Genomic DNA, 144179 nt, shown 5'->3' on the forward strand with positions numbered 1-144179 from the left:
AAAATGAAAATGATGGAAAATGACATATTTTATTGAGGATGATGATAAACTGGAGCTCTCAGATAACACCTGAGTTTATACTAATGAGGTAACTCATGGTGAGTCCCCAGATACCTTCAGGTTAGGGGCTGGCCACCACAAGGACCAAATAAATTATTAGAGGGATATGTGGACAAAAAAAATGTTACCTGCCATTCAGATAGACAAGATGTTGCCTACTACCAAGCCATCAGCCACTGCAACCACCTACAACGGTGCACCCAGAGGGGAATTCAGGATGAAGAAAAACAGGACACTGGCCCTAGGTAGTTAAGATTCATATCAAAGGAAAAATTTCAGTGAGCCCAGACTCTTGTATACATAGAAAAGCACTAAAATCATTAACTTGAGATGTCTGTTTTTGTGATTAACAATAACTTTTGATGTTCAAGTACACGTGTTTGTTTTTGGTTTTGTTTTTCAATAAAAACTCCCATATATCGTGGCTCCTGCCTTATCTCTTTGGAACAGTTCCTTGGAGCTATCTGACAGGCTATATTCTGGGCTATAGTCTTCAGCAAGGCCACTGAATAAAACACAATTCTCAACTTTTAGGTTGTGCATTGTTTTTCAATCCACAGCTGAAACTTTCAGTCTTAACATCCCACCCCTCTTCCCTGACCTCTGGAGAGGGAAGGACTGGAGATTTCCTGCCAAAAATTTTGGCTCCATGTCCACCAATGCCAAATAGAAATACGGAGACAGTATGGAGGAAATAGAAAAGAGTAGTTTTTTTTTTTTTTTTTTTTTAAGAGTAGTTTTATTTTTGCCTGACAAAAGGGAAACACAGTAGGCTAGTGCTAAGAACTGTGTACTCCTTCCTGGGGTACTGGGGATCTTATAGGTGGAAGTCATAGTCCAGAGTGAGTGAAGGTTTTGTATTCTTCTTCTTCTTGCTTATAAAATAGTCACTGCTGGCATCAGGCAGCCTGATAATTGGGTCCATTCGTTTCTGGGTTATTGGCCTGTGACCTTCTTTCTGAAATGTAAACAGCTATAAGAGGTAATCTGCTACTAGAGAGTGCAGGGAAGGTAAATACCAGGTGCAGGATATAATTTACACAGCATTAGGGGGTGATAGGTTAGCTTTCTGAAGAACAGATCTAGTACAGACACTACAGATTAATAATAGTGAGTGAAGTCATTCAGTCATGTCTGACTCTTTGCGACCCCATGGACTATAGCCTACCAGGCTCTTCTGTCCATGGGATTTTTCAGGCAAGAATACTGGAGTGGGTTGCCATTTCCTTCTACAGAGGATATTCCCAACCCAGGGATTGAACCCACATTGTAGGCAGACGCATTACCGTCTGAGCCACCAAGGAAATCCAGATTAGTAATAGTTAAAACTAAAATTAGCTAGCTCTTTCAGGCCAGTTTATGTTTCTTCTCTAGCCTGTTCATTGTTCCTTTTATTTTCCTTGTTTTTCAGGAGAGAGGAAAAAAAAAACTCATTTCTATTTTTTTTTTTTGGCAGCAGATTGAGTTCAGTCACCATTGGTTGATTTAATCAATCATTCCTATGTAATAAAACATTCATAAACCACCCTAAATGACAGGGTTTGGGAAGCTTCTGGGTTGGAGAACACATGAATGTGCTAGGAAAGTGGTGTGTCTAAAGACAGCAAAGAAACCCTGCCTTTCTACTTCCCCCCAATACCTTGCCCTATGCCTCTCTTCCATTTAGCTATGCCTGAGTTGTATCATTTAAAATCAATACTAGAAACTAAAGCACTTTTCTGAGGGTTGTGAGTTGTTCAAGTAAATTATTGAAACTGAGGAGAGGGTCATGGGCATCCCCAAATTTGTCGTTGGCAGGGCAGAAGTGTAGGCAACCAGGGCACCCCATTTGTGGCTGCTGTCTGAAGTGGAGACATTCTTGTAGGACTCAATCTTTAACTAGTGATGTTAGTCTCAGAATTGAATTGACTTGCAGGACACCCAGTTGGGGTTGAAAATTCAGAGAACTGGTTAGTGTTGAAAAACATGCTGCCTCTGTTGTCAAAAATGGTGTCAGGTAATACCATACATGGTGAAAAGCAACTGAGAGGACATTTATAGATTCACTGGAAATAGAAACTAAACTGCTTGTCAGCTCATTTACCAGAGAAAACCTGGGAAAGAGAGAGCTGGGAGGAGACCTGGGAGCAGAACTAATTTCAGTCTGCAGAACAATTTATGCCTCAGGACATTGTTGAAAACAATAGAGCAATCAGCAGGCCAGTTGGCGCTGGAGAATCAGAAAATTGGCTGCTGCTGAAAAAACGCACTGCCTTTGATATCAAAAATGGTGTCACATAACACCACACATGGTAAAAAGCAATTGAGAGGACATTGATAGATTCATTGGCAATACAAACTAAACTGTAGGTCAACTCATTTACCAGAGAAAACCTGGAAAGACAGAGCTAGGAGGCCTGAGAGCAGAACTAATCTCAGTCTGCAGAATAATTTATGCCTCAGGGTATTGTTGAAAACAGTAATGCAATCAGCAGGCAATTAGTGGTGTTTTAGTGGCAATTAGTTGTTGCATTTGGTCAGGGACAAAGAGAGTCCTGCCAAAAAGCACTGTCATTCCAAGGTGACTGTGGGCATACCTAAAGCTATGCACACTGAGGAACAACAAAAGAGGTCTCACACATCTTATGTGTATGGGCACAGGCATCACTTATTTAGAGACTAGCTGGATTACCAAAAATAATCTAAATTATCTAAAATTACCTAGCTAGTCACTAAACAGCCTTGAAAAAACAATAACAAGCCCCACATGGGGAGGAGGAGTTGCTATATTATCTAATATGTTGTTTTCAAAAAAATTTATGAGACATGCAAAGCAAGAAGAAAGTATGACCTATATATCAGGGGAAAAAAAAACATGCAACAGAAACTGCCTGTGGGAAGAAAAAAACTGCCTGTGAGAATGAACATATTTCAGATTTAACAAAGACTTCAAAGTACCTGCTATACATGTAATCACAGAACTAAAAAAATGATTAAAAAATTAAAGGAAGATGTGATGACAATATGAAACCAATAAAGAGAATTAAAAAGAAAACAAATACAAATTCAGATATGAATTGAAAGTTACAATAACTGAAAAGAAAAATTCAACAGTGGATTTAAACAGGCAGACTAATTAGTTAACTTGAAGATAAACTGATAGATATTAATCAATCTGAACAATGGAAAGAAAGAAAGCTGACAAAAAATGTTCAGAGCCTCAGAGAAATGTGAGACATTATTAAGCTCTATATTTGTTAAAGAAATGACTCCCAATTGATTATGCTGATAGATTATGGATTCTTGATCTCCGAAGAAGAAGATTTAGCTTCGGGACCAGGGACCAGGCTTGATCACTCAAGAGCTTTTGTGTAGCAGAGTTTTATTAAAGTAAGAAAAGGGACAGAGAAAGCTTCTGACATAGACATCAGAAGGGGGATGGAGAGTGCCCCCCTCACTAGTGTTAGCAAGGGAGTTATATACTTTTTAAATTAGTTATTACAATAAATCAAAAGAATGTCTCAAGGTTGTAAAGATCTTACTAGACCCACTCCCATAATTTACATTTTAAGATAACAGGATTAGCCAGAAGGTTTTCAGGAAGGAGAAACTGTCCTCAAGCAGGATACATTGTTGTTATATAATCCTTAGTACAGAGTTTAAACTGAGTTGTTTGTTGTGTAATCATCAGTTCTGGGCTTAAAGAAAAAAAAGTTTTATGTGACTAAGACTAAGGAATGTAGAGAAAAAAAAGATGTTTGTCCTTTCCTCCTCCTTGAGAATTCCAGACCCCTATTTCCACTGACAGAATGTGGTCCACTGGTAGAAGGGAATGGCAAACCACTTCAGTATTCTTGCCTTGAGAACCCCATGAACAGTATGAAAAGACAAAAAGATAGGACACTGAAAGATGAACTCCCCAGGTTGGTAGGTGCCCAATATGCTACTGGAGATCAGTGGAGAAATAACTCCAGAAAGAATGAAGGGATGGAGCCAAAGCAAAAACAACACCCAGTTGTGGATGTGACTGGTGATAGAAGCAAGGTCTGATGCTGTAAAGAAGCAATATTGCATAGGAACCTGGAATGTTAGGTCCATGAATCAAGGCAAATTGAAAGTGGTCAAACAGGAGATGGCAAGAGTGAATGTCGATATTCTAGGAACCAGCGAACTAAAATGAACTGGAATGGGTGAATTTAACTCAAATGACCATTATATCTACTACTGTGGGCAAGAATCCCTTAGAAGAAATGGAGTAGCCATCATAATCAAAAGAGTCCGAAATGCAGTACTTGGATGCAATCTCAAAACAACAGAATGATCTCTGTTCATTTCCAAGGCAAACCATTCAATATCACGGTAATCCAAGTCTATGCCCTGACCAGTAATGCTGAAGAAGCTGAAGTTGAACGGTTCTATGAAGACCTACAAGACCTTCTAGAACTAACACCCAAAAAAGATGTCCTTTTCATTATAGGGGACTGGAATGCAAAAGTAGGAAGTCAAGAAACACCTGGAGTAATAGGCAAATTTGGCCTTGAAGTACAGAATGAAGCAGGGCAAAGGCTAATAGAGTTTTGCCAAGAGAACGCACTGGTCATAGCAAATATCCTCTTCCAACAACACAAGAGATGACTCTACACATGGACATCACCAGATGGTCAACATCAAAATCAGATTGATTATATTCTTTGCAGCCAAAGATGGAGAAGCTCTATACAGTCAGCAAAAACAAGACTGAGAGCTGACTGTGGCTCAGATCATGAACTCCTTATTGCCAAATTCAGACTTAAATTGAAGAAAGTGGGGAAAACCACTAGACCATTCAGGTATGACCTAAATCAAATCCTTTATGATTATACAGTGGAAGTGAGAAATAGATTTAAGGGACTAGATCTGATAGACAGAGTGCCTGATGAACTATGGACAGAGGTTCATGACATTGTACAGGAGACAGGGATCAAGACCATCCCCAAGAAAAAGAAATGCAAAAAGGCAAAATGGCTGTCTGAGGAGGCCTTACAAATAGCTGTGAAAAGAAGAGAAGCTAAAAGCAAAGGAGAAAAGGAAAGATATACCCATTTGAATGCAGAGTTCCAAAGAATAGCAAGGAGAGATAAGAAAGCCTTCCTCAGGGATCAATGCAAAGGAATAGAGGAAAACAACAGAATGGGAAAGATTATAGAGATCTCTTCAAGAAAATTAGAGATACCAAGGGAACATTTCATGCAAAAGACAAGATAGTCACTCAGTCGTGTCTGACTCTTTGTGACCCCATTGACTTCAGCCTACCAGGTTCCTCCATCCATGGGATTTTCCAGGCAAGAGTACTGGAGTGGGTTGCCATTTCCTTCTCCAGGGAAAGATGGGCTCAATAAAGGACAGAAATGGTATGGACCTAAAAGAAGCAGAAGATATTAAGAAGAGGTGGCAAGAATACACAGAAGAACTGTACAAAAAAGATCTTCATGACCCAGATAATCACTATGGTGTGATCACTCACCTAGAGCCAGACATCCTGGAATGTGAAGTTGAGTGAGCCTTAGGAAGCATCATTACGAACAAAGCTAGTGGAGGTGATGAAATTCCAATTGAGCTATTTCAAATCCTAAAAGATGATGCTGTGAAAGTGCTGCACTCAATATGTCAGCAAATTTGGAAAACTCAGCAGTAGCCGCAGGACTGGAAAAGGTCAGTTTTCATTCCAATCCCTAAGAAAGGAAATACCAAAGAATGCTCAAATTACCACAAAATTGCACTCATCTCACACACCAGTAAAGTAATGTTCAAAATTATCCAAGTCAGGTTTCAGCAATATGTGAACCGTGAACTTCCAGATGTTAAAGCTGGTTTTAGAAAAGGCAGAGGAACCAGAGATCAAATTGCCAACATCTGCTGGATCATCGAAAAAGCAAAAGAGTTCCAGAGAAACATCTATTTCTGCTTTATTGACTACGACAAAGCCTTTGTGTGGATCAAAATAAACTATGGAAAATTCTGAAAGAGATGAGAATACCAGACCACTTGACCTGCCTCTTGAGAAACCTGTATGCAGGTCAGGAAGCAACAGTTAGAACTGGACATGGAACTGGTTCCAAATAGGAAAAGGCATAGCTCAAGGCTGTATACTGTTACCCTGCTTATTCAACTTCTATGCAGAGTACACCATGCAAAGCACTGGGCTGGATGAAGCACAAGCTGGAATCAAGACTGCCAGGAGAAATATCAATAACCTCAGATATGCAGAAGACACCACCCTTATGGCAGAAAGTGAAGAAGAACTAAAGAGCCTCTTGATGAAAGTGAAAGAGGAGAGTGAAAAAGGGTTGGCTTAAAGCTCAACATTCAGAAAACTAAGATCATGGCATCCAGTCCCATCACTTCATGGCAAATAGATGGGGAAACAGTGGCTGACTTTATTTTTGGGGGCTCCAAAATCACTGAAGATGGTGATTGCAGCCATGAAATTAAAAGATGCTTACTTCTTGGAAGGAAAGTTATGACCAACCTAGACAGCATATTAAAAAGCAGAAACATTACTTTGTCAATAAAGGTCCGTCTAGTCAAGGCTATGGTTTTTCCCGTAGTCATGTATGGATGTGAGAGTTGGACTATAAAGAAAGCTGAGCACCGAAGAATTGATGCTTTTGAACTGTGGTGTTGGAAAAGACTCTTCAGAGTCCCTTGGACTGCAAGGAGATCCAACCAGTCCATCCTAAAGGAGATCAGTCCTGGGTGTTCACTGGAAGGACTGATGTTGAAGCTGAAACTCCAATACTGTGTTTGGCCACCTGATGTGAAGAGCTGATTCATTGGAAAAGACCCTGATGCTGGGAAAGATTGAGAGCAAGAGGAGAAGGGGACGACAGAGGATGAGATGGTTGGATGGCATCACTGACTCAATGGACATGAGTTTGGGTGAACTCCAGGAGTTGGTGATGGACAGGGAAGCCTGGCATGCTGCGATTCATGGGGTCGCAAAGAGTTGGACACGACTGAGTGACTGAACTGAACTGATCTCCGCTTTGAGAGTCCCAGACCTCTTTCTACTCCTCAGGGACCCCAGACTTCTTTTCAACCTGCCTAGGAATTGACTCTCTCACAATAGTAACTCGAATCCAGAGAAGCCAAGTGAAGAGACCCAGAAATAATACATAAGAAGGTTGATATAACAAAAGCTGTGAATATATACTAGCTTTCCTTCCTTCTCTCCTAAGTTATATAAAGTAATAATTATAACAATATATTGTTGGGTTTGAAGATATATAGGTGTCATATATATAAGTATCTCATGCTCATGCTCAGTTGCTCAGTTGTGCCTGACTCTTACATATATATGTATATATATATACATATATATATAAATAAAAGTATATACATATATATGTAAAACAATAAAATCTCAGAACGGGGTAAAGTGAATAGTTACACAGGAATAATTTTTTCTGTATCTCACTAGAATTAAATTAGTTATAAATCCGCAGCTCATTCTGGTAAGTTAATATGTATATAGTAAATAACTAAAAAAAAATAGCCAAAAAGTTAATGAAATTAGAATGCAACATTAGAAAATATTCACTTAATGCAAAAGAGGAACAGAGGAACAAAAAAAAATATGAGTCATAGAAAACAAAAAGTAAAATTGCAGAAGTAAATCCAACTATATCAGTATTAATAGAAAGTGTGAATGGGTTAAAATATACAATAAAAGATAGAGTTGTCAGACTGGATATGAAAAAAAGGCTAGGGACTTTCCTGGTGGTCCAGTGCCTAAGACTCTGTACTCCCAATGCAGGGGGCCTGGAACTAGATCCCACAAGCTGCAACTAAGAGTTTGAGTGCTGCAACTAAAGATTCCACATGCCACAATGAAGATTGAAGATCCTGCATGCCACAACTAAGACCCAGCACAGCCAAATAAATAAAATAAATATTAAAAAATAATAAAGCATAGTAATATGCTATCTGCATGAGATACACTTCAAATTCAAAGATGCAAATAGATTTAAAGTAAAAGGATAAAAAAGATATACAAGCAGCTAAATATATATATATTTATATATACATATATATACACATTTATACATATAAATATATGTATATATACATATATATGTATATACATATACAAGCAGATAAGAAAGATATACAAGATATATAAGAAAGTTGAAGTGACTATAATATCAGACAAAATAGACTTTAAAACAAAAATGTTAGTAAAGACAGACATTTTATAATGATAAAAGGATCAATCTATCAGAAAGATATAATAGTTATAAACATATATGCTCCTAATAATAGAGCATTAGAATACAAGAATAAAAAATTGACAAAAATAAATGGAAAGTAGACAGTTCAACAATGGTTGGAGATTTTCAATATTTAATAATGTATAGAACAACTAAGCGGCAGACCAACAAAAAATAGAAACTTGAACAACATTATAAACCAACTAGAACTAATAGACATCTATAGAATTCTCCACTCAACAACAATAGGATTCTTCTCAAGTACACATGGAATATACTCCAGAATAGACCACATGCTAGTTGACAAAACAGCCATGATATATTTATCATGAACCATGATAAACTTGAAAGATTGGAAATACTATTAAGTATGTTTTCTGCTAACATGGAAAGTAGAAAACAGAAGCAGAAAGAAATTTGGGGAAAGCACAAATTCATGGAGATTAAACAGCATGCTCCTAAATAACCAATAGATCAAAGAAGAAATAAAAAAGGAAATTAAATTATATTGAGATGAATGAAAATAAAGACACAACATACCAAAACTTATGGGATGCAGCTAAAGCAAGGCTTAGAAGAAATGTGTTGCAGCTGTAAATGCCTATATTAAAAAAGAAGAAAGATCTCAAATCAGTAACCAAACCTTTTACCATAATACCTCAGAAAACAGAGCAAACTAAACCTAAAGCAAACAGAAGCAAGGAAGTAATAAAGACTAGACAGAAACTATTGAAACAGAGAATAGAAAAACAGCAGAGAAAATCAATAAAACTAAAAGCTGGTTCTCTGTAAATATCAACAAAATTGACAAACCTATAGACTGAAAATAAAGAAAACTCAAACTACTAGAGTCAGAAATGAAAGAGAGGACATTACTACTGACTTTAGAGAAATAGAAGGATTATGAAGGAATACTAAGAATAACTGTATGCCAACGCATTAGATAACTTAGATGAAATGAACAAAATCCTAAAAAGACACAGACTACCAAAACTGACAAAATGGGAAATAAGAACATACCTATAAAAAGTAAAGAGAATTAATTAGAAAACAAAAAGCTACCCAAAAGGAAAAGTCTAGGCCCAGATTGCTGCACCGGTGAATTATGCCAAACATATAAAGAAGAATTACTACTACTCTTTCACAATTTTTTCTAAAATATACAAGAGGAGAGAATACTTCTTCACTCATTCTGTGAGGTCAGTATTATCCTGTTATCAAAACCATACAAAGACACCACATGAAAAGGAAACTACAGATTAATATCTTGTATAAATATGGATGCAAAAATCTACCACAAAAATACCAAAACGTGAATTTAGCAACATATAAAAAGAATTACACAAGTGGGATCTATTCCAGGAGTGTGAAAAGTGAAAGTCACTCAGTTGTGTCCAACTGTTTGTGACCCCATGGACTATACAGTCCATGGAATTCTCCAGGCCAGAATACTAGAGTGAGTAGCCTTTCCCTTCTCCAGGGGATCTTCCCAACCCAGGGATCAAACCCAGGTCTCCCGCATTGCAGGTGGATTCTTTACCATCTGAGCCACAAGGGAAGCCCAAGAGTGTGAGGTTGGCTTAACATCCAAAATTTAACTAATGTAAAACGCCATAGCAATAGAATAAAACACAGGGACTTCCCTGGTGGTCCAGTGGTTAAAAGTCCACCTGTCAATGCAGGGGACTCGGGTTCAATCCCTGGTCCAGAAAACTAAGATGCCACATGCTGTGGGGCAACTAAGCCCACGAGCTGAGACTGCTGAGCCTCAGTGGTGCAACTACTGAAGCCTGCACACCTCACAACAAGTCACCACAATGAGAACACTGCACAAAGCCCACACACTGCAACAAAGAGTAGCCCCCCCTTGTTGCAACTAGAAAAAGCCTATGTCCTGCAATGAAGATGCAGTGCAGCCAAAAATAAAATGAATAAACAAACAAAAGACCCACAAAAACCACATGATAATCTGAAAAGGGGCAAAAAAAAGGTATTTTAAAAAATCAAATATCTTTTTGTGAAAAAAACACACAACACACTAGAAGTAGAAGACAACTTCCTCAACCTGGCAAATGGCATATACAAAAAATGCACAGCTAACATACTTAATGGTGAAAGACTGGATGTTTTCCCCTTAAGATTAGGAATATAAGGATGTCTGCTCTTCCCACCTCTATTCATCATTGTGCTGGAGGTTCTAGCTATGACAGGCAAGAAAAAGAAAGAAAAGGCATCCAGATTGGAAAGGCTAGAAGTAAAACTATCTTTATTCACAGATGACATGATTTTATATAGAAAATCCTGAAGGATCCACTAAAAAATTGCTGCTGCTGCTGCTGCTGCTAAGTCAAGTCAGTTGTGTCTGACTCTGTGTGACCCCATAGATGGCAGCCCACCAGGCTCCTCCGTCCCTGGGATTCTCCAGGCAAGAATACTGGAGTGGGTTGCCATTTCCTTCTCCAATGCATGCATGCATGCTAAGTCGCTTCAGTTGTGTCTGACTCTGTGCGACCCCATGGACAGCAGCCCACCAGGCTCCTCTGTCCACAGGATTCCCCAGGCAAGAATACTGAAGTGGGTTGCCATTTCCTTCTCCACTGAAAAACTATTAAAACTAATAAATGTGTTCAACAAGGTGGCAGAATACAATTTCAATATACAAAAATCAACTGTATATATATATACTTGCAAAAAAGTGAAAATAAGAAATCAACTCCATTTACAGTAGCATCAAAAAATAAAATACTTGGTGATAAATTTAACAAAAGTATAAGAACTATACATTAAAAAAAATTAAGAACAGGACTTCCCTGGTGGTACAGTGGATAAGAATCCACCTGCCAATGCAGGGGACAGAGGTTCGATCCCTGGTCTGGGAAGATTCCACATGCCATGGGGCAACTAAGCCTGTGCGCCACAACTACTAAGCCCATGTGCCACAACTACTGAGCCTGTGTGCTACAACTACTGAAGTCTGCATGCCCAGAGCCTGTTCTCTGCAATATGAGAAGCCACCATAATAAGAAGTCTGTGCACAACAATGAAGAGTAGCCCATGCTCCCTGCAACTAGAAAAAGCCCATGAGGTAACCAAGATCCAGTGCAACCAAAATGAAAAAAAAAAAGAATTTAAGAACACTGTTGAAAGAAATTAAAGCTCTAAACATGGAAAAACATCTCGTCTCCATGAATCAGAAGACTTAATATTGTTAAAATGACAATAATCCCCACTTGATTTACAGATTAAATGCACTCCCTATCAGAATCCCTGTGATCATCTCTGTAGACACTGACAGTTCAGTTCAGTTTAGTTGCTCAGTTGCGTCCGACTCTTTGTGACCCCATGGACTGCAGCAAGATGACTCTAAATACACAACTCAGAGCTACCATATGACACAGCAATTCCATTCCTAGTTATACACCCAAGAGAAACAAAAACATATATGTCCACACAAAAATTTGTATATGAATGTTTAAAGCAGCATTATTCATAATAGCTAAAAGACAAAAACAATGCAAATGTCCATCCATCAATTGATTTTAAAGTATGGTACATCCAGATGATGAATATTATTTGGTTATAAAAAACAATAAAGTATTGACACATGCTACATTTATGGACCTTGAAAACATTCTGCTAAGTGAAAGAAGCCAGTCACAAAAGACCACATATTATGTGATTCCATTAATATGAAAGGTCTAGAATAGGTATATCCATATAAACATGAAGTAGAAGAGTGGTTTCCTAGGTTTGGGGAGAATGAGGGGGCTGATGGGTGATAGCTAAAGTGTATGGACTTTTGTTCTGAGATGATGAAAATGTTCTAATATTGACTGTGATGATGGTTGCACATATTTGCAAATATACTAAGAACCACTGAAATGTACACTTTCAATTGTATGATATGTGAATAATACCTCAATAAAACTGTTTTTAAAAAAGAATGAAAGAGGCCATCATTACAGATACTCCAGACATTTTAAGGATAGTAAGTGTAATATTATGAGTAACAATTATATCAGTAAACTCAATGACACACATAAAATTGTCGAATTCCCAGAAAGATACAAATTGCCAAAGTCACTCAAAAAGAAATTGAAGGGGCTTCCCTGGTGGTCCAGTGGTTGAGAATCTGCCTGCCAGTGCAGGGGTCATGGTTCGATCCCTGGCCTGGGAGGATCCCACATGTCTTGGAGCAACTAAACCCATGTGCCACAACTACTGAGCCAGTGCTCTAGAGCCTGTGAGCCACAATTACTGAGCCCCTGTGCTGCAACTACTGAAGCCCTCACACCTAGAGCCCATGCTCTGCAACAAGAGAAGTTACCTCAATGAGAAGCCCATGCACCGCAATGAAGAATAGCACCTACTTGTGGCAAATTAAAGAAAGCCCAAGAGCAGCAACAAAGACCCAACACAACCAAAAATAAATACACAAAATTTTTAAAAAATTGAAGACCTGAACAGAAGAATGGATTTTAACCATCAGGTCTCTAGAAGAAAATAAAGTCATTAATTTATAAGCATATCTAGCTTCTACAGTGTAAACCATGGCCAATTTTAAGCTATCAATGTGATCACTGAATGCAGATTTGTTAAGAGATGTAAGCAATCAGCTTTCAATTAGCTAGTACATGCCAGGTCCAGCATGCCACTCCCTGTATCTATATAAAAATTAATTTATTAAAAACTTCCAGGAAAACTCCAGGCCCAGATATCTTCACTAATGAATTCTATCAAACATTCAAGGATGAAATAATACCAATTTTACAGACTCTTTTCAAAAATTAGAGGAAGAGTTCTCCTCTTACATAATGAGGCTAGAATTACTCTGATACTAAACAAAAACATTACACAAAATCTAATACCAATATACCTCATGAACATAAATGCAAAAATTCTTTAAAAATTTTGGCAAGTTGAACCCAGCTATATATAAGAAGTATAATAAATGAGCTTTATCATGAGCTTGGTCATGACAATATAATTCAACATACTAACAGGATACAGGAGAAAAATTATTGCCATTTAAATAGATATATAAAAGGCATTTGATCCAAGACAATACTCACTTATGATAAAATTTCTTAGGAAATTCTGACTAGAAAGGAAGTTCCTTAGCCTGAAATAAGTCATCTATGAAAAAACTACAGCTGACATCATACTTAATAGCAAAAGACTGAACACTTTCCTCCTATTAAAGGAACAATGCAAGGATGCCTATTTTCACCACTGCTATTCAACAATGTGGGGCTTCCCTGGTAGTTCAGCGGTAAAGAATACCCTTGCCAAGCAAGAGTTGCAGGTTCAATCCCTGGGTCAGGATGATCCCCTGGAGAAGGAAATGGCAATCCACTCCAATATTCTTGTCTGAGAAATCCCACAGACAGAGGAGCCTGGTGGGCTCCAGTCCATGGGGCCCCAAAGAGTTGGGCATGGCTTAGCAACTAAATAACAGCGAGAGCAATTCAACAATGTACTGGAAATCTTAATTAGTTCAATTAAGGCCAGGGGAGAAAGTGTGTAGATGAGGAAGGAAGTAAAACTGTCTTTATTTACAGGAGTATTATAAGTATGTATACAGAATGCCCTAAGAATCTATATTGGACTTCCCTTGTAACTCACTTGGTAAAAAAAATCTGCCTGCAATGCAGGAGACCTGGGTTCGATTCCTGGATCAGGAAGATCCCCTGGAGAAGGAAATGACAATCCACTCTAGTATTCTTGCCTGGGAAATCCCATGGACAGAAGAGCATCGCAAGAGTCGGACACAACTTAGCAACTAAATCACCAAGCCAAGAATCTATATAAAGTTATTAGAACTAATAAGTGAATTTAGCATAGTCTTGTTGCAGCAAAAACAGAAATGAGTGAACAGCCTTTGGCACATACCAGCCAAACAGGCCTGCAAGAGTTAAACAATCTTGGTTATTCTTTAGCTGTTACTACTAACAAACACTTGTAGCTGAACTTGTCCTTCACAAAGCTAATTACTCTAAGTCTATATAGATTATACTCTACACATGGCATTCTCCTCCTCCAACACCCTGTTGTAGCATTCTGCATTTCAGAAAGAAGGTCACAGGTCAATAACTTCAGGGACACCAGACCAAACAATAAATTTTTGGTTTTTATTGTAACAGTAAAATTTCAGTTTATTTTACCAAACTGTAAAACAAAAACACTTGCTGAGTTGACTGGTACCAGCTGTGGCTGTTTTGAAACTTTGCAAAGAAAAAAAAAAAAAGCAAGACTTTCACTGGGATACAAAAATCTCTCTGATCCCCTAGAGAGAGGGGACATAGTTCTTGAGGCACTAGCCTGCTGTGTATTCCCCTTTGCCAGGCAAAGATAAAGCCATTTTTCTATTTTTTCCAAACTGTCTCGGCATTTTTTTTAATTTGGCACTGGTGGACAGGGGGCCAAGATTTTGGCAACTATCTCAGAATAAAAGGTAGCTATACGTAAATCAAGTATATATCTTAAATACTGGAAATAGTCAATTAGAAGATGAAAAACTTAAATACCATTTGTGATGGTATATCAAAAAAAGTGAAGTCAGTAGGGATAAATTTTAGGAAATACATGAAGACTTATACACTGAAAACTGCAATATACTGCTGAGTAATCACAGAAGACCTAACAAATGACAAAGTATACCATGTTCATGTTTCAGAGAACTCAATACTGTCAAAGTGGCAATTCTCCCCAGATCTGTATATTCAGTATAGTTCCAATTAAGATCCCAGCTGACTTTTGTGTATGTGTGAAAATTGACAAGCTGATCCTAAAATCTGTAGAAAATGCACAGAATCTGTAGCAGTCAAAGCAACCTTGAAAAAGAATAGCAGAAGACTGGCAATAACTGACTTTGAGTTTTCCTATAAAGCTGTATTAACCAAGACAGCATAGTACTGGCAAAAGGACAGGAAAGGAAATACAAAGTATATTTATCTGTCATTCTTGCTGTTCAGTTTGCATGTTGCAGTCCCTGTGTCCCATGAGCACCAAATTCCAGTGGAGCCTTGAATGGGAGCTTAGCAAGACTCAAAGCAAGAAACTGGTAATCTGGTTACTTTTATGATTGCTGATAGCCTGGAGAGGCCACCCTCTTGATTCCACCCAGAACTTACTTGCAACATATAGTCACATTCCAAGAAACACAAACGACCAAGAAATCCAACCATATCCTTCCTGACATACATTGTGCATGTGTGCTTAGTGCTCAGTCATGTCTGACTCTTTTCCACCCTTTGGACTGTAGCCCCCAGGCTCCTCTGTCTATGGGATTCTCCAGGCAAGAATACTGGAGTGGGTTGCCATTTCCTCCACCAGGGGATCTTCCCAACCCAGGGACTGAACCTGCATCTCCTGTGGCTCCTGCATTGCAGGCAGATTCCTTACCCACTGAGCCATCAGGGACATATGTTACCTCCTTGTATTTGCCAACCACTTACTGTTGAAAATGATGACAAAGAAAAGATAGAACAACCCGAAGTTGCAATTCCATTTTACATGTGTAGAATGTGCACATGTGCATGTACCAAAAAGAAACATAAAAACAGTTGAGTGTGTTTTGTGCAACATTTCCGCTGTTCTGTTAAGAAGTAAATAAATATGCATGTATGAGCTACAAAATGTGAATTATGCAATTTTGGTGATTTTGCATATGAGTCAAGTGCTCACGTATTTGCATTTAACACTGATATTGTAGAATAGAGACTATATAATTTATGGTAATAGTTAAAATTTTCAACTTTACTTAGAATAACATTAAATAATAAATAAAAAGCACAATGTCAAGGTCAACATCAATGGTCATAAATGATATCAATAGCATGTAGCTTTGATATGATGTGATAGAATGGCAGTTTATCCTGTGATCTTCTTCTCCACACCCATAATCCCAGTTTAACCAAAAGAAAAACACAAGACAAATCTCAAATGGACAGTCATTCTACAAATACCTGGCTCATACTTATAAAGATCATCAAAATCAGTAAAAGTCTGAGAAACTGTCATAGCTAAGAGGAGCCTAAGAACATGACAACTCAAAGTATGTGGTATTCTGGATAGGATCCAGAAGTAAAAAAGGGGCATTACCTAAAAAAAAAAAAGTAACTTTGAATAAAGTATAGACTTTAGTTAATGACAATGTATCAATGCTGGTTCATTAATTACAACAAATGTTTTATATTAATGTATAAGGTGGCTTCCCTGGTGGCTCAGTCTGTAAAGAATCCTCCTGCAATGTGGGAGACCTGGGTTCAATCCCTGGATCGGGAAGATCCCCTGGAGAAGGAAATGGCCACCCACTCCAGTATTCTTGCCTGGAGAATCCCATGGACAGAGACTGGCGGTCTAGAGTCCATGGATCAGAAAGAGTCAGATACCACTGAGCGACTAAGCACAAGATGCTCCTTGGTAGAGAGTATTTGGGAATTCTCTCTAGTATCTTCTCAATTTCTCTGTAAATCAAAACTTCTAAAAAATGAAGTCTATTTAAAAAACATCAAAAGGGAGACCACAGGGGGAAAAGCTTTATATGTTAATATCTTTAATAGCACTTTTTTCCTTACTTTTTGAACAAAGGGACTTGTATTGTCATTTTACACTGGGTGCCACAAATTACATAGCCTACCCTGCCTCTGTCCCTACCTCTGTCAACCAGACTTCAGACTAGGGTTGATTTGGACCCTTTCGAGAGTCCAAGAGGCCAAGAGTGAGTAAGGCTGTGAGAATGCTGGGGTCCAGGAGGGAAGAATTCTGTGCTCTGAGTTCATTTGGATTCTTGGAAAGGCAGTAGCCGCCAGTCTGGAAAGGCCCCCAGTCAGGCCAAATGGTGTTCCTAAGCAAGATCAAGGGATCTCTCACTCCACTCTGGTGAACAGTGTGGACTCAGAGCATCCTGGATCTGGAAGGGACCTTGTTCATTGTTCTACCACAGCCCCTGAGCCCACCTTTCAGGGAGAAGGAGGAGGACACAAAGGCATGGAGAAGGGTAGAAGGCACCCAGCCTCCACAGCCCTCCAGCCAGTGACAGCCCAAGCCCTGCCCAGCCAAGAGCCTGCTACTGCATCCTTCAGTCCAGGTCTGCACCTGCCTTCCCTCCCCTTGAGTATCTCCCAGAAACCTGAGGTATCCCCCCACCTTTGTCCTCAGAGTCCCTTCCTTCTTTCTCTGGGCATCTGTAGGGGTGTGTGCATGTGTGTATGTGTGTCCCTTCCTCATTTCTCTGGACATCTGCAGTGTGTGTGTGTGCATGCGTGTGTATGTGTGTCCTGGTTCAGTTAGGATGAGGCCAGAAGCAGAAGAGAGGGGCTCCTGTCACTGCATTTCCCACCTGTCTATTCCCCCTGGGGCGGGGGTGGGGGAGGCAGGCCTGGGAGCCCCAGGCTGGATGGGCCTGCTACAGTTCCAGGCAGAAAGTCTTGAGATCCAGGTACTGACATGGGTGTCATTAGGAAAGAATGAATAGGCGGTAGCAGCAGGGGGAACCTCTGGGCTGGAGAGAGCAGAATTCTTCAAGTCCATCTCCAGACAGATGGGCCCTGCAAAGGCAAACCAGACCTCCATGGAGTCTGTGCTGGAGAGGGGCTCCGTAGGCAAGGGCGGGGGGGGACTCTGTATCTGCCACACAAGTGCAGTCTCACAAGGGAGCAGGGATCCCTAAACCAGAGACCTATCTTGGGCTTCCTCAGAGCTCCCAGAGAAAGGCCATGCCCCTGGGGACTGTTGTCATGGCAGCAGCTGGCAAGGGCTGACAGTCTTCCTCCTTAGCTTGCATGGCTGCCCTGCCTGCCTTCTGGGACCTTCAGCTCCTGCTCCCTGAAAAGGCCTCTGCTGTCCACCTTGACTGCAGGTAAGCATGGCTACAGCCCACTGCCCAGTAGCAGTTTTACAAAAGTGTTAAAGGTTCAGTGTCTCATGTCACATTAGTTAGTTAGTTCAGCTCAGTCATGTCCGACTCTTTGCAACCCCATGAATCGCAGCACGCCAGGCCTCCCTGTCCATCACAAACTCCTGGAGTTTACTCAAACTCATGCCCATTGAGTTGGTGATGCCATCCAACCATCTCATCCTCTGTCGTCCCCTTCTCCTCCTGCCCCCAATCCCTCTCAGCATCAGGGTCTTTTCCAATGAGTCAACTCTTCGCATGAGGTGGCCAAAGTATTGGAGTTTCAGCTTCAGCATCAGTCCTTCCAATGAACACCAGGACTGATCTCCTTCAGGATGGACTGGTTGGATCTCCCTGAGGTCCAAGGGACTCTTAAGAATCTTCTCCAACACCACAGTTCAAAAGCATCAATTTTTCAGTGCTCAGCTTTCTTCACAGTCCAACTCTCACATCCATACATGACCACTGGAAAAACCATAGCCTTGACCAGACGGACCTTTGTTGGCAAAGTAATGTCTCTGCTTTTTAATATGCTATCTAGGTTGGTCATAACTTTCCTTCCAAGGAGTAAGCGTCTTTTAATTTCATGGCTGCAGTCACCATCTGCAGTGATTTTGGAGCCCCAAAAAATAAAGTCTGACACTGTTTCCACTGTCTCCCCATCTATTTCCCATGAGGTGATGGGACCAGATGCCATGATCTTAGTTTTCTGAATGTTAAGCTCTAAGCCAACTTTTTCACTCTCCTGTTTCACTTTCATCATATTACCAGGGTTTAAAACCCATTTCTGCTCCTCACTGGACTTCCCTGGTGGCTCAGTGGTAAAGAATTCACCTGCCAATGCAGGAGACACAGGTTCTGATCCCTGGGTCAGGAAGATCTCCTGGAGAAGGAAATGGCAACCTACTCCAGTATTCTTGCCTGGAGAATCCCATGGACAGAGGAGCCTGGAGGCTACAGTCCATGCGGTCACAGAACACAGGAACAATTTGTAACCTCCCAGAGCCTGAGGCATCTCACTTTCAAAATGGAGTTCCTTAGACTAACTCTCACAGGACCCTAAATCAGCAGTATCAAATCAGATCCATGGGAAGAATTATTTCATCATCATCACCTTCCCTCCCCTCATATGTGCCAAGTAGCAGACCACATTCCTTTGTACCAAATGGTTGTCACCATGGCAGAACCCTCTTCACTTTATGCTCTCAAAGGAATCCCAAATTATCTACTGTCAGGAAGAGACTTAGAGCCAATACAAAGACACTGTCTTCATTACTTCTTTCTGGTTCTAATTCCTCATACCTCTCTGTCTGCCCTCCATGTTTAGCAAGTTCTCATTAAGGGTTAATTTATATTGGTTTGGAAGATTTCAGAGGCAACCATTAGCTTCTATCAGCTCTCCAGGCAAGAATACTAGAGTGGGTTGCCATTCCCTTCTCTAGGGGATCTTCCTGACCCAGGGATTGAACCCAGGTATCCCACATTGCAGGTGGATTCTTTACTGTCTGAGTCACAGCGGCAGAAGGTAAATCCACCCTAAGAAAGGAAAGGAGGGAGGTTGGCCTGGCAGGGCATACTCCTGGCTGCCACACCCAAAGGGAAACGGAATTTATTTGTTTCATTAGGAGTCAGAGCTCTTTGCTGAGGATCTCCCTTAGATCTTTCCTGAGCATGCTGAAGTTATCATCCCATTTAGTACTAATAGTGTGCTATAAACTAATATTTTGTAGCTCATGTACTGAATCTGGATTCAAAGAATGAGGAAGTGAATCTTACAGACAACATTTAACCCAGAAAAATATAAGCTTCTGCACTTGGGTTAAAACTAAACTGATGGACTTCCCTGGTGGCACAGTGGATAAAGAATCTGCCTGCCAATGCAGGGGACATGGGTTTGATTCCTGGTCCAGGAAGATTCCACATGCCACAGAGCAACTAAGCCTGTGCACCATGACTACTGAAGCCCACATGCCGAGAGCTTCCACTTGACAACAAGAGAAGCCACCACAATAAGAAGCCTGCACACTGCAACAAAGAATGGCCTGCAGTCACTGCAGCTAGAAAAAGCCCATGTGCAACAATGAAGACCCAGCTCAGTTAAAACTAAGTAAATAAATAATCTCTTTTAAAAAATCTAAACTGATTTACAGAAGTGCATTAACAGGGATTGGGGGGTTCTCAGCTGACTGCAACTTAAAGTGGATTCAACTGTGTGATATGGCATCCATGAAATCTACGATCTTAGGAGGCATCTGTAGATATATCTCAGCTATTGTAGAACGAAGGATGTGGTCAAATACCTCCATGCTACACCAGGAAGAATATTCAGTATTTTCAGACATTTATAAATTCAGGAGCATGTAGAATGGTGAGTGACTTTGAACAAATATATCACATTAGAATGAGCCAAAATAACTTGGGAAATTAAACTGAAACAAAAAAACAAACAGTGAGAACGTAATTGTTTAAAGATTAAATGAGATAGCATATGTGACAGTGCTTAGTGCAATGCCTGGCACACATGTTCAATAATGTTAATAAAAAAAGGATGATAATTAGTAGTATTATCATACTATCATTAGTTACTATTATTACAGTTAATACTTATAAAGTGCTTTCTATTTGCTGGGCACTACTCCAGGTCCTTTACATATACTGACTCATTGATTCCTCTTACCAGTCCTATGAGGTAGGTACTAATTGTCTCCAATTTTGCAGATGAGGAAGTAGAGTCACAGAAAAAAAGTCAAGAATATCGCACAGTGTCTCACAGGTGGGCAGGGGAAAGAAGCAGAATGTTAACTTCGCCAGAGTCAGGCTGTCAAGGGTAAAAGGCACTTTTGTTATTTTATATGTCTTTTGTGGGCTTCTCAGGTGGCGCTAGTGGTAAAGAACCCACCTGCCAGTGCAGGAGATGTAAGAGACTCAGGTTCGATTCCTGGGTGGGGAAGACCCCCTGGAGGAGGGAATGGCAACCCACTCCAGTATTCTTGCCTAGGAAATCCTGTGGACAGAGAAGCCTTGTGGGCTACAGTCCATGGGGTTGCAAAGAGATGGACATGACTGAAACAGCTTAGCACACATGCACACACTTCTTTTGTAACACTCCAGAAGGGAGGACCAGGACCAATGTGTGTAAATTACAGGAAGGCAGATTACAGCTCAAAGCGGGGAGGGGCGGGGGTAAATTCTTTCTTCTATTATAATTACTGAATTGTATATATATGTAGAGTACATATATACAATATGCAAATACATATACATATATATATATATATATATATATATATATATATAGCAAGGCCATAGTGTTAGTCGCTCAGTCGTGCCCGACTCTTTGCGACCCCATGGACTGCAGCCCACCAGGCTCCTCTGTCCATGAGATTTTCCAGGCAAGGATACTGGAGTGGGTTGCCATTTCCTTCTCCAGGGGATCTTCCCAACCCAGGGATCAAACCCATGTCTCCTGCACTGCAGGCAGATTCTTTACCGACTGAACTACAAGGGAAGCCCATTAATAATGCCATGTTCTCCATCAGAAATGCTCCCATTTCAGATAATCAATGTTTTCCAACTATTTGTACTTAGATGCACGAATGTGCATTCCGATTTATGAAAATCAAAGTACTCAGTCTTTTTAGATTCATGTTCTTCACAAACTTTACTTTATTCAAGAGTTCTAGAACTGAATTACCAATTTAGACGGGCGCTTCTGTTTGTGATTTAGGTCTAGAGACTCAAAAAATCCTGAAGTCACGGAAAAGTGAAAGCTTATTGCCCACGAAAATGACAAGACATGAGAATCATTTTGATAGAACCTAAACGGACATGATTGAGTTATGGATGTGGATTAAAACTGGAAGAGGTGGCATATGATAGTGACTCATTAAAGAGAAACAGTCCAATTTCAGTGCAGGATCTAAACTGTAAGGGAAAAAAATGGCCTTGGTAGCAGATGACAGGAGAATAAGGGAGAGAGGTGTTATCAAGGGAAGAGACAGAGAGGAAGAGGCAATAACCCTCAAGACTGGATGCTGACCATCTCTGGTAACCAAGAAAAGGCATATATAAACAAAAGAAAGGTGAGTGACATGTCTAGTGTGTCGGGGGTCAAGAAATACCGGCTGGTTGCGGCAGCACGGCCGCCGGTCAAAGTGGTAACTGGGGATCTGAGCTCGGCGGTGACGCGCGGCCCTCACGTGACCAGAGCCCGTGTCTGCCCAAGTCCTTCTCGTCCTGGTCCTTTTTGCCTGTCCAGACACCATCTGCCTATCGCCCTTTGGACGAGGGGGAAAGCAGAAGAAAGTAAGTCCCCTTCGCCCTCTTAAATCGGTGTGTTGGTGCTGCCCAGTAACCTCTGGGATTGGGATGGCACTGAGTCCAGGCGTTCTCCCTGCAAAACCCCGCCCCCGCGCCCCCATTTCGGTGCCAAAAATGGTGGTCTAGGGAGTGGGCTGGGGAGGTGAGTGGATCCCCCGGCCCGGGAAGACAACACGGGCACTGAGAAATAGTTTCTAAGCAGTCCTTCGCTTTCACTTCCCGCCTGAAAAGAAATGACGAGCGTTACTGGGTAGGGGCGGGGTGGGGGGGAGGACGAAGCTTTGAGATGGAGCGGGGCGGGGGGCAGGGGAATACAGGGGGGCGGCGGCCGGTGCCCAGAAAAGGGGCGTGTGTCAGTCTTTCTCTCCTCCCTGCCCCCTACCCTGTCTCGGCGTCTGTCTGCAGCTCCGCAGGTCACAGCGGGGCACCTGGAGGAGAGGCCGCCTCGGAACCAGCCGCCGGGAGAGGTCCAGGTAGGGGAAGGGGTGGGCAGCGGGCCGGGATGGGGTGCGAGGGAGGTTGCTGGAGGAAGCCGGGTCCACGGCACCGCCGGCCCGCTCCGCCCCGGTCCCTGCGGGAGAGGCCTGTGTGGCAAGGCCTGCCGGGAAAATGGTGGGCTTTCGGAAGGAGGGGGCGACAAGGTGGTGGGGGGTGGGAGGGGAACCAGACGCGGCGGTATCCCGGGGGCTGGAGAGCCCCTCCCGTCAGCGTAGGTTGAAGGACCCGGGCCCAGACTGGGGAAGAGGCAGGTATTGGAACTCGTGGGCGGGGTCTTAGTCCAGGCAGCGCGTATTCTGACTCGCTTCAGCCTTTCTTGTTTCCTCTGTATCACCGTGCTTAAAAAAAGACCATCCTGAACATGGAAAAAGCCTGCAAAGAGCCCGAGGAGCGGCCACAGAGCTCGCCCAAGGCGGATGAAGAGCGGCCTTCTGTGGAGCAGTCTCCCGAAAAGTCGTCTCCGGAGGAGCAGTCTTCGGAGGAGGCGTCCTCGGAGGAGGAGTTCTTTCCCGAGGAACTCCTTCCTGAGCTCCTTCCCGAGATGCTCGAGTCCGAGGAGCGCCCTCCTCAGGAGCGCCTGTCGAGGAAGGACCTTTTTGAGGCGCGCCCTCCCATGGAGCAGCCTCCTTGCGGAGTGGGAAAACACAAGCTAGAAGAGGGAAGCTTTAAGGAAAGGCTGGCCGGCTCCCGCCCGCAATTTAGAGGGGACATACACGGCAGAAATTTAAGCAACGAGGAGATGATAAAGGTAGCAGAGGAGATGGAAGAGATGAAGCGAGTACGAAACAAACTGATGATCATGCATTGGAAGGCCAGGCGGAACCGTCCTTATCCTATTTAATGTGTTCGGCCTTGAATTTTGTTTTGTCTGATGTATTATCACCTGAACTTTGCTTTTTCTTACATACCTTACAACGTCTTCCTAATCTGAACTTTTTGTGTGGCTTTGAGGTATTTCTCTTGTAACTGGCATAAAATTGCATCTCACCCCCATCTGCAAGACATCCTCTTTCAACCATGTCTTCTCCATTTGCATGGAAAGATGCACAGTATATATTGTGGAGTGGAAAAAAGCAATTTTCAAAAAGTATATGTAGTATCCCATTTTTGTAAAAAGTATATATTTATATATTAATATGCAAAGAAAAAACTCGAAGTATATACTGCAGAGGTTTAACAGTGACTATCTGTGTGGTAGGATAACAGGTGATTTGTTTTTTCATTTTTGCTTCATCTGAATTTCTCATTTTCTCAAGATGAACACATTTTACGTGTTACAAAAAAAAGACAGTACAATGGGAAAAATTGTAAAGCAATGAAAAAATTTGTCAGTCAGCTTATAAAGATAATGTGGCACTTAATAAATACTTTACAGAACTTTAAAAAAGAAAAGTAAATCCCATTTTTTTCTGAATCTCTTAGGCAGAAATGTAAACCAGGTACTGTACTCACATTTGTTTAAGGGTATTGTTTTCCTACTTAAATAGGAATAAGATGATTTATTATTTATGAATTATTTATTACAGGGCCTCAGTGGAACCAAGTGAGGTAAAGGTCATGTGAGCTATATTTTTTCCCCTACTGGCACAGGCTGAACCCCATCCCCTATAGATTCCCTTCAGATAGTGGGGATAGTACCCAAAGGCCTTGTTTGCACTCACAAATCCTGTGTGATGCCAGGTAAGTGCTACATACTACTCCTGTCCTGCTGTTCTTTTCCCTGGATACTGCCATGTCTGCTGGCTATAGTTGCCCCTTCTCCTGGGTCCTGCTCCTTCTGTGGCCCCCATCACGGCTGAGGTGCCAGAGTTCTCCAGGTGCAAAGCTTTACTGATTGCTCTGGAGCCACTGCAGGACCAAAACTGAACCCTGTCTCTTAACAGATATATGAAGGATGCCCCTTCTCTAGCTTTAATATTACACCTATCCAGGTGGATACCATCCCAGTGCTGCTTAAGACCTCTAAGTCTTATAGAATTCTTAGCAAAATAGTCCTTATTTATTTTTCTCCTGAAAGCCTCCCTTTTCTCCACTAGATGCAAACATGAGTTCACGTGAGCTTGGAGAAAAATTTGTGAGCCAGACACAATGCTATGTGCCTAGAATTGGAAACCCCCTCTCTCAGATAATCTCTGAGGATAACTATGGTTGTAATTGCCAAATACTTGTCTTAGGGTGAGTTCTCTACCAGAGGCTTCTGGCAGGCTTGCCTTACCAATTCCTCTAACTTGCTCAGTATGTATAAGTTAGAGGAAATTATGACTTAAGCTCAAGCTAGAATATTACCCATCTGCCCCACCTCACACCAACAAGAAACATGCAAAAGTACTTTGTAAGTCATTAAATTACTATATATGTCTGTATCAGATATTATGATTTCTGTGTTAAACTTGTTTGTAAAAACCTAAAATTTTGTTTATTGATTGTATTCACTTTAGAAACACAGACAGTGGTTAATAATTTCTCAGAATTATAGCCCAATCATGAACCCAGTCTGTCTGATGAACTACGTAAGATTCAATGTGTTCACATCTCTAGAAAGTGTAATTTGCAATTCCAAAGGAATCTGGGAGAGGTATTGTTTCCCCAAACTCAACAGTAAAATTTAAATATTTCAGGTGTCAGTGTTTCTCCTGTAAAATAAGCAGAGACCTGGGCTCTACCCCAGACCCACTAAATCTGCTTTTCTGTTTATAAGCACACAAGCTAGAAAGTCACTGCTAGCTATATACAATATATTCCTAGTTTTAGTAAGGGTAAATTATGACATAAATAGAAGTACAGATGATTATAAGGGAACTAAAGAGGTAAAAGCCTTGTCCAACCATATTTTTAAATAAGGAATTAAAAATAACTCCATCAATTTTACTACATAAAATTTAATTTGGGGGGGTTCCCTGGTGGCCCAGTAATTAAGCCTCCATGCTTCCAATGCAGCGAAAAGCCTTGTCCAACCATATTTTTAAATAAGGAATTAAAAATAACTCCATCAATTTTACTACATAAAATTTAATTTGGGGGGGGTTCCCTGGTGGCCCAGTAATTAAGCCTCCATGCTTCCAATGCAGGGGGCATGGATTTGATCCCTGGTTGGAGAACTAAGTTCCCACATGTGGCATGGCACAGACAAAAATAAACAAAAAGTTTAGATTTTTTGCAGCAAAGCAAGACCATATACAGAATAAATATGTATAAATAAATAAAAACCTAAGAGAGGTGACAAAACAGCAAGATGTATTTTCTATGACTGACATTATGTAATGCCTTGCAGTACTTCCTTACAATATGAGTAAAGTACATCAAAAATAAGTTCAAAGTTCTTTGGTAATCAGATCTCAAAGTGGTAAGCCAGTCCTGTGCCCTTAATTTTGCTTTTAATTTTTTCACTGTGTGATGCCATTTGGAGGATCTTCATGTCTCCAGATCATTCCTCAAGGTTATGGTAGCCTGATGGATGCTGGTCCAGCTGGATTCTGGCTGGAGTGAGATAAGAGTCCAGCAACTCACCAGTTCTATAGGACAGGATGAATCTAGCCCCCTGGGCAGGATGTGGAAGGGCTCCCCCAAGGCACACCCCTCTCCAGGGTGGTCTGACATTGGTTTCTCTGCTCCAGCCTGCAGCAGGCACCAGACTCTTCTAGGCTGAGGGCCAGACTGTCCTAGACATGCACACCTGGAAGACAACGACTGTCCCCATTGCAGGTCAGAGCACTTTGCTTCTCCTTCCTTCTCCCTCCCTTCTATAGGGGAGGGGATAAAGCCCAAGCATTCCCAACTGGAAACACTGGTTGGGATACTCATTGAGCAAACGGGTGTCTGGCATGGGCCTAACCAGGTAACTTAGGGCTGAAGCAGAAGGGCCTGCCCCTTCTGTCAGAGTCCAGTGAAGTAGCCCCCCTCCCCCATCCCAAAATGGAGTTAGACCTCAGACAAGACCTCACCCATCCCTCTCCCACTCACCTTGCTCAGATTCCCAGAAGGGCCTCAGATGTGCCCTGGCCTGTTTGGGTGGTTCTGTGGTGACTTTAGGTCTGTGTGTGCTGGTGCGGCGCTTCTGATGTTTGCATCAGCCCAGGCCCAGAGGTACAGGTGCCCCCAGGTAAAGGGAGCTTTAAAGGCCTGTGGTCTTACAGCTCAGGAGAAAAGAGGTGTCACTCCTGTATGAACACCCCTATGCACTGCAGCACCAGGGGTCAGGGCAGTCAGGCTGTGGGTTGGTGTGAAGATGTTTTGGAGGTGTTGATGGTGGAGGGTCAGCAGCATCCAGAGCCTGGTTGTCTAGGCCTCTCACCACTTCCCTGCTCACACAGGCTTGTATCCCTGTCACATGTCCAAGAAGCTACCAGCCTGCCAACTCCAGAGCACAAAGCATTGAGGGTCCAGGACCCTGGAGAGAGCTGTGTGCTAAGCAGGATGCCTGCAATGCCTGGGAGTGGGAGCCCCTCTGTTGAGGCAGTGTAGAGGGATCAGGTTCAGGGTTTTTGCAAAATGCCCAGAGACTTCTCCCTTTCCCATTCAGAAATACAAACTCAGTTATTTTTACAAATGAGGAAGATTATACAGATAAATAAGAGGTAGACTGTGTGTTCTCAGATTTATCTCAATCAAATTCTGTATTCACCCCAGTCTGCCTCCAATTTAGATTGTAGCTTTCTGGGGCTTAGGGAATAATTTATTTGGATTTGCTAAGTATGCTATCCTTGTTGGTTTGTGCATTTGGGTGAGTTTCCACACTATTATCTTTATCCAGGTGGAAATGTCCAGTAGGCAGTTAGATATATGTCTAGAATTTGGAAGAGACTGGCATGGAAATAGGGATTTTGGCTTGTGGTATGCAGTGCATCCCAGAAATTCAGCAGTTAAAGAATCTGCCTGCAGTGCAGGAGACACAGGTTTGATCCCTGGGTGGGGAAGAGCCCCTGGAGGAGGGTATGACAACCCACTCCAGTATTCTTGCCTGGAGAATCCCATGGACAGAGGAGCCTGGTGGGCTACAGTCCATGGGGTCACAGAGTAGAACAGGACTGAAGCGACTGAGCACACACACACTTGGTGCGTAGTAAGCAAGAATCTGATTGAATATCCTTCTGTCCTTTACTATAAATATACATGTTTCAGAGTGAGATTCTACTGAATTCACTGATTCATGGTCTGTGTGTAAAAACTGAACGTTTTCTTTACACCTCTTTGCCAAGATAATACCCCTTTTAATAAGTTTAGAAACTAGAAGTTTTATAGTTTCTGGTCTTACATTTAGATCTTTAATCCATTTTGAGTTTATTTTTGTGTATGGTGTTAGAAAGTGTTCTAGTCTCACTGTTTTACAAGTGGTTGAGCAGTTTTCCCAGCACCACTTGTTAAAGAGGTTGTCTTTTTTCCATTGTATATTCTTGCCTCCTTTGTCAAAGATAAGGTGTCCATAGGTTCATGGATTTATTGCCAGGCTTTCTATTCTGTTCCATTGATCTATATTTCTGTCTTTGTGCCAGTACTATACTGTCTTGATGACTGTGGCTTTGTAGTATAGTCTGAAGTCAGGCAGGTTGATTCCTCCAGTTCCATTCTTCTTTCTCAAGATTGCTTTGGCTATTCGAGGTTTTTTGTATTTCCATACAAATTGTGAAATTATTTGTTTTAGTTCTGTGAAAAATACCGTTGGTAGCTTGATAGGGATTGCATGGAATCTAGAGATTGCTTTGGGTTGCATAGCCATTTTGCCAATATTGATTCTTCCAATCCATGAACACGGTATATTTCTCCATCTGTTTGTGTCCTCTTTGATTTCTTTCATCAGTGTTTTATAGTTTTCTATGTATAGGTCTTTTGTTTCTTTAGGTAGATATAGGCAAAACACTCTCTGACATAAATCACAGCAGGATCCTCTATGACCCACCTCCCAGAATATTGGAAATAAATGCAAAAATAAACAAATGGGACCTAATGAAACTTAAAAGCTTTTGCACAGCAAAGGAAACTATAAGCAAGGTGAAAAGACAGCCCTCAGAATGGAAGAAAATAATAGCAAATGAAGCAACAGACAAAGGATTAATCTCAAAAATATACAAGCAACTCCTGCAGCTCAACTCCAGAAAAATAAATGACCCAATCCAAAAATGGGCCAAAGAACTAAACAGACATTTCTCCAAAGAAGACATACAGATGGCTAACAAACACATGAAAAGATGCTCAACATCACTCATTATCAGAGAAATGCAAATCAAAACCACAATGAGGTACCACTACACGCCAGTCAGGATGGCTGCTATCCAAAAGTCTACAAGCAATAAATGCTGGAGAGGGTGTGGAGAAAAGGGAACCCTCTTACACTGTTGGTGGGAATGCAAACTAGTACAGCCACTATGGAGAACAGTGTGGATATTTCTTAAAAAACTGGAAATAGAACTGCCATATGACCCAGCAATCCCACTTCTGGGCATACACACCGAGGAAACCAGATCTGAAAGAGATACGTGCACCCCAATGTTCATCGCAGCACTGTTTATGATAGCCAGGACATGGAAGCAACCTAGATGTCCATCAGCAGACGAATGGATAAGGAAGCTGTGGTACATATACACCATGGAATATTACTCAGCTATTAAAAAGAATTCATTTGAATCAGTTCTAATGAGATGGATGAAACTGGAGCCCATTATACAGAGCGAAGTAAGCCAAAAAGATAAAGACCATTACAGTATACTAACACATATATATGGAATTTAGAAAGATGGTAATAATAACCCTATATGCAAAACAGAAAAAGAGACACAGATGTACAGAACAGACTTTTAGACTCTGTGGGAGAAGGCGAAGGAGGGATGTTTCGAGAGAACAGCATCGAAACATGTATATTATCTAAGGGTGAAACAGATCACCAGCCCAGGTTGGATGCATGAGACAAGTGCTCGGGCCTGGTGCACTGGGAAGACCCAGAGGGATCGGGTCGAGAGGGAGGTGGGAGGGGGGATCGGGATGGGGAATACATGTAAATCCATGGCTGATTCATGTCAATGTATGAAAAAAAACACTACAATATTGTAAAGTAATTAGCCTCCAACTAATAAAAATAAATGAAAAAAAAGAAAGAAACTAGAGGTAATGGCGCCATCTCGTGGCCTTAGCCAGAACTGCGAATAGAAAACAGCTTTGCTGTGTCAGTAGTGTCTGTCAGGATTGAGGTCTTCTCCCCCCATCACCCAATAGTTTCTCCTTCCCTCTCCTTGAGTGAGTGAGTGTGTTAGTCGCTCAGTCGAATCCAACTCTTTGCGACCTCAAGGATTGGGGCCGGCCAGGCTCCTCTGTCCGTGAAATTCTCCAGGCAAGAATACTGGAGTGGGTTGCCACTCCCTTCTCCAGGGGATCTCCCTACCCAGGAATGGAAGCCACATCTCCTGCACTACAGGCAGACTCTTTACCATCTGAGTCACTATGCTGTGGCAATGCAGGAGATCCCAGTTCGATCCCTGGGTAGGGAAGATCCTTTGGAGAAGGGATTGGCAACCCGCTCCGGTATTCTTGCTTGAGAAGTTCCATGGACAGAGGAGCCTGGTGGGCTACAGTCCATGGGGTCGCAAAGAGTCGGACACGGACATGACTGAGCGACTAACACACCCACTTACTCAAGAAGAGGGAAGGGGGGCGGGGAAAGAAGAGGGAAGGGGGGCGGGGAAGAAGAGGAAAGGGGAAACTATTCCGTGATGGGGGAGGAAGACCTCAATCCTGACTGACACTGGGCTGACACAGTTATCAGTTTCTTCCTGGGGAGGCGGAGGTAGTGAGATGGCACAAGAAGCAACCTATTGTTAGGTGGTTTTTCCCTGTCTCAGGTCAAGTTAAGTGTGTGTGTGTAGGGGAGCAGGGGGTTTAAACCGAGTGATCTTATACTATTGTCACTTTTTCTCTGAATGTGAAGTTACATATTTCTACTAGAAAAATATCTGCAAATGTACAAAAGTATAAAAGAAGATATAAATTAGTTTCTCTATGTAGAGAAAATAATTAATATTAACATGCATTACTTATATATTGTGTGTGTGTGTGTGTATATATATATATATATATCTCCTTTTATATACTCATAACTTACTTTTTATATAGTATATATGTGTATTGGAAAAGGAAATGTCAACCCACTCCAGTATTCTTGCCTGGAGAATCCCCATGGACAGAGGAGCCTGGCAGGCTATAGTCCATGGGGTTGCAAAGAGTTGAATACAACTGAGGGACTAACATATATGTACATTACTTTATATAATTATATGATATATATCTGAATACCTTTATGTATTCATATGTATATTTGTATTTATATCTTATATAGCATATATTTTGTTTATTCTTTTATTTTTCTTTACATGTGCCATGATATTCATATAGGTATTCATTCCATCAACCCCACTGCTTGACAAGGAAAAACATCTCATCATGTGTAGTCAAGCTGGCTAAAATTGATATTGGTTCAGTTCAGTTCACTCAGTTGTGTCCTACTCTTTGCAACCCCATGAACCGCAGCATGCCAGGCCTCCCTATCCATCACCAACTGCTGGAGTCTACCCAAACCCATGTCCATTGAGTTGGTGATGCCATCCAACCATCTCATCCTCTGTCATCCCCTTTTTCTCCTGCCCTCAATCTTTCCCAGCATCAGGGTCTTTTCAAATGAGTCAGCTCTTTACATCAGGTGGCCAAAGTATTGGAGTTTCAGCTTCAACATCAGTCCTTCCAGTGAACACCCAGGACTGATCTCCTTTAGGATGGACTGGTTGGATCTCCTTGCAGTCCAAGGGGCTCTCAAGAGTCTTCTCCAACACCACAGTTCAAAAACATCAATTCTTTGGCGCTCAGCTTTCTTTATAGTCCAACTCTCACATCCATACATGACTACTGGAAAAACCATAGCCTTGACTAGACGGACCTTTGTTGACAAAGTAATGTTTCTGCTTTTTAACATGCTGTCTAGGTTGGTCATAACTTTCCTTCCAAGAAGTAAGCATCTTTTAATTTCATGGCTGCAATCACCATCTGCAGTGATTTTGGAGCCCCAAAAATAAAGTCAGCCACTGTTTCCCCATCTATTTGCCATGAAGTGATGGGACTGGATGCCATGATCTTAGTTTTCTGAATGTTGAGCTTTAAGCCAACTTTTTCACTCTCCTCTTTCACTTTCATCAAGAGGCTCTTTAGTTCTTCTTCACTTTCTGCCATAAGGGTGGTGTCATCTGCATATCTGAGGTTATTGATATTTCTCCTGGCAGTCTTGATTCCAGCTTGTGCTTCCTCCAGCCCAGCGTTTCTCATGATGTACTCTGCATAGAAGTTAAATAAGCAGAGTGACAACATACAGACTTGACGTACTCCTTTGTCCTATTTGGAACCAGTCTGTTATTCCATGTCCAGTTCTAACTGTTGCTTCCTGACCTGCAAACAGGTTTCTCAAGAGGCAGGTCAGGTGGTCTAGTATTCCCATCTCCTTCAGAATTTTCCATAGTTTATTGTGATCCACACAGTCAAAGGCTTTGGCATAGTCAGTAAAGCAGAAATAGATGTTTTTCTGAAACTCTCTTTTTCAATGATCCAGCAAATGTCGGCAATTTGATCTCTGGTTCCTCTGCCTTTTCTAAAACCAGCTTTAACATCTGGAAGTTCACAGTTCACATATTGCTGAAGCCTGGCTTGGAGAATTTTGAGCATCACTTTACTAGTGTGTGAGATGAGTGCAATCACCTCCACTAGTTTTGCTCGTAGTGATGCTTCCTAAGATCCACTTGACTTCACATCCCAGGATGTTTGGTTCTAGGTGAGTGTGAGTGATCACACCATCATGATTATCTGGGTCGTGAAGATCTTTTTTGTACAGTTCTTCTGTGTATTCTTGCCACCTCTTCTTAATATCTTCTGCTTCTGTTAGGCCCATACCATTTCTGTCCTTTATTGAGCCCATCTTTGCATGAAATGTTCCCTTGGTATCTCTAATTTTCTTGAAGAGATCTCTAGTCTTTCTCATTCTATTGTTTTCCTCTATTTCTTTGCATTGATTCCTGAGGAAGGCTTTCTTATCTCTCCTTGCTATTCTTTGGAACTCTGCATTCAAATGGGTATATCTTTCCTTTTCTCCTTGCCTTTCACTTCTCTTCTTTTCACAGCTATTTGTAAGGCCTCCTCAGACAGCCATTTTGCTTTTTTGCATTTCTTTTTCTTGGGGATGGTCTTGATTCCTGTCTCCTGTACAATGTCATGAACCTCCGTCCATAGTTCATCAGGCACTCTGTCTATCAGATCTAGTCCCTTAAATCTATTTCTCACTTTCACTGTATAGTCATAAGGGATTTGATTTAGGTCATACTTGAATGGCCTAGTGGTGTTTCCCCACTTTCTTCAATTTAAGTCTGAATTTTGCAATAAGGAGCTCATGATCTGAGCCACAGTCAGCTCCTGGTCTTGTTTTTGCTGACTGTATAGAACTTCTCCATCTTTGGCTGCAAAGAATATAATCAAATTGATATTATAAGGGTCTTTAAAAATAAGCTTTAGCATCAATAGTGTGGGGCTTCCCAGGTGGTGCTAGTGGTAAAGAATCTGCCTGCCAATGCAGGAGACATGGGTTTGATCCCTGGATGGGGAAGATCCCCTAAAACAGAGAATGGCAAGCCACTCCAGTATTCTTGCCCGGAAAATTCCATAGACAGAGGAGACTGGCAAGCTACAGTCCATGGTGTACCTATATAAAACTAAAACTTAATACTCTTTTTCTCTGGTATAAGGAAAAAGTTTCATAGACTATCAGTCTGCTCTTGATAAGAGATTGTGAAAGGCTTTTCTTTACATTTTAAGTAATCTGCCTAGAAAACAAAGATTTTGTGTCTTACCAAAGTAATTTCCTATGCTTCATATTCATCATCAGGTCTCCAGTTACTTCAAACCAAGTCTTCTGAGTATTTGCCTTTAAAATCTTTTTTCACTTTGGTTAGATAAATAAGTAGCTTCACAATGATCTGTGATCCTTCTTAGTCAAGTGTCCACCTTTTTATTTTCTATTAACTTCCCCAAATCAAATTATAAGTGATGTCTTTTTGACCTCAAACTAATTTTGGAATTTCCTAAAGGTGCTCTAGAAAATTTCAAAAGATTTATTCTCTCTCCTTTAAAAAAAATGAGCTATTAAACTAATTAGGCTTATTTGATATTTTAAACTTTCTTTGGATTATATTCATATATGTTAAATATAAGTGTTCCAGAAATTGTATGAAAATTTCTAGATTTCTGATATGTCCTAGTATAATGTTATCAGTCATAATTCTAATTATCTTAAAATACTGTCACAGAAATAACCAAATTTCCTTATCAATTGCATTACAATGTATTCTCATCATATCTTTAATGATGGCCAGTTTTAAGCCTTTTGTCATTTATAGCAAGGAGATCAAACCAGTCAATCCTAAAGGAAATCAGTCCTGAATATTCATTGGAAGGACTGATGCTGAAGCTGAAACTCCAATACTTTGGCCACCTGATGCAAAGAACTGACTCCTTGGAAAAGACCCTGATGCTGGGAAAGATTGAAGGCAGGAGAAGGGGACGACAGGGGATGAGATGGTTGGATGGCATCACTGACTCAATGGACATGAGTTTGAGCAAGCTCCAGGAGTTGGTGATGGACAGGGAAGCCTGGCATGCTGCAGTCCATGGAGTTGCAAAGAGTCAGACACAACTGAGCAACTGAACTGAACTGATTGTTTTATTCTGATGATTTTGCAAAAGTGCTTCATCTTCCAGATTCATGGGAAGGACTATGAGAACAACGATTTCTGAAAGCTTTCACAACATACCACTGGATTGGATAAGAATTTATAGAACTCTAGTGAAAAAAATTGCATTCATAAAACTGCTAATAAAAGAACAAGATCAATAAGAGTTAATTTATGTGGGGCTGAATCAACTAATGAGGATGATTGGAATTTTTTATGACTTGTTTGAAACATCTTGATTCAATGTTTTGTTATCCACATTTAAGGAAACCTCCTCTTCTTTTCTCTTAAGCTATCTATGACTTATATCTAGTTGTTCAAGTGTACTCTTGGGGCTTCCCTGGTGGCTCAGATGGTAAAGAGTCTACCTGCAATGCAGGAGATGCGGGTTTGATCCCTGGGTCAGGAAGATCCCCTGGAGGAGGGCATGGCAACCCACTCCAGTATTCTTGCCTGGAGAAGTCCATGGACAGAGGAGCTTAACAGACTGGGGTTGCAGAGCTGGACACAACTGAGTGACTAACACACACACAGAGTATACCCTTAGAACAAAGATGAAAAATTAATTTTTCTCCCTATCTGATCCCTCCAGAATTTGAAACCTTACTAGGTAGTTTTCATGGCAATGTAGTTATTCACATTGGTTCAGTAAGAAACTGTCCTTGTAACAGCATACAATTAGAAACACTGGTTATATTAACAAGGCTTTAACTATGTAGGAGAAGAAATATAATTTTCTCTCTACCCTTCCAAGGTTGTGGTTGAGGTCTGTTGTAATAAAAGACAGACTAACAGGAGAAAAACAAGCAGAATTTTAATATCATGTATACCTCCTGTTCAGTTTGTGGGGTCACAAAGAGTCAACACGACTAACACTACTTGGCATGCATGCATGGATACCTCCTGTGAGGAGGTACCCAGGAAAACTGAGTAACTCCCCCACATGGCCCAAGCCATCACCTTAAATACTATCTCCTGCTAAAGACAAAAGATGTTGGTGGGGGTAGGGGCAGTCACAGGTGGTTACTGTTATGAACCGGCTTTATTTGCTTGATGTTCAGCAAGCCAAATGATGAGATGCTGAGGTTTTATAGCGAAGGACAAGTTTATTCACAAGGCAGCCATGTGAGGAGACAGGAGAACAAGTCTCAGATCTGCCTCTCAATGTTGAGAGGCTTGAGGATATTTATGGGATAAAGAAGCAGGGTGGTTTTAGGCATGGGGAAAGGTGATTGGAGGTAGTAGGGAAAAGGTTAGGTAGTTAGTGTTTTGTGCAGGCATATCTGAGTTACCTGCTTCTTCATGGGATGTATGTTATGAAAAAATGGAGGTGCTTATCATAATCTAAGGGTGGAGTTTTTGGCCCTCTGATGTTAAAAGGTCCTTCACTGGACACCTGTGCAGGCTTGATTTTAGGACTGGTGGTCCCAACCAGTTTTAGCCAGCTTGAACTGGACAGGAGCCAACTCCAAGTTCCTAGAAAACAACTTAAGCCCCATTACTATAGTGACCCCTACATCAGAGATGGTAGGGGTGGTTAAGAAGTCTTATGATATATTACCTAAGTTTGGAGGATATGCAATTGAAGAAGGAATAAAATAGAAAAAATATATCGAAAGCATGCTTAATTGGTAAAGGCAGATTACAAGCAGAGGGTTTTTTGTTTTTTTTTTTAACAAGTTGTTCCCTTATATGCTGTTCTGTAAGATACACTCAAGGATTTCGGTTAAGGTGCCAGCTTCTGTTAACCCTATGGGGCATGGTTTTATAGTCAGACAAAGCACAGTAAACAAGAGTGTTGTTATTTAAGTTTGCTCCTTCTCCATGAGTTTATAGAGATTTCTGTCATCCTCCTTTTCTTGGTACTAAGAGGAAGACACCCTTACAAAGGAGACTTGCCTTACTAGATTCATTTTGCAAACAAATTAGTCTTCCTTTGATTATCTCTGATAGAAATGGGGGTGAGTGTAGAGAATAAAATTATGTTTTCAGTGGAAACTGTAACATACCTGTGTGGATTTCAGATTCTAGTCGTGTTAAATGTGTTTGATGTTTTGTATTTTGCTTGATAGCCTCTCATAACTGCCCCTCCCTCCAAACATCTTTCTTTTGTCTTTAGCTGAAGATGCTATTTAAGGTGGTCATTTGGGCTATTTCAGGGAGTTACTCAGTTTTCCTGGATTATCTCCTATGTATACAGGAGGTATATATGGTATCAAATTTCTGTTTGTTTTTCTAAGGTTAATCTATCTTTTATTACACAGGGGGTCTCAGCCAAGGCCCCAGAAGGATAGAAGCAAAATTATTTTTCTTCCCCTACAACATCTATGTACTTATGTTGTGTGTGTACATATATTTTCTTTTATACAGTTTGTTCCCTGGTGGCTCAGATTGTAAAGCATCTGCCTGCAATGTGGGAGACCCGGGTTTGATCCCTAGGTTGGGAAGATCCCCTGGAAAAGGAAACAGCAACCTACTTCAGTATTCTTGCCTGGAAAATCCCATGGACAAAGGAGCCTGGCAGGCTACAGTCCATGGGTTCACAAAGAGTCAGACATGACTGAGTGACTTCACATAGTTTGTCAATTTACTTTTTTATATAGTATATATGTATGTTACCTTATATACTTATATAATATTGTCAACTAAGAAGATGTGCATATGTATTCATTTACATATTTATTGTCATATCTTATATAGCATATATTTTATTTATTCTTTTTTTTTTTGCACATGTGCCATGGCATTCATCCACATGGACATTACATCAACCACAGTCCTTGACAGTAGTGTCTATAGTGAAGATAAAATTGTTCTCATTGATTTCAGAGGCCTCTGTCTGAAGGCCCATGAATGGACAGGTCCCACAAAAAAGCATAAGGTAGAGCAAAGAGCACTAGCTTTGTTTGGAACTGAGCAAAGAAATTCAAAATGAGCTAGAACCTACTTTAGGCCAGATATTTAATCTCTGAGATCTTTTTTAATCCTTACAACACTTTGAGGAAGGCATTCATCCTTATTATAGATGAGGAGACTGAAACTCAAAAAAGTTTGGTGACTTATGCAGGATCACACAACCTGTAGGAGGAGGTTGAATTTGAACTTATATTTGTCTGACTTTTAACCATTATGTCTTGCTTGCTCCTAAAATTTCACACTGAGTCTAGTGGCACTCACTTTTTGGAACTCAGAAAAGTTGTGAACACTACCCCACTCTCATGCCCCACTCTTATTAAGTTTGAATTTTTTTTTCACCACAAGAATACTTTTGCAATCAGAAAATTTAATAGAATGATCTCTTTCAAAATCTTTGAAGTTAAAAAAATCTCAAAGAATATCAACTGGCACATGAAAAACAGATGAAATATTTAAAACATATATTACAGATTTTGAGATAAACATATATTACAGATTTTGAGATGTATTTCAAAAATATTAAAAAATATATAAATCTCTACTCACCAATAGAAAATAAGCAAAGTATATGGAGAAGTTCACATGAGAAACAATTCATACACACGGAAACACACATATTCATAGAATTTGAATGACATTATATAAATGACGTTATACCCTACTTTTCAGTCAACAAAATGTTCTTTATTTCCATTCCAGCATGTCTTAGAAATCTATCCAGTTTCTTAACTACTATGGTATAATAAGAAATATATTTGATTTTTGTCCTCAGTTCCTTGCACATTGCTCTTCAAAGCTTTGGAACTGCCTGAGTGATAGGAGTCTTTTGTTATTCATAGGGAGACCCTTTTGAGCTTATGCTTAAGGGGGTGGGGCCACTAGATAGCTTCAAGATGGGGCTGGTCACCAAAAACTGGAACTTTCAGCCCCAAGGGCAACTGGGAAGGGGAACAAGATTGGATGAGCTTTCAGTTGGCTTCCCCAGTGGATAAGTGGGTCAAGAGTGAAGTGAAAGTCACACAGTCGTGTCTGACTTTTTGAGATCCCATGGACTATGCAGTCCATGGAATTCTTCAGGCCAGAATACTAGTGGGTAGCCTTTCCCTTCTGCAGGGGATCTTCCCAACCCAGGAATCAAACCCAGGTCTCTCGCATTGCAGGAGACACAGGGGATGTTTGTTTTTATTGCTTGGTCAGGAACATCCCCTGGAGGCTAGTATTTTTGCCTGAAAAATCCCATGGAAAGAGGAGCCTGGCACAAAGAGTTGGACACAGCTAAGCACGCAAGCACAGGCTGGTGAATGCATCCACATGCTAAGAGGGTGGGACACCCCACTTCCTTGGGAACAGAAGTCGATGCATTCAGGTCCCTTCAGGACCTTGCCCCTACCTCCTCATCTGACTGTTCATCTAATTTCTTTAAAATAAACTGGAAAACATAAGCAAACCTCTCCCTGAGTTCTGTAAGCCAATTTAGCAAGTGTATCAAACTGAGGCAGAGGTTCATGGGAACCTCTGGTCTATAACTGGTCTGCCAGAAGCACAGGTTGACATCTGGAGTGTGAGAGGGCACAGTCTTGTGGGAATAAGCCCTTAACATGTGGGATCCGACACTCCCTCAGTGTCAGAGTTGTTAATTGCTTGGTGGGTTGAAAAAAAGCACACATTGAATCTATATCTAGTTCATATGTTACTTCTGCATATATTGCTGTGTGAATATACTACAGTTTATTCCTTAATGATAGTTAGATGGTTTCCAACTCTTTGCTGTTACAAACATGCACGATGACCTTTTTCGTGCATGCAAGAATTTCTTTAGGATTGGTAACTAGAAGTGGAATTGTGGGATCATACTGGCCTTTGTAATGGACATTTGTCATGTGAATTCCTGCTAAACTTTGACTGGTCTGGTTGAGTCAGATCTCTGAGGCAAAACCTCCATGGCTTTGCCTCAAGCTTTCTCCTGCTGCCCCCCTTCTGTCTAGACTGCCCTCTGCTTCACTGTTAAGCAAAATCCTGTTTAATCACTAAAACTCAACTAAAGTATCTTCTTCAGTAATCAGACCAAGCAGAGTTACGTGTCTTTTCCTGGTGTTCCTAAATTACCAGTTGATTAGACTTTATTATCAAGGTAAAACTATGTTTAGATGTCTCTCTACCATGTAAAGGCTTCCCAGCTGGTTCAGTGGTAAAGAACCCAGCCTGCCAATGCAGGAGACATAAGAGACGCAGGTTCAATCCCTGGGTTGGGAAGATCCCCTGGAAGAGGGCATGGCAGCCCACTCCAGATATTCTTGCCTGGAGAATCCCATGGACAGAGGAGCCTGGTGGGCTACAGTCCATGGAGTTGCAGAGTCGGACACAAATGAAGTAACCTAGCACACACACATGCTCCCATATAAATCAGTGATCTCCCCAGGGACATTTGTGTCTTATTTGACAGCCTATATAGGACAGAGGATAGAACATTTATTAAATGTAAGTTTGGTGAACCAAATATTCAAGATTGTAACTGTCTCCTCTGTTTCAAGCTCTGTCACCCAGATCTCAAAAACTAGCATTGATTTGGACCCTTTTGAGAGTTCAAGAGGCCAAGAGTGAGTAAGGCTGTGAGAATGCTGGGGCTCAGGAGGGAAGAGTTCTGTGCTCTGAGTTCATCTGGATTCTGGAAAAGTCAGCAGCCACCAGTCTGGAAAGGCCTCCAGTCAGGACAAATGGTGTTCCTAAGAAAGATCAAGGGATCTCTCACTCCACTCTGGTAGACAGTGTGGACTCAGAGCATCCTGGATCTGGAAGGGACCTTGTTCATTGTTCTACCACAGCCCCTGAGCCCACCTTTCAGGGAGAAGGAGGAGGACACAAAGGCATGGAGAAGGGTAGAAGGCACCCAGCCTCCACAGCCCTCCAGCCAGTGACAGCCCAAGCCCTGCCCAGCCAAGAGCCCGCTACTGCATCCTTCAGTCCAGGTCTGCACCTGCCTTCCCTCCCCTTGAGTATCTCCCAGAAACCTGAGGTATCCCCCCACCTTTGTCCTCAGAGTCCCTTCCTTCTTCCTCTTGGCATCTGTAGGGGTGTGTGCATGTGTGTATGTGTGTCCCTTCCTCATTTCTCTGGACATCTGCAGTGTGTGTGTGTGCATGCGTGTGTATGTGTGTCCTGGTTCAGTTAGGATGAGGCCAGAAGCAGAAGAGAGGGGCTCCTGTCACTGCATTTCCCACCTGGCTATTCCCCCTGGGGCGGGGGTGGGGGAGGCAGGCCTGGGAGCCCCAGGCTGGATGGGCCTGCTACAGTTCCAGGCAGAAAGTCTTGAGATCCAAGTACTGACATGGGTGTCATTAGGAAAGAATGAATAGGCGGTAGCAGCAGGGGGAACCTCTGGGCTGGAGAGAGCAGAATTCTTCAAGTCCATCTCCAGACAGATGGCCCTGCAAAGGCAAACCAGACCTCCATGGAGTCTGTGCTGGAGAGGGGCTCCGTAGGCAAGGGCGGGGGGGGACTCTGTATCTGCCACACAAGTGTAGTCTCACCAGGGAGCAGGGATCCCTGAACCAGAGACCTACCCTGGGCTTCCTCAGAGCTCCCAGAGAAAGGCCACGCCCCTGGAGACTGTTGTCATGGCAGCAGCTGGCAAGGGCTGACAGTCTTCCTCCTTGGCCTGCATGGCTGCCCTGCCTGCCTTCTGGGACCTTCAGCTCCTGCTCCCTGAAAAGGCCTCTGCTGTCAACTCTGACTGCGTGTAAACATGGCTGGAGCCCATGTCTCTGCGAGCAGCTTTCACCAAGGAAATATCCCTGTAGCATATTCTGAACATCTCTAGAAGGTGAGATGTTGGGAGCAAGTCCCTCCTGAATCACACAAGCCATCAAGGAACCTAGCGAGGATAACCAGAAGTCCACAGATGTGTGTCCCAGGGCCAGTCTCTTTCCTGGCTTGCTAGATGAACTTAGCAATATATTTAATCTTTTTCCAGGTCTATTTTCTCATCTGTAAATAAGATCAAAAGCAGATTTATAAAATTGTGTCTTTATAGCATGTATAAATAAATTTTCAATTTGGTCTCAATTCAGAGATTCACAATAATGACATTTTGGACTAGGTTCCAGCAAAGTGGTGTTAGTTTGGTTACAACTAAAGTAGCAAATATGCAAAGCAAAGGACACAAAAGAGATGACAGTGCAGGTGACTGAAGGAATCAATCCCTTCTCTGTCTTGTAGGTCACTGTAGTATGGCCAAAGCCCAGTGGTCTTGGCAGCCCACGTGACATGAGATGCTCATCAAGTCAGAGGAGCACAGAACTGTGGGTTCACCACTGTTTAACATGTTATTGACCAGGGATTTTTGTAGAAATTCACAACTGTGGTATTAATAAATCTCTGGTCAATAATGTGTTAAGCTCCCAGTGCTGTCAGTTTGCAGAAAGAATTATAGACTAACCTACAAGGCGCTTCCCTTGTGGCTCACCTGGTAAAGAATCCGCCTGAAATGCGGGAGACCTGGGTTTGATCCTTGGGTTGGGAAGATCCCCTGGAGAAGGGAAAGGCTACCCACTCCAGTATTCTGGCCTGGAGAATTCCATGGACTGTATAATCCATGGGGTTGCAAAGAGTTGGACACGACTGAGCGACTTTCACTTTTACTTTCACAAGGTGCTACATCTGCTCTGTGTGAGGCACTTCACCAAGACCTAATGCCAGGTTCTGGGCCTTGACATTCTGTGACAGCACTGAGAAATGCCTCTCTTCTGTATTTGTTCTTCAGGTAAGGAGTTTGCAGTGCATGTCAACTTAGGTGCTTTTTTGTGGACAAGGCTAGACATCTACTTCATTGGGAGGAGAATATGTCCACCTCTGCTCAATTTGGCAGAAGAGAAGTCCTAGAATATTTATCCAAAGATTGTGTGGAAAAAAAGTAAGGAACATATATTAACAGCATAAAGGGAGGCATGAGAAAGGATAAAAGAAGAGATCAAAGGTGTTTGAAGTAAAGGAGATCTTCACTATCTGCCATAAGTGATGAAATCAGATGTTGACTACCATCCAAGCCATGGGTCCATAGTGCTCTGGAAAAAATCCCTTTCCTGCTAGTCTGACCTAAAGTACCTGGTTCTTTCCAAAAGCAATGGTGGTGTGAGGCTTTTGAGGTCATATGTTCATATGGCTCATATGGCTCTCTGTACCTGTGATCTATTTTTATGCTCCTGAAACATCCCAAGGAGCATCTCCTTTATGAGATGTGCCTTCCTTTATATTACCTGTTCCTACTCCTTTATAGTACCAGGTCTGGGGAATTATTCGTTCTAGAAGAATAGCACAGCAGGAGCATAGTGGGTAAGGCATGTTGGGGTCACACTGATTGGGGGGGGGGTCTCTTTTGGCTGGTACAGAGGAAAAACGGTTAATAAAGCTTAGACTACGTGACTCAGACTAGATCCTGAAGAGCGATGAAGGTCAGGATAGGGAATCTAAGATTGTTCAACGGACTGTGGGCCAGAACATTTGAGCAGGAGAATGGCAAGATAAAATCAGGAAATAAGGTAGATTAATTCCAGTTTGCACTGGACATTATCTTCTCCAAATTTCTACTGACCTGCTAATAATCCCCACCTCACATACTGGTGAAAGGGCATGAGGAATTGTGCACTGGCTTGTATAAAGCAACTGTCCCCATGCAGGACACATAGCAGGTACAGTAGTGATGAAGTTCCCAGAGACCTCTAAAGGATAATCATTTCCTTGTGATTTGGCCTTTTTCACCCCCAATTTATTCACCCACAACCTAATATATACCCTGGTGGTTATACAAAACAATCATAACTGCCTTTTATAGCATGTCCAAGATGGAAGGCTTCAGCACCCCCAATTCTTAGCAGCCAAAACAATGTTGGTTAATATGGCTTAGAAATTCTGTTAAAACTGTAAGCAGTAAGCAATAACTAATCCATGATTATGTATATGTGAGGTTTGAGGGGCTCATTAGCCGAATACAGTTGCATAGATGAAATGGAAAACTGAATGCACAGATGTAATGCAGAGGTTAATTCACCCTGAAGAGGGCCCCTTGATTTGTATGGGCACTATCTAAAAAGGGTTATGTCAGGCAAAATTCTAAGATGGTCCCCAGTGACCTTCAAGCTTATTCCCTCCTATTTATTGTAGATGGGACCTATGACTATGAAGAGGTACTGCTCCCATGATTATGTCATTATATGGCAAAACGGATTTTGCAGATAGAATACAGGTCCCAAATCATTGCACTAATCAAAAGGGTAATCACTTAGTGGGTCTGACTTAATTGAACAAGTCCTTAAAGAGATGGCTGTTCCTTAAGTCAGAAAGATTTGAAGTGTGAAAAGGATTCGATGTGAGGGAGATTTTCCACTTTTGGCTTTTAAGATAGAGGGGCCATGTGGGAAGGAATGTGGGTGACGTCTGAGCCAAGTGTGGCCCCCAGCTGATGGTCAGGAGGAGAGCAGGATCTCAATCCTACAACCACAAGGAACTTAATTCTGCCACAACAATGTAAGCCTGGAAAAGGACTCTAAGTTCCAGATGAGTGTAGCCTGGCTGACACCTTGATTTCAGCCGTATGAGATCCTGAACAGAGAACTCAGTACACACCTGACTTCTGACTTACTGAACTGGTAGCCAAAGAAATGGATGTTATTTCAAGCAGCTAAATTTGGTATTTTGTTACATGACAACAGAAAACTAATACAGGGGTCATACAATGTCTCAGATATTTTTGTAAAGTTACCAAAGCAAAAATACTGACAATTAAAAAATACTGTCTTTTTCTACTCTGACTCCCCTCATGTTGGTAGTGGTGAGATGGAGGTGGGAATGTTTAGGATCAAATTAAGGGGAAGTTGATTTGGAGTTACATTTAGTTTGGGTTTACTTGTATAATTTATTCATGCTTTTCTCAGTTACTTCCATGTATAATTAATTACCGGTAAGATTTCACAGTGTACTAAGTAGAAGCTCTAAGATTCAAACTAGAGTCATCTGACTCTAATGCTAATTAACTAATGCTATACTCTATTGCTGTTCATACATTTAGCGGATCTTGAAAAAATTTTACAGCTCAAATTAATACTATGGTGGTTTAACACCAGCCACTTGCTAGCATTTGATGCTATTTCCCACTTCATTACCTGATTCCAAGATACTTTTTCAGTCTTGGCTCCCAATGCTTCCCTATAAGTATGTAAAATATGATTTATCAAAGATGAACTTCTGATCTTTTGCTACACCAACTACATGTATGGTTTTGCCCAATCACATCCACACAGGTTCATATTAATTTCTTGGTGATATGGTATGAAATACTGGCATTGACTAAGAAGATACCTTAAAATTCAAAATTTCTACTACTGTGAGGACTGGGGGAGAGGACTAATAATTTTCCCTCTACCCTTCTAGGTTCTTTACTGAGACCCTCCTGTAATAAAGAATAGATTAGTAAGAGAAAAACAAACACATTAATAATATGTATACATATATACAAACACATTAATAATATGTATACATCCCAGGTGGCGCTAGTGGTAGAGTCCACCTGCCAATGCAGAAGACACAAGAGAGGTGGGTTTGATCCCTGGGTCGGGAAGATACCCTGGAGGAAGAAATGGCAACCCACTCCAGTGTTCTTACCTGGAAAATTCCATGGACAGAGGAGCCTGGCAGGCAACAGTCCATGGAGTTGGAAACAGTTGCAAAGAGTTGGTCACGACTGAGTGAGCACACATGCACGCATAGGTCCTGTGTATAAAGAGGAAACCCAGCAAAACTGAGTAACTCCCGGAAATAGCCCAAGACACCGCCTTAAAAACCATCTGCAGCTAAAGACAAAGGATGTTGCTGGTGGGGGTGGGAATGGGGGAGACCAGTCACGAGAGGCAACCAGGAAAAGCTAGGTAAACAAGAATAAGGTTGTTATGTAAATTTAACTTGAAGCCTTCTCCATTGATAAAAGTTTCTAGAGATATAGTCATCCTTCTCTTCCAGGTACTGAGAGGGAGACACCCTTAAAAGTGGAAATTTCCCTTATAAATGTAAATATCTCTTAGGAAAGGGTAACTTACCGGTTTTCTGAGCTTCTGCTAGGTCTGGATTTCTTAAAAAATCATCAGGCTAAAATAATCTTGTGCCCAAAAGGCATATTTTGGAGTGGCAAATTCTGCTCCTCTTCAGGACACTGACATCAAACTGGTTGTAAGCATCATTATTAAGAGTATTTAGGATAAAAATATTCACAAGAAACTTAAATGTTAAGCTCACATAAGAAAGAAATTTGACAGAGGTAGACAGCAGTTCTACCTCTAAAATTTCACCTGTCACCAATAATAAGTTGTAAAACTAAAACTTTTATCAATAATAATAATAGTAACAAATGTATTAACCATGCAAAGGAAATACAGAATTATATTTACATTTTTTTCTAAGAAAAATTATATTACACAGACATAGGAAGAGAGGATTAAAAGAGTTTGTAATAAAAAAAAAAATTGTAGGGAAAAAATCATATTAGTGGGCCAAGGCAGTAATTAACAAAAATGCTGTGTGTATGGAAATTGAGATGTTTTGTATATACCAGCTGTTCAAATTTCATAATTTCTTGTGATTTATTATAAATTAATATTAACTTTGGCACCTAATTGCCTGCATTGCTCATATATTTTTGATATCCTTTTTCGTAAAGTACGTTCCCTGAATTGTAAGTTTCAGGCCTCACAATTTGTATCTGTCCCTGAGATGGTAAGAAGTAGTATGAAATTTTGGTTGTAATTGGAAAGGGTTAATAGGGATGTGGCTATGGTAGGGAACTAGGAAATAGAGGAATTGTGGACGTTAATCATAATCCAGAAAACTTGAACTTATGACCGACCAGCTTTTAAAATCTGAAGCTCCAAGTTGGTATTATGAAATTATGTGACCTCAGAGGCTGACTTCATGGACCACCCCCCCCACCCCCACCCCCCACAGGGGCCCTTCACAAGGGGAGCCTCAGCTGCTCTGTCCATTTCAAACTTCCAAAAAACGTGGCTGTCTGAAGGATCCATATTTGTATTATCACTGAGCAGGGGAAACAGGTGGCTGGGTTGTTTACTTATTCCCACACATGCTTGAATCTACCTCCTGCTTCCCAAATGACAGTAGAGAGCTCTTTTCTGTTTTTTAATGGCAAACAGGATGTAGGCTGATAGTAATAACAGTAATGATAATAATAACTTTAAGAAACAGAACTGACAAATATTAAAAAGAACTAGTAAAAATCTCTCTCACTCGGACCCTCATTTCCTCAACCCTATTTCAAGTGCCTGGACAGGACTGCAAGGGAAATGGTCGACTTCCGGGGGAGGGGAGGTGGAAAGTCTAGGGAACAGACAGAGGGAAAAAAAGGAGACTCCGTGGATTAACCCTCAGGGGCTGATTCTCTCTGATAATCTAAGAAAGCCACACAGACATTCCAAGGAGATGATACACTTGACAAAAGATTTTCGGGGGGGTGGGGGACAACCCGGCTCCAGCAGTGCTGTTGAGTTAATCTAGGACCTGAACTCACTGTTAACATGGCCTCACTGGACAAAGGGCTGACGTGAACTTCAGTCACTGTGTAGTCTGAGTCCTCTTTCCCGCCTAGGCACCATCTCCCTCTTACCTTGGAGTAGGCGTAGGCGGGCGCGCTTCTAGACCAGAGGAAGAGAGTAGCATCTGCCCGCGATTTGAGCAGAGGCTATCCAAAGGCGAGGGCGAACACCAGTGTGGGTCCACGACTGCATTGCCTATGCTCCTTTCCTGCCCCTGCTCCTGTCGACTTTGGGGCAAAAAAATGGTGGGCTTGTGGGAGGGATCTGGGAATGGGGCGGCGGTCAGGCTTGGGTACCAGCTCCCTACTGCACTGAAAGCAGGTTGGCCTCCGACCCGGGAAAAGAGGAGGAGGATGCAAATTCCTGGGTTCCCTGCGAGTGCAAGTGCAGGTGGAAGCCACCTGCAAACCACTGGAAAGGAAAGTGGGGAGGGGGGACCCGGGAGCAGGTCCAGTACTGCAGTTTTCACCACACAGCCTCATCTTTTATCCATTTTGATTCAGAAAATGGTGGGCAACGGGAATGCTGGGGAGGTGGGCGGGAACCCTGCGTGGGTGCAAGCTTCCTATTGCGGAAGACGTGGGCGGGTGGGTGGAGGGAAAGATGGAGAGAGGTAAGCACACCGGATTCCTGCCGGTGGGGTGCTTGTAGACATGGAAGCAAATCCTTTCAGGGACTGCATTCCCCACACTCTCGCCCTGTCGCCCTGGAGTTGGCACTCTGGAAAGGAGTGTAAGGAAAACATGGTCTTTTTTCACAAGAAAATTCCTGACATGCCACACTAGAAGGTTAGCAATATAGTTCTGGATTAAAAAAAAAAAAATTTCCTCTTTTGTTCGCGTCTTCTGCTTTTCCATGTACTTGGGTAACAAGTAAAGTTAAAAAAATTGAAAAGTATAAAATTCAAAAGGGTTTGTCAAATCATCTGATAATTGTTTTAACATCACTAATGTATAAGTCTGTCCCCCAATATGTTTTTGTTACACAATATGTATTTTAATGTTTCACAAGTGACTCTATTGCATCCTAAATTTTGAGAGCCATCTGTTTGTCAGGTTAGGCTAAGCTTATGCTGGGGTAACAATCCCCAAACTTCAGTGGCTTAACATGGTAAAGGTTTAGTTTCCAGCATGCAAGGAATGCCCAGCATCCCTTGGTGAAGGTCAGGGGTGAGGGGGCTCTGATTCCTATAGTCTGTCATGGACCTCAGCTGACAGAGGCTCCACAACCTGGAACGTTCATTGCTGGTTACTGTGGCAAGGAAGAGTGTCATAGCAATCTCTTACCTACTCCCTCTCTAAAGTCACTGTAGTCTAGAAGTAACAGAAGTCACTGCCATGCACAGCTGATTAGCCAAAACTAGTCACGTAGCCTCACCTAATGACAAGGGGCTGAGGGTGCTATGGGATTAGAAGTATAGTTTTCTGTGTGCAGAGAGGCAGTGTATAAACAGAAAATATTCATAAAAATTCCAGGGGGAGTGCCTTTGTAAAGCGCTGGTGTTATTTTGGGGGAATCTTCAGACTACTCTTTAAGCTTGACGGATGCTGGTCCAGCTGGATTCTGGCTGGAGTGAGATAAGAGTCCAGCAACTCACCAGTTCTATAGGACAGGATGAATCTAGCCCCCTGGGCAGGATGTGGAAGGGCTCCCCCAAGGCACACCCCTCTCCAGGGTGGTCTGACATTGGTTTCTCTGCTCCAGCCTGCAGCAGGCACCAGACTCTTCTAGGCTGAGGGCCAGACTGTCCTAGACATGCACACCTGGAAGACAACGACTGTCCCCATTGCAGGTCAGAGCACTTTGCTTCTCCTTCCTTCTCCCTCCCTTCTATAGGGGAGGGGATAAAGCCCAAGCATTCCCAACTGGAAACACTGGTTGGGATACTCATTGAGCAAACGGGTGTCTGGCATGGGCCTAACCAGGTAACTTAGGGCTGAAGCAGAAGGGCCTGCCCCTTCTGTCAGAGTCCAGTGAAGTAGCCCCCCTCCCCCATCCCGAAATGGAGTTAGACCTCAGACAAGACCTCACCCATCCCTCTCCCACTCACCTTGCTCAGATTCCCAGAAGGGCCTCAGATGTGCCCTGGCCTGTTTGGGTGGTTCTGTGGTGACTTTAGGTCTGTGTGTGCTGGTGCGGCGCTTCTGATGTTTGCGTCAGCCCAGGCCCAGAGGTACAGGTGCCCCCAGGTAAAGGGAGCTTTAAAGGCCTGTGGTCTTACAGCTCAGGAGAAAAGAGGTGTCACTCCTGTATGAACACCCCTATGCACTGCAGCACCAGGGGTCAGGGCAGTCAGGCTGTGGGTTGGTGTGAAGATGTTTTGGAGGTGTTGATGGTGGAGGGTCAGCAGCATCCAGAGCCTGGTTGTCTAGGCCTCTCACCACTTCCCTGCTCACACAGGCTTGTATCCCTGTCACATGTCCAAGAAGCTACCAGCCTGCCAACTCCAGAGCACAAAGCATTGAGGGTCCAGGACCCTGGAGAGAGCTGTGTGCTAAGCAGGATGCCTACAATGCCTGGGAGTGGGAGCCCCTCTGTTGAGGCAGTGTAGAGGGATCAGGTTCAGGGTTCTTACAAAACACTCAGGCGCCAGAAGGTATGTGGATGACTGCCAGGAAAAAGTCACCAGGTCTTTGGTGGCCAGGGAGTCACATAGCTCAAATATTTCCTCAAAAGAACCTTTAGATCTCCCCTGACATTTATGCTAAGGCCACATTTGCTCCAGATTGTTCCCATACTCTGAGCACATTTGGGCAGCCAGAGCCAGGCAGTTTCTGCTCGTGGAAGGAGTCCCTTAACTTTGCTTGTCCTCTTCATTGTCCTGGCACAGACTCTTTTATTATTGCCCCACAGTCTGAGACTCTTCCTGCCTAGTCTGCCTTTCTTATCTCTCTTCTTTCCACAGATGTGACCTGTGCATCACAGTCTGAAGGCTTTTCTCATATCATCTGGCTCCATCCTCTTCTATTTTTCATAGGTGTTCCCCCAGTAAATCTATAATCTTGTCTAATCCTATCTTGGCACTTGCTTTCAGGAGGGCCTGCACAGGCTCAGGGTATTTTCACAGATGAAAGCTCATGTTTCATATTTCTCAATAGCTGTACTGTTTTTCAGAGAGGCAGGGTAAAAAGTAAAAAGCCTGACTTCACTGGGTTCAAGTCCCAGGTCTGTTACTTTTAGTTGTGTGTCCTTGGCCTCTGTGCCCCTTTTCTAAAACCAGGACAATCACATTACTTCCTCTTAGGACTGTTGTGAGGTTATATGAATGATTTTTATACAGAGCACTTAGTCTCTCACACATATTAAATAATATCAGGTATTTTACCATCTTTGGTAGATGAAGGTAGAAGAGGGGGAGGATCTTATCAAGTCTTGTAGCTATAGATGAGCTTTGCTCTGGTACTCTCAAGATTCTAGAACTCTTAAGTGTATATGCTTTAGTGACTTTTACCTAGAAGCTAAAATTAAGGTACAAGCAAACACATGAACCAGTGAAATGGCATGATGATTCCCCTAACTTCATATTATTTAACAAAATCCAAAGTATCTCCAACTTCTGTTCTTCCTTATATAGACTTTCACATTTTGAAATATCTTTATATATATAATATATATATATAAACTGTTAACCATTATTACAATAGTTCACAGTTCATGATATACTTTAAAATCTCATTTGATTCTAGAAAAAGCTCAGCTAGGTGTTACCTCATAATGAATTATGAAAAAAATAAGAGGAAAGAAACAAGGGTTCCTCAATTCTTAATGGTATCTTTAAAGACCCTTAAGAGTCTGAGGACCTCAGGTTGAGAACCACAGATCTTAAAAATATATTACCACCCTTTTCTTTTGGGAAGGAAAACAGGTAAGAGAATTGTCATTTTTGAACATTTATTCTGTACCAGAAAATTTTCTTAGGCAAGACAGGCTTATATTTAATGGCTACCTTCTTTACTTTCTAAGTGTTTAACCGGTGTCATGAGGTTATTTCACAACCTGCTTCCATTGTGAAATCCACATATAGTCTCCTGAATGGAAAACTTATTTTTGTTATTAATGATATTGATGAAAATTACAAATGACAATTATAATAACATTTATTATGGAACCACCATGTTAGCTAAGCATTGAATCTGATGGGGTAAATACATTCTTTAAACCACCCTTCAGTTTCAGAAGGGAAGCCATTTAGTCATCTAGATGGCTATACATCACCTGTGTAGTTTAAGATGAGAAACTTGCTAAATCAACAGATTTGGATAATTTGGGTATACTTATTGTAATTGAAAATATTTTTAGTCAATAGGATAGCCTGGTTTACATCCTAATTAAAGTACTTTAGGCCTCTCCTGATTATTCCTAATGTGTTTTTTAAAAATGAAGAAGAAATCAGCTAAAATAAAAAGAAACCACCTATGAAATGGGAAATATTGAATTATGTCATTGAGATATTAACATGTGTATTGTGTTCTTATATCTCTCTCCTCTCATTTTCTGCAGAGATCCATGAGAGTAAGGTTTGTGGCAGAGCTGGAGACAGAAGGTACTTGAAGCCAATTGGTTTTATATTTTGAAAAGGATTATATCCTGACAAAATCAAGCTAGGTTTCACTAGGTGGGAATGGAGGCCATCTGAAGGCAGCAAGAGAAAAGAGGTCAGGATTTGTCGGTCTTTCCAGTAGCAGAGACATGAGTATTTTCCCATATCAGGCCTGAAGGAAGACTCTGGTTGGCTCAGGGAAGCTGGGAACCTAGTCTTACCAAAGATCCCCCTACCCAAAGGGTTGGTGGAAGCAGCAGGGACAAAGGATCTGAAGATACTGGGCCAATTCGGTAAAGGTGCACCTCATCCCTAACTAGTGTGGAGAGACATCTGATGTCAGTGGGGATCTCCTCAGGCTTTGGTGCTAGATAAGACCATAGGATATTTATACAACCAATAGAGATGGGGAATCCTCAATAATAACGTTAGTGGATATCCCACCAACATGCTACGGTTGGATCTCAGGGTCATATTTATGTTCATTTAGAGGCAATGTGATATTTCTAACATGGTCAAGCATGTGAGCTAAGGAAATGGCTACCCACTCCAGTATTCTTGACTGGAAAATCACATGGACAGAGGAGCCTGGTGGGCTATAGTCCATGGGGTCAGAGTAGGACACGACTGAGCAACTAAACAGTATTATAAATAATAAACTAAACTAAGAAACTATTCTTATACTACAGAGATGATGTGTTTACTTGTGTACTAGGCTTCCTGTTCAATGGATAAAAGTCCTTGTTAAGAATTCCTCTAGTTGGCTAAGGCCCTAGGTCCCAAAGAGAACATAATAATTCTTCTAAGAATATATGGCAAAGTATGAATGATGGTTAGTTTCAGGTATGTGTGTGCTAGAAATCTCATCTGCCTTCCCTCACCAATCTACTTTTCTTCCCTGCTGTATCCCCCAAGCTTACCAATATAGATATATCAAATGTCATCTTTGCCCTTTGATTTCCAATGTGGCCAAAGGGAAATACCCAGCAGTAGATAAAACGGAGGGAAGAAGGAGGTCAGGTACTTAACCCGTCCTTCCTGGATTCTGTCTTCCTCAAGGTTTCTGTGAGCTAACTGCATCTTGAATATTCCACTCCATTCCAGTAATTCCTCCTTCCCCTCCCCCTGGCTCCTTCCTCTCACCCCAACTCCTACTTCTCCCCAGCTCCTATTCCAGCCTTCCCCACTCCCTTCTCCCTCTTCTTACCCTGTTCTCTCTCCTACTCTTGGCTAGAGGTAGTAACACCATGTTACAGACTGAATTGAGTTACCTCCAAACTCACGTTAAATTCCTACCACCACCACTTCAGACCCAACCCCCTCACAGTATCTCATAATGTGGCTGTTGGGAGACAGAGTCTTTATAGAGGTAACTAAAATGAGATCATTAGGGTGAGCCCTAGTCTAATATGACTGGCCTCCTTTTAAGAAGAGATTAGAATTTTTAAGTTACCTAGTCTGTGGGTGACTCCTCGACTGACAACTTGGGGAAAATTCTCTATTAAACTCCTCAAATCATCCATTTTGGGTCCCATTTATTTCTTCTTCAGACCCTGACAGACCCAGGATTGTGTGATTCTTATTCTGTTTGTTCTTAGTGTATTTTCCAAAGTTTCTGTGGTAACCATAGAATACTTTTTTCACTAAAGAAGTAACAGTGTTGTGAAGCAAAACTTGGTTTGACTAGGGGATTTTCACAAAAGATGGGTTTATCATCACAGGTGTCCAACACTGTCCCTCTTCTCCATAGACTCCCTAACTCTAGGATTCCTAATCTTATGTCCAAGGGATTATTAAAGCTTTGGGAACATGGCATCAATGCTGGAGCTGGGAAAGCTGCCATCCTTGGTCCCAAATCTACAAGTATGTCTAATACTGGAGATGGCTGCCCATGCTTTCTCTGGTGGGAAACAGCAAAGCTCTGCCTAACTTTAAAGGAGTGTTGCAGTACCCATTAAATATCCTATTATACCAGCCCAACTCATAGCGACAAGGGGCCTCAGGAACTAAAGTTGCTCTTATAAGCATCAGTAGAAAGCAATTCCACCCTGAGCAGTCACACAGAGGGGAGAGAAGGGGAGCTTACCTGGCAGGGTGCACTCCCAGCTGCTACACCCAACAATAAAAGGAATTCTTTCACTAGGAATCAAAACTCTCTACTTCAGTACGACCTAGATCTTTCCTGAGCCTGCTGACTTCTCAGGCTCAGTAACATTAAAGACACACTGCAAATTGCTTGCTTTGAAATTTAGAAACAAATTTTATTTAAGATCTGAAATACGATTCCTAAAATATCAACCTCTCCGGAAAACCATGGCTACACAATAATGCATTGCCTCTATCATGTTAGAACGTGCATTAGACTCAAATACAAAAACCATGAAACAAACCACCATCCTTCAACAACTTGAGCAAAGATAGAATGAATGCCTAAGGAACAACATAGATGGACTTGCAGAGGATGGGCTGTTTTACTTCAAGCACCATAGAAAAAAGCACAAATGCATGGGTTTTTCGGGTATATACATTAAGTTGAACCTTTGGCACTAGGAATCAGGGCATTTTTCACGTAGCATTAACACATATTAGAAAATCGTGTAGTGTCAAAGGGATAGAACCACCAGCATTCAAGCAATGTTGTCAACTAGGCAATAAAATGTTCTACTGAATGTTTCTTCTTTGTCTAATTACTGCATACACTGGTAGCAACTTTGAAATGAGAAAAGGAGCTTACACTCCTTTTATTTTCTGTTTAGAAGAAAACAGAAAACAAACTGAAACATAAGCCCTGTTATACATTAACGATTTTAAAGAGTATCAATTATACAAGAAAAAGACTAAGAACAAAAAGAGCATTTACAGATACCAGACGTAACAGTGAGTGGTCAGTAGACCCTCACAGGGCTTTGCGGTGGTACTCAGCAGAAGCCACTTTATAATCACTGGCAGTGAACAGAGACGCAGCATTTTTTGCCAGGTATTTCAGGAAATCATGCAAATAGCCCAACAATAATGCAAGGCTCTTCTCATCAAGGGGTGTGTATGCCAACATTGCCCCAATTCTTACAAATAATCTCAGGAGGTGTGGTGCCCCATAAACCTGGGACATTGGCGCATCAGGGTGAGCCAAGAGAATTTCAGCATACTGGGGCCTCTCAAATTTGTAGAGCAGCTGGGTGCCCAACATCACGTTGAAATACTCTTTTATCCCTCCCACCACCTCATTAACTGCATACTCCTTGTTGTCAACATTGCCTTGTGATCTTTTGCAGTTGGCGTATTCTTCCAAAATAGTATCCACGTTTTTCTTGGCTGGGAGTTGGAAAAGTTGCTTCTGCCTGGTGACTAAGTCCCAGTCCTCAACAAGCCATGGTTTTAATTCTTCTGGAATCTTCACCTTAACTTCCATTCTATTCTTAAAAGCATCCTCACTTTCAACTGTGGGGTCTGCCCGGGCCCTTTTCTTCCGAGGTGGCTGGGGTGCTTCACTGGTGCTGCCACCATCTCCGTTCCCAGGGGTCTTCTGTTTGTTCTTTCTGGTCTTCCTCACTGATCCTGATGGAGGGTTCTCAGCAGAGCGACCTCCCCATCTGCCTGGGAGTGCTGCTTCCAGATTCTTCTGCTGGGGACCAGCTGTCTTCTTTCCAGATGTCCCTCTCATTTTACTTCTTTGCATGTTGCTTCTAGTTGGTTTTTTGAAATTGTCTTCTTCGGCAGATTGGTGTCCACGAGTTTGAGAACCCTGCTTTCTGGAACTCATTCAACCCTGTTTTTATTCCAACCACTGTAATACATAAAGCATTTTATTTGGTTGTTTTCTATGGAGACTTTGAACACAGTGTGCTTCCTAAAGGCCTATTAAAGCACAACACACACTACTCTCTTGGAATCTGGATTTCAAATCCTATTTCAGGGACAACCAATTAATTGTTAGTGACTTACTACCTCTTCGCTCGCTTTTTGATCCCCACTACCCCCCACCCACTACTCTCAGCTTACCCAATCACTCATCAGACCTGCCCATAAATTAGTTTTTTGATGTCACTCAAAAGATAGGAATATAATTTCAGAGAAAGAATGAATTAAACTACAAAAGGCAGTGGAGGTGAAATTCACTATTTCTGAACAGGAAAAATGACAAAAGAAACAAGAAAGATTAATTTAGCTGCCTGGAAGCAAAATGCATACCAGCAAAGGTTTTTGTCTAAGTCCAGGTAGGCCTGAACTAGGCTGATGACAGAGTCAAGAGAAAGTGAATATAGAACTTGGTAAATGAAGAAGAGAGATGAGTCAAAGGTGGCCCTACAATTTAGGTCTGGGTAATTAATGAATTAGTAAAAGCACTAATTTTTAATGGTTAGTTTGGAATTAGTAATAAAATAGGAAACAAGTTAATTCATTCATTCAAGTTAGTCTTCATATATTACTGCTTATGTACTTTGGAACAGGTATTATGCTAGGTACTAGGGATTCAAATATCTAAAGTGATGATTATGAAACAACAAGGTTAGTATAGTGATAGTTATAAACACAGGATATTTTTGGAGCAAGCAAGAAATGGTACCTAATGCTACTTTCAGTGATAGCTTGTTGGAGGTAATAATTGGTGAGGGATAAAGTCAGTGATGACTGCCAGGGTTTTGATAATGGGTGATTAGGTCATAGTATTATCACCAAATAAGACTGCATCTAGAAGAGGAGGAAACAGACTAGAGGAAAGAATTTTGGTATAGACCTAGTAAGTGTGAGGTAAGGAGTTAAACATGTGACTTTAACACTTAGGTGAGAGATCAGAAGCAGAAATGGAGACCTGAGTGTAATCATCATATAGATAGGAATAGAAATCATTCATGGAGGGTAGAGGAAGAACTGAACAAGTCTAGAATTCTGGACAAACCTAAGAAAGAATGATACTTAAGGGATGAGCAGAGAGAAGGACTACAAAAAAAAAAAAAAAAAAAACCACAAGCAAAAATGGTTAGAGCAGCCATAGGAGAATTAGGACAATGTTATTTTGGAATCCAAAAAAGTTGAGAATTTCAAGATGGAAAAAGATGGTTTACACTATAAAATGCAGCAAAGAGGGTTAGTGAGATAAAAGATGAAAACAACAGTGTTCTGGGATTCTTACTGAATGACAGATTAAACAAAGTCCTTTGACTTACGCAATCCTCTTCTTTCCCTGCCAAGAACTCCTAGTGTTTTCCCAGATGGAATCTTATAGATCTTCTGGGATGGTCGTGGAGATGAGGTGAGAGACACAACCTAGAAAGGGAAAGCAGGCATCAACAATGACTTTTTGTGAAATCCAGGAAAAAGAAAAAATAATCTAACTTTAAAACATGTGGTTTATAATTGTGATAGCAGAGAAAACACATGGGTTCTGCTGTTAGACATACTTCTACTTCAGTTAGGCTGTCATTTATGAGTTGTGAGGCTCTGGGCAAGATATGTTAAGCTTTCTTGGCCTCTTTCATCTATGGAGTGTGGCGAATTACCCCTAGGTAAGAATTTCATAAATACGATGTGGATGAACAGCCAACACAGTACCTTGCAGGAGTATCTGCATACGTTTATAAGGATACAAGGATGTTCATTGCAGTGGTATTTGGAATACTGAAGAACTGGAAACACCTAAATATTCTTCAATAGGGAAATGACAATACAAAGTATGATGTATGCACACCATGGAAGAACATTCAAATGAATTAAGCAGATTCATGTACTGATGTGGGATGATGTTCAATTATACACTATTAGGTAAACAGGCAAGTTGCATAATGTATAATGTGTACAACAGGATCCCAGAAATAGCCCAAGTGGAGAAATAAGCATGTTTTAGACAGTTCTTATGAACAGTGAGGTCCAACTTCCGTGTTTTAAACTGATGTGTATAAAAGTACATCAGAAAGTATCTAGATGAATAAATACCAGACCATTAAAACCAGAGTACCCTCTGGGAAAGAACGAGATATGATGGTAGACAAGCCTGAAACCAGGTTTCTCTGGTAACCACAATTTTAACCCATAGAAAAAGCCCTTTTGCCAATTGCTAGACCCCCTGAGATTATGTGAGCAGGTGTCAGGGAATCCCTGAAGGGGAAATGAGGTAAGTAACACTAGAAAACTAGAGCCTTGCATCAGGGAAGTCAGTTATTGGCAAGAGGCCTGGGTGCTATCACTAAGCATATGATTTCCTCTGACAGAACACAAAGCTCTCAGCAGAAATCTGAGCAAAGGTGCTCCTCAGCATCAAAATCTGTGAATACAGACACTGACCCTGTAGGAATCAGAACCTTCTGGCTGAGAGGGATATATAGACACATCCTGTGAAAGATGAGATGTGGTTAGTGTTTCATGGTATTACATCGTAAGCAACTAAGCTAACAAAATGTTTCTTACAAAAATTTTACTGTAACGGGGACAGAGGGGACACAGTATGTGAGGATATAAGAGTTTAGTTAAGTAATAAGAGGTGATATGCAGAAAACTTGAGAAATAATGGGCAGAGCTTCCACAAACAAGGGGAGAGTTAAAATACCAACTAAAAAAAGCAAGATGTCCCAGTGCCAAGCAGACTGTAAAACACACAGAAGTGGAGCAAGGCTGCAGAGAAGTCTTTTGGACGTCACACTGGTCATCAGCAATTCCTTACTGAGGAACCTAAGAATGACTGCTAAACCTCCTGCATATTCTTGGCATTGATTACATTTATTTATGCAAAGAAAACCATGAGGATTTATATGTGGTTTTCATTAAGTGGGTGAGTTTCATCATTCTCTACAAATTCTATTATTCATATCAAGTCCAAAGTTGAATGAAATGTCTGACATTGGACAGGAAAATACCCAGGTTTGTGCTCAGAATGAATAAAGCCAAGGAAGCAGGCTTTCTTAGAATGGCCTCAGCACCTTTATTTTCATCTGAGTATCCCACAGATCAAGTAACTATTACTACCTGGAGTCAGAAACCAGGTATCAAAGGGAGGAAAAACCATCCTTTTGATGTCTGTCTCCTACTTGTAATACAAACTTATTATTAGGGTCACTACACTTTGCACCTCCCTTGTTAGAAGTTTACATCACTCCATCGCTTGGTGACATATGTGCTGTGGACATTCCTCATTAAAAACGTTAGCACTACACATTGCTTTGAGCTGTTTTAAACTGAATCTGCCAGTTTCTGAGTTTAATTTTGTTTACTGGCTTGGTGTACCAACTTGTTACTTCCATCATGCTTCCTCCCTTCATCTACCTCATCTAACTACCATGAAAAGTCCCATTAAATTTCCTAACTACTCTAGCTCCATCTCTGATACCATATGAGCTGTCAGTACTCCACGACTTAGTATTTAAATGTTTCACCTGTTCTGCTTATGGAACTACACCACTTATCTCCACTTGCCATAAGCTTTGTGTAATATGTATCTCTCACTTTCTGCAGCAGCACTTAGGTCCCTTCTGGGTATACATTAGTGAATCAGTGAGGAGGTGATTCAACACATGGGGAAAATGGAAGCACAAATTAAGAATGACGGTCATCAAATATTTTCCCACTTGTTCCCTACATGTCAGTTCTAGGGTATGCCAGAGAAAACATGTTCGTATGTTTGCCTTAGTTTTCTATCTTCCATTTCTGTGTAAATACTTTAAGGTAACCTCATCTTGGTATCAAATCTTAGATATTTAAAACCTTGGCTATTTTGACGGATCATTTCCCCATGTAAGTAAGGCTGGAATACGCATACATCTTCAGAGCTGTATGAGATTAAACCAAATGGGCATACTTTATTCAACCACCCTCTTTCTGGAAAGTGATCCTCCCCCTCAATTTATCCTGTAATTAAAGGATTTTTTGCCCCCAGATGTGGATTTAGTAGGTTAAAAGGTAATAGGCTGCCAAATTACTTCACTCACAAATTGTACCGATTTTCAATCTCACAACACTGGTCTGCACTGTAACCTGATAAGGAAAATAGGTGCTTGTATTTCTTTTATTAGCTGTCTTGGTATTTTAAAAAATGTGTTTCCTGGCCAGTTATATTTTACATGTCCTCTATTCATTTTGAATTGGTTCTTAAAAGAGTTTTTTACAGTTGCTTATCAATTGTCACATCTGGGCAAATATTTCCCCCAGTTTATAGTGTCTATGAGATTTTAAAGATGTATATGATAAAATATGTGGTTTTTCCATTAAGCTTAAAAATCGATGACATTTTAATGGATTTTTTTAATACATTAATTCCTCAACCCACCCAAAAACTATTTAAGTGGTGAGCTGAAAATCTATATTCCCAAGTAATTAATTTTGTGGTAGCATTTGAGTAATAGTTCCTTCACATAATCATAAAACTATTACATAATTATAAACATCAAAATATATCAAGATATGGGCATCCTCTTACCACCTCCCTTCCCTGATCTCAGAATATATCTTCAAATCTTTTTATGTACACATTTACACAGAAACCTACTTTTAAAACTAAATGTGTCTGTTACATACATACTGGGATCATGTATCATGGATTCACTTTGTCTTGACAAAGGTGAGACACATATTGCCCCTCACGTTTTCTCACTTAGTCATAGGCATCTATGGCCACATACTTAGCTCCTTCTTTTTAACATCCACATCATTCTACAATCTCCACATAGTATAATTTAGCCAGTCCCATATAAATGTAACATTTAGGCTGTTTCCAACACTTCATTATTACAGAAATGTTAATAGGTATCAGTGTACAGATATATTAGCGTATTAACTAAGTATTCAGAAGGGCATTCTCAACTGCTCAAAAGATTTGCTTATTTACAACTTTGATGACTTAAGAGGTAAATATAACTTGTGAAGAACTGTTTTAATTGGTACTCCCAGCAAAAATGTTAAGTTTATTCACCCACAACTTCAGCAACACTGGATAAACATCTTCTTGGAAAAAAAAAAAGAGGGGGAGGAATCTAATATGTAGGAAGATATTTTTATTTGAATTCGTGTGATATTGAGCATATGTTCAGATATTTGTACATATCTGTCTCATATATTTTGTCCCCGTTTCTAATACGCTGTTTTGCCTTTTATTGACTTCTAATAATTAAACACTAGGTTTTTTTGTATGTTAGTAATATTTTTTTCAAACTGTCATTCTTCTTCTAAGTGGGTCACTGCGTGTGTATAAAAACACAAATGTGTCAACTTTTCCCTTTGTGAACTCTGGCATGTCATGCCTGGGGAAAATGCTCCCAAATCAATATTCTAAATGACTTCCTGTATTATCTCTCAGTATTTTATAGTTTCTTCCAAATATTATGCCTATTTTTTTCTAATTAATAGAGCCTATCCTTTCCCCACCGATTTGAATTGATTTATAACATTCTAAATTATACAGGTCTTTAAAGGTAGTTTCCAATGATTTTTGATTATTCCATTTTTAAAGGTATCACTGTTTCTAGATCATCTAGTCTGTCGTAATGATGTCTCTTCTCCCACCAGTATCAACATTGATTTAATCATCATAATTTAAAGACATAAATACTGCCCTGGAATTAACACTTGTACAGGAGTTTCAAGGATGTTTGGTGCAGTATAAATGAAACAGAAAACCACTGGAGTCAACCTGGAGGGCTATCAATAGTGATTTGGCAAAACAAAACATGGTTTACCCTTTATATGGACTATTATACTAGTAAAAGGAATGCCACTGTGAATGGAATCAAACAACTCTATAATGGACATGAAGACATCCAAGGCAAGTTGTAAAACAATATCTATAATATGATATCATATTATGTAAAAGAAAACACCAAACAATATTTTATATATATATATCCATATACATTTTTAAACAGGTATATAATTTAGAGATCTAGAAGAAAACAGAACTGATAATATAGTGGTTAACTCTAGGGAGAGTAAGAGAAATGGGGGCGTGAGAAAAGGAAACCTGGGCCTACTCTGTAATATTTTAGCTTTTTATATTATGAGACTGATTCACGTAACAATTAAGTGACTAAAGATTTACACTAAAATATGCATATTTAAAATCCTGATTTTCTGATCTATTCTTATTCATGGTTCTAACATACAGCTGGACTTAAGCATTGTATATCATATACTTTGTATGCATACCATTGGGACTGCTTTCCTTCTCCCCTTATAGATTCTGTCCATCCTCAGAGGCCCAGGTCAAGATCCTTTTCCTCCTTGAGGCTCCTTCAGGTTACTTTGACCCTTGCCTTCTCTGGGCTGCCACTGGCCTAACAGTCCACCTCTCTCTCTTTCACCTTTAATCATTCTCCAAATAGCCTCCCATAAGGGGTTCTGTGCCCTCCCCCTTCCAATCTATTGCATCTTTCCCACCAGGGCAGTGTGCCCTCCTCTGCAACTTAGCTTTCAGAAGGAAAAAAAAAGTAGAAAGGAAAATATAGTGACTCCATGGGAAAATAAAGCTGTCAAGAGACTGAAAAACCTTCTTTCATCTCCTCATGCAAATGATAGGCTATTCAGGAATACAGACTCCATTTACTGACATTTTTGTGTATGACTGTGTCAGAAATGAATGTGAACAAATCCAATGGTTTGTTGGAATAAATCTTTAAATGCATATACACCATGTCAGTTACATTTATATCAATTCTGGATCTTGGAACATTTCAAAAAACATTATTTTTTGAGTCTGAGACAAAAGAGGAATAATATAAAACCTGTTAGCAGACTGATGGTTTTGATTTGCTAGTTAAAATTACAGTTCTTAGAAATTCCCTTATAAATAAGCGTGATCAACATACTCAATACCTTTCTAGAGTGTTAGGATAAGTCAGAAGTTATAATTTCAGAATTCAGTTCTAGTAGTAACCGCTGCTTCTGGAAAATCAGGAGAGAAACCAACAGTATTATTATTATTAACAACTCCAAAAAGGTATCTATTGCTTTTATTAGCACGTGTGTGCATGTGTGCACATGGACAAGTGTGTAAAACAGGATGTACCAGAGGGACTAATAGTCAAAATGATTAATTAAATCAATTACTTATATGTGCCAAACAATTTACATGTAATTTCCTCAATAATCCAATGAAGTAGGAACCATTATTATCTTTATTTTACAGATGAGGAACTTTACAAAGTGAGTAAGTATTCTGCCCAGGATCCTCCAGTAAGTGGCAGAACCAGGATTTAAATTCAGGCAGTATTTGCTCTTGACCACTAAATTATGCTGCATATGAAATGCCACCAACTTAAAAAAATATATAGATGCATGGCTCTAACTGTAGGGGATCAATTAGAAAGTATCCTTTACCAAGGAACATAAAATTACAGGGCCCACTGATGTTTAGGCACTTTCTATACTGAAAGCACAGATGGACTTAGCTCCATCCTTTCATTCTTAGAATGTAGAGTGCTTTCCTCGACAGGCCCTTATTAATCCTCAAAATATTCCTAGACAGTTAGGAAGGTTATGTGGAATTATCTTGAGAACTGAGGCCAGGAGAAGGGAGGCACTTACCCAAGATTCTGTAATGAGGGATGTTCTGCAATCAGGATCAGAGCTGATCCTCACTACACAGCAAACTTAGTTTTTCTGATGGTAGTCTAGGAGGTCAAACAAGGGGACAGCAAAGGACATAAAATAAAGATATGAGATGAGCGTTTTGTTTTCCATCAATGCATTTTAACATACACAAAGGACACCAAAGCTGATAAAAAACATACAAGTTTTTTTCCCCTTTCTTGTGGCTACATTTTCAAATATACCTTATTGTACATTTACCATGATTTCAAATAATCTGTTTTTTGCTTTTTTCTAAGTTTTATTAAGGATAATTTCAAATGGATAAAAATGTAGGGGAATAATATAAACCTTTGCGAATCTATCATCCAGCTTCAACAATTACCAACTGAAGGCCATCTTGTTTTATCTGTAACCCCACCCACTGCTCGCCGCCCCCCCCCCTCTTGTTTTTCTCAAGAGCACTGAATTTTCTGACTGACTTTCTGTATTTTATTATGGAAAAATTCAAACATATACCAAGGAAGACAGAACAATACAAGGAATCCCATACACTAATCACTCAGCTTAAAAGATTAATTTAGTGCCAATTTTGTTTTATCTATGCCCCTCGCCACTTCCCCTTACCGCTGAGCTAATTCTGAAGCAAATCCTAGACATCAAGGTATTTTGAAGCCAGCCTGAATGCTTTTACTGTTTAATTCGTATTTTCGTATATTATTTCTATAAGCTACAAGCAATTTGAAAACATAACCACAATATCATTATAGCGTCTAAAACATCGTCATTAATTCCTTAAGAAAAATAAAATATCGAATCCGTCTTTTAAATTTCCTGATGCATCTTTAAGTATTTTTTTTTATAGTTGGTGTCCCCGAATCAGGATTCAAATAAGGCCTACTCATCGCATGTGGTTCATCTCCAGCTAGCTCTCATTCCTCGTTCTCCGTTTCTCCCCACCCCCGCGCTTTCTTTTTTTTAACTTTTCAATACGGAAAATTCCAATCCCCGCTATTTTGAGGTAATTGCCAAATAAATTATTTCATTGGTAAAGACTGATAGGTCTCTTTTGTATCTCGATTTCTTTTACGGAAGGAGGTGATAGGAAAAGCACTGTAAGGAACGACTTTACATAATTTAACGTTTTTTCTCAGTTTATTACGCGGGTTTTTCTCTCCACAGTAATAGCTAACATCTTCTGGAGCCACGCTGCGTATTAAGTTATACGTATTACATTACCTAGCAGTCGTATATTACACGCTCTAATATACAGCACACGCCTCTGAGGCACAAGTCTCTGAGGCAGATACTATTATTATCACCATTTTACAAACATGGAAACCGAGACACAGAAAGAACAGCCAGCCCAAGCTGGGCGTTGGCGAGTAGGAATTCGAATCTAGTTCTGCCCGATCGTAAAGCCATTAATTAACCTTGTCTGTATATGCGACGATAAGAGGAAATCGTCAACCCTTTCTCCCCACCCCCATCCCGAAACCTGAAACGAGGATCCAGTTCTTTCCAACAGACGACGTGTGATCACTGCCGTCTCTCCAACCGCCATAGTAAAGCCAGGTTTCTCTGGCAACTGATATCCATAGGCAGACACGTCACCCTGGAGGCGGGCTTATGCCCTACAGCCAATCACAATCGTCTCATCTAAGTTTTAGAATGTTCTATAACCAAATGATTGGATGAAGCTCACCACGTCAGTAATGACACTCCGCCGCAGTAAAGGCGGGTGCTAGCAACCTGCTTCTTCACCGTTAAGGCTTGAAGGAAACCAATCACCTTCCTCCTTTAGTGAGGGCTCTGACCAATGACGTTCGCCCTCTTAGGTTTTTAGCCCGCCCTCCAAAAGCGCGACAGCGGTTGGGTCATAAGTCTATAGGGCAGAGTGTTCACGTGGTCTACTTTCACGACCCAGAGTTCCCCTGCCCAGAGGTTTCTTTCTTTTTTTTTCCTGCAGGGAGGCATTGTGGGTTCCCCCCCGCCCCCAACTGGGAAAGGAAGTGCCTACGTGGCCTACGGAAACAGGACGGGCGGAAATGAGCTAAGGTCCCCGCGAGTGGGGAAACACTAGCTCAAATCTGCGGCCACGCCCCCGAACCTCTTGCGCAACTCCTGGAGGAAAAAAAAAAAAAAAAAAAAGCTGACTGGGGGTTTTGATGGGTGTGCGAGTTGGGGGTGAGGAGTACTGAGGGCGCGCGGTGTCAGGGCTCCTGTGCGCAAGCGAGCCCGCATGGCCTTGGCGTTGGTGTGTGCACGAACGCCAGGCCTCGTGGCGCTGGAGGTGGCTGGTGTGCGCAGGCGTGCGCCCCTAGCGTCGGGGCTGGTGTGTGTTCTGGGGCGGGTGCGTGCGCGTGTGTGTGCGCGCGTGCGCGTTCTCTGCGGATCCTTTTTCTACTTTATGTTTGAAAATTATTCTTATGAAAAGGAAAATTAAGCGATTAAGTCATGGCGACCATCACTGAGATAAAAGGTTTTCGCTAGAAATACTTTGGTCTCCCCTATCGATTTAATTTTAAACCCTAAAAATACACTTTCTTCCCACGTCTATCTCTGAATCAAAAATCCCGTTCTAAGCCGACGCCCAGCAGCAGTTAACAATCAAATCCCCCATTCGCTTATTAGCAGTTCCAAAAAGCAGCTTTGCTGTTCCCTAATAGCTTTCTTCCCCCAACCCCGGCTCCTTCCCCCGTCCCTCCCCCACCCCCAAGTTGCGTCCAATTCTGGCACAATTTTTTTGCTGAGAATATCTGTATACGACAGACTTCCCCTCCACTAGGGACTCCGAATTTCTGTGGGGTCTGAGGCTCTCTTACCTGCTTGTTCTGATTTCCAGGCAGAGTGCTCTTAACACAAGTATGCACTCATTTTAATTTTCCAGAAAGTTCTCCGTGTGAGGTTTATACCTTTTGAGTTTGCCACTAGATGCCGCCAAATTCCAGCAAAGGATTGGCTCTTTGGTCCCTGGAATTATGGGATTTCCCCAATCTTTTTTTTTTTCCTTCTGATTTGCTGAACTTTCCAATCTATAAAGATCATATATATCTTTCATTTCTCAAGAAAAACCAAATTAACTTCTTAATAGCCCTACCAGGTATGGCTCTATTCAAATGTTTTACCTCCTTTCTTTACTTCTTTCCTCCTTAAAAAAAAATTCCCCCCTCCCATCTCTTTCTTCTTGCCTGTTTTTGGGGTAAGACAGTTAGAATTGATGAATGACCCCAGGCACTGTTGCTGATGAAGATACGAAAATTCTAACCCTTTCTGTGGGGTTAGAATCTTTTCAAAATGCTGCCACCTGCCCCGCTTTACCACCTCACCCTGACCCCTGCCCTGCTGCAAGGAAAACACAGGTGGTTGTCTAGTCAGTACAGACATTTGTCTTTACTGTACTTGGACCCTGGAATTGAAAACTGATCTTCTTTTACTTTTGAAATTATGATTATATCTGTGTGTTTTCACCCTGTCTTCTGTAGTAGTACTGTTAAACTTTATGTTTTTGGAGTTTAGAGGCCTAATTTTAAACCTGATTCCACCAGTTACTAGTTCTGAGAACCTGGGATTTATGTTCTGTGATCCTCAGTTTTTTGCATGCCTTCTATATTTTAGATGTTGTGTCATATATCACATGATATTCTTTAATTCTTCACAAAATCCTTTTTAGAGGCATATTAATAAAATCAAACAACACAAGTTATACTTATTTCAGTTATAGATTCTGTACGTTTGTGCGTGTGTGCATATGTGTGTTTCTGGGCACACACGTGCATGCATTGGGGAGGGGCGGGATTTAGAGCAGAGGTTCTCAAAGTGTTTTCCAGACACACCAATAGCATCACCTGTTGGGGAATTGTCAGAAATTTAGATTCTCACCTCCAAACTAATCAGAAATTCTAGTAGTTGGTAGGGTTTGGCTGTCTGTGTTATAACAAACTGTTCTGGTGATTCCAGTGCACACTTAGAAGTGTGCTTTGGAGGGCAGAAATATAATGCTTGTTTTTGTACATTCCACTAGAGGGTGCTACGGAATGTAAAGCAAAATAATAAATGTATATCTTTTATTGAGACACCCTGCATGTTATCTGTCCCATTTCACAGATGAAAGACTGTTGTGAAGTGGTGTCTATTATTTTGTGCATACAAAAGTTTGGTAACCAGGATTGAACTTTACCTGCCCTTTGAGTCCATGCCCTTGACAGTACTGTGTTGTTCAGCTGCATTATCTTGTCTTTCTGGGCCTCAAAATACATTATATATACCTTGTTCCCTGCCTTGGCTAACATTGACTGGAGTATCAAGCATAGGGCAGGGAAGCAAACCAAATAGGTTTAAGTAGTTTGATGATTTCATACCTTCCCTCAACTCCATTCTATAAAAGATAACATATGAAAGCTCATGTTTCCTTTCTTGCTTTTATTTTTCCCAAATGCCCCCTCTACCTTACAGTTATCTTTTTTAGTTTATGTCTAAACTTCTTCTGTGTGGAGCTGAGGTAAAAGGGTGGTGAAGAAACACAGTTGCTGAAAGCCACACTCTATGTAAGCTCTAACCTATTAATCTCAACAATAAGCCTATAAATTAGGTGATGATTATCCATATTTTATAAATGATGAAAGTGAGTTCTAGAGACTATAATTATTTCTCTTTGGTTATATAACTTGTGAGTAGTGGAGCCTAGGTAATTCCTAGTGTATCTGACAGTACTAAGCTGCTAAACTTTCTACTGCTTGGTTTTGAATCTGGTTTATTTGCTATTTATGTTACTTTCAGCAAATTCTTAAATTTTTCTAAGCCCCAGTTTCAACGTATAGTAAATGGGAACAAATATTCCTGCTTCATTATCTTAGGGCTGCAGTATCTAATACAGTAACCACTGTCTAAATACATGGGTATTTAAATTTGAATTAGTTAAATTTAAATAAAATAAAAAAGTTAGTTCCTCAGTTGCACTAACCACATTTCAAGGGCTCAGTAGATACTTATGGCTAATGTTAGTACCAAATTAGATATTGTCAGATACAGAACATTCCCAACATCAGAAAGTTTTATGGGACAGTGTTGATTTAGCATATGTATATAAGGTATGCAAAAGGGCCTAACTTGGCGTGTATATCATGGCAGGTGCTCAAGAAAAGTAATTTCCTCTGCTCTTGCCTTTCAGCAGCAGAGCTAGATGTGTTCTCTTGTTTTATTGATGGGATCAGGAGAGGGGAGTAACTTACCCAGTGTACATCAAGGGATGTGTCTGGCATTGGGATCGATGTCTCCTGACTCTCATTTCAATATTCTGTCTGGTAGACCCATTCTTGGGGGCTTCCCAGGTGGCTCAGTGGTAAAGAATCTGCCTGCCAGTGCAGGAGATGTAGGTTTGATCCCTGAGTCTGGAAGATCCCTTGGAGAGGAAATGGCAACCCACTCCAGTATTCTTGCCTGGGAAATCCCATGGACGGAAGAGCCTGGTGGGCTACAGTCCATGGGGTCACAAAGAGTCAGACATGACTGAGCACAGCAGCACAGCACAGACTCATCCTTATGCTCTATTGAATGAGGTCCTAAAGGCCAATGATGTGAATAATGTGAATTAACTTTGGAGTCAGGGTGGTAGCAGAAAAAGACATAAGAGCTGAATGCCTTATATGTGCCAGGCACCACTATGCTCAGCTCTTTACATCTATTATCTTTGTGACTCCTCACTAAAGCCCAGAGAAGTTAAATATTCACTTCAAGTTGCCAACTAGTAAACAGCAGGGCAAAGATTCAGAGTTGTCTCTTGTGACTCCAAAACCCGTGTTTTTTCCTGTTAAGTCATGGTACCCACTCAAAGGTGAATTTTCTCCTACCCCTTCCACTTACTAGTGGGACGAAGCTTCAGCAGATTCCTGACTCTTAATAGATTTTCAGATTTTCAGCAAGTGCGAGTTACTCTTCTTCCTTTTCATTTTACAGCTGAATTACTGTCTTCACAATCTGCGTTAACAGGAAGGGAAAGATAGCTTCAGTCAATGTTTGGTTTCAAGGCCCAAGGCCAGACAAAGGTTATCTATGGTTGCAGCCTTCACAACACCTGATGGCTCTAAGGTCTCTTAAGTTAATTTTTAAGGCTACTATTTGCTCATATGATGCCTTTGTGCTAATTAGAAACATGCACCGCCTGGGGGCAGGCAAATTGCAGAGAAGTAGCCACAGTAGAGGAACAATTAGAAAAATGTTTTTCTTTCTCAGGGATTGTTGAAGGCCACTAGGGCAGTTGAATGAATTTCAGCCTCCATTTTCTCCCTCTCAGTTGGGTACCCTTGTGCAGGGTGGGACCTGCCCTGCCCAAAGGTATCTGTTGGCCTTCCTTGTCTTACCCCTTGGCTAATCTCTTAGCCTAGGTCTGGAAGAACCTAGGTCTCTTCCTAAGTCTGGAAGGTAGTGGTCAGTCTCTTCTGGAATATAAAGAGGGACACCAGTATCTTCCCATGGCTTCTGGGTAGTAGATGAAATTGCTCCATTCTAAGGTTAATGTGGTGTTTTTTCATTTGGTTCTGACTAGCTTACTGGGTTCTGGTGGCTCAGACGGTAAAGAATTCACCTGCAATGTGGAAGACCTGGCTTCAATCCCTGGTTTGGGAAGATCCCTTGGAGGAGGGCATGTCAACCAACTCTAGTATTCTTCCCTGGAGGATTCCCATGGACAGAGGAGCCTGGCAGGCTACAGTCCATGGGGTTGCAAGAGGTTGGACACAATTGAGTGGCTAAGCACATGGGGCTTACTGGGTGGTGGTGTTGTTTTAAGAATGATTGGTTAATTTAAAGGTTAAAAAAACCCCTAATATTTCAAGGCTAAGCAAAATGGTGTTTCTTTAATAATAATGTTTTTTCTATCTATTTATACCTACCTCATTCCATAGGGATTTCATAAAACCAGTTCGACAAATTAGTCTGGATCAGTCTAGTTTGCTAGCCCATGACAGACAGGGCCAATATTGGAGCTAATCATAGGAAAGTTTTATCTTTTTTGGGGTTATCTATTCTCTTCTAATACCTCTCCTCTCCTATAATCAACACCCCCTCTGCTTCAACTAACCCATCAATGTGGGAGAAAGAGATTACTGTAAATGACTGAGAACTTGCATCTAATCAATGTAGTCCTTGAGTGACCTTCGGATGCCAGACTTGCACCATAATCTCTTGGTTTCCCCTTCCTGAGTCAACAGTTTAGCATGTGATTCACCAAAATGTGTGCTTTTGTGAACCACACACTTCAGTTGGAATGATCGTTGTCAACCTATATGTGGTACACATCAACCAACAGAGATGAGGACTGATTTCCAGCAATGTATGCTGAGTCCTGTGATCCAAGCATTGACTCGAGAGGATGCTTTGAGTCCTTTTTCAAATATAACTATGTTCATGCTTATAACCTGCACTCACAGTCCTCATTTTAGTGGGAATGATAAAAAGCTATACCTTTTGAAAAGCTCAGCTGTCATTTTAAAGACTACTTTTGGGTGTCTTTTGGGACGGTTTCTACAATAAAACAGTTTAAAAGGAAAAGAAAAAATTAAAAAGTGCTCTGTCAGCCCTGGGAAGGAGAATACATGTGGGATTCTTTTCTGTTAACCAAGGGCTTGGATAATAGGCTTCTCCAATGGTGCAGTGGTAAAGAATCTGCCTGCAATGCAGGAGATGTGGGTTCAATCCCTGGGTCAGGAAGATCCCCTGGAGAAGGAAATGGCAACCCACTTCAGTATTCTTGCCTGGGAAATTCCATGGACAGAGGAGCCTGGTGGGCTACAGTCCACAGGGTTGCAAAGAGTCAGACATGACTGAGGTAATAATTGGATGACAACCTTTAGTAGGAAGACACCATGTAAAAAATGGGGAGGGGGTTATTTTAGATTGAAAAGACCTCTCTGCTGGAAATCCTGAGAAGGTCTTCTAGAAGGGGAGTCTCCTCTGGCCTGAAGTCCCTCTCTGCCACATCCCTGAAGACATGTTGCTATAAAGAGCCACTGCAAACGAAAGGAGTGAATCATCTCGCATGGACCTTTGGAAATGCAGAGAGGGTGAAAACCAGGAAACAGGCCTCAGCTAATTGGTCAAAACTGTTAGCCAGTAGGCAGAGAAACACAGGCAAAGGAACCTGGGGTCAAGAGATAGGGCTTCATTCTTACCCCAGGCGAGTGCTGGAGAAGGCAAAAGTGCTAGGAAAGGAGGAGGTCAAGAAACAGAATTTGGTGCAAAGAGGACCTTACTTAGGGTTTCAAAGGATATTCTGTAAAGGCTCTAGGCCTATCTGATTTACAGGTTTTAAAACAAGCGGGAAAGCTGTCTGCAGGCAAAGATCACACATGCATGCAAATGTCCAAGGGCCTGGAACCTTGTCTGCTCAACTTGGAAACTTGGCAGACTCCATAGAAGTACACACTGAAAACTGGGTGGTTTGGTTCTTTTTGCTGTTGTGTTTCAACTTCGACTGAACCAGTGAGGGTGTTGGTACACTGGTGGGAGTCAGAGTATTTGGTTGGAGAGGTGGGACATTGTTTGGAGTGTGGGGGCCTGGGAGTACATGTTCTTTCAAGGCCCTGAAGTTGAGGTAATATGATTAGAGGCGGGGGTCAGAGAAGAGAGCAAGGGCAGTGCCTAAAAGGTACAAAGCCGAGATTCACCCAGCTGCTTCCAGGCCAGAGTGGTGTGTGGGATGTCAGTGAGACCCAGGCGGGTGCAGCCAGTTTTCAATAGAGCTGGTCTGTGAAACTTGGCTAAGAGGACAGAGGAAGATTGATGTTTGCTCCAGAGTGGGGCTGTCAGCTGTGCTCACCACCTCGCCATGGTCCCAGCTGTAAACAAAAGTCCTGGCCCTTCATGGCACCACAGAGCAGTCCAGGCTGGCGTAAGTCTCTGAGGACAGCTAGGCCATTTTCTCATCCTGGCTGACAACCAGAAGACAGAAGAAACAATAGAAGGTGGTGGTGGTGGGAGAGGGGGCAGGATTGGAAGGGGAGTGAGAAGCCGTGACCAGTGGGAAGGAGCTTTCAATCTCCAATCTTAGGTCTTTGGAGGCAAGTAGCAGAAATCTTGTAGGGAAAGAAGACCTTTTCCTTATCAGTTTCACAGATATTAAGGAATTACTAAAGGAGCCCTGTAGGGGTGCTAGTGCCTCATTCATTCATTCATTCATTCGTTCATTGAGTACCTTATGTGCTCATCACTGTGCTAGGTATGCTGGATGATGCCAAAGTCATGGAAGACTATTCATAAGTTTCAGGAGCTTACAAGGACTTTGTAGATATGTGTAAAGTTAAGTAACAATACTAAATAGTGGATCTTTAAATGTCAAGTGACAAACATGGCATAGGGATTTAGAAGCAAGAGAAGCCATATCTGGGTGTGAGCAGAGAAGGTGGGATTTGAGAGGGCCTGGAAAGGTATACAGGATTTGACTAGAAGGAACTGGCACTCGGCATTCCAGGTTGAGACCAAAGCATTAGCAATCATGAGACCTGCTTTGCTAAAGCAGAAGCTTACAGTGCTGGAGACTCTCTTCAACTCCTCAACCCCTCCAGCCTAACCCAGCCTTCAAGTCTCACTTGAAATGTCGCTTAAACTCTAGGACCAGGTGAAGTGAGATTTTTTTATGCTCTCCTAGGACCTACTACTTCCCCCTTTATAAGTCACCACCATCTTCAGGTAGTGTCCTACTTCTCCTCCCAGCAATTTGTTCCCCACACTGCAACTCAGAATGTTCTTTGCAAAGAGCCAATCTGTTACATTGCTTCCCTTTTAAAAACTCCCTTTGTTCTCTCTGGCCTCCCTTTATGTCCTTCTTGCTTCCCTCCCTCTCACTTTCCCCTCAGGTCGTATCTTAAGTGTCTCCATCTCAGGGAAGCATTCCATGACACCCCTTGCCCCAGTTTCTACCACATTCAGGTCAGTGCTCCCTCTTATTTATTTCCATAATACTTCCACACTTTCTCCATTTTATTCTTCTTTACTAACTTAGTACAAGTTTGTCTCCTCCACCGGAGTATAAGCCCTCTGAGGGCAGGCGCCATGTTTCTTCTTCACTGTGTTGCCCTTGTAGTTAGTACAGCACCTGGCATATTGTAGTGGGTGTTCCACAAAAGTTGATGAATGAATCCAAGGGGAGTGAGGCAATATTAGTAGGTGAAAGCCAACTGAAGAGATTATTTCATATCTATGGAATGATTTTGATTATAGGATGAAGAAATCATTAGATAACACTGATTATTTTTAAGGCCATACCCTGTAGCATGCAGGATCTGACCAGGGATAGAATCTGTGCCCTCTACGTTGGGAGCTGAGTCTAAACCACTGGACCACCAGGGAAGTCCAACACTGACTTTTGAAAAAAAAAAAAAAACAGTTCAAACAAACAATACAGAGAGCTCCAACCCCAGCTTACCCTGAACTCCAGACTCCTAATTATCTTGTGGACTCATATTCCCTCCTTACCTGCTCCCCCGCACCACTCTCTCCTCCAAAATAAAGAAAACTTACTGGTCCTTCCAACCAGAGAGATTTGGCAGTAGGGCCAAATGTACTTACTTTCATATGTGCACTTGTTGATTGGGCTGGCATTTATTGCCCATCTCCATTGTTGCAAACACTGTGTTCTTAGCTACAGATGAAGATCGTATTTCTCCTACCTTAATGAGGTTCCAGTTGAGTGAATCCTTCATACTGATCACTTAGTTGATAGCTTCAAATATCTAGTGAAGAACTTTGCCTTACTTGAGGTCAATTTGGGAGTTTTTTTAGGGCACTAAGAGCCTACAGAGGACCTGAATCTCAGGGGTTGGTCCTCTGTAAAACTGGGGACTCAGTGAGACACAAAGAATGGGTGTCAATCCACACTAGATTTTCATTCTTAAAGGAGGAGGTTGAGTAGCAGAGTGAAGAATGTCTGGAAGGGCATTCAGGCAGTAGCCATTCTTGAACTTTGTGAGGCTGAGCCTCATAAGGCAAACAGGCCTCCAAGGCACACCTCTTGGGTGAAACAGAGTGGAATCACAGGAAAGGCAATTAGTTTTCCCAATAAAAATTAAGCTGGCCTGCCCCCTGAAGGGAGTTGAAACAAACATGTGGCTCCAAGAAACCTTCCAAAGACCATCATAAAGCCCCTACCTTCATCCAGGAGTAGATGTTAATGCCAGGGGATGATGTCTTTTATCTTAGATTTGGTTCTCAGGTGGTTAGGAAGATTGCAGATGGGGATGTCAGAGAGACAGTGCACCCCTGCCCCTGGCCCCACTCCAAGGGAGAGTAAAGGGAAGCAAAGCTACTGTTTTGTAGCTACAGTCCTAACTAGTTTTCTCTTGGTTGAAGGATAACATCAAACATGGTACCAGTGAAGCCTGGAAGATGTAGTCATTAGTTTTTACCCTTTCTCTCTCCTTTGAATCCTTTACTCTGAAAATGAATCTACCACTGGGATATTAGGGAGAGAGAAATACTTAAGTAGCAGATAGACATGAATGAGATTAATTTCCATAGCTCATGGCTCTACTCTGTTAGGTGGCCTTGTGTGAAGAGGGTTCATACACCTGGAATTTGAAATTCTAAGAGATGGGGCAAGAAAGGTTAACTCCAAAATTAATGGAGTATATTTCAAAGAAGGATAATGATATATTAGTGAGAAATCACATTATGTCCTTCCATAAAAGACCAACCTGAAGCTTAGGCTAATCAAATGGTGATAATAGGTAATGTTTCCATTAGGGAAAGGGTAGGAGAAGTATAAGGCTAAGGACTTCACAGATAAGTTCACAAAGAGAAGGACACCCTGAGTTTGTAGAATTTGGATCATGGCAGCACCATTTACACCCGTACTATCCTAACTGTTGGCAAGATTTGTGCTATTCTCTTTCTGTTGGGACTTTGGACATCTAAACAGATTAACATGGCAGAGGTTGGGGACTGAATGGTCTCACAGGGAGTTTCCTCAGCTACAGATTCTCTTTGGTCTTGAATTTCCTGTAGTCAACTTGTCAGAGCAGTTTCAGAAGTGAGTCTCTGAAGCTAATAAATTATGACACATTTTGGACCCTCCCTTTCTATTCCATTCTTTTCCTTAATAGCTTCAAACTAATTTCAAAAGAAAGCAGGGGAGGAGTTACACTTACAGCCTGGACTTTGCCCTATTAGACCTTCAGTGTAATCTGATGTCTGGTGAGCAGATGAAGACAAAATGGTCCAGGAAGGCCCTGCTAGCTCTCTTATGCCAGGATCTAGAATTATAAGACATTGTGATCCATTGACCCAGTTGCCTTATGGGAAATCCCATGAGAGATTAGTCCTCTAGAAGAGCCAATTTTTTCTTTCTTTGTGTGGGGATAGCAGTAAATGCAGTCAATATAGCAAATGTGTTGCTGTGACCAAAGGTCTCAAGCATTCTTGCCCTCTTGATAGTCAAGGCTGTCTTTATAACAATGTTTCTCACTGCCTGAAGTAGTTAAGGATTAGTGTCAAATTGACGACTGATAAAACAGATCAGTCAACAAGGCATTGTTAGAAAGTGTAAGGGGAGGGAGGCAGATAAGAACTCATTACTTCTGTAGGTTGATAATTTGAAGAAGAGCTTAAAGTCAGAAAGATGCTCAATTGTCAGTTTCCTTTGTCATGACTGCCCTTCATTTTGGCTTATTTTTTAAAACACAAGGTCTTTCTATACTAGTGTCCAAATGACACAGTTGTAACACCCATTGACCTGTTAAATAAATTACCTCTGAAATTTGTAGAAAATGCAGGTTTTTTCAAAAATTTAAAAGCAACCATAAACTCTCCCTGCCACCCCAACCACTCCTATCCCAAATGAGTATTGTGGTGTAATAAATGTTTCAGCTGAAAGTAAAGTTACTCTGACTGAAATGTGCATATTGTGTGTATGTGAGGAGAGTGGGGAAGGTGACTGCCTGTTCTACGACTCCTTGAAGCTGACTTTAAAAATTCCTTGTGCAGTAAATAAGACATTAAACTGAAAAATAAGGTTTTGGTTTTGGCCCTGTTACTAACTCATTAACAGACTTGGGCAAGTCACTTGGCCTCTCCAAGCTTCATTGCCTCATCTCTTGCATGAATACATAGTTATTTTACCTAAAAGCTTTGCTTTAAGGATGACATGCCACTTAAGTGTTTGGCAAAGGAAAAGATTGCAAGGATGCTTTTTACCTTGATTGTATAGTCCCTCGTGACACAACCCCTGCAAAGTAAATATAGTTGGTGGAAACTAATGTTGCACTTAAGTGATTGAAAATTTTAAACATTTAAAATTTTTTTTTAAATTTAAGTGCTCACTACTTTAAAAATTATCTAGCAAACACCTTCGTTTCATGCTGTGAGCTTGATATAAGGCATTGAAAAATACATTGTAATCCTTGACTTCAAACTCATATAATCATGAGGGAAACAGACCAAAAAAAAAAAAAAAAAACCCACTATGTAATCTTCCAAGTACGCATAGAGCTATATACAATGCATTATTGGAGAACCCAAATCTGGGTGTTGGGGTAACATGGGTTTGAGAAGTTTTCACAGAAAATATGATATCTGGTTAGAGTCTTGGCAGATGAATAGGGCTACCTCGGATGGAAGAGGTCAGAATAGGGCATTTAAAGGGTAAGGAACAGCATATACAAAGGTACAGAACATTAGACAGGATGAGTTATTGGGTTCAGGGATCTGTGGGTGAATCAGCTTGTTCAAATGCAGCATGCATTTAGGGGAGCAAGGAGAGTAATGTGGAAAGAGGCTGGAGGCACTGGCAGGGGCTGCAGCAGAAAATCTCTTGGAGGTCAATTTAAGGAATGTGGTCTCTTTTGTGAAGATAATAGGGAGCTATTGAAGGATGAAGAGCAAGAAAGTGTTTCTCAAAGATTTCTGGTTTAGAAAGGTCAAATGGACACTAGTGTGAAAAGTATAGGAAATCATAATGGAATCAAAAACTGAGCCAATGAGACCAGGGAGGTTGGAGAAAGAGGGACAGATTTCAGAAATATTTGAAAGGTGGACTCAGCAGTACTTGATTGATTTATCTGAGGGTTGTGGAAGAAGTTGTCAAGGCTCACTCCCAAGTTTCTGGCTTAGGTGACTGGGTAGGCAAGTGCCACTCACAAAGATTGGGAAGAATGGAGGAGGAAATTTGAAGGAGATTGTGAATTGCTTGGCTCTTGACTTACTGAGTTTGAGGTCCTTATGGGCACCCAGCTCAGAATGTTCAACAGAAAATTGGAAAATAGGACTAAAACTGTGGAGATTCAGAACAGAAGGTAGAAATTTGAGAATCATCAGCATTTAAGTTATCACAGCCTGGAAATAGTTGAGAACAGCCAAGCAGTAGGTGTGCAATGAGGAGGGGGTGAAAGCCAAAGATGAAATACTAGAGAATGAGAACAGCAAGAAGTAATTACTGGAGGGCCAAGAGACGAAACAGGAAAATGAAAGCCAAGGGAGAAGAGAATTTCAAAGAAGGTATGACAGCTCTGTCAGATGTTACAGGAAGTTATGAAAGATTAGGATAGAGAAGTGTTGACTTGAGATGGCAAATAGGGAGGCGGTGTGAGGAACCTGAGGTAGAGTGAGGGGGGAGAAGGCAGAGACTAGATTGCAGTGTGTTGAGGAGTAATGGTAGTTGTGATGTGTGCAAACATCTAATAATGACATCCCTTTAGTAAACTTGATGATGAATGGAAGGAGGACAATAAATTAATAGCTAGAGACAACTTCAGGGTCAAATGGAGGGTAGCTTTTACTTTTATTTTTAATTTTGAATGAAAGAGACATTCCATCTCTGCCCTCTCCCTCTCTCCCTTACATCTTACTCCTCCTCCCCTTCTCCTTCTCTCTCTCTCTGAAAAACCTAAGATTCGGAGAGATCCAGTCATTTGCCATGGTTACATGTTTTATAAGCATTGTATATGCCAGCAGGAAGAATCCAGTGACAGTGGAGATGCTGAAAATATAAGAGATGTGATTTTCAGTTCACCTTTTTTGTGAGTGTGGACTCAACAAGATGAGACATGCAAAAATGGCAATCTGAAGTTCCAACCAGGGGTGGTGGTGGTTTAGTCGCTAAGTCATGTCTGACTCTTGCGACCCCATGGACTGTAGCCTGCCAGGCTCCTCTGTCCTTGGGATTCTCCAGGCAAGAATGCTGGAATGGGTTGCCATTTCCTTCTCCAGGGGATCTTCCCAACCCAGGGACTGAACCCGGGTCTCCTGCATTGCAGGCAGATTCTTTACAGAGTTACGAGGGATGCCAAGGGAGATGAAGTCATTTGTCCCAAGAACTCATATTTAGTGAGTTGTAATTCAAGCCCCGGCTCTGTCTGGTACCAAAACCATGCTCTTAATCACTACACTGTCATGAATGGAAGCTATGAAAATAGAGACTATGTGTACATTTTTCTAGATCCAGCTCTGTAAGGCAACATGTTCCCTGAACTTAATAGTAAAAATTGCCCTTATTCCGGGGAGCTGATAGCGAGAGCATGTACTTCCTTGATAATGCACCACACAGTATGATGCAGCCAGGGCATTTGCCGAAAGCCTCATGGTGAAAGAAGAGACTGAGAAAGGCAGAGCAACTCAGGTGGGGCAGCAATAGCTGAGTTCTCAAGTGACTTTCAAGTGACTCTCAAGTGAGTTTTCAGGTGACTTTATGATAGGAGCTGTACTTTTTTCTTTCCGTGAAGAGAATGTTCTGTGAGCAAGAAAGCCTCTGGTTCAGATGGCCTTCCTTCTCCTGGCCTAAGATTTGATAACAAGCTGTTCTGATGCCACCAGTCTAAGTTTGTAGATTGCAAACTCTATCCTAGATGTACATCTATCCTAGATGTATAATGAAGTGAGTATGAGGCTGGGAAGAAGAGGCTAATTGCTATCCCTTCAAGGATGACTGGCTCTCCAGTAGAAACAGCATATTGAATAGGGAGAGGCAGATGGTTGTACTGCCAGAATCCCTGCTCCTATACTCACTAATCACTGACAGAGTTTTCATTTCATGCTTGGCTTTTGAAACATAGCTTAATACTAGTCTTCTTATTTGGCATGTTAGTAATGTTTAATCAGATCATTATCATTCTTTCTTCAGTAATGCCATTTACCAGGTTTTGATGTCTTCTGTACTTAGGTTCTATACCAAAGGACCAGTTTGAGTATGTGTGTGTGCATGCATGTGTGTGTGTGTAAACTTTATCTGATTTTATAAGTTCCCTTCCAAGTGTATTTTTCTGTAATCAATAGGTTAATGGAAAGCAAATCGATAGAAATGTGGTATATAATAGACCACATGAGAAGTCATGCTTTCATTCAACATATACATACTGAGTCTTCCTATGTACCAGAGTCTGTGTGGGTTAAATAGTTGTATAACATGTCCTCACAGAGCTTATTCTACATCTCTTCCACTGAGCAAGGGATAATACTATCTGGGTTCCAAATCCCTTGGTGGTTTCTATGTTTGCCTGATTATTCATCAGCAAAGCAACCTACAAAGATCTTTAAACTCAACATAGTGAATTTGAATTTAAGATTTTGACAGCCCCAAATGACAAGATATTAGTAATAATTATAACATTAATAATAGTGAACTGAGAATGGAGAGGCAAGTGGGGACACATATAAAGATTCACAGGAGGCAATATGTTCTGGTTAAAGTTGGGATATTTGCATGGCTCAGTGAAAAGGGAAAATAATGTTAAGAGTCAATATTTCATCTAGAAGTGTGTCAATTCTTTGGTGACAGGTGGGGTAAAGGCTTATGATAAAAAGTGAAAGGAGTACATTTTATTCACTACCTTTCTTCCTGAGCTTCCCAGGTGGCTCAGTGGTAAAAAAAAAAAAAAATCTTCCTGCCACGCAGGAGATGCAAATTCAATCCCTGGGACAGGAAGATCCCCCTGGAGAAGGAAATGGCAACCCACTTCAACATTCTTGCCTCTGAGAAATCCCATGGACAGAGGAGCGTGGCGGGCTACAGTCTATGGGGTCGCAAAAAGTTGGACACTACTTAGCAACTGAAACAACAACAACCTTTCTTCCACATAGAAAATTTTAAAAATATATATGACTGTGAAATTTGGAATAGCAAGAGATCCTGCTTGCTAGTGGATCGAGGGGAAAGAGGAAAACAGACCACTGGCTTTTCAAAGAGCAGACCAAACTGAAGAAAAGAGCAATGTGCTGACAGCCTTAATAACAACAGGAAAAATAAAGCCTTTTTCTGGAAAAATATATGTATAAAATAATTAACTGACATTAAATATTAACAATGAATTAATGAAAACACAAAACATGTTATTTATGTAGGAAGTTTGTTCTCCTTTATAAAATATGCTGTTTTAAAACTAAAAATTATTTCATACATGATCCAGGCAGAAACTAGTGTGGATCTCTAGCAGTGAGTATGGTAAGAATGAGGGTAGATAGAAGTGACCTCCAAATGAGTCTCATTATTGTCTCCTGCCAATTCACTGTATGAAGGGTCAAAGTTCAAGAATTCTATGACTGAATGGATTACTAGGTGTCAGACCCAGTGAGACCCAGCACCCCCCTCGCCCCCATATTTGTGTGGGAAGGGTGAGGAAAATGAAAGCCATTTGCACCTGATTCTGACACCCTGTGTCTCCTTTCTCCACTTGCCAGCTCTGATGGGGAGGGACAGTACCTTCCACCTGGCATTGCCTCTGAGCAGCTTTGTGAACTCCTTTGGGCTATTATGTTGGTTGGTACTTTGGCTTCTTTGGCTCCCAGCACCAGCTGATGCCCTGAGCTGAGTCCCAGTTGGGCAGGCTCTATTGCTCAGTGCTGTAGCTGTCTCCAGGGCATTGTTCTTGAGACTTCCAACAGGGCGGATTTGTGCAGTTGGCCCATCTGGACAAGATCTATAACAAGTAGAGCTCTGTGCAATAGGCTCATCTCCATAGTCCACCCCCCCACTACCCCCGCCTTCGGGCTGCAGTAGCCTGACACCCCAGCCTGACCGTGGAGAGTATCAAAGAGATACTCTCTGCTCCTTTCAAAGGGGTATTGCTTGTGGCCGCTCATTGATTGGCACTACCTGGGCAGAAATGGGAAAACAGGAATTCTCTGCTCCCTCAATTTAATCTCCTTTCTTAAGCCAGTCCTTTAGTTTGGAATCGCCTTGGCCACCATAATTAATATTTTCAATAAGATTAATTTCTGGTCCAGCTACCCTGGTCAGCCCAGAATGCTCGCCACAAAGCCAAGAGACAAGAGGAATATCTCCACAAGGAGCAAAGGGCAGACAAGCTCAATAGGGAAAAGGGGGAAAGAAAGCTGAGCTTTTGGTTTGTCTGTAGGATCTGCTTTGGTCATTGGATTTATTGACTTTCAATTTTGAACACCTGTTTTTGAGGAAGGGCAAAAAGGAGGGAGCGAAGGGGAGGGAGGAAGATATGAGGCAGGGGAGAGACACAGAGAAAGAGACTAAACTTACATAGTTAATTATTCTAGACCCAGAAAAAAAAGACAAGATGTTTAAGAGATTGTTTGATCACTTCTGTCTTCCAGCTGTTTAGCCCTGCACTTTAATCTTCCCTTTTACAGTTCTTCCCAGTTGGATCATTTCAAAGGACTCAGAGTACCAGGCCCATGCTTCCCCATGTCCCAGTGTCAGGCCTGACACTCTCTCTATTCTGATATTTTTTGGTAGCTTCAACTGACTGCTCCACCTCCTCACTGTGGAAAGAGAAGGGAAATGAGAAGGATTAAGAAGTATGTCCAAATTATGGTTTTCTAACCTCGACAACTCCATCCTGATCTTGGCCAAGTCAATGTTTGTCCAGTATAGGGATCCTCTATATACCTAGTTCCTTCCCAGGAGCCTCTTAGGCCACTTTATCCTGGGCAAGGTTTCATGGCATTATTATTTGCTCACTAAAAGGAGGTGAAGGAGCAAGTTGGAAATGAGAGGTCCTGGGAAATAAAGAGACTTTAGAGAAAAGAAGAAACAAAAGGGCAGGCAACAGAAGACTCTCTGAGGGTAGTTTCTGTATTCTAATCCTCCTAGGCCCTACCACCTTAGGCTCACTTTTCTTGAAAGCTTTATAGCATCAAGTAACTTTCTTAAAGACTAAGCATCTTTCTCTTTTTACACTCCACAGCAGTCAAACACACCCTGCCATGATGTTAGCTAGTTAGGGAATACAACAAATATTTCTGAGACCAGGAAATTTGGGTTGATCTGGAAAGGTGATCTTTCTGAGAGTCTTAAGATTCCTGGCCCCATTTTAACAGTGTTGAGGTTCCAAGGAAACTTGAAGACCTCTCTGTTGGGTTGTATAGCAACGCCTTACCCCAGTGTAGCTGATGACTGTTCAATCTCACTGAGTAGTGGGGAATCTGTCCCCTTGTCTTCCTCCCAGGGTCAAAGAAATCTGACTAAGTCACACAGGGCAGCACTTGTGGATGGGAAAGATTCCTGTTTGACCCATGGTAGGAGGGAGAGAGGGCATGGTAAAGGTCAGACTCTGGCTAGGAGGTGGCAGGGCAAAGATTGGTGCAGGTTAAGATGATAAATGCCAGAATTTAGTAGCAGTGTTCTGAATATCCTCTACCAGAGAATTGAAAAACAGAGAAGCTCCAGTCAGGGTTATCCTGGCCACAAGAACATAGCCAAACCTTACTTTCATGAGAAATGGAATAGTATGGAGAAAATCTGGATGAAGATAGGTGAGCCATCTTTCTAAGTACAGCCACCATTGGCACCATGCATTGTAGCTCCACATAGCTTTGGGATTGGCTGTTGAAGTTCTGAGTGCAAGATCAGGAAGGGGCTGTCCAAGCCCTTGATGGAATCTACTGGAGAGGGAAAGCCCACAAGGAGAAAGCAGGAAGCCAACAACTGGACTCTTAAGCTCCTATTCACAGTGCCTGGTGGATATCTTCTGATCGTAGCACTTTATAGACAACCCAGTAGAAGATGTTGAAGATGAGGAAAGTGAAAGGGAAGACAGCTCGGGAAATGGTGTCAATCCTCTTGGCCTGGTCCACGTAGAGTTTTCGCATGGTTTCTCCTTCCCTTAGAAGTGGGGCTGGAGGTTGGGGGCTATAAATGCCAGAACCTTCCATTGGACCTCCATCCCTTGCCTGCAGGCAGTGGCCCAGGCCATAGCCACGGAAATAAAAGCGACTTTCATGGATGATATCTTCCTCCTGGAATTACATGGAAGAAATGGCAGAATTTGAGGTCACAGTTCTAAAGTAGAAGAATAGAGACCACACCACACAAGTATCTCAGGCGATGCTATGCAGACAGGGTAGGTGGGTACACAGACTCATTGCATGCTTTTTTATGGTCACAAAACTGTTCACGAGATAGATGTATGCTAAGCAGCTATACGTGGTATGTATGGTATATGTTCATGATTCCATTTGCAGATAAGCCTTGAGCTGCCTTTGTAAAATGCATAACATCATTTAGAGCCATCTAAAACCCAGGAAAGTGCCAACTTACTGTGAGAGGCACATCTCAATGTCAAGTTATCTCTGACTGGTAATAAACAGAATAAACAGAACAATGAAACCTTTAGAAAGCACAGCTGAGATAGTTAGACTTGGAAACTTGACTTTAATGACTTCCAAAAGCTGCAGAATTATTTCTCCTTGTACAAAGTATTTTAAAAAAATGTTTATCTCTGAAAATTCCAAAAGTTTTAAATAACCTAGTGGGTTATCCGAATTAGGGTAAAGCTGATTACGCTCTTGCAGATGTGTGTGCTTCTAGGGTAACATTTATTACCCAATACACATTCCATTCATGTGCAGTACATGAATTCTGATGAACACATTAACACTGAAGAGGTAAATTTTATCTAAGCATTAAGTAATGTAGCAGACTATACAAAGTTCATTTGTCCAATAAAAATGACAACTGACAACCTTAAGTAGCTACAACAGAGCTGGGAGTCAGGAGGTAAGGCCAGAAAGATAGGTGGATAGAGACCTAGAGAGAGATGGAGAGGGAGAAAGAGAGGAAAAAGAGAGAGAACCAAAGCCCCCAAGTGGTCAATAGAACTTTACTCATATAAGAGTCTTTCAGGGCCCAACTCAAAGCCTATTTATAGTTGGTTTCTATACAACCCCAACCTGCCCCATTTTGTCTCCTAAAGGACACACTGCCATCACAAGTGGTGGTTCACAACCTAGAAATTAGACATAGGACAGGTAAGTATATACCACAACCTAGGAATACTTCATTCAAAGATGATTATAATTTTTTAAAGTATCAATGTTTATAGCAGTAAAAGCTTCAGCTATGTAAGAAATAACCTCTTGTGGGATGGTACCAACTATCTTCTCAGTTTGCCCAGAACTGAGGTCTTCCTGATACTTAGGACTTTCAGTACTAAACAGAATAAGGCACATGTATATATTGAATGAATGTGACAGATATACATAAAATGTAGATAAAGTAGATTTTACACATGCTATGCAGTTAGAAGGACATCATAGGGTCTTTATCACGGGACCTCTATAATTATAGTAACCCATTTAAAAGTGGCTTTGTCAGTGAGATGTTGGTGTGGTTGGTCCCATTAATCCTTGATTATGACAGCACTAGAAGGCCTAGCCTGTCACTGGGCATTAGAGGTGGACAAGCTCAGGTCAGAGATTTGTTAACAGATCCTATCTCTTTCTCTACCTGCTGTAGGCTCATACGTGGGAAAGGACGTCAGTCTGGCTCACCGCTGTGTCCCCAGCGCCTAGCACAGTGCTGGCATCTGATAGGCACCCAGTAGACATTAGCTGAATGAATGAATGGACTGATGAGCCACATGTGGAATACAGGACAGGGAATGGTTTTGTTCTTATGAAGCCAGCATCCTCTCAGGATCTCAAACTGAAGAGTCTACTCAGAAAAGAATCTTAGCTACAGAGTGCCTGGCAGAAAAAATGACTGTTTCTTGCCCCACCCCTGCACAATGGCTTGAGGCCCCTTAGAAAGAATGGCATCGTTGGCATAGGGAAACGTCTCTCTAAGTCTTCCCACCAGAGAGCCTTGCTACCCAATCCTTGATTTTACCAGCTTCTGTGAAGAGAGTTGTACATGTGTACATGCATGTTAGGTCAGTCCCATCATTCCTGACTCTTTGCAATCCTATGGACTGTAGCCCACCAGGCTCCTCTGTCCCTGGGATTCTCCAGGCAAGAATACTGGAGTGGGTAGCCATTCCCTTCTCCAGGGGATCTTCTCAACCCAGGGATTGAACCTGCGTCTCCTGTGACTACTGCATAGCAGGTAGATTCTTTACCCCTGAGCCATCAGAGAAGCCCTGTACTTGTGTAGGCCAGAGGCAATTCACCCTTGTGGTGGTGCTTTGACCCTGAGTTGTGATAGGGAGACCTCAGCTCTGTTGTATAAGTTCTTTACACAACCTGTCACCATAGGCCTTGGCTCACCTCACCTGTATTCTGTAGTTCATTTTCACACTGTTTCTTCATGACAAGTTGTGCTGGATCCATTTTACAGATTGAGAACAAGAGGTAAACAAAATAACTCCCAAGTAAGTGAAAAATGTCCCTTGAACTGCAAGGAGATCAAACCAGTCAATCCTAAAGGAAATCAGTCCAGAATATTCATTGGAAGGACTGATGCTGAAGCTGAAATTCCAATACTTTGGCCACCTGATGCAAAGAACTGACTCCTTGGAAAAGACCCTGATGCTGGGAAAGACTGAAGGCAGGAGGAGAAGGGGACAACAGAGGATGAGATGGTTGGATGGCATCACTGACTCGATGGACATGAGTTTGAGTAAGCTCCAGGAGTTGGTGATGGACAGGGAAGCCTGGTGTGCTGCAGTCCATGGGATCGCAAAGAGTCAGACATGACTGAGCAACTGAACTGAACTGAAAAATGAGGGAGTAAATAAAAAGAAGTTTTCTTTTGCTTTCTAGTTCAGAGTCCCTCAGACTCCCTGTTCCCCACTGCTCATCCTAATCTCTGTAGGTATCCAGCTAGAGGATACAAGCATGGAATATATTTGTTTGCAAAAAGCTCTGAAAGAGAAAGTTAAATCCAACTTTTGCTATTTCTGTTTCTATATATCTAATTATTTTCCCTTTTCTCCAATCACAGTAAACCTAAACAGAATTATTTGGAACTATATTTCAAGCTGGAAAAAGCTGTTTCCCACAGGAGAGAAAAAAATGACCAATAGTATGTCACCCTGGGCTCTTAAAAATTTTTTTTTAACATATTGTACCACTTGTAGTTGGGGTAGCAAAGATGAGTGGATTAAAATTCAAGGGTGAGGGTCCTGAATTTGGGTACTGCTTATTTAGGCCAAATTCAGACGGGTGTGTGTGTGTGTGTGTGTGTGTGTGTGTGTGTGTGTGTGTTGGGGAGGGATAATGGAGAGCTAAACTCCACTTTGTGGCTTTCATGCTTCCCAGGTGGTTCTAGTGGTAAAGAATCTGCCTGCCAAGGCAGGAGACACAAGAGACATGGTTGGATTCCTGGGTCAGAAAGATCCCCTGGAGAAGGAAATGGCAACCCACTCCAGTATTCTTGCCTGGGAAATCCCACGGACAGAAGAGCCTGGCAGGCTACAGTCCACAGGGTTGCAAAGAGTTGGACATGACTGAGCACACTAAGCATACTTGTGGCTTCCATGGCTGTTGAAATGGAGCATTTTTTGTGGCAGATATTTATAGGGGATGAGGGCTGGGGAACTAGAGAGGAAAGATATTCCAAAATCAAGTGGGGATGGGAATGCACAGTGTGGGAGATGAGGTGTGAAGATGGGAAGGATGGATTGATATTGAATGATGTATATTGAAGTGAAGAGAGGAGATTGGAGAATGGGGAAGGGTCCTGGGAAATGGAAAGAGGCAAGCAGGGTTTTCGGACCAAGTTAGAACTTCCTGAGAGGATTGGGCAGTATTTTAAATTTCTTCCATTTCTCAAGCTATTCTGTTGATAATGGTAAGGCTTTTTCCTCTGTCCATCTTGAAAGAGAGCCCTTGCCGATAAGTCTGCAAAGATTGGCGGATTGGTTTCTGTGGCTGCTGTGTCCAGAACCTAGTGCCAGGGCCTGATGAGGTTATAAAAAATGAGAAACAGACCCTTCTGTGTGAGGCTTCTAGACTAGCTAGGAAGACAAAGCAGAAATGTCTAGGAAAAAAAATAAGCTATCTTAGACTGTGACATGGAAGGAGACCACTACAAAGTGCAAATGGATGGTTGAGATTTGGGATTTGAGAAGAACAGGATGAAGTCTGGAGCTTGGTGAACAGCTGACTGACTTCTAGAATACTCCTAACTTGCTCTTGGCTAAGGGATCCTTGAAAATCATATGGAGTCTCTCTCTCCCTTAAGAGGGCTCCTCTCAGACTGAAAATCACTTCTCTAGCTGGAATAGCAGGGTCCAGAGAGAGGTTCTAAAAATGGATCAACCCTGTATCAACTCTTTCAGCCCGCTCAGTGACCTCCAGGATTCAGCTACATTACTTCTGGGATAGCAATGACTGTAGGAAACTCAAAAAGGGACAGAACTAATGGTACAGTTAATGGTTTTCAGGTTTTATCTACATTAATCAAAAGCCTGGGCCACTTTGAGGCAGGATCCAGGTGCCTAAGCAGGGCCCAGGCTGCTGTTATAACTATGTAATAATTGAGCACTGATTATGACAGGATTCATTATGAGGTCAGGATCACCCGGTATATGACCAGGAGGGGATAGGCTGTGGGGAGTTGGAGGTTGGAGAGGTGCAGGGATGGAGGTGGGACAAGTGTCACCCTGGAGTAGCTCTACAGCAACCACAGCAGTCTTCTGTTACCAGGACACCTGTAGAGGCAATTTAACTGGGAAAAGAAGTCTGGAACGGGTTGGCAGACTGTTCTTTTCTAAGGTAAGCATGGAGAAGGCACCAAGATTAAAACCCTTATAAAGATAAGACTTGGGTACCTGTGGGCAGGTTCGACACAGCTAAAGAGGTGGGAGCAGTTAACTTACAAAAAGGTGCACCTACTTTTCTTGCCCTTCTGCCAAGTCCATATGTTCTTCCCCTGAGCCTCTGCCTAGGATAGGAAAGGCTTTTAGGATCTTGATAGGTCCTATTCAGGGAGGTGCAGTTGTGGATCACTCCACTAGAGGGCGTGTTTCCCAGACCGCAACTCAAGGACTGAAGCCGGGGAAAAAATGGATGAATTCTGACCAACCACTAGATGAGACAGGAACCCTGCCCTCAGCAGAAAGGGACCTTAGCAAGGAACGTGAAATCCCGGAGGTAGCTTTTGAGGTATTTTTAGTGCAGACATATGGTAAGGGTACTCCAGGAGCAGCTGAAATGGGAGGTGGGGCTGTTAGGAAGAGAGAAGAACCTTAGTGTTAGAGTGGCCCCAACAAGCTAGAGCCAGTTTGCTTAGATAGATCATTGTTTTCTTTCCCCATCCAGAGATCGTATGTGCTTTAGTGCCTCCAGATTAGGCAGTAAGCAGGGAGTTGGAGCTCAGTATAAGCCAGAACTTTGTGTGTCTGATGATTAAGTGCCCCTTATGTAGCTCAGCAAAGACTTTTAGTTTTGCTCACAATTGGGCACTTCCTTCTGTGACAGTGGCCCAGGCACTTCTGTTGTTATGACAGTGTACCTAGCACCTATCGTCTGGGCAATGGGGTGGCGGGGGTGGGGGGGGCGGGGGGGGGAGGTGAGGTTGCACTGCTTCTGTTGTCATGAGGACATCCCTACTTTGCTTCCCCAGGTGATCACAAACAAGAATGAGAGAAAATAACAACTCATGCCTAAAAAATCTGATGCACCCAATGGAGACCAAGGCGAAGAAATGAAAGAGCCAGAAGATGCAAGGGGCAGTGTTTCAATTCCAGCTTAGTTATGGGGATCCTTTTATAATGCTCCTCTAGAAAGGCACCAATGCCTGACTTGAATTCTTAACCACCAATCAGTATACGACAACCTGGGGTACCTTCCTTCTGGGTGGGAGGAGAGTCAGGAGCAACCACTACTAATTCTCAAAGCAATCTCGTGGTAAGTCAGTCGATAAGGTTCTAATATTGGCTAATATATTTGCAGTGCTTACTATGCAGGGGAATCTTCCCATGCTGTTAATTTACTCTGTTAGACTGCCCTACAGGAATGAATGTCCCATTGGACAGATAAAGAAATGGAATCAAAAAGGTTAAAGTACTTAGCTTATTTGTGACCAGCCTGGGACTAGAATCTAGGGTTCCTGACTGCCTGTCTAGTCCTTGCAGTCTAGATTGAGTCTTGATTTGTGGGAGGAGTAGTAGAAAGGAAGGAGTCCAAAGGAGAAAGGAAGTGGGCTCCTCCCTAGTTGTGCTCACCATGCGGTGGCGCCTCTGCCTTCTTCGAAGTCGAATGAATTCCTTATGCTGACGAGAGACAAAATTGACAGCAGCGTACTCCAGCAGGGCAGCGAATACAAAGAGCAGGCACACGGCCATCCAGATGTCGATTGCCTTCACATAGGACACCTGCAACATCCATCAATGGAAGAGTCAACCTTCCTCAAGTTCTTTCCCGGCCTCTGCAGTGGATTACCAGCCTGCATCAACTGCCTGCTATTCTGCAGCTTTATCCTGAATTTCTTCTCATGTTTAAAGAAGCTTTTCTTGATATGTCCCATTATCTGAAGGACTATGTCAAAAAGATCAGACTTGACCGATCTGCTTCACCCCTCTGCCCTCTTCACCCTCTACTTCCATCTACTTTTCCTCCCTATACTTCTTTTCCTTCCTTTCTTTCTCTTTTTTGAACTTCTGTTTCTGCTTCGTATTATCCTTTTCATTCTTATCCTCTTCTGATTCTTTTCTTTGAATAAAAAGCAATGAATATGAATGCTGGATTTCTTTGCCTTCTGTTCTCTCCTAGGGTAACACAGCTGTGGTGGTAATTGGGCAGGATGTGTTATTCCCAAGTGAGACATATGAGGACATTCGAGGCCTAGAAGGGAAAAGTCAGCCAAGATTACCCAGTGAGAAGATGGCACTAGGGCTTAGGGATTCTGGGCATCAATTCAGCAATGCTGCGAATTACCTAGGTTGCAGTCTCAATACCAGACTATGAGTTCCCTCCTTTCCTTCCTCCATGTCTATTCTTCCTTTGACCCTATGATTTTTCCCTGCCATTCTTTGCAAGAGATTCTGGTGAGGATTTGAAATGAGTGGAGAGCAGGGGCCTCATCTCTCACAATGAAGAGCAGGACAGGGTAGGGATCCCAATGGGGTGCACCATCCACCCCCTGCTATGGATGTTTCTGTCATTTCAAGAATGCTGGCTTCTGATATCCAGTCCCTAGTGGTCTCCTCTACTACCTGCTTTGGTAGGTTTCAGGTACCATTAGCCCTCTGTATCCATGGGTTCTGCATTTGAGGATACAGAGGAAACATAAGAGACTTGAGCATCTGCTGATTTGGGTATCTGTAAGGAATCCTGGAAGCAATCCCCCAGGGGCACTTGAGAGATAACTGTACTTTTCTCTCCCATTTCCTTTGTGAAGATTAAATGCTCACTTCTCTTGAAACAGGACTGTGGCTGGGTGGGGCCAGAGGGGAGGGCAGAATTCAGGTTTATGAAGTCCTTCCACTTCCTCAATCAGATCACCTCCTTACAAAGTTTTGAGTGGCTAAGCTCACCTTATGGGGTTCCCCAGCAGGAGTAGGATTTATAATAGGCAACTTCTTTCACTAGCCTCTGCTATGTTGGACACTGAGGATGCTGCACACTCCTGGTAAGGAGCAGGTCTCACAAGAGAAACCTTCCACTTCAGCAGCTCTTAATCAGGGCTGACCCCCACACCCATTTCCCCACCCCTCCCCCCACCAGGGGCATTTCAAAATGTCTGGAGACATTTTTGGTCACACAATTTTAGGGTGGTGCTGGCAACTGGCTTCTAGAGGCCAGGGATGCTGCTAACATCCTACAGTGCACAGGACACCACCCCTCCCCCTGCCAACCCACACAACAAAGAAAAATGATCTCACCCAAAATGATTATAGTGCTAAGATGGAGAAACTCTGCTCTATTTCTTTTAGGGTAATTCTATTGAGATGATAGTGGTGAGTTGCTAGGCAACCCTGATTAAGCATCCCTTGGTGTTTCCACTTTGCTACCTACAAAGAGGGCCTCCTATTTCATTTACCTTCTCCCAGTCCCACTGTGCCCCCAGGGATGTTAAGAAAGTGCTAGGAAAAACCACAATGAGGTAATGACAGGGGAGGTCCACGAAGGGCTTTGGACCATCGAAAGAAAAAGGACACCTTAAGAAGCAGGAAGAAAGTCTTGTTAACAATAAGCGTCAACAATGCACTTTAAATATCTCTGGAAATCATCCACTTACTATCCTGGCTCATCTGAAGGATTGCAACAGCTTCCTAAACAATCTCCCTGCATCTCTGCTGGCCATTTCCAATCTGTTCTTCAAACAACAGCCATGATTTTGTTTTCAAAATGTAAGTTTGATCATATCATTCCTCTGCTTACAACCCTTCAGTGGTTCTCCACTATCCTTCTGATACAGGCAGTGCTCCCCTCGGCATGACACCTAGCCCCTGCCTACTTCTTTCAGCTATACCTTGTCCCTTGCAATCTATGACCCTGCTATGCTGATCAATTTCAGTTGTCTCCCAAGGGGATCATCTCTTTGTGTGTATCTCTCCTTCACCTTGATGATCTTTACTTAAATATCTACTTTAGATACCATATCCTCTGAGAAGTCTTCCCTAATCATCCCAGTCTGGGTTGACTGCCCCTACTGGATGTGCCCAGGTTACCTACACCTGAGCATCCATCAAATATACCTGGCTCTTTCCTTCACTAGATTGTAAGCTCTTCAGTGGCAAGGACTATTTCTATCATGTTTGCTCCAGTGCCTAGCTAAGAGCCTGGCACATAGTATCTTTTGAATTAATGAATAGGTGGGTGGTGTATTTGTCTCTGCTGGTTCTGTTTGCCCTCTTAGCCTTCTTTGTTACTACCTGCCCCAAGAGCTGTGGGCCATTTAGATGACAGGATTTTGAAAGAATTTGGTCCCTCCTCCCTGCTGCAACTTTAGGTCTAATCTGTCAGTCTCTAGCAGAAACTTCCATTTAACCCTCCATTATACACTGAACCAACTGGAAGTTGTATAGATCAAGAACCTGGCAAAGAAACAATGATGGGTGCCTTTAGGAGCCCTAGCCCTCATAAAGGCAGAGAAAGAGCAACTTCCAGTAGCATGGGAAGTGGCCGTCCCAGTTGAGTTCCCTCACAAAGTGAGCCTCGGCTGCTCTCATCCTGGACACTAGAGTAGTATTGGGGGTGAGATTGCTGTTGGCTTTCAAAAGCCCCTGATCTGGCCCCACATTTTTCCTTGGGGCTCCCATGAAATCTAATGTTGCACAAACTCAAGAGTGAGCAGAAGCTCTCTGACTTAGTCCCTTGCTCTATGGGGCTGGCCAATGAAACTTTTTAGTTCAGGGTCTATGCCTGCGTATTTTGCTATTGGCCAATGAGGCCAAGAAAAGGTCATCAACATAGAGAACAGACTTATGGTTGCCAAAAGGGAGGTGGTGGGGTAGGGAAGGACTGGGAGTTTGGGATTAGTGGATACAAAGGGTATATATAGAATGGATAAACAACAAGATCCTACTGTATAGCACAGGGAACTATATTCAATATCCTGTGATAAACCATAATGGAAAAGAATATAAAAAAGAATGTATATATATGTATAACTGAGTCACTTTGCTGTACAGCAGAGATTGGCACAACATTGTAAACCTATCTATCTATCTATCTATCTATCTATAAAGAAAAGATCATCAAAATCTGATGAGAAGGTACCAAATACCACACCCCTCCCCCAAACCAAACAAAACCAAACAATCCTCCAGTAAAGTCCATTCTTTCTATGTGAGAAAACAGAATGATTCCCTGGAGCAGATGGATGGTGTTTGCTCACAGGAGGGGACTGGAGAAAGGAGTTCTCTCAGCAAGAATAAGGCATAAACTGAAGCAACTCCCTGAGTTAGAGGAGAATTTCCTTGTATGGCAGCAGCAATAAACTAGGGCAGGGTTCTTAGGTCTGAAATACTTTTCTTCCTCTGGTCTTCATGCAAGGGCACTACTACAGCCTCACCTGGCCCTGTAGCCTTCACCTAAGCCCAGTCTGCCTCTCAGAGCCTCTTCAATATGCTTGTCATTTAGAGAACACATTTACAGGCCTACCTCAGAGATGTTGTGGGTTTGATTCCAGATCACGACAATAAAGCAAATTGCACAAATCTTTTGGTTTCCCAGTGCATGTAAAAGTTACATTTACCCTATACTGTAGTCTAGTAAGTGTGCAATAGCATTATGTCTAAAAAAACAATATACATATCTTAATTTAAAAATACTTTATTGCTAAAAAATGCTAACCATTATTTGACAACTCAGGGTTGCCACAAACCTTCAATTTGTGGGAAAAAAGCAGATCTGCAAAGCACAATAAAATGAAGTGCAATAAAATGAGGTAAGCTTGTATAGGAAATTACCTCTGACAACTTTCCATGTGACACGATCCTAATCTCAGCTTTGTCACTGTCTGTCCCTAGAGGAACTTAGGATCATCTCAAAGGTTTCCTGGTGATTCAAAAATAATTGAGAGTACTACCAGCTGCTTTAGGCCTAGGTCCACTACCCAGTCCTTTCCACCTAGACCCCTGATAATTATAACAATAACTAACAATTATTGAGTGGTTATTATGTGCCAAACACCATTCTCTGTGTTAATACATTATCTTATATATTTCCTGAAATAACCCTATGGAAGAGGTAATATTCCCATGTTACAGGTGAGGAGACTGAGCAGGAATTTACCTGAGATCACCATTAGTAAATGATGAGGCTGGGACTTCAGTAAAAATCTACCTGTCTCAAAAAAAAATTCCTGTCTCTAATCTCCTACTCTTAACAACTATTGCCTCACCACCCCAGTATATAGGAAATTTGTAAATTCAGTCTGAGTGTCCAGATCACCCCCTGTTTAAGTCCCCAGTAAAAGTCTTCTTAGGAGTAAACACTGGGAGATATGAGATCACAGGGCCTGGTTTCCAACAAAACAGAGCAAGAGGGAATATATTCACTATAAGAGCCATAAAAACTGTGTTGTTTTTGCTTTTCATTATTTCTCCATGGCATAGTACAGTACCTGGTACACAGAATGTGCTCAATAAATATTTACTGAATGAATGAATTAGCTTGCTCCCTGATCATCTCAGAGCCTTGCTGACTTTAAGGACATTGAGGTGATGACCTCTAAATTCTGTACATTAAGACATGAGGCAGGGAAAACCTGGGTCCAGTCCCATCAGCATAAATCTCTCTATGTAATCAAAATATCACCTGGCCCTAGAAAATCTGAGTCCACTGACTTTAATTGCTATTTGCTGCCTCAAAGTTTTCTCACCCCCAAAGAAGGGACATAGTCTCTAGAGTTCTTTGTGATAGTATCTGATTTCTGACATAGCGAGAAACAGACATCAGTTTAAAATCCTTGTATTTCTTTGATTGTTCCTTGTGAAGCATGACCTTGAGAAAGTCATTCTCTCTCTCTGGGCTGTAATACTCTCATCTGTGCCATGAGGCAATGGGGCTTTCTACTTGCTGAGGGTCTTTTGATCTTGGACATGCTAGTATTTCCTGGTGAAAGTCAAAGTCAGCACTGTCTACTCATTCCCTAGCCAGACAGCATCTGCAACCCCAGTCTCCACACTGTTTTTAATGTTATTAGCAGTGTATTCCAGGGGAAGAGAATGCAGGACACCTGCTCTTGCTTGATGGCTCTTCTCTACTTTAAATCCAAGGAAAATAGTCAGTGGGAGGAATGGGGGAATGAATGGTAAATGGGGAGCTCTGTGGCAGGCAAGGTCCCTGGCATGTCTCTTCACCTTAGGCAAAGAGGCCCGGGAGCCAGAGCTCTGGGTGGTCATGGTGAGCACAGTGGTGATGCCCAGGCCCACACGGGCAGGGGCAGCATCCATGTTGATCCAGAAGGAAACCCAGGAGAGGATGACAATGAGCAGGCTGGGGATGTACATCTGGATCAGATAGTAGCCCATCTGTCGTTCCAGGTGAAACTTTACCTCGATGCAGGTGAATTTCCCTGCAAGGAAAGAGGTGAGGTGTCAGGCCGCAGGTCCCCAGCCAGCAGCTGAAACTGAGAGGCAGGAGTTGGGCAGCCCTATCTCTGTGGGCCAGCCTCTGGGCACCTAAGCTGGGTCAATAATTGAGCCTTTCAAAATGGTCCCAGGGAGTACCAGATGTATGTTTTGATGAAGCTCTCAGAGTAGCTAACAGGGAACTTACCTCTTGCTCCAAGCACTTTAGTTGCCAGCAGAAGGCCTTTCCATGACAGTACTGAAAGAGGATTAAGAGTGGGAGGGCTCCAAAACCAGGCTGGATGGATTTGACTCCTGAGCTTCCGTCCACTAACTGTGTGACCTCAGGTGAAACACCGAAGCTTTTAAAGCTTCAGTTTCCTTGTCTATAAACTAGAATACCAACAATATCCATTCCATCACTGGGCAATTGTAGGAATTAAGTTAGATGACACATTTAAGGTGTTGAACACTTAGGCAGCTGGTACTGTTCTTATGATTAACAAAGCGATGAGCCTAGACTCCACTCCAATCTCAGCATCCTTGCTGGTGTTTGCTGGGACCCCTGAAGCTCTCCAGCAATGATTCACTAAGATAAACACTGCCTGTGTCTTAAGCAAGTAAGAAGAGCTGGGTAGCAAATATCTGGAGACAATGTCCAACAGAGACCAGCTCTGGATGGTGGGCAGTGAGTTCCCAGACAGCATTGGGCAGCAGTGTTCTATTCCACCAACAAAAAGCGTGTTGGCCCTGGGCACATGTACCAATACTCTCCTCCTCTGCCAGTCACCTTTACTTTACCCTGCTTCCCATGCCCCAAGGCTAAGAAAACACTAGCTCAGAGCTTCCCCTGGTAGTAGATGCTTAGGATAACCAAGGCAAAAAGCAGGGAATGTGTATACTTTTCTTTTATTGTGGCCCAGTCTTGCTCTTAGCAGGCCTGTCTGATTCCTCAAGGTTAGTGATTTCATCAATGACTGACTAAGACTTTGTCATGTGTGTGATGCTGTGATCTCCCACTGTTGCCTGAGTCCATCTCACTTCATCCCACTCCAGGCTTCTAGCCATGAAGTGTTTTTGGTATTCATATTTTCTTTCCAATGATAGCGGTTTTGTTTTCCATGACACAAGTAACACTTGTTTAGCATAGAAAAAATGTGAAAGGTAGAGAGGGAATAATAATATTCATAAACTGACATTTATCAAGTCCCTACTAAGTGCCCTGACTTTATATAGTTTATCTCATTTAAACCCCATAGCAACTCTTTGGGGCAGGTAAAATTATTATTTCCCATTTTACAGGTAGGGATACTGAAGTTCAAAGAGATTAAGTTATGTTTCTTGAGGGTTCCCAACTAGTAAATAGTGTGGCCAGAATTCAAACTCAGCTCTATCTGATTCCAGAGTTCTTGCTCTTATCACACTGCTTCAGAAACACTTGGTGCTATTTCCTTCCAGGATTTTTTTTCCCTTCCAGCATTTTTAAACAAATGCTTTTGGTTTGTTTCTTTCACCACAATAGAATCATTCTGTGTATACAACTTTGAATCTTAACCTTTTCCACTTGTATTTTCCAATGTTGATATAAGCGCCTTGCAAGCATCCTTTTAAACCTCTGGATAATATCCCAGCAAGCAGACATGCTATGTAATTTATTTAACTTTTGCCCTATCAGTAGATATTAAGAGCAGTTCTGAGTTTTTGCTAGTATAAACAGTGACCCAGGAGCCCTCTTGGGGTCTAAAGTCAATGTGATTTTTTGGAATATTTCCTTAAAATAAATTCCAAGGAGTGGAATTCCTGGATCAACAGGTAGGGAAAAAATTTAGATTCCAGACTAAAGTTTCTCAGTATGCACCTTGGACCACCTGCATCAGAATCCTCAGGATTTGTGCTCAAATGCAGATTTCTGGGCATCACTCAAAGCACATGTAATCAGAATCTCTTAGAGGTAGAACCCCGGAATCAATATTTTAACAGGCTCCCCAGGGAAATACGATGCACACCAAAATTTGAAAACTATCAGTCTATATACAAATTGCCAGTTTTTTTTTTCCTGAAAAAGTTTACACCAATTTCCACTCCCACCAGCATTTTCTAAGTTCAATGACTCATTCCTCTCCCCAACTACCTGCACCCCCACATACGCAAACACATATTCATAGGCTTGCACCCAAAGCATATTAGCACACCACTGGAGGAAACCAGGATCTCCCTTCTTCAGGTTGTGGCCCCTATCTCAGCATCATAGCTCTTCACAACAGCCAAATGGTCAGTGGAAATGAGGAACCTGCAGCGATTAGGGAAGCTGCAAAAGGAAGGTGCTCAAGCTGGAAAAGCAGCCACTCTTCATTTCCCGACCCAGTTTTCACACCTGGGAAACCAAGTCAATTCATGAGACTTGGGCACTGGAGACAGTGGCAGTGGGTGTGGACAATAAGCCAGCTGGTGCCCTGAATTCTGTTCTCTCCTTGTTCAATGTAGTCATTTAATACTCCCAGATGTGGAAATTCCTCACTTTCCACATGAAGTTGGCCCCAGGACAGGTGGAACACTCCGGTCACTCACTGACACAGGCTCATTTGTTCTGCAGCATGTGATAGGGACAAGAATATGGGCTTTGGTGGTGGAACATGGGCTTTGAATTTGAAATCAGTCATTTACTAACTGTGGAACTTGGATAACTGATTCAATTTCTTAGAACCTCAGTCTTTTCTTTCTGAGAAATGGGGCTGATCACCACTACCATAATGAGACAAGACATATGAGAAACTTCACAAGCCATTGGGCACAGATTGGACCTTCAATAGAGGCCAGCTGCTTTGCCCCTTTCCCTCCCATCTGGAGGCCCTTCATGCAGCCCACAGCCAGTAAGATCCTAGGTTTTTACCTGTGTTGTAGTGCTTGGTACAATAGCCTAGATCCTTCTCATCCCGCAAGATAAACTGAGGCAGAGTCAACCCCTCGGCCACTTGGACAGCAGGAGCATCTTCCAGCCACTCAAACATGAGGTCATTCATGGTGTAGCCAACTGAAAGTGAAAGAGATGGCAGAGGGCTGCAGAGTGTGGGTGTTGGTTGGGGGTAGGGAGAGGGTTAGAACTGGCAGGAAAGAACAGATGAGGAATAAGGCCTGGGTTTTAGGAGGTTTATCATGCTCATCTGGGCAAGAAAAACCATTCTGAAGAGGGTGCTTGATCAATTGCTTCATGTGCCCAGCCTAAGTGGGTAAATCAGAAAGATTTCAGATTCCTCTCCTACCTAGTTCTCAAGCATTAGAAAGTCCCAAAGAGAAATTATTCTGGCAGACCTAGAAAGCACATCAAAAGGCTTGAAAAGATGTCAAGGAACCCAGCTGGGAACCTCCTGCCCCATCTCAAACCCAGGGGAGTAAGCATGTGTACTGACCACATACCTTGAGCTGAGCCAGCCTTGGAGCTGGGGCTTCTGCCACCTCACTCCAGAGAGGAGAGAGCTATTTATACCCTGCCAGCCATGCATGGGCCAATGTGCATACCACAGACTCCTAGCCAGGGCCCTGAATTGGGGCAAACTGAGAGCTAACATCAAAAGTGCCAAGTTGCTCATGGAGAGCTAGAATTTCGTGAAGTCTCTTGCCACATAGATGACTGTATTCACACGTTGGGTAGAAATGGGAGCAGAAACACCAAGGCTCACAGATGTTCAGTGTAGGGCCTTGGCCCAGAGTAGCTTTGTGACTTTAGGCAAGTCACTTCCCCTTCTCTAAAATGTTCCACTTACATTTCAGAGGAGGTAATGAGGACTTGGACGTGAAGGTGGTTTATGAACTCTAAAAAGCGGACCACATAGGACAAATTCTATCCATCACTATTGTTATACGTTAGAAACAGATTGATAAGACTTTTCTGAGGATCAAATGCATAACTCCTGATCTCACAGTCTCACTTGCCCAGGAAATGGCAAAGAAATGGACATGGGCGATGTCCAGCCTTGTCATCCTTTAGCTTCTCTGCATTTGGGACAGCCCCTGCAGGCTGTTACCCCATGCCCTTGGTAGCCTTTGGCTGACCTTGGTACCCTTGGCACTGTCCTATGCCTAGAACTGTCCTGTCTCACCTCTCTATGAAAGTAATCTGTACACACTACTATATGTAAAATAGATAAACAACAAGGACCTACTGGATAGCACAGGGAAATATATTCAATATCTTTTAATAACCTATAATGGAAAAGAATCTGGAAAATAATACATATATAATGGAATCACTTTGCTGTACACCTGAAATTAACAAAATATTGTAAATCAACTATGTGCTGTACTGTGCTTAGTTGCTCAGTTGTGTCTGACTCTCTGCAACCCCATGGACTGTAGCCCACCAGGCTCCTCTGTCCATGGGATTCTCCAGGCAAGAATACTGGAGTGGGTTGCCATGTCCTCTCCAGGGGATCTTCCCAACCCAGGGATCAAACTCAGGTCTCCTGCATTGCAGGTGGATTCTTTATTGTCTGAGCCACCAGGGAAGCCCAAGAATACTGGGGTAGCCTATCCCTTTTCCAGGGGATCTTCCCAACCCAGGAATTGAATCGGGGTCTCCTGCATTGCAGGTGGACCCTTAACCAGCTGAGCTACCAGGGAAGTCCAAATCAACTATACTTCAATAAAAAAAATTGCTTATGTTCACAAAGAATCAGGATTCAAAGACTGCCCATCCCTGCCAACTCTGGATTTGCATAGGCATCTTGAATATGCTAACTCAAAGGAAGTAAAGATAGAATTACTGCAGGTACTGTGAGAAGGAACGTATCTCTGGACACAGGAGGTACTCCTCAAATGGCCCTCCACATCCAGCCCAAGCACACTGGTATATAAGGTTGGTACCTTATTTCCTGCAAATAGTGAGGGAATGGAAAAGCACATTAGACTGGGTGTTCAGGAGCTCTGGCTTCTAGTCTTACCTGGGCCAAGAGCTGACTATGTATGCTTGGGGAAGTCTGTCACCACTCTGGGCTGCCCTTCTCCTGTCTGGAATATCACAGCATGGGGTTGCCTAGTTTGTATCTCAGGTATCGCTCTGTGACTTTCTAGGGACACTTACAGCTCTCCAGCTGCATCGTGCAGGTCTGAATGTCCATGGGGAAGTTCTTGAGGTCCATCGGGCAGGACAAAATGAGAGTCAGCCTGGCAGGGACAGGAAGAAAGAAGCCAGGCTGGCTGACTGGGGCTCAGCACAGCACAGGGACCTTCCCCCCAGCCCTCAGCCTCTGCCCCTTGCCCCGAGTTCTCCTGGTCATCTACCAGTTGCACCTGATGCTGTAGAGCACGTTTCCGTTCTTGAAGATGCGCAGCAACTTGTTGTCTGTGGTCACCTCGTGGAAATTGGCCCCTTTCTCATTGGCAAAGAACAGGTCTGGCTTCCAGATCAAGTCCAGCATGGAGGGATCGAGGTCCAGCGAGTCATCAGGATATTCTCGGTAGGCCAGGCGTGGGTCGTTCCACTGTTGTCGCAAGAAGACATTCACCCGGTAGTCCTGGGAGAGGGCAGAGATGGGCCCATCAGAGGCAGTGTTATTGTAGGGACTAGCAAGCCTACCTGGACAGTAAGGCCATGAGGAGGAAAATGCTGGGAACACATCTCAGGGGCAGTGGGCATTTTCCACTGGAGAAGGAGCCTGCCTTGGGCTGATATGGCAAAGATGGGAAGGGAAAAGGCATTTACTAAGCTCTTACTATGTGCCTGAGGCTTTGCTAAGTGCTTTCTTCATATGCATCATCTTATTTAAATCTCACCTCAACCCTGAGAGGAGAGTGCTGTTATGATTCCCATTTTACAGATGAGGAAACTGAGACAAAGAGAGGTTTAAGTAAAACTGCATGAAGTCATACAACTATTAGATGGTAGAGTCTGAGATTGAATGCAGGGTTTTCTGATTAAAAGCCTGTGCTAGTCATCAAGCTATCTTCCAAACTCGACCATCTGCTGCTTAGGCTAGTCTGCCTGTAGCCACAAAAACCCTGGGCTGGGGAAAGATAAACTCCTAGTGACCACCTTTGGACATCCCATGGCTTTAGCCATGATCCTGAAACAGGGAGAGGATGGCGGAGGAAAGACTGACTTGCTATCTGGTGGGCTTTTCCCATTCACACTAGAGAGGAAGTGGGGGGCATGGAGATGCTTTACCATGGTAGTCTCGGTGATGGAGCCAAAACTGTTGATGAAGATATTGCAGGTCACATTCACAGGTGGGCCTAAGGGTAGCAAAACACAGCCATATTGGTAGAGCATTCCAGGAATCTGGGAGAAGATTCCAAGACTGCCTCTCTGAGCTGGAGGCCAGGGCCCTGCTGGGAGAAGGCAGTGCCTGGCACATAGACCTGGGGTGATGGGGTGGGGATGCTCCTTCTGGGCTGTGAGTGCTAGACCTGTTCCCCAGCCTCCTGGCTCTAAGGTAGGCAATGGGGGTGGCTCAGTGTCCCCAAAGTGAGTGGGGAGGGGGAGGGTTTGTAGGATGAATACTTCTCACCTTTAAAATTAGGCCGAATCCTGGCATCATACCCAGATGTTCGCCCCATAAGCTTGTCCAGGAAATCAGAGGGGGACATGGGCTGGGACCCCTTGGTCCCAGGTTTGACTTCCTCTTTTGCCAAGGCCACCCTGGACAGGAGAGAAAGTTAATCACTGAGATCAGTTGTGTGTGCATGCGTGCTAACTTGCTTCCATCATGTCCAACTCTTTGTGACCCCATGGACTCTAGCCTGGGGCTTCTCTGGTGGCTAAGCAGTAAAAGAATCCACCTGCAATGCAGAAGATGTGGGTTTGATCCCTGGGTTGGCAAGATCCCCTGGAGGAGGGCATGGCAATCCATTCCAGTATTCTTGCCAGGAAAATCCCATTAACAGAGGAGCCTGGTGGGCTATGGTCCACGGGGTTGCAAAGAGTTGGACATGACTGAGCACACACAGACTGTAGTCTACCAGGCTCCTCTGTCCACAGGATTCTCCAGGCAAGAATACTGGAGTGGTTGCCATGCCCTCCTCCAGGGGATCTTCCTGACCCAGGGATTGAACCCACATCTCTTATGTCTCCTGCATTGGCAGGCAGGTTCTTTACCACTAGCACCACCTAGGAAGCTGGAGATCAGTTATATTCTACCTTTATTACAGATCCTTCACTTTCCTGTTCCCACCCTGCTTTGGCTGGTCTCCATATCAGTGAGGAGATTAGGAGATGGGTTTCTGCATGTCCACTTGCAAATGAGAAGAACAGAAACAGCCATAAGCCAACACAACAGCTCACTCACTAGTCAGTCCTAGACAATTGCTTTCACATATATTAAATCTTTTTGCTCTCACAATGCTCATGTGATGGGGGCAAAAACTGTTACTTCCATTTTACAAGTGAGAAAACTCCTTCCAAAGAAGGGGTGATCTGTGGGACTGTAAATCAGTGCAGCCACTGTGAAAAACAGTATGGAGCTTCCTCAGAAAACTAAAATAGAACTACCATATGATCCAGCAATTCTACCCTTGGGTATTTATCCCTAAGGAAACAAAATTACTGTGTTAAAGAGATATTTGCACCTCTCCCATGTTCATAGCAGCATTCTTTGCAATATCTAAGACATGGAAAGCACCCAAGTGTCCATCAACAGATGAATGAATAAAGAAAATGTGATGTATACATACACACACATAGTGGAATATTACTCAGTCATAAAAAGCAGGAAAATTCTGCCATTTGCAGCAACATGGACAGACTTGGAAAGCATTATGCTAAGTCAAATAAGTCAGATGGAGACAAATGCTGTATGATCTCAGATATAAACATGGAATCTAATACATAAATAATAGATAGAAGGATAGATGGATAGATCAATCAACTAAATAACCAAGAGAAGAATGACTTGCCCAAAGTCTCACAGCTGAGGCCTTATCCAGTGTTCTCTTTCTGACAGTGTCTTGAACACATTCAAACATGAATGACAGAATTAATGTGGTTGTGGCAACACTTTGTACATCTGGCCTAGCCAAGGATGGAAAGGGCTCAAGGGCAACTGACATCCCTAAGAGTTGGTTTCAGTTGTTTGGCCTTCATGCTGATCTCTCAGGGGCTAGGACTCAGCTTCTGGAGAGGGCAGTTTGGCTTCTGCTCCAGCAAGAAGCTACATTCTGAGCTGGACCTCGGTTCAGTCAGCTGCAGGCAGATGAACTTGCCTTTGCAATAACATAGGCAGGAAAAAGCAGGGCTCTAGGAACAAGGGAAAGACTCCCAGTAAAGAAGCCATGCTGCAAAGGTCAACTCCCATCTTATCTCCCTAAGAGCTTCATTTAAAGGAAGGGGCCAGTGTGGTTTGGCCTAGCCTAGAGGCCAGCCCTCTTCTCCTCCGACAGATTTTCCTCTAAGGGGAACAAAGTTTCTCCCATACACCTGCTTGTCTGCTTACCAGCCGATAGCTAGACCAGGGACCAGGAATTCAGCAAGGGCTTGAGGGCAGGGGTGGAGCTGAAGCTAGACTCCTGGCTGGGCCCTGTGCCTGCTGCTCCATCCTGCCGTCATCACTAGAGCCAGCTCCCCTGTGCCAGGATGTGAGGTGACTGCTCTCCTGGGTCTGAGTCTCCTTTGAGCCAGTGTGCTCCTCTTTCCCAGTAAATCTATGTACCTGCCAGTGATTGATACAGTAATAAAGCTGAGGCAACATGCTAAACACTTTATCAGAGTTCTCGCAACAGTCCTCTCAATAAGTACCATTATTATCCTCCTTTTATAGGTGAGGAGTGCAAGAAGGAGCAATTTGTTCATGATCATACAGTTTCTAAATGGTAAAGCCAAGATTCCCACCCAGAGCTCTTGACTTCAAAACTAAGCCTATCCACAGAAGTAAAGAACAGACTTTTGGACTCAGTGGGAGAAGGAGAGGGTGGGATGATTTGAGAGAATAGCATTGAAACATATATATTACCATATGTAAAATAACCAGTGGGAGTTTGATACATGACACGGAACCCAAAGCTGGTGTTCTGTGACAACCTGAAGGTGTGGGGTGGGGAGGGAGGTGAGAGGGTGTTTAGGAGGGAGGGGACACATGTATACCTATGGTTGATTCATGTTGATGTATGGCAAAAACTATCACAATATTGTAAAGTAATTATCCTCCCAGTTAAAATAAATTAATTAATTAAAAAAAAACTAAGTCTATCTACTACCGTATTGAGATATGAGCAGCCCCAGGCAGGCTGCCGAGGAACCAGAGTTGGGGAAGGTCAGTGGCAGTCTCACTCTGACCCCTAGAGTCCTGCCTTCTCGGATCCCAAGAGCAAGAGGGAGCTCTTACCCTGGGAACAGAGGCCACCTTGACCCTGAGCAGGGGTTGCCAGAGCAGGTGGCTTAAGCATGCTCTGAAAATCCAAGGAGGCGCTGGTGCAAGCAGAAGTCGTCCGTGGCTTCACCATGGGACGTCCACACTGCCAGGTGCTGCTGCTGGCCACCTGCTGTCTGCCCCCGCCCCCAGGGAGGCCACGTGGACCTGAGTGTGGAGCAGCCAGACCCTTGCCACCGTCCTCAGATCCACTCTCATATCATCTCCCCCACTGGCCCCAGCCCCAAGACCCTGGGACTGGCTGTGAACTCAGCTGTCCTGGGCCCCAACCCCCGTGGCAGCCCATCCTTTTCAATGTTACCTCATTTGTGGACCCGAGAGCAGAGTCACAGTGTGTAGACTCTCCTTTCTCCCATTCACTCCTGGAAAGTTCTAAACACCAGCAGGACTCAGGAGGTTCCAGAGCTGGAAATCTTTCTCATGGAAGGCCCTTGGATGGGGTAGAGGGGAGAACTCCAATTCTGTTATTGGGTGCCCGAGTGACCTTGGTCAGGTCACCTGCCCTCTCTAGGCCTCATTTCCCATAAGTTCAATGAAGGACTTGGACTCAAGGCTTCCTAAGGGCTCACTTTGCTCTAATCACCAAGAGGGCTTTGCTGCCACCAAAGCCTGGGCCGTGGTGTAATTTCCCCTGCACCAGGGCCAGCAAATGCTAGTTGGGTGCCCCCTTCTGCCTGCATCCTCATATCAGCTCCAGTTGAGCTGCCATTGCCATTCTACTTTGGGCTCCTTTTCACTCTGAAGAAGTTTATTTGCTCCCTGCCAATGCCACTGCATCCCTGCCTGCCTGCCCACTCATGTATCTGCCAGCACATGAGAAGGAGGCTCCTCAGGGGCAAGCAACCCTGGGGTGCTCCCTGAATGAAGAGGAGGATGATATTGCGGTGGCACTCACCCACCTCCACCTTGGGAGGCACTCTTCTGACCAGTTCAGCCCAGGACACAGCCATCTTTCCTCAAGCATCCCCTGTCCACCTAGCTTCCCCTGTCCACCTAGACTTCCCCCAAGCCCCCAAAGCCCAGGAAATAATGGCCACATAGTACCACTCCAGGGAGCAGCCAGGTGTCCCTTGGGCAGGGTAGGGAGAGTGCAGAGGGCCCAGCTTTGATCAGCCCGGCTTTATCCTAATGTGGTTTGGGGAAAATCCTGGCTCATTGTAAACTTTTGGGTGAGCAGCTGGCAGAGGTTGGTGTTATTTTTAAGGATCTGAGGAGCATGTGGTCAAGTTGGGAGGGATATAGGGTTGGAGGGCATGACAGATGGCTTCTGTTCAGGGGCTCACTCCCTAGCCCCTACCCTGACCCAGGAAGCTCTTACCCATGCAGAAGCCTTCCCATCACCTCTGGGGCTTTGACATCCTTCACGAAAGTCTCCTGGGATCTCAGTGGAGATGGGTGAGTCCGCTTCTGGAGCCATCCTATCCATGGGCTTTTGGCAAACTTCAAGGAAACTCTGCCAGAGCCCCAGTTGCCCCCCTCCCCAGCCCGTGTTTGCATGCATCTCCTTCTTACCCAGACTCAGCTCACCTGAGGAGGACCTGCCCTGGCAGGGTCCAGAGGAGAAGGAAAGAGAGGGTTGCTGGATTGAGAGTTGTCATCCTGTGGGGACCCTGGAGTCCTTTTCTCAGCCTGGCTGCCAAGGTGAGAGGGGATACCCTGGGCAGGAACGCCGAAAGTACAGATCCTTCTTCCTGCTCAGGCAGCTCTCGAAGGGAACGTGAGAGGGGCCGGGCTAGGACTGGAGTGCTCCCTCCCCTCTTCTCTCTTCTTTGCCCCGTCCCTCTCAGTCAGGGGGCCAGAACTATTCCCCTGGAAGTGATCCTGACACAGATAACCCCACCAGCTCCTGCTCGAGCTCGCCTGGGTCTCCGGAGGGCCTCTGCCTGCCGGGGTGCTGAAGGAGATTCTTTTTGGGAAGCAATCACTCTCTAAACCCGGGAGTCTTGGAGGAGAGGGGGGAGGGAGACTGTATGAAGATGTTTCCCTCCCTCCCACCTCCCCCTGTGATGCACCCTCCAGAAAGCAGCAATTTAAAGGCACAGTCGCCGGCAGCTGGAGTCAGGTTCGGAGTGAGTCCTTGTGTGTTGTGTGCCGGGGAGGAGCTTGGGCTGTCGCTGCAGCCTGGAGAGGGGCCGGAGGTGCTCTGTCCAGCTTCTAACTCTCTGACTGGAGGAGTGCCTGCAAGCTGCCTTGCTTCCCCCACCTCCCCAGCAGTTTCCCTTTTAACCTGGAGCCAAGCGGGGGACAAACTCTAAAGTCTTAATGATTTTGTAAGGGGGAGAAACGACCTGAGAGGATTTAGGCAGAGCCACTGGGTATTCTCCAGGTGACAGTTTCAGGGCTGAGAGGAGGGAAGAAGGAGGAGGGGGAGGACAGGGGCAGCTTTTCCTCAACTGTCTGGATATAAGACAGGGGGATGAATGATGCACAGGAATTTGGGAGTCTTCTTCCTATATCTGCCTGCCTATCAGTCAGTCTGTCTGTTTGCCTACTTGCTCCATCTCCTTCATCCTTATAGTTGCACATCCTCTTTCCTGCCTACTTACCTCCCTCAGGTCATCTCTGCTGAGCTTGGGGGCTCTCTGTAGCTCTCTGGAACCTCCCTTTCCCCAGACTGGCTAGGCTGTGAGGAGGAATAGGGCAGAAGCTGGGGCAGGGCAAGCCTGGCATAGAGCAGGCTTTGTAAGCTTTGGAACAGTTCAAAGGAACCAAGAGCAATGACCTGACAACCCCAAAGCTTAGGATGGAGGAGAGAGCTGGGGAGGGTGGACCACCCACCCCTCCTTGCTTCTCATTTGCTTACAGAGTACAGCTGCTTGAACAACTCTTTTCCTGTCAACCCTTCCCCAAACTTGCTCAGCACCACCTGAACGGCTCTGGTCTAGGACTTCTCTGAGTGCCTCACCCACTATCCCTTCCTCTCTCACTTTTCTCTACTTTCTTCCTCCCTCTCTTTCTGAAGCTTTCCTTCATCTATACTCTCTCCATCTACCTCACTGTTTCTTTTCTGTGTCTCACCTTCTAGGTCTGTCTCCCCCTTTCTTTCACCCTCGCTTTCTCTCCATCCCCGTTTGTTTTCTATCTCAACTTCCCATTATCTCCATTTTCTCACTCTCTCCTTTTAAGTGTGGCCATGAGAAGCCAAATGTTTTCATGTTTTCTTCAGTGGAAATTCTCACAACAGCTCTGCTGAGTTCTTGAGGGTGTGCTGGGTGGGGGGCGAGGTGGGTGCCACTTTCTTAGGATCAATACCTGAGCCCCACCAGAGAGGGATGTGTGGAGACTGCAAGCTCTTCTGCGGGATCCATCAGCTACTTAGAGGGATTAAAGACAAGGCCACAATGAGCAGAACTTGTGCTGCATCTCCTTTGTGGCTGTGTTATTATTAAAGAAGAGGAATTTTTAAACCACCAACGAAAAGGAAAGAAGAGGATTGTAAAGATTACACACTGAAATGTTGATGGGGGAGCTGGGCTTTTGGAATTGGGACTGGAAACATTATAAGCCTCCAATCATGCCTATATGGCCAGTAAATACAAAATACAAAGTATTAATTTTCCTAAAAACATCTTTAGTGGCTCTTTCACCTGCTTACCCTCCCGCCTTGATTTCTCTAAGCATCACAACCCCCAGTCCTTGGCTGGGAACCAAGCCTTACAGCACCTCTCAGGGCCGAGCTCCATGCTAGGATGCTAAGGGGGAATGGGAAGCAGAGGCACTTGATTTTTTGTTTAACTCACTCCCTCTGACAAGCCTGATCATGTCATTTCCCCTGCCTCAACTGTTCCCTATGGCTCTCAAGCTGAAGTTGAGGGAGTGGCATGACCTGGTCCCTCTGCTTCTCTGCCAATGCTGCACCAAAAGTCCCCTGTCTCTCCAGCATTCAGGTTGTTTCACAAATTGTTCGTCTGTCAGAGCCCTCTTCCCTCCACTCTTATTCTTCTGGACTAAGTTTTGCTGTCACCTTCTCAAGGAAGACTTCGTGGACTGCTCCTGTCACCCCCTGGGTCTGGGTTAGGAGACCCTCCAATGTGTTCCCACAGGACCCTCGCCTTCCCATTCACGGCATCCATCACACTCAGTTACAGCCACCCGCTTACTTGACTCTTTCCCCACTATACACCCCATGAGCTTCCTGAGGGCAGAGCCACGTGATCCATCCAGTCCCCAGGGCCCAGTCCAGAGCAAGGGACATCCCAGGCCACTAGAGAACCTTTGTGAAGAGGCATCCCAAAGCACCCAGAGACACTTCCCCAAGCTGATGCCTCTGTCTCTTTCTCTGTCAAATGAGAATGATAATCCTGACACACAGAGAGAGGGTTGGCATGAGGTAATAGTAATAAAGGGAAATGATAATGCAGTTTTCCTTCTATTGCCCCTTAGTCCTGTGGCCTCACTCTCAGTCATCTGGGATTCTTGGCTAATGGAAGGCACAGGCCCCTGGGGACTGGTCCACTGGTCCATTGTCTTGGTTCTCGGCCCCTGTGTGTCCTGTGGGATCCCTGAGTGCCAAGAACACAGAGAGGTCAGCTTCTGGGGAGGAAAGACTCTTTCTCATGAGAGCTTACAGCCATGACCAAAGGTCTAGCTGGCATGTTGAAGGGATACGGCTTTCCGAGGGTGCTGAAAGCTGACTTTCTGGGAGAAGAAGGGAGGCCAGGGAGGCAAAGAACTGGATAAGCTACTCCCAGGAGGTGACAAGAAGCAGGGGAGATGCCCATCCAAGAGTGTGTGTGTTGTGTCCGACTCTTTGCAACCTCATGGTCTATAGCCCGCCAGGCTCCTCTGTCCATGGGATTCTCTAGGCAAGAATCTAGGGGATCTTCCCAACCCGGGGATCAAACCCACATCTCTTGTGTCTCTTGCATCGGCACGTGGATTCTTTACCACTGTGCACCCTGGAAAGCCTGCCCATCCAAGAGTTCCCTCTACTAATAGGAAGCCACACTTTCTGAAGATGGCCTCAGCATTTTCTAATGTGGGAGGGGCACAAAGTTGTGTCCAGCCTTGCCCCCTAAACTTCCTCTTTTGTTATTATCAAACTATGGTGTACATGAATCTGCATGTTCCAGACTGTATTGCCCTCTTTTCCTGTTTTGCATCTGGCAGCCCCACTGGCCATGAGAACTGGCTGGATTGTAGCCTGGAGATGGGGTAGAAGCTACAATAGACAAATGTTTTCCAGAATGAAAGATACTTATTTCATCCTGAAAAACTACTGAGCTGCTAAAAATGAATTAAGCACATGCTTTTAATAAATGTTTCATTCTGGGAAAGAGTCTGTCACATTTAAGCCTGATGCAAGGAAATTTACAACTGTGCCCTCTTGACAAGCATGCTTCTGAAATCTCAGTCTGAGGAACTGCATGTCTGTGTGGGGATGGGTATCATTTGATGAATTCAATGATTTCTAGGGCTTAATTTTGGGGGCAGAGTTGGAGAGTCATTTGGCATCCCTTCCTGGACCCAACTTGCCCATACCACCACCTATCCCACTTACTGAAGTAGAAAGTGGCCTGGGGGGTACTTCAAAAGTTAGACCGTGCCCCCAGTCTGAGGAAACTCTCAAAGCATTAGCTAATTTTAAGAAGTATTAGGGTAAGAAGTTGGGGGCATATGTGAAATAAAAGTCAGACGTCTTTTTAAAAATCTGCTGACGAGGACTGGGGCATTTTGGTTGGTTCTCCAAGAAGCAAGGTTGCATCTTATTGCTGTATATGAGTTTTTCTTTTCAGGGTCATTTTCTACATCAAAGGATGTAACAGAGTTGGAGAGTCATTTGACACCCCTTGCTAGATCCAACTTGCCCATCCCACCACCTATCCCACTTACTGAAGTGGCCTTTACTCAAAAGTAGGGCCTCAACTTTGGGTGCTGAGGGAGCGCTGCCAGCCGAGGCAGGAAACCTTCACACTCTTCAGACTCAAGGAGATAGGCATAGTGTGTGTGAGTAATGGTGATGGGAGTTTCGCAGGCCTCAATTCAGCTGGAGGAAGGAAGAAGAAAGAACAAAAGAACAGATGTATTAGATGTGTTCAGTGCTCTTCTCCTAAGACTTTGGAGAATGATTGGTTTAAGTCCAGTATTTACAAGATTAGCTTTCCTTATTTTATATTTCTGGCACAGGCTTTGCAGACAAAGCCTGGGGTATCTGAACTTGGGGGAACCTGTGGAGGGAATGACTGAGCTCCTCTCAGTCCTCAGAGACAAAAGGAATCAGCACCAGGTTAGCATAGTGAACAATGGCCCTACCTCTGTCAGTAGCTCTCTGTTCAGTATGTAAGGAACAACAGAGAAATGGGGCTCCAGGCAGGGACAGTGTATTGACTAGCATCCTGATAGGCACCATTTTCCCCAGCTGGACTCTCAGCATCATTACTCATACCACTGGCCACTTGAGAACAATTCACTAGGTGTGCAGGAGAGTTGCATTAAGGTTTTCCCAGAGCTTGCCATTGACTCTCTTTGTCTCTTGGCTCTTGAACGTTCTTTTTCAAGGATAATAGGACCATGTAGCACCTCTTTTCAAAAGTAATTGGTTATTTGCTGGTGATCGTGTTCATAAAAATCTTATTTCACTCATTTGGGGATTGTGATCATCCATGATGTGTAAAGGGTGAAGCCCTTATATGACATAAAAGCCACAGAACCTGGAAAGATGAATAAACACTTACTGCGTGGTATGGATTGTGTTCCCACAAATCACTCAAGCACTTCAATATTTATTGAGCGTGCATCAAATGCCAGCTACTAGGTGTTATAGATACAACAGTGAACAAAGCCAACGAGGTCCATGCCCCTGTGTAGCTTACCTTCCAGTAAGGTAATGATGTAATTGCCTCCCGAAGAAGACTCTGCGCATGGGTTATCAGCAGTGCCCTACCTAGGGCTTGAGAACCTCTTGAAGCATTTGAGCTGAGCATTTATTATATGACCTAGAAAAAAAAGAGATGTCTATTTACTTATTTACAAAATAAAAACAGACATAGAAAACAAATTTATGATTACTACAAGGGAAATGGGGTAGAGGGAGGAGTAAATTAGGTAAATTAGGAGTTTGGGATTAACATATATACACTACTATGTATAAAATAGATAGCCAAAGAAAATAGAAAACCAACAAGGACATACTGTATAGCATAGGGAACTATACCCAATATTTTGTAGTAATCTATAAGGGGAAAGAATCTAAGAAGGAATGTATCTATACATCTGCACATATATGTGTGTGCATGCGTGCCAAGTCGCTTTAGTCGTGTCTGACTCTGTGTGACCCCATGGACTGTAGCCTGCCAGGCTTCTCTGTCCATGGAATTCTCCAGGCAAGAATACTGGAGTGGGTTGCCGTGCCCTCCTCCAGGGGATCTTCCTGACCCAGGGATCAAACCTGTGTCTTCTGTGGTCTTCTGCATTGCAGGTGGATTCTTTACTGCTGAGTCACTGGGGAAGCCTCCATATGTATATATACATATGAATCACTGTACTGTATACCTGAAACTAACATGATATAAATCAACTACACTTCAAGTTTACAAAGAAGAGAGACTGACTGACTCATGTTGATGTGTGGCAGAAACCAACACAATATTGTAAAGCAATTATCCTTCAATTAAAAATAAATAAAATGAACAAAAGAGAGATGACTTTTCAGCAGACGGGAATGAGTTTCATTTCCATGTATTCCAGAATCTGTCTGCTAGTCACATCACAACATATCATCACCTGCTAGACACCCTCCTAAGAAGATAATACAACCCTAAACAGAATATACATGTCTGGGTCAATTTGAATAACTCTGGTGGTGCATACATATTTGTCTGTGACTGCTAATAAGCACTTTCCTCACTAGGATATTTAGGGGGATTAAGGGAACTCAGCACTGTTGCTGTTGTGCTTCTCTAAGTTGTCTTCAATTACTCAGTCTTCATTCTGTCTCTCTGTCTCTCTCTGTTCTCTTCCTCTCTCTCTCTCTCATCTCTTTGTTTTTTTCTTTCTTTCAGTTTGTCTTTCTGTCTGTCCTCCAGTATTTTTTGTTTTTTGATTTTCCCATGAATAAATTCAATGTCTGCTGCAACAGGATACTGGACACTGGAGTAAGGAAGAATTTAACTGCTGACTGTGCATAGAAACATGCAGAACTTGCATTAATGATACTAAGCACATAGTTATAGTTAGATTAGCCAATTTTATATGAGAAAAACTATAATTTTACATTAGAAAAGATATACTAGTTGAATTGCACACTCTTGTAGTCTTCATCATCTGAATACACACACGTCTATATATGCACACACAGAGCACTTCTTCATAGTCTGAAGATGATGCCTTGCTTCCAGCAATTATCATCCAAAAGTGTGACCATGGAGTATGATGAAGTTGGGGTGTGGTGAGTAGTCCTTTTCTTCCTGAGTGCAAGTGCATCTTGTTCTTTGATTCGTGACTCTGGTTTCTTCATATATGGCACTAATGAAGCCCTTTTCACCACAGTCACTTACACAGAAAAATTGGAATCCCTTGGTAAGGTGCCAAATTGAACCAATTCTCTGTTTATGGAGTGGGTTAATTCATTTTTGTGAAAGTTATGCAGCATATGGCCCAAAGCAACAGGTCCTAATCAATGACAGGTGCTTGCAAAGAGTCACCCGAGCTGCTAATCAGAGAACAAACCTCAGCAGGTCACACATACCAGCTTTTGCTGTCACCCTCTCCTGCATGGTCAGCAACATCATCTTCCAACACGGAGAGAGCATGGCTTTGAGAACTCTGACTTCTTTTTCCTGCCCATTGTCAGTTTCTTTCTATAACCTTCACATTACCTTTCTACCATCCCACGTGTTCTATAATCCTCTCACTTTCCACAGTGGTGTGCCCACTGCTGAGTCAAAGGCAGGTGCTGTTTCACAACTGCAAACCCAGTACAACCACCTCAATTATGGTCTGGTTTCAGGAGAGACAAATAAGATGCTGAAGTCTTGACATTTTCAGGCAAGCAGTGGCACGGAGCCAGGGAAGTCTGCTCAGTTGCATTACCTTAAGCAAAAACATTTGGGAGACCAACTTATTTTCCATGTACAGAACCAGGTCTATGAAATGGTAGAATAGAGTACACAAGGACTGTTTAGAAGGCCCACTGAGTAAGGACAAATATTTTCACTCTTCAGAGAAGCATCTAGGAGGAAACTGTAAGCATGGGCAGGGGAGCTCAGCTCATTCTAAGCTACCAGAGGGAGAGAATTTAAAGTGGCTCTCTTGGTGGCTTAGATTCCATCCAAGCTCAAGCAAGCAGTAAGAATATTACCAGATAAAGTGAAACTAACAAGATACTCCTCACATCATAGAACAAACCCTAGAGAAGCTGCTAATCAGTGCTAAGAAGCCCAGTGCCTGTGGCGAAACTGAGTCCACCATAGACTCTTATGATGCCAAAGGGCCCTCCTCATCCCCTTACTCTGAGACGATTCTCTGATCTCCATGGAGACTGTAAAGGGATTCGAGTTACTCTGTAGAGAAATTTCTGGCATTCAAAGTGCTTGCAACTTGTCAGAGGCAGAGAAGATTTTTTTTGTTACGAGTTGGTGAGATTCATAACTATTATTAGACATTTCACTGTCTTTAACTCTTTGTTTCAATTTGATATGCTATGATTACTTCTTCCTAGATCCATGCTACAGATGGGAAAATAAAGACCCACAACACAGTTCATGTCTTCACTGTACTTCTACTCTCATCCCACGTCCAGTTTTCAAACATAAAGATATAAGCTTTACAAGTTGGTGAAACTCAAGCCAACCAATAAGATAGACTAAAACAGAAATGAAACTAGGCTTCCTTTTGCAGTTAGTGTCCAGGAAATGTTTACATGTCTGTCTCATGTCCAATTCTATATTCAGACTCTGGCCTATCCACTGCTCTTACTTACTCAGATCTCTACTTATGTGTGAGTTCAGAGTGTCTTGCAGAGATCAACTGAAGTCCACTGATCCCAAGTGAGGATTAGGGTAGGCCTCTTCATTTTAAGAAAGGGGGAATAGGAAGTAAAGAATCATTGATTCATCATGGTTCTTGGTTCTGCCATGCAGATCCCCATTTTCAGGGGGTGAGTGCAGAGTGGAGAAAGGACAGCATCCTGCCTTTCTGTGAATTAATGGCCACTTTGGAGGCTTTTGAAGGAAGAAATTGCACTTTCTCCAGCCTAAATTCTGGTGAGCTTGGCTGTGGAATATGCCTTTTTCCCCCTCAAAGGTCAAACAAGTTGGCCACGAAGCCAAGAGTCAAAGTCAGGCATGCTTTCCCCCAACTGACTGCTCTAATCAAGTGAGAACAAACTAGATCCTTAGAACATTAAGGTACAGTCCACAATCAATACTTCTGTCCAAATCAAACTTTGCTGTGGTTAGTGGTGAAGTTGCCTCCACCCTAGTAAGGGGAGATTTTTATCCATCAGATGAATCATGGCTGCAATTAACATGTGTGTGTGTGTGTGTGTGTGTATTCAGTTGCTCAGTCATGTCTGACTCTTTGTGACCCCATGGACTGTAGCCCACCAGGCTCCTCTGTCCTTGGGATTCTCCAGGCAAGAATACTGGAATGGGTTGCCATGCCCTCCTCCAGGGGATCTTCCTGACCCAGGGATCAAACTCATGTCTTTTTTGTCTCCTGCATTGGCAGGCAGGTTCTTTACCACTAGCGCCACCTTGGAATCCCCTAGTTGACTCTAAAGTTGCCTCTATCATCTTTGTGCGGAAGGTTGGCCCAACCAGCTATTTGGTTTAGAGCTTGGAGTCTATTTCAGAAACTCTGGCTCCAGAGAGTTGCTCACCATCACATTCTTGCCTTCTACTAGAAACCCAGACCATTTCTCTGCTCTGTGCTCTGTGCTTTCTGATGTTTTCCCCTGGCCCTCTCCACAAGGCACACGTGTGTACACCTACCCCCTTCCCTGTACCCCGTAGCCATGAGTTGTCCTGACCAAGCACAGGCCAAGGCAAGATGTCTTCCTGAGTTGCTACTCTGCTGTAAAGGCTCGGCAGCAGGGCCAAGGGAGCCCCTTTAATTAAGCCACAAGTCAGCTAAATTATGCACACCCAAGCTTTTTCCACTGTTTACTCAGTAACCTATTTTCTTCCAAAACAAACAAACAAACAAAAAATACAGAAATGAGGTAAGAAATGAGAGAAGAAAAGAGGAGAGAGAAAGAGAGTGAAACAAAATGATTGGATTTCCTTAGAATTTCTTGGCATCCTGCTCCCCCCTTACCCAAAGCATTTCTTCAATCCCTGTTCTATAGGGTCAGCTTCCCTTGCAAGCCTGGGCACACAAGGTCCCACTCTAATAATGATAATGATAAAAATAATGTTGCCTCAGCAGCATCTTTATACAGAGACCTCATAACTGTAGAAGATTGGTGTCGGATCAAAACGCCGTGTTCTACAAAGGCTTGGGTCTCTTCTTCAACCACAGGATCTGGAAAGGGGAAGCTGTGCACTCCAAGATGCAAATAGGTGATACCATGGGCAACCTTGGGGATCCTTGCTTTGAGAGTGCCCACTCCTAAGAGAGTTGGTAGGGGTCCCAGAATCTTCTTCTGGGCTTCCCAGGTGGTGCTGGTGGCAAAGAACCTATCTGCAAATGCAGGAGATGTAAGAGATGTGGGTTCGATCCCTGGATTGGAAGATCCCCTGGAGGAGGGCATGGCAAGCCACTCCAGTATTCTTGCCTGGAGAATCCCATGGACAGAGGAGCCTGGAGGGTTACAGTCCATGGGGTCACACAGAGTTGAACACTACTGAAGTGACTTAGCACATATCCAGCATCCCTGGACCCATCCCATCTGTGGTAGAATTCAGTACCATCCTCCTTTGTTTCAGTGGAACTTTCCCATGTAGAAGTGATTTTGCCTCTACAAGGTTGACTGCTCTTGTGTCAGACACTTACAGAGCCATAATTTTTGTTAACTCACAAGTATTATTATTCCCAGAAACAGGCTCAGAGATGACAAGTGGAGAGCCAAGCCTCATCCACAGAGCTCCTAGCACCAGACTGTCTTTCCACAACAATACAGAGGCCTATGGATAGGCTGAGTAGAGCCTGGTTCATGGGAAATATTAGCTAAATGTGTTGGATGAATGAAAAAAGTGTTACTAAACTCCCTTGTTGTCCTTTTGTTACCAAAAGTGTGTGGGGTCTGGCTGCTCATCGCTCAAAAGCCAATAAACAGGTCAGGCTGGTAGAAAGGAAAGTTTGCTTTATTTCAGATGCTGGCAACTCCACAACTGGGTGGGGGGAGGGTGGCAGACATTTTTCCAAAGGCTGATCCCCTCTCTCCAGGGTGCTGCATGCAGAAACAGCACAGCTCTGATGGTCATCGTCAAATTTGATGAACATCATCTTGATTGTTTTAGGTACAGTTAATCTTCAGTTCCAGGGTCCATTTGTTCCCATTTCTTTGAGGCCAGTTCTCAGAATTGTGGCAGCTCATGTCCTGGGTACAGTCTGGTCATCATGTAGTTAACTTCTCCACCTGGGGTTTCAGTATCTGTAAGACAGCTCACAGGATATGGCTCAGAATATTATCTATAGCCCTTGAGAAAGAACTAAAGGTCCTTGACTATGCTTAATGACTACACTATTATTATTTGGTCTCCTTTGACTGTTTTCCTTTGTTTCCGCATTTCTCACCTCTCTGATTAAACTTATTCTTTGACAGAAGTTTTCCACAGACAAAAGGTAGGCAAAGGTCATGGTGGGGGTATGGGTGTCAAGGACCACAGGGTCCTGCTCCATTTCACTTTCTGCCACACTGCTCCCTTGGATCTAAGCAGATTCAAGGAAGCAGGTACTGTTACCCAAGACCTTTTTATTGACCACTCCTTCCAAATAATGCTGATTAGAGGGCATACCTGGATTCCTATCCCCATTCAGTGAATCAGGACAGAATCTTCTTCCCCAAACAGTTTCTGAAGGTCATTGTGAAAAGAGCAGATATTTGGCATTAGACTGCATGCATGCTAAGTCTCTTCAGTTGTGTCCGACTCTTTGCAACCCTATGGACTGTAGCCTGCCAGGCTCCTCTGTCCATGGGGATTCTCCAGGCAAGAATACTGGAGTGGGTTGCCATGCCCTCCTCCAGGGATCTTCCTGACCCAGGGATGGAACCCATGTCTCTTATGTCTCCTGCATTGGCAGGTGGGTTCTTTACCTAGGCAGTCACCTGACTAGGTTTAAATCCTAGCTCTATCACTTATTAGCTGTGAGACCCTCTACAAGTGACTTAACCAGTCTAAACCTCTGTTTCCTCATCTGATAAGTGAGATAATAAACAAAACCTGTGCCATCAGGGTTGTCATGAAGATTAAATGTTATAATAGACTCTAGCCAAGAGCCAGACACATAGGTAGCACTAGGTAAGCTATTATTATTCTCCGCCCTGGAGCCCTTTTGTTCCTTCATTTGTTCTGTGGGCTGAAATGGTTTTGCGGCACTGTGCCCCTTCAGCTGGGAGTACCAGAACAGAGTAGGTGGGCTTTGGAGGGAGTACCATCTAGCTCTCATCCAGAGCAAAGACTAGTGCTTGCTAGGGAGTTAGAACTGCAGCTGATAAAATATTCTGAATGAGGGCTTAGGTTAGAAATATTCCTTGGAGGTGGGGGCACAAGAAGTTGTGAGGACAGACAGAATAAATCAGAAAATATAGACAGGAGGGGAAGGGAAGCTGGTGAGAGAGGAGAAGAAAAGGTTTGGGAGAGACAGGGAGGTGCTGGAGAGCCAGGGAGAAGCTAACTTGCTACTGGAACATTAAACACAAATGAAGGGAAATAAAATTAACATCTTTATTGAAAAGAAAAACAAGGAAGTAAGAAATATTCCTGTTTGGGGAAATCTTGTATAGAAAGGAGCAGGTGCTGGGGGCTTTTGGAGGCTAGTTACCATGGTAATACTATATGTCTTCTTTTCTATTACTCTGTGAATCTGGCAGCTGATAGCTTCTTTCTGCTCTAGATTCTAAGTCCAGGGCTTAGCCTTCGGTGCAGCTTTGGTATTTCCATCTCCAAAACTTTGGATATGCTGTGAGACCTGCTGGCTTGTCATTCCTTCTTTTGGAAATGATACTTGTCCAGAAGAAAAAAGAGTGAGAGTGTACGCTGGGGAATGGAGGGAGAAGTATGCTGTGCGGCTCTTTGCAGAGAGATAAGAAGGCAGGTTTAGCAGGTTAGGGAGCACTTTGGCCAGATATGGGGGATCTCTTATTCTAGTGACTCCTTCTTTTCCAAGGTAAATCTAGGAGGGCTTTTCTCTAAGAAAATAAGGTGACCAACTACCCTGGTTTCCTGACAGGGATTTCCTGGGACATGGAATTTTCAATTATATAACAAGGAGAGTCCCAGTAAACTGGGAGATGTGGGAGCCCTAAGAAAAAGTCCATTCAGAAAGTCCAAGATAAAGGCAGCCTTTAGAGCCTGGCAGGGACCATAGAAGGCTTTTGAGAGAGTCACTTTTAACCCAGGCTCACAAATATGGACAATAATTCAATAATTTTGTTTTTGCCACCAAACCATCTCCCCCATGCTCTAGAATGTAAAGAGATTCTCCAAGTCCAATATACTTAGAACCACCTGGAGACCTTATTAAAAATGCAAATACCTGAGCCCACCATGACCTGCTAAATTCAGGTCTCTGTGGGCTGTGCAGCCCAGGCATGTACCTATATACAAGTTTTCTCTCGGACTCTGAGGCCCATGGTCTGAGGGCTTGGTGTTGAAAAGCCTTAGTGGTAGCAGTCAGAGAGTTTGTTTGTCAAGTGAAAGTCAATGGGCATCCTTCTGACCCAGAGCCTGACCCACCAAGGCAAAGGGCTTGGAAACACCCTGGCCCAGGGCAGGGACACAACTTGGCCCTCCTGCATCTTCTCCCCTCAGCATGGTGCCTTCTCTCCCTTGGGGTCAGGCCTAAACATCACCTCTTTGGACTTCTTTCCTGGCTTCCTACTCTTACAGGCATTCATAACACCTCTCTATTTCTTTCTGTTTCTCACAATTTGTAATCTCACATCCATGTGTGCAGCTCCTCATAAAGCTCCTCCCCTGAATAGACTGCGAACTCCCTTAGGTCCAGGCCTGTGTTGTTCTCATTGCTGAGTTCCCAAAGAATCTGGTACAGGGCCAGGCACAGAATAAGTGGCAGCTAAATATTTGGAGATGAATGCATGGATGGATGGATACATGGATAGATGGATGGATGGATGGATGGGTGAGTGGATGGATGGGTGGATGGGTGGATGGATGGATGGATGGATAGATGGAGTGGATGGAGGATAGATGGGTGGATGAATGGGTGGATGGGTGAGTGGTGAATTGAAGGATGGATGGGTACATGGATGGATAGGTGGATGGATGGATAAATAGATGGGCAAATGGTTAGATGAGTGGGTAGATGGGTAGATAGGTGAGTAGAGGGAAGGATGGATGGATGGATGGGTGGGTGGATGGAACGGGTGGATAGAGAGACGGGTGGATGGGTGGATGGATGGGTGGATGGATCGAGGGGTGGGTGGGTGGAAGGATGAATAGATGGATGAGTGGATGGGTGTATGGATAGGTGGGTAGATGGATAGATGGGTGGGTGGATGGGTAGATAGGTGGGTGGATGGAAGGATGGATGGATGGATGGGTGGTTGGAATGGGTGAATGGATGGGTGGATGGATGGATGGATTGATGGGTGGATGGAAGGATGGGTGGGTGGATGGAAGGATGGATGGGTACCTAGATGGATAGATGGGTGAATGGGTGGCTGGGTGGATGAGGGGTGGGTGGATGGAAGGATGAATGGGTACATGGATGGGTGGTTGGGTGGATGGAAGGATGGGTAGACGCATGGATGGATGGGTGGAAGGATGGATGGATGGGTGGATGAATGGGGAGGCACTGGTGGCAGCCCCAGCTTGGACAACAGTGCTGAGTGGCAAACCTCTGTGGGGCCAGTCCTGGCTGCTCTATTGGCCAGATTGCTCATGACACCATTAATGACTTAAAGCACAGGCCGTTTCTCTGTAAGTTCCCAAATCTTGGCAGAATCACAGAAAGCAAATCACGGAAAGCAAACCAAAGCCAAGGCAGCCAGGTCTGGGGTTAGAGGACAAGGTAAGCCTCACATTTCTGGTTGGTTGGCTGAGTACCCAGAAGCCAGGGGAGGAGAGGCCTGGATTTGCTGACCTCTTGCCCTGGCCCTGGCCTCCCCGGCTGTGGCTCCCTGGGGGAAGGCACAGAGCAGGGGCAGAATTCACTACCTCAAAATTTATCTCTTTGGCATAAGGATTATCTTAGGCTGGTTATTTTTAAGGAACAGCAGAGCTAGAAAAGCTCTGGAAACCTAGCAGAAGTTACTATGTTGTAAGAAACATTTACATTTATAAGGGAAATCTCCATTTGTAAGGGAGTCTCCCTTGCTGGACCAGGAAGAGAAGGATGAATTAATCTCAAGAAACTCTTTTATCAGTGGAGAAGACAGCAATTGTTAAATATGCATGACAATCTTACTCTTGTTCTCTGAGCTTTTCCTGAAAATCTCCCATCACTGGCTCTCCCTCACTCCCTCATCATCTTCTTTTGTTTTTAGCTGGTGATAGTATATAAGTTGGAGGCTTAGACCATTTTGGGGAGTCACTCAATTTTCCTAGGTCTCTCCCATGAATGCAGGAGGTACATAGGTTACTAAGAGTCTGTATGTTTTTCTCCTGTTAATCTGTCTTTTATTACAGGGCTGGGGGCTTCAGTCAAGAATTAGAAGGATAGAGAGGAAATTATTTTTCCTCCTTCACAGCCCTTACTCTATCCTATGCAGAGTCATGGGCAAATGTCCTGGAAGCCTGGGAGTGCTGGTCTCCACTGCAGGGTTCCCCGGGATGCCTCAAAATGAAGAGGGCCACACGAAGGTTTGCAGAACATCACACTGATGTGCCTCCAACTTTTTCTGAAGGGCTGGCCCAGGCCACCTGCAAACCATGTTTCCTCACCACCAGAATGATATGTTCCCTCTGGAATGAAGAGCCAGGTCCCAGTGACTTGAACAGACCAGACTCTGGAGAACAAGGATCTGTGGTGAGATGCATGTAGCAACCATCTCTGAGTGTCTCTCAATGCTGTGTGCTGATTGCTGTATAGTTTGCAGCAATCTTTTGAGGCAGGCACTATTTGTTGTCCCCATTTTACAGATAAGAGGACTGAGGCTTTGTCAGGCTAAACGGATTTGTCACTGTCACATACACAGAGCTGAGATGTGAACCAGGGCAACCTGGCTCCAGAGCCCATGCCCTGAATCACCGCACTGTATGTGCTGCCTCCCTTGTACAAGTGAAAACTCAGACACGGAAAAGCCAAGGGGTGTGTCCAGGGTCACACAGCTGGCTAATGGCAGAGCTGGAACCAGAAATTAGGTCTCCTGTCCCCACTCCACTTTCTTCCCCATATGGCTCTGTCCCTCTATGTACAATCAGGATGGATAACTTGTCCTACTTTACTGAGTCCTGATGGCAGAGACAGAGGAGCTCTCCTCAGTGTCATGACTATTTCTTTGACTGCTCAACACTCGGACATTCTTAGGCTGAGAGGCATGGTGGGCTCAGGCCTTCTGTGTTTGTCCAAAGCTTTTGAGAAGGACAATGGCCCAGACTAGCACGCTGGTCACCCTGGAGTCAGGAGCCTGCCTGTGTCCATCACCCTCCTGAGTCCCCGGGTCTCATGGACTCGGTCTACAGGCCCTTTGTGGGGGGAACTCCCACTCCACTCACCATGTCTCTTCCTCCGCTTGGCTCTTTCTCCTGTTAGCTGTGCAGGCTGGGACAGAGGGTGGGGCGGAGGGGCTCACCCTCACCCAGGGCTTTTAATGAGAAGTTTTGTCATGCCCAGGCAGCAAAGATGAATAATTCAGTGAAGGAAGCTCAGGAAATGTTATTCTTTCAATCACTTGACAGTGGGAGAGGCAGAGAAGGACAGCATCTTATGGGAGGGATGGGGGTGGGGTGACAGTCATACAGGAGAGGAGGAGGAGGAGGAGAAAGAATCCTGTATGGAAGTCACTAACAGAATTCGGACAGATCTGTGTTCAAGCCACTTTGCCACTTAGGAGTTAAGTCTACTTAGGCTGGTGCAAATCCCAACTAATCTGTTGGCTTTTGCCCCATCCAGCAGTGTTCTCTTTATGACCAAGGCCTACTTTTAGAGAGCAGTGCTGTAATCTCTAGGGTGTGTGTGTGTGGCCTGTTTTCTTTATTCATTGGGCTTTAAAAATAATTAAGAGTTCTCAGAGGGGAAAGAGGACAGATGGAGGGAAGAAGTGACATGAATTCCTGGTCCTCATTTTAGGTGTCAGGGGAAAACAAACAAACAAAAACCTCGCAGAAGCCCTTGCCAGCTTGCACTGCATCTGAGCACATATCCCTGCCTTGTTTGGGGGATGGCGGGGCGGGGGAAGGAGGCTAATTCTTAGACAGCACCTTTGAGGAAAAGACATCAAAAGATTTTCCTGCAGGGTAATGGGTTTCTACTTTTGACTGCGCATGAGAGATGCCAAGTTTCTCCCCAGTTGGCAATTTAGGATGCAGCACTGGCCCCCTAGACTGTCTTTGTCTTAGTAGAAGGCAGCAGTTTTTTAGTGGGAATTGGCATATGCCACAAAGCAAGATTTCCAATGCTTTGCATGTGAAGGAGACCCAGTGGCTTATGCACCCAGATTTTTAAAAAATTTTTTATATTTTTTAAACTTTTAATTTTGTATGGAGTATGGGCTTCCCTGATGCTCAGCAAATAAAGAATCCGCCTGCAGTGCAGGAAACTACAGGCGACCTGGGTTCCATCCCAGGGTTGGGAAGATCCCCTGGGGGAGAGCATGGCAACCCACTCCAGTATTCTTCTGGGAAATCCCATAGACAGAGGAATCTGGCAGAATACAGTCCATGGGATCGCAGAGTCTGATATGACTGAGTGACTAAGCACATTAAGCATATAGCCAATTAACAATGTTGTGATAGTTTCAGGTGGACGGCAAAGGGACTCAGCCATACATATACTTGGGGATTTTTTTAGAGACAGCAAAGAGTGAATTTTAGCTGCAGCTCTACTACTTCTTAGCTCTGTGAACTTAGGCAATTTATATCACTTCTTTTGAGCCTCAGGGTCCTTATCTGTAAATGAAGGGACAGTAATTGAACTCCCTCTTCTGATTGGAGGGAGGGAGAAAAAGTGTTCGGTAAAACTTTTGTATAAACTTTTGTACAAAACTTTTTGTACCTGAGTAAGGGATATTGGCAAGTAGAAAGGCATATATAACACACCACACACTGTCTCTCTTGGGCTGCTTCAGACAAACTGGTTTGCCAGTGTTGGGAATAAAGTATGTGGCCAAGGATCTCTCTGTGAAAAGTTAACTGGCATTTTGGGGACCAGATAGTAACCTTAATCTCAGCTGCACTTCCTTAACACTGGTATAGGGAGGCAGGCTTTAGAGTCCAAAGGACCTGGGTTTGCCACTTATTTATTAACCACGTGAGTTGGAAAAAAATTAAAGTCCTTGAGTCTCATTATTCTCTTCTGTGGAATGGAATTGAATAACAGTTTCTATCACTCAAACATTAAATTAGAATGTGTATCTGAAGTACTTAGCACAGGCCCTGGCACATAGTAGTTGTTCAATAAATGGAAGCTTTAGGTGTTACTGTTGTTTTAAGTCATCAACAGACTCTGAGGTTATGCACATAAAAGGCTTCAGTCAAAAAAATCTTCACTGAGTACCGACTGCATGCCAAGCAGGCACTGGAGCAGTCTAGTGAGCAAAATCAGACATAGCCCTGCCTTCAAGGACGTTAGTCTAGTGATTTTCAAAAAATGGCAGATGAGTGAGTGAATGAGTGAAAGCAAGACTCCTCCTTGACTCAGAAATTAGTAAGTCTAAGGTATTAAGGTCTTGGAGGTTGAAGCTAAAGTGAAGATGATAATTTTTCCAGATTCTGGGACTCAGTGCCTCACTAAGGGAATGGAAAGTGTGTGCAGATGATATCAGACCCATGAGCACATACAGAGGAAGGAAGGTAGTATTTTTAAGGAGGAAAGAGTACCCAGTTTCATTTGCAATAGGAGAAATCAAACCCACTAGGAACAAATTGAGGAAGCAACCCTTCACTAGTCATAAACATGAGCAAAACACCCAAGGGCCTCCCCTGAGTCCTTCCTCCCCAGCTTACTGCCTCCCCTTTCCTTGTCAAAGCACACATTGAGGAAAGATCTAAGAATTCGTCCACCTTGATGGGGGATAGGGCCAGTGTGAGCTGCCTGGGGACTAGACTGGGGTCTGATTTCTGAGTCCAGGCTCAGCTCATTGTGTGTATCAGTGACTCTATTCCAGCCCCATACCCAGCTCTAGCCTGTTTCTCAGGAAAGGTAGTTGGCCAAAACAGTCACCTGTGGGAGTTATAGAGCCTCCAATATGACTTGAAGGACTGCCCGATTTGGCAGATGGCTGTCTATCCATGGAGGTCAGGGCCCTTTAGTGGACAGGTTGAACCCAACAAGGGCTATGGCAGTGGTGACTTTGGGAGGCCTGGTGAGGCAGAGGTACTGGGTCAGAGGAACTGAGTTGCCAAGAATCTTTCCTGAGGAGTGCCCCTCTTGTTTCTCTGGGTAGAGAGACTCTCACCAATGACCAGCTATCTCCTAGGTGATGTGAAAGTAGGAACCCTGCCAAGTTTTACTTTCTAGCTCCTCTTTCTGCTTTTGGCCAAAGAAGGAGCATCTCACTTTAGGCTGCAGAGAGCTGACTGGCATCCACCCAAAATGAAGGATACCTGACACTGCAGAGGGTTGCCTAAGGGGAATGGGGAAGGCAGTGGGGAGGGCCAGCCTCCACCTGGGACCTTTGAGAGTTAATCCAAGTTGGTAGCGGAGGTCCCCTCTGTCTCCCCAAGAGAGTTCCTAAGAGATGCTGCCTGACAGAAACTTGCCGTTCCTCATCTCAGTGTTCCTTCTCCTCTCTCTGCCTGCTCCTTCAACTTCCACATCTCAAGACCTCAAGACCAGTTTAATTTGCCTAGTATTGAAACCATCCCAGTCAAAGCAGCCAGAATCCGCTCTTCACTAACAACTGGATTGAGGACTCAGGAGGCCTAAAGGCTTACTGGTTGCCATGGTGCGGACTAGGCCCCCGAGAGGATTAAGGAGCTAGGAGCTTGGGCTCTATTGTTTGTTGGTTTTGATGAGCTCTGTTTGCTTTTCTGCCCCTATCCCTCTTCCCCTCCATTCCTTTCCTGCCCCCCCCCCCCAAAGTCTCAAAGCACTAAAGCAGAAGGAGATTACTAGGAGCAAAATCAGACGCGGATGCTGGCTACACTGAATACAGGCTGCCCTGCTGAGGATAACTGGTGTCTTCTTTGCAGTGCAAACGCCTAGGAACGCCATGTTTGGAAGGCGAGATGTTACACCTCTGTGCCAAGGTGAGGCCTCCTGAGGCAGAGGGGGACTGGTGGTGGGGGGTGGGGGAGGAGTGTTCCTGATGCTCTCTGAAGCCTCCATTGTTTTCTGACCATAGAATAGGAAAGGCACAGGCAAACTAGATACCAGGAATTTGGGCAGAGGGAGACCTCTGGAAAAAGGGAGACAGCTTGGTCCTGTCTGTCTGGGAACTCCTTTCTGGTATCTCTCTCACCCTGAGGTCCTTTGACCAGAGTCCATGTACTCAGTCTACAAAAATTGCCCTCTGCCAGCTGCCTCCCTTCCCAGTGGTGACCAAGGTATAATATATTTGTGGAGAAAATGTGGGCTCCAGAAGGGCTGTGAGGGTATTATTATTATTTTTATAAATAATTTCCCTTCAATTCAGTCTTTCTCTGAAAAGGGAGACAGCTGATTCAGGGAGATTTTGTGGACTGGGTACCTGGACTCTAGTCAAAAATGACTTTGCTTCCTTCTTAATTGGTACCCTGGGGCTGGGGAGCTATTCGAAGGGAAAAGTTCATGAGAAGGAAAACACTGAGCGTACCAGCAAGGCCAGATCATGGCAAATGATGAAGCCTTAGTGGCTCCTATCTCTTTCATTCTGTGGCAACTGCATAAAACTAGGTTGATTGGATGAGCATCTCAGAGTGATGACATCAAATGCTGTCCCTGTAGCTGCATGTGTGCTCAGTCGCTTCAGTCATGGCCAACTCTTTGTGACCCCATGGACTATAGCCCGCCAGGTTCCTCTGTCCATGGGATTCTCCAGGCAAGAATACTGGAATGGGTTGCCATTTCCTTCTCCAGGGGAACTTCCCAACTCATGTCTCTTATGTCTCCTGCATTTGCAGGCAGGTTCTTTATCACTAGTGCCACCTGGGAAGCTGTCCTTGTACCCCTAGTCCAAACCTTTTATCCATCCTATCCTGGCAATAGGGACCCAGCTCCTTTTTTTAACCCTCTAAACTTGTGTTCTCAGCTTCCAAGGTTTTTATTTATCCTTACCTAGGTGTTGCTTTGTGCATATTCTCAAGTCCTTGTGTTTATGTTTTATTCTCCTAGCTAGATGGCGTGTTTCCTGAAGGCAGATTTTGTGTCATAAGCTCCACTAGATTTCCTCTTCAAGGCTTTGAAACACAATAGAAGCCTGACAAAGAAATCCTGACTTATTGATCAAAACTGAAGACCACAGAAAAGGTCCATTCTATGTAAACTGGCATAATGTAGCAATAGTGGAAAAATAAGCTTATTACATAGAAAAAATAAGAATAAATGCTTTTCTCATTCCATATACAAAATAAACTCTAGAGATAGTGAAGACTTAAACATAAAAGGCAAAGCTATACAATTCTTGGTAGAATATATAGGAGAATGTCTTTGTGGCTTGGGGGTAAGAATGTTTTCATAAAGTGTGGAGAGTACAAACCATAAAGGCAAAAGTGGATGAATTTGATTAAAGTCCATTAAGAGTTAAGATTTCTTTTCTACAAAGGACACAATGAGCAAATCGAACAGAGAGGTAACAGGCTTGGAGAAAAATTTGTAATATATGTGAACAAAACAGATTAATATCCAGAATATGTAGGGCAAGAAAGATACACAAAATCTGACAGAGAAGACAACAAATGTACAAATAGGCAACTTACAGAAGGGGAAGCTTCAATAAGAGGATCATAATCATCTAAATAGATGTTCAACCTCATTATCATTAGGAAAAGGCAAATTAAAACAGTAACAAGATATTCTTTTTACCCATCAGACTGGCAAAACATTTGAAAAGAGTAAGCTAATAACAGGTATTAATAATGATGTAGGGAAATAGGGAATTATGTAAATAGATATACCCAACTTGGAGAGGAGTTTTCAAATATTTAGAAAATTTTAATTTGTTCATACCCTGTGATAGAGCAGTTCTACTTCTGGATATATATCCCACAAGAACTGCTCTCACGGGGCTCCCCTGGTAGTCCAGTGGCTAAAATTCTGCCCTCCCAATGCAAGGGCCCAGGTTTGATCCCTGGTCAGGGAACTAGATCCCACATGCCACAACTAAAGATCCTGTGTGCTGCAACTAACATCTAGTGCAGTCAAATAAATAAAAAATATTAAAAAAAAAAGAACTGCTCTCACAGGTACAGAAAATGGCTTGTATGAAAATGTCCACTGCAATATTGCAATAGAAAGGAATTAGAAACAACCTAAATGTTCATCAACAGGGGAACAAATAAGTAAAATGCAGGATATGCAAATCATGGAATACTATGCAGTGGTCAAAATGAACACACTAGGTACATAGATATCAACATAATTAGCTCTATAATTGGAGAAGGCAATGGCAACCCACTCCAGTACTCTTCCCTGGAGAATCCCATGGATGGAGGAGCCTGGTAGGCTGCAGTCCATGGGGTCGCTAGGAGTCGGACAAGACTGAAGCGACTTGGCAGCTCTATAATTGCGATATTATGTGAAACAAAGAAGCAGAAAAAGATGAACAGAATAATATTACTTATGTAAATCAAACACATAAGAAAACAAAGACCGGATGTTGATCAGGAAAAGAAATAGCACTGGGAAAGGTGATAAAGAGGGAAAGAAATAAAGTTATATGAATAAATAAACAAGGACCTACTGTATAGCACAGGGAATTATATTCAATATCTTGTAATAACCTATAATGGAAAAGAATCTGAAAAAGAATATATATATATATATATATATATATATATATATATATATATATATAAGTCAGTTAGTTTAGTCACTCAGTCGTGTCCAACTCTTTGTGACCCCATGGACTGCAGCATACCCAGGCTTCCCTGTCTATCACCAACTCCCAGAGCTTGCTCAAACTCATGTCCATCGAGTCAGTGATGCCATCCAACCATCTCATCCTCTGTCATCCCCTTCTCCCTGCCTTCAATCTTTCCCAGCACCAGGGTCTTTTCCAATGAGTCAGTTCTTCACATCAGGTGGCCAAAGTATTGGAGTTTCAGCTTCAGCATCAGTCCTTCCAATGAATATTCAGGACTGATTTCCTTTAGGATGGACTGGTTGGATCTCCTTGCAGTCCAAGGGACTCTCAAGAGTCTTCTCCAACACCACAGTTCAAAAGCATCAATTCTTCGGTGCTCAGCTTTCTTTATAGTCCAACTCTCACATCTATACATGACTACTGGAAAAACCATAGCTTTGACTAGATGGACCTTTGTTGGCAAAGTAATGTCTCTGCTTTTTAATATGCTATCTAGGTTGGTCATAACTTTCCTTCCAAGAGTGAACGTCTTTTAATTTCATGGCTGCAATCACCGTCTGCAGTGATTTTGGAGCCCCCAAAAATAAAGTCTGACACTGTTTCCACTGTCTCCTCATCTATTTCCCATGAAGTGATGGGACCAGATGCTGTGATCTTAGTTTTTTGAATGTTGAGTTTTAAGCCATCTTTTTCACTCTTCTCTTTCACTTTCATTGAGAAGTCCTTTAGTTCCTCTTCACTTTCTGCCATAATGGTGGTATCATCTGTGTATCTGAAGTTATTGATATTTCTCCCAGCAATCTTGATTCCAGCTTGTGCTTCCTCCAGCCCAGCATTTCTCATGATGTACTCTGCATTTGAGTTAAATAAGCAGGGTGACAATATATAGCCCTGATGTACTCCTTTCCCAATTTGGAACAGTCAGTTGTTCCATGTCCAGTTCTAACTGCTGCTTCTTGATCTGCATACAGATTTCTCAGGAGATAGGTCAGGTGTTCTGGTATTCCCATCTCTTGAAGAATTTCCCACAGTTTGTGGTGAGCTACACAGTCAAAAGGCATAATCAATAAAGTAGAAGTATATGTTTTCCTGAGATTCTCTTGCTTTATCTATGATCCAGCAGATATTGGCAATTTGATCTCTGGTTCCTCAGCCTTTTCTAAATACAGTTGAACATCTGGAAGTTCACAGTTCACATACTGTTGAAGCCTGGCTTGGAGAATTTTGAGCATTACTTTGCTAGCATGTGAGATGAGTGCAACTGTGTGGTAGTTTGAACATTCTTTGGCATTGCCTTTCTTTGGGATTGGAATGAAAACTGACCTTTTCCAGTCCTGTGGCCACTGCTGAGTTTTCCAAATTTGCTGGCATATTGAGTGCAGCACTTTCACAGCATCATCTTTTAGGATTTGAAATAGCTCAACTGGAATTCCATCACCTCCACTAGCTTTGTTTGTAGTGATGCTTCCTAAGGCCCACTTGATTTCACACTCCAGGATGTCTGGCTCTAGGTGAGTGATCACACCATCGTGATTATCTGGGTCATGAAGATCTTTTTTTTTGTATAGTTCTTCTGTGTATTCTTGCCACCTTTTCTTAATATCTTCTGCTTCTGTTAGGTCCATACCATTTCTGTCCTTTATTGAGCCCATCTTTGCATGAAATATTCCCTTGGTATCTCTAATTTTCTTGAAGAGATCTCTAGTCTTTCCCATTCTATTGTTTTCCTCTATTTCTTTGCATTGATCACTGAGGAAGGCTTTCTTATCTCTCCTTGCTATTCTTTGGAATTCTGCATTCAAATGGGTATATCTTTCCTTTTCTCCTTTGCTTTTCACTTCTCTTCTTTTCACAGCTATTTGTAAGGCCTCCTCAGACAGCCATTTTGCCTTTTTGCATTTCTTTTTCTTGGGGATGGTCTTGATCACTGCCTCCTGTACAATGTCACGAACCTCCATCCATAGTTCTTCAGGCACTCTATCAGATCTAATCTCTTGAATCTATTTGTCACTTCCACTGTATAATCATAAGGGATTTGATTTAGGTCATACCTGAATGGCCTAGTGGTTTTCCTACTTTCTCTTATAAATGTGTGTGTGTGTGTGTGTGTGTGTGTGTGTAAAGCTGAATATATTTTCACATATATATATATAGGTGACATATATATATATTCATCTATATATATAACACAACATTTACAATGTTGTGTTAGTACACCTGTAACTAACACAACATTGCAAATCAACTATATTTTGATAAAAAGATGAGCAAAAATAGAAATAAAATAACTAACACATATATATGGACTTTAGTAAGATGGTAACGATAACCCTATATGCAAAACAGAAAAAGAGACTCAGATGTATGGAACAGACTTGTGGACTCTGGGAGAAGGCGAGGGTGGGATGATTCAGGAGAACAGCATTGAAACATGTATATTATCTAGGGTGAAACAGATCACCAGCTCAGGTTGGGTACATGAGACAAGTGCTCGGGCCTGGTGCACTGGGAAGACCCAGAGGGATCGGGTGGAGAGGGAGGTGGGAGGGGGGACTGGGATGGGGAATACATGTAAATCCATGGCTAATTCATATCAATGTATAACAAAAACTACTGTAATGATGTAAAGTAATTAGCCTCCAACTAATAAAAATTAAAAAAAAAAAAAACAAAAAAAAAACAAATTGGGCCACACATGAGCTGATAGTGTAACTGTAACAGAATTCTAAGCAATGCTATTTTTTGTATCTAAGGCACAACTCCCTTTCCCCACCAAAAATAAAAAAATAGAAAATAGGAAGAAATAAACTGGAGAAGGTATAGGAAAGTATCTAAGATAGTGCCTGGCAACTAATACTTGTTCAGCAAATGTGTTTCCTTTCTCCTGATTCATCCTTCTTCTGCTTTGAGAGAGAAGTAGCAGTGGGTAGAGAGTACTAAGTACCCAGAAGCCAAACACCTGGGCATTTGAATCTGTCCATGGATGCCAGTTGGACCACCTGGTGGAGGTGCCCCTGCTGGAGGACACTAAGAGTGAAATGAGGTCACATGGTTTTAGAAACCAGCAAGAGACTTCCATATCTCAAATGTTGAAATGTGAGCTCCTTTTGCTCTTCATGTCCATAATCCTACCATCTTTATACTGGGAACTTGACCCAAGGAGTCCAATCAATTGCACTGCTAGTCTAGCAGTCCTGGATCCAGTGATACTAGTGTTGTTGCTGGCTCGCGGGTGGGGAGAAGCTTTAGCTCTTCTTCTGACTGCTCCAACACTGTGCCTCCCCAGAGACCCCCTGGCTGCTCTGAGAAGTGGGTTTCATTCTCAGGAACCCCAAGGACAAGCCACCTGACAGGTGGTTTGAGGATACTGCCCTCCCTGTATGAAGACACAGGAAACAAGACCAAAAGCAGTGATACCACTAAAGAGATTAAGCCCACAGGCTGAGCTGAAGGGTCCCCAGCAGGGAGGCACTTGGAAAGCCTGCTTCTTGACTTGCCTCAGGCTGGATTTATACTGGGGGGCCTATCAGTTTACACCAGCCTTGACCAGCCTGAATAGATAGTAGCCTTCAGGGTGTGCATGCGTGTATGCTAAGTCACTTCAGTAGTATTCAACTGTTTGTGGTCCCTTGGACTGTAACCTGCCAGGCTCCTCTGTCCATGGGGATTCACCAGGCAAGAACACTGGAGTGTGTTGCCATGCCCTCCTCCAGGGATCTTCATAACCCAGGGATGGAACCCACATCTCTTATGTCTCCTGCATTGGCAGGGAGGTTCTTTACCACCAGCACAACCTGGGAAGCCATCAGGGACCTGCTGCCAAAGAAGAGAAGTAAAAGAAGCAATGGGAAATGCCTCGCTCCCCATGGCATGGTTTGGGAAGAGCAATCTGTGAGATTTGAGTCGTGACAGTGGAGGCAGGAAAGCCTCAAGTCTTCCATCTGGCTCTGACTCATTTTGTAGCTGAGGGAGGACATTTCTTCACAGAGGTCCCAAGACAGAACTAGGCTAGTGTTCTAAGAACCAGGCAAATGTTACAGATGGGAAAGGAACAGGCAAGTACACATGAGGGCATAAAGGAGAAGGGCTTCTGGAAACAGCAATTGTTTATCATTTACTTTTCTCTTCTGAACCAGGTTCCTGCCTGCTGGGATTTTCACTGGGCCTGTGTCAGGACTTGGCATTGATCTTGGTTTTGGTAGTGCTAAGAGAGTTGGAGGCCTGGTCCTACCAGGCCACAGAGCTGCTTGGGGGAAAAGGGGCTCAGCTATGTAGTGAGCATCTGTACTTATGCCCACTTTTCTCTTCACCTTATCTTCACTTTCACCTCCTCCCCCACCCTGAAGCTGTGGGGCCCATAGTCCTCCTGGCTCATTCTTCTACATCTGTTATCTGTCTGTCTCTTTGCTTCCAAGGTCAGACAATTGGGATTTGCTGATTTATTTTTTTTAATTTGCATTTAAAGATTTTGCTGGCTGCCTGCCCAGGAACACAAATGGCATGGGGAGTGCCAGTCCGCTCAGAGTACTCTTGTCCAGCATCCTTGGTGGGAGGAGGGAGGGAGGAGGAGCTGGGGCCAGGTGATAGGGAAGAACCGCCATCATGCTTTCCAAAGCTCATTTTCTCAGCTTTTGTTATCAACTGTCCCACCTCTTCCTCCCAGTGGACTCCTGAAGAGAGAGGCACTGAGGCTGGGGGAGGGTACAGAGAGAAAAGAACTACTCAGAACATTATTATGTGCTTCTGAGATTAGTATTATCATCATTCCTCAGTTTATATTTGAGAAAACTGAGTCCTCAGAAGGACAGATGACTAACCCCAAAGTTTCAGGGATGGTAATCTGGGGAGCTAAGATTCAAAACCAGGTTTGTCTGACACCTACTGTGGTGTCCTTAATCACTCAGCTGCCTTTGTCAGGAGTACTAGGTTATGCTCCTGGCCATGTTGAGGGCTTTCCTGGTGGCTCAGCGATAATCTGCCTACAAGGCCAGAGATGCTGGTTCGATCCCTGGGTCAGAAAGATCCCCTGGAGAAGAGAATGGCTACCCACTCCAGTATTCTGGCCTGGAGAGTTCCATGGACAGAAGAGCTTGGTGAGCTATAGTCCATGGGGATCAAAAAAGAGTTGGAAACAACTTAGCAACTAAGCAATAACAACCTGGCCAAGTCACCAATATTTGTGGCTATTAATGCAAAAGCCTCCCTGGGCCTTAGTTTCTTCTGGTACCAAATGGGAATGACAGTCCATGTCCTGCCTGGCCCCTGGGATTGCCATAACTGTCAAGTGGGTCAAGAGATATTAAAGAGCAAAGAGCTATTCCACCTCATGGGAAGATAGGGTGTAGAATGAACACTGGGCTGAGTTGAGCTACCTGGTTCCAGACATGGCTGTGAACTTCTCTGGTTCTCTGACCTTGGGTGAATTACTTCAGAATCCCAGGCCTTAAGTGTAGAATGAAGGAGGTGGTCTTGAAGGTCCCATCCATCCAAGTCTGTGGGTCTGTGATTATTTCTCTTCCTTCAAGTCTTCACCTGTCTGACTGCTGCTGGCGTGAAATGGTCCTATACAGCCTTCTTCCTTCATTGTGCTCACACTGACTGGATCAGAAATGCTTTGAAATGAGCACAGAGTCAGAGCCCAGTCTCCATGTTTCCTGCTGTCCCCCTTTCACCCTCTGCCGCCACAGTGCTGGTCCCAGGTATTGCCTTTCCTCTGCTTCGTTCTATGAAAGACTGTGACCCAATCTCCTTACAGCCTGGCACATATCTTACTCCCACTGGACTCTTTTGAAGAAAAGTGAATGCCATTGGCTTCACCTGGTGTCACCTGATCCTGCTATGGGGGATATGGGAAAGGCCTGGTCCCAGGTTCAGGTTGGGAAGCAGCTCATGGTAACAGAGGTTTGATTGTTATTTGCAGCCCTGAAATGCTACACTCCCATCCATAGCTTGAATTCATGAAGCACCATTTTATTTGGTAACTTACTATGTGCAAAATATTCTGCTGGGTGCTAGGGAGGGAATAATCAGGCAGATGAGAAGCTCACAGGCTGGTGGGGGAGATGAATGTATCTCCTAGCACTTGCAGCCCTTTGTGTACTTTGCTAGAGTATTCGGAACTGTAGGTCCTAAAACTTCTAGGAGATAGATGAATAAGGTGAGTCAAGTAACTACCTCTGAGACCATGTGCCTGTGAAGGCAGAAAAGTAAGAATAGTAGTTGGTGACTGCAGAGATGTGTGATAATGTGAAGTGGAAGTCTTCTAATGACATAGGGTAGAAAGCTATTGAGAGAGAAGTGTCGTGGGCAGCTTTGCTTTATGTCTAGCAAGCTTTTTCTCGGGGAACAAGGGGCCAGGCACCATGACTGTACTTTTATGCAGAGGAGTCAAAGTGTCATTAACTGTGTGTGTCCTCAGCTAGCCCATTGGTTGAGAAGTTGGAGGGGTCCTGCAGGATAAGCAGAGTCAACAGGGGGCAAGGCTTCCTCTGTATATCCCTATTGTGTCTGCTTTAGAAAAGTTCCAGAATGAAGACTTAGAACTTGATTTGGAGTCCTGGAGGCTATCCACAGAGTCTTGAATAAGCCAATCCTGAACAACAGTCAAGTGCCTTTTCAGCATCTGCTCTCGCTAGCAGTGCTCTCTGAGCCCCAGGAGTTCTGCAGGTCACCCAGCCCCCAATGCTCTAGCTGCTTTCAAAAGCAGAGCTGGAGGGCATGTTCGCCAAGTTCCTTCACTAACAAGCAATCTCTTCTCTGGCAGCCCTGCTCTGCCCTTCTGCTGGAATAATTGAGCACAGAAGGATGTGCATGAGTGTGTGCAAGTGTGTTTGTGTGTGTGTGCTGGGGGAGCAGTTGTATTGAGTGGGGAGGGGGAGGATTCTCTCTCACTCTTCAGTTACTTCCCTCTTTTTCTTTCCCGGTCCTCTTCAGATTCCTATGAGGCTCCCTGCTCTGTGCCCTAAGGCCACACTGGCCCAGGGCCTTATAGGGCAAAACACTAGGATTTTCTCTGAGGTAGATGAAGCCCCCAGGTCCTGAGAGGAGAAGGACTCATTCAGGAGGCAGAGGGCAGGGTAGGGACTCATTCACACAGACGCATACTGGCCAGGCAGTATGCATACTGGTTAGGAGCATGAGATTGGAAGGCAGATTGTCTAGGTTCAAACCTTGGTTCTTACACTACTGGCTGTATAACCTCTCTGTGCCTCAGTTGCCTTGCCTCTAAAATGGGGACAATAATACCTTCCTTAGAGGATTTTCTTTTTTTACAGGTTCAACATATTGTTATTATCTACAAAGTGGTTAAAACATGGTTGTACATATATTAAAGTGTGCACATATGCTCAGTCACTAAGTTGTATCTGACTCTTTTGCAACCCCATGGACTGTAGCCTGCCAGGCTCCTCTGTCCATGGGATTTCCCAGGCAAGAATACTGGAGTGTGTTGCCATTTCCTCCTCCAGGGGATCTTCTCAACCCAGGGATCAAACTCCCATTGCCTGTGGTTTGGCAGGCGGATTCTTTACCACTGAGCTACCTGGGAAGCCACATACATTAATAGTAAAACACTCAATAACTATTAGTAATTGTTTTCATTTCACAGCTTTACTGAGATATAATTCATATATCATATGCACATTCACTCATTTAAAGTGTACAGTTCAGTGGTTTTTAGTATATTTACCAAATTGTGAAACCATCTAACTCCAGAACATTTGTTCACAAAGGAAATCCTGTATGCATTAGCAGTAACTCTCCATTCCCTTTCCCTCCAGCCCCTGGCACCCACTAATCTACTTTTTGTCTCTGTAGATTTGCTTATTCTTGACATATCATATAAATGGAATCATACAAGTGGGGTATTTTACAACTGGCTTCATTCACTTTATTAGCTGTAATTATTCTTTTCCTTTTCCCATTCTCCACTTACAGTCAAGTCAGGATGAAGTGGATCATGGACCATCCTTAGGCCTGTCATGCCTTTCTAAGGCTGGAGCTTATCTGCCATTTTGGAATGAGTTGTCAACTCCCCTCTCCCTCCACACATCCAATAGCTACTCTGCCTTCTAGGGAATTGGCCGGAGGATTTGATCCCAACTCCCAAGCTCACAACGATTCCTATTAGATATCTGGCCTGATCTGTTCAGTTCAGTTCAGTTTGGTCACTCCGTCATGTCCAACTCTTTGTGACCCCATGGACTGCAGCATGTCAGGCCTCCCTGTCCCTCACCAACCCCTAGAGTTTACTCAAACTCGTCCATTGAGTCAGTGATGCCATACAATCATCTCATCCTCTGTCATCCCCTTCTCCTCCCACCTTCAATCTTTCCCAGCATCAGGGTCTTTTCAAATGAGTCAGTTCTTCACATCAGGTGGCCAAAGTATTGGAGTTTCAGCTTCAGCATCAGTCCTTCCAATGAATATTCAGGACTGATTTCCTTTAGAATGGGCTGGTTGGATCTCCTTGCTGTCCAAGGGACTCTCAAGAGTCTTCTCCAACACCACAATTCGAAAGCATCAATTCTTCAGCACTCAGTTTTCTTTATAGCCCAATTCTCACATCCATACATGACTACTGGAAAAACCATAGCTTTGACTAGATGGACCTTTGTTGCAAAGTAATCTGCTTTTTAATATGCTTTACATAGGTTGGTCATAACTTTTCTTCCAAGGAGTAAGCATCTTTTAATTTCATGGCTGCAGTCACCATTTGCAGTGATTTTGGAGCCCAGAAAAATAAAGTCTGTCACTGTTTCCACTGTTTCCCCATCTATTTGCCATGAAGTGATGGGACCAGATGCCATGATCTTAGTTTTCTGAATGTTGAGCTTTAAGCCAACTTTTTCACTCTTCTCTTTCACTTTCATTAAGAGGCTCTTAAATTCTTCTTCACTTTCTGCCATAAGGGTGGTGTCATCTGCATATCTGAGGTTATTAATATGTCTCCCAGCAATCTTGATTCCAGCTTGTACTTCAACCAGCCCAGCGTTTCTCATGATGTACTCTGCATTTAAGCTAAATAAGCAGGGTGGCAATATACAGCCTTGATGTACTCCTTTCCCTATATGGAACCAGTCTGTTGGTCCACATCCAGTTTTAACTGTTGCTTCTTGACCCACATACAGATTTCTCAGGAGGCATGTCAGGTGGTCTGATATTCTCATCTCTTTAAGAATTTTCCACAGTTTGTGGTAACCCACACAGTTGAAGGCTTTGGCATAGTCAATAAAGCAGAAATAGATGTTCTTTTCTGGAACTCTCTTGCTTTTTCAATGATCCAACAGATGTTGGCAACTGGAACAGATCTCTGGTTCCTCTGCCTTTTCTAAATCCAGCTTGAACATCTGGAAGTTCATGTATTGCTGAAGCCTGGCTTGGAGAATTTTGAGCATTACTTTACTAGCGTGTGAGATGAGTGCAATTGTGCAGTAGTTTGAGCATTCTTTGGCATTGCCTTTCTTTGGGATTGGAATGAAAACTGACCTTTTCCAGTCCTGTGGCCACTGCTGAGTTTTCCAAATTTGCTGGCATATTGAGTGCAGCACTTTCACAGCTATCATCTTTTAGGATTTGAAATAGCTCAACTGGAATTCCATCACCTCCACTAGCTTTGTTTGTAGTGATGCTTCCTAAGGCCCACTTGATTTCACACTCCAGGATGTCTGGCTCTAGGTGAGTGATCACACCATCGTGATTATCTGGGTCATGAAGATCTTTTTTTGTATAGTTCTTCTGTGTATTCTTGCCACCTCTTCTTAATATCTTCTGCTTCTGTTAGGTCCATACTGTTTCTGTCCTTTATTGAGCCCATTTTTGCATGAAACCTTCCCTTGGTATCTCTAATTTTCTTGAAGAGATCACTAATCTTTCCCATTCTATTGTTTTCTTCTATTTCTCTGCACTGATCACTGAGGAAGACTTTATCTCTCCTTGGTATTCTTTGGAATGCTGCATTCAAATGGGTGTATATTTCCTTTTCTCCTTTGCTTTTCACTTCTCTTCTTTTCTCAGTGATTTATAAGGCCTCCTCAGACAGCCATTTTGCTTTTCTTTTTGCATTTATTTTTCTTGGGGATGGTCTTTGATCCCCATCTCCTGTACAATGTCATGAACCTCCATCCATAGTTCTTCAGGCACTCTATCAGATCTAATCCCTTGAATCTATTTGTCACTTCCACTGTATAATCATAAGGGATTTGATTTAGGTCATACCTGAATGGTCTAGTGGTTTTCCCTACTTTCTTCAATTTAAGTCTGAATTTGGCAATAAGGAGTTCATAATCTGAGCCACAGTCAGCTCCCATTCTTGTTTTTGCTGACTATATAGAGCTTCTCCATCTTTGGCTGCAAAGAATATAATCAATCTGATTTCAGTGTTGACCATCTGGTGATGTCCATGTGTAGAGTCTTCTCTTGTGTTGTTGGAAGAGGGTGTTTGCTATGACCAGTGTGTTCTCTTGGCAAAACTCTACTAGCCTTTGCCTGCTTCATTCTGTACTCCAAGGCCAAATTTGCCTGTTACTCCAGGTGTTTCTTGACTTCCTACTTTTGCATTCCAGTCCCCTATAATGAAAAGGAAATCTTTCTTGGGGTGTTAGTTCTAGAATGTCTTGTAAGTCTTCATAGAACCTTTCAACTTCAGCTTCTTCAGCATTACTGGTCGGGGCATAGACTTGGATTACATGATATTGAATGGTTTGCCTTGGAAATGAACAGAGATCATTCTGTTGTTTTTGAGATTGCATGCAAGTACTGCATTTCAGACTCGTTTGTTGACTATGATGGCTACTCCATTTCTTCTAAGGAATTCTTGCCCACAGTAGTAGATATAATTGTCATCTGAGTTCAATTCACCCATTTCAGTCCATCTTAGTTTGCTGATTCCTAGAATGTCGACATTCACTCTTGCCATCTCCTGTTTGACCACTTCCAATTTGGCTTGATTCAGGGACCTTACATTCCAGGTTCCTATGCAGTATTCCTCTTTACAGCATCAGACTTTGCTTCTATCACCAGTCACATCCACAACTGGGTGTTGTTTTTGCTTTGGCTCTATCCCTTCATTCTTTCTGGAGTTATTTGTGCACTGAACTCCAGTAGCATATTGAGCACCTACCGACCTGAGGGGTTCATCTTTCAGTGTCTTATCTTTTTGCCTTTTCATACTGTTCATGGGGCCCATGGAATCTTCTAAAGGTTTCTCTCTAGTGATCCCTGGCTCAGCCTCAGCCTCAGCCCTGTAATCAGCCCTGAAGCCTTGAAGACTTCTGCAGGTGCTGCCTGTATTAGTTCCAACACTGTGTGCCTTTAAGACTTAAGGTCCAGCCATCTACTTCATGCAGAAGAGACAGTCTAGATTGAGGGTGGGCATAGGTGCCCCTGAGGCTCATAGTCAAGAACAGCAGGAAAAGCCAGAGGGAGAACAGGAGGAGGTCATGACCTGCAGGGGCCGAGGAAGGCCTTCCTTGTCCCCAGAAAAAATATGGACACCGACCTGTGCTACCCTCCAAAGAGATTACCTCAGGAGCTTGATCAGCCTAAGGGAACAAGAAAGTTTCAAATCAGTGAAAAACCCCAGCAGAGAGGGAAGAGGAAAAACAGTTGAGAGATCCAGGCCAACTCTGAAAGAGTAGAGAACTAAATGTAGCTGAACTTTCTTTTCCCTTCTTTTAGTGGTGGTGGGGGAATTAGGGAGGCACTATAACTGGGCAGGAAGCAAGAACCATTTGTTCTTGCCTGCTCCAGTAAGAGGTGAGTCGATGTGAATTCAGTTTTCTGGATCACTGCCTGGAGTAACCACAGATCTCCACAGATCAAGGATTCCCTTGTCCCCGAATTCTTTGTGCAGTGGGCATTCCCTTCTCACTTCCCCCTAGCCCTCTGTCTGCAGCTCTTGCAATGTCAGGTCTTCCCTATGTGTGCCCCTTTGTAGGATTCAGTGGCACTACATTGGCTGGCACTGGAAGAATTCACATTTGGTCCCTGCATGCTGAAGGAAGCATTACATTGGATGTTGAGTGTGGAGAGTGGCAGCATATCCCTGGCACATCCCAGTCATCAGTCAGCTCAGAGGACGCCAAAGGAGCTTGGAGCTGAGGTCTTGCTTTAGGAAGAGGGACATTATTAACACCCACAAAACCTTTTTAAAAAAGGCAGGTCTTCAGTAGAGAGTCATTTCACTTGGGATTCAGTGGTTTGTATGGGATAGGATGAAGATGGGGTATGGACCAGCTTTGGAAGGTGTGGTAAAGGATCGTGCTGCCAAGAAGACACCAGTTAGGAGGGAATTGGAAGAGTGGTAATCTCAACAAGGTGCTAGCCAAGTCAAAGCCAGCTCTTAGGCTATAGGGATGAGGGAAGGAATTAAAGCGTGATGTTCAAGAAGACTCTTGAGAGTCCCTTAGGCTGCCAGGAGATCAAACGAGTCAATCCTGAAGGAAATCAATCCTGAAATATTCATTGGAAGGACTGATGCTGAAGCTGAAGCTCCATTACTTTGGCCACCTGATGCAGAGTCGACTCATTAGAAAAGACCCTGGTGCTGGGAAAGATTGAGGGCAGGAGGAGAAGGGGATGGCAGAGGGTGAGATGGTTGGATGGCATCACCGACTCAATGGACACAAGTTTGAGCAAGCTCCAGGAGATGGTGAAGGACAGGGAAGCCTGGCATCCATGGGGTCGCAAAGAGTTGGACACAACTGAGTGACTGAACAACAAGAGTTCCCGTTTTTTTCCTTGATATTTATTTTCATTTATTTTTTTTCCATTTGATTTTATTAGTTGGAGGCCAGTTACTTTACAATATTGTAGTGGTTTTTGCCGCACATTGACATGAATCAGCCATGGATTTACATGTATTCCCCATCCCGATCCCCCCTCCCACCTCCCTCTCCACCCCATCCCTCTGGGTCTTCCCAGTGCACCAGCCCTGAGCACTTGTCTCATGCATCCAACCTGGGCTGGTGATCTGTTTCACCCTTGATAGTATACTTGTTTTGATGCTGTTCTCTCAGAACATCCCACCCTCGCCTTCTCCCACAGAGTCTAAAAGTCTGTTCTGTACATCTGGGTCTCTTTTTCTGTTTTGCATATAGGGTTATTGTTACCACCTTTTTAAATTCCATATATATGCGTTAGTATACTGTATTGGTGTTTATCTTTCTGGCTTACTTCACTCTGTATAATGGGCTCCAGTTTCATCCATCTCATTAGAACTGATTCAAATGAATTCTTTTTAATGGCTGAGTAATATTCCATGGTGTATATGTACCACAGCTTCCTTATCCATCTGTCTGCTGATGGGCATCTAGGTTGCTTCCATGTCCTAGCTATTATAAACAGTGCTGCGATGAACATTGGGGTACACGTGTCTCTTTCAGATCTGGTTTCCTCGGTGTGTATCTCAGAAGTGGGATTGCTGGGTCATATGGCAGTTCTAGTTCCAGTTTTTAAGGAATCTCCACACTGTTCTCCATAGTGGCTGTACTAGTCTGCATTCCCACCAACAGTGTAAGAGGGTTCCCATTTCTCCACACCCTCTCCAGCATTTGTTGCTTGTAGACTTTTGGATAGCAGCCATTCTGACTGGCGTGTAATGGTACCTCATTGTGGTTTTGATTTGCATTTCTCTGATAATGAGTGATGTTGAGCATCTTTTCATGTGTTTGTTAGCCATCTGTATGTCTTCTTTGGAGAAATGTCTGTTTAGATCTTTGGCCCATTTTTGATTGGGTCATTTATTTTTCTGGAATTGAGCTGCAAGAGTTGCTTGCATATTTTTGAGATTAATCCTTTGTCTGTTTCTTCATTTGCTGTTATTTTCTCCCATTCTGAAGGCTGTCTTTTCACCTCGCTTATAGTTTCCTTTGTTGTGCAAAAGCTGTTAAGTTTAATTAGGTCTCATTTGTTTATTTTTGCTTTTATTTCCAATATTCTGGGAGGTGGGTCATAGAGGATCTTGCTGTGATTTATGTCGGAGAGTGTTTTGCCTATGTTCTCCTCTAGGAGTTTATAATTTCTGGTCTTACATTTAGATCTTTAATCCATTTTGAGTTTATTTTTGTGTATGGTGTTAGAAAGTGTTCTAGTTTCATTCTTTTACAAGGGGTTGACAGTTTTCCCAGCACCACTTGTTAAAGAGGTCATCTTTTTCCATTGTATATCCTTGCCTCCTTTGTCGAAGATAAGGTGTCCATAGGTTAGTGGATTTATCTCTGGGCTTTCTATTCTGTTCCATTGATCTATATTTCTGTCTTTGTGCCAGTACCATACTGTCTTGATGATTGTGGCTTTGTAGTAGAGCCTGAAGTCAGGCAGGTTGATTCCTCCAGTTCCATTCTTCTTTCTCAAGATTACTTTGGCTATTCGAGGTATTTTGTATTTCCATACAAATTGTGAAGGTATTTGTTCTAGTTCTGTGAAGAATACCGTTGGTAGCTTGATAGGGATTGCATTGAATCTATAGATTGCTTTGGGTAGTATAGCCATTTTGACAATATTGATTCTTCCAATCCATGAACACAGTATATTTCTCCATCTATTTGTGTCCTCTTTGATTTCTTTCATCAGTGTTTTATAGTTTTCTGTATATAGGTCTTTCATTTCTTTAGGTAGATATACTCCTAAGTATTTTATTCTTTTTGTTGCAATGGTGAATGGTATTGTTTCCTTAGTTTGTCTTTCTGTTTTCTCATTGTTAGTGTATAGGAATGCAAGAGATTTCTGTGTGTTAATTTTATATCCTGCAACTTTACTATATTCGTTGATTAGCTCTAGTAATTTTCTGGTAGAGTCTTTAGGGTTTTCTATGTAGAGGATCATGTCATCTGCAGACAGTGAGAGTTTCACTTCTTCTTTTCCTATCTGGATTCCTTTTATTTCTTTTTCTTCTCTGATTGCTGTGGCTAAAACTTCCAAAACTATGTTGAATAGTAGTGGTAAGAGTGGGCACCCTTGTCTTGTTCCTGACTTTAGGGGAAATGCTTTCAATTTTTCACCATTGAGGATAATGTTTGCTGTGGGTTTGTCATATATAGCTTTTATTATGTTGAGAGTATGTTCCTTCTATTCCTGCTTTCTGAAGAGTTTTTATCATAAATGGATGTTGAATTTTGTCAAAGGCTTTTTCTGCATCTATTGAGATAATCATATGGTTTTT

The 144179-nt window shown here is 43.0% G+C and overlaps 3 protein-coding genes across 10 annotated transcripts; 1 reads left to right on the forward strand and 2 right to left on the reverse strand.

The window, feature by feature from the left end:
• Window positions 1–22116: 22116 nt before the first annotated feature.
• On the forward strand, window positions 22117–24401 carry TCEAL1 (transcription elongation factor A like 1). Of its 3 annotated transcripts, none has more exons than XM_070463034.1 (3): window positions 22117–22268; window positions 22912–22979; window positions 23354–24401. In XM_070463034.1, the coding sequence occupies exon 3, from the start codon at window positions 23366–23368 to the stop codon at window positions 23843–23845; it is 480 nt and encodes a 159-aa protein (XP_070319135.1). In that variant the 5' UTR covers window positions 22117–22268; window positions 22912–22979; window positions 23354–23365; the 3' UTR covers window positions 23846–24401. The 3 variants fall into 3 exon arrangements, with proteins under 3 accessions (XP_070319135.1, XP_020759740.2, XP_070319136.1); XM_020904081.2 differs by lacking the exon at window positions 22117–22268 and adding an exon at window positions 22356–22491; XM_070463035.1 differs by lacking the exon at window positions 22117–22268 and adding an exon at window positions 22537–22756.
• A 29625-nt stretch (window positions 24402–54026) lies between these two features.
• Window positions 54027–66222, reverse strand: MORF4L2 (mortality factor 4 like 2). 6 transcript variants are annotated; one of them, XM_070463048.1, is made up of 5 exons: window positions 64798–64905; window positions 63297–63382; window positions 62586–62651; window positions 56960–57059; window positions 54027–55578 (listed from the first exon to the last, which is right to left on the reverse strand). In XM_070463048.1, exon 5 carries the CDS (start codon window positions 55552–55554, stop codon window positions 54691–54693), a length of 864 nt encoding a protein of 287 aa, XP_070319149.1. In that variant the 5' UTR covers window positions 55555–55578; window positions 56960–57059; window positions 62586–62651; window positions 63297–63382; window positions 64798–64905; the 3' UTR covers window positions 54027–54690. The 6 variants fall into 6 exon arrangements, with proteins under 6 accessions (XP_070319149.1, XP_070319146.1, XP_070319145.1 ...); XM_070463045.1 differs by having other exon boundaries at window positions 62586–62654; XM_070463044.1 differs by lacking the exons at window positions 62586–62651; window positions 64798–64905 and adding an exon at window positions 66125–66222.
• A 15073-nt stretch (window positions 66223–81295) lies between these two features.
• LOC110147749 (glycine receptor subunit alpha-4) lies at window positions 81296–106779 on the reverse strand. The gene is made up of 9 exons (XM_020909416.2): window positions 106318–106779; window positions 101938–102068; window positions 101595–101662; window positions 100721–100944; window positions 100512–100594; window positions 98325–98465; window positions 95225–95439; window positions 89639–89788; window positions 81296–83489 (listed from the first exon to the last, which is right to left on the reverse strand). Exons 1-9 carry the CDS (start codon window positions 106386–106388, stop codon window positions 83199–83201), a joined length of 1374 nt encoding a protein of 457 aa, XP_020765075.1. The 5' UTR covers window positions 106389–106779; the 3' UTR covers window positions 81296–83198.
• Between the last annotated feature and the right edge of the window lie 37400 nt (window positions 106780–144179).

This window comes from Odocoileus virginianus, unplaced genomic scaffold (assembly GCF_023699985.2).
Source record: "Odocoileus virginianus isolate 20LAN1187 ecotype Illinois unplaced genomic scaffold, Ovbor_1.2 Unplaced_Scaffold_22, whole genome shotgun sequence".
Lineage (NCBI taxonomy): Eukaryota > Metazoa > Chordata > Mammalia > Artiodactyla > Cervidae > Odocoileus > Odocoileus virginianus.

What these genes read in the sequence shown, in the direction of transcription:
- TCEAL1 (XM_070463034.1), top strand. Translation starts at nt 23,366, where the DNA reads ATGGAAAAAGCCTGCAAAGAGCCCGAGGAGCGGCCACAGAGCTCGCCC.
- MORF4L2 (XM_070463044.1), bottom strand. Translation starts at nt 55,554, where the DNA reads ATGAGTTCCAGAAAGCAGGGTTCTCAAACTCGTGGACACCAATCTGCC.
- LOC110147749 (XM_020909416.2), bottom strand. Translation starts at nt 106,388, where the DNA reads ATGACAACTCTCAATCCAGCAACCCTCTCTTTCCTTCTCCTCTGGACC. An exon ending in CCATCACCGAGACTACCATG is followed by an intron (nt 100,945 to 101,594) that starts GTAAAGCATCTC and finishes GCCCTCTCCCAG; the next exon opens with GACTACCGGGTGAATGTCTT. An exon ending in TACCAAGCACTACAACACAG is followed by an intron (nt 95,440 to 98,324) that starts GTAAAAACCTAG and finishes CTTTCCTTGCAG; the next exon opens with GGAAATTCACCTGCATCGAG.